Below are 133,535 nucleotides of genomic sequence, written 5' to 3'. Positions count from 1 at the left end.
CCAAAGGTCATCATTTTAGCAGAGGGAAGGAAAAAGCCATATGATCCTGTCACTAGTTGGAGAAAAAGTATTGGACCAAATTCTACAGCTGTTCATGGTAAAAGCTATCAGGAGACTAGAAGTAGAACAGAACCTTCTCAACAGATTAAAGACATGTACTCCATACTTCTAGTGAGAATGCCTTATATGAATGGAGAAGATGCAATGCTTTCTCCTTAAGGTGGGGAACAAGGGCAGATATGCTTACTCTTTATCTGTCCATTAAACTTTGAAACCTAGTCCCCACAAAAAGAGTCTGGCAATAAAATGACACAACTAGGATAAGATTGGCATGGCAGAAGCAAAATCTTTATATGTGGATGAAATGATCATCTACAGAGAAAATACTAGGAAATCTTTAGAAGCCCCTAGAACTTGTACTTGAATTTAGCAGGATTAGAAAACACAAGGTATATATAAAAATTCAGGTCTGTGTATACTTGCTATAAATGAAGAATTGGATATTGAAATTTAAAAGTTATGTAGGAGTACAAAGGACCTAGAAAAGTAAAAAGAAGAAGAAAGAAAAGCATTGTTGGAAGATGTTTAGTACCTAATATTAAGATTTCTTCTAAAGCTACAGTAATGAAGGCAGTGTTGGTGTAAGGAAAGACATAGATCATTGGAATAAAACAGAGAATCTAGAAATAGAACCACACATATATGGTCCACTGAGTTTTGAAAGATTAACATTAACATTTTATAGAATATAAACAATTCAAGAGCAAAGGAAAAGATAGTGTTTTCAGCAAATGGCACAGGAGCACCTGGTATCCATATATAAAAATATTAACCTTAACCATTTATTGCCATACATAAAAAAAACTCGAAAGGATCTATGAACCTAAATATGAAAGACTAAAACTATAAAACTTTCAGAAGAAATTATAAGGGAAAATGTTTATGAATTTAGGGTAGGCAAGAACATCCTAGGATACAAAAAACCATGATGCATAAAAGAAAAAAAATTGATAAATGATATTCCATCAAAATTTAAAACTTTAAATGACATTATTAAAATGAAAAGTAGTCCTTAAATGGATCATATTTACCATGCATATAACCTATGAGCAGAATATATAAAGAATTCTTAGAGCTCATTAATAGACAACCCAATTAAAAAGTAGACATAAGAAGATGATAAATAGCCAGTATAGCACAAGGAATGGTGTGCAAATCTAGAATCAGAAAAATACCAATCAGTACAATAACAAGATTGAACTATACACTCATTAGGGAGATGAAGTCAAAAGTTTTAAAAGCCTTGTCATGACTTTTTCTTTTTGTTGGATTCTCCACCTTTGCATTTAATTTGCCACGCCCAATGGATTCATTCTGCTGGGTTTCTTGGGCTTGTGATCCTCATTGACTTTTCCTAGGGTATTGTCTAAAATTTTTTGGAGTGTCAGTTTGGTATTCATGAAGTTCCTGAGGTGCTCTTTATCATGAAAGTATCTTATTTCTCCATCAATTTTGAGAGATAGTTTTGCAGGGTACATCAATCTAGGTAGGAGGCTGTTTTCCTTTAGGGCTTGAAATACATCACTCCAAGCTCTTCTTGCCTTGAGGGTTTGCATTGAGAAGTCTGCTATGATTCTGATGGGCTTTCCTTTGTATGTGATTTGTTTCTTTTCTCTCACTGCTTGTAGAATTTTATTCTTCTGTTGGATTTCTGGAATCCTAACTATTATATGCCTATGTGTAGATTTTTTTTTGATCAAGGCTAGCTGGAGTCCTATATGCCTCACTTATCTGTATGTCAAGTTCTTTTCCCCTCCTTGGGAAGTTTTCTGTCATCACTTCTGTGAACAGTCTTTTTATGTCATCTGCACTCTCTCCTGTTTCTTCATTGACTCCAATCAGTCTTGTGTTATTCTTCTTTGCATCATGTAGCAGCTGCTGGATTGATTTCTCATGTTCCCTTACAATTTTAAAGCAATTTTTCTTTTCCTGGTCACTAATTGCAATCTTATCTTCTATATCTGAAATTCTATCCTCACACTGGTTCATTCTGCTGGGGAGATTTTCAATGGAGTTTTTAATCTCCTGGAAATCTGTTTTATGGATTCCATTTGTTTCCTATGTTGGAATTTCATCATGTTCCTCAGATCCTCTATTTTTTTATCTGTGTCCTCTCTAGATTTATTAACCATGTCTTGCACCATGACCAAAATCTTTGCTGTTATCTGAGTAATTATTTCTGATTTTGTTTTTCCCAGATCCTCTTTTGTTGCCAGTTCAGAGAGTCCAGGTGGTTGAGTATCAGTGTATTGCATCTCATTTCCCTTTGGGGTTGCTGTAGGTGATCCAGAAGTCTGTTTTGCGGGCTTGTTTATGTGTCTTGTCATTTCCATGGGGGGGTGAGGGTGCTTCTGGCACCCACACGGCTCACCTTCTCTGCCCTAGGAGCTTGGGATGGTTGGGGGGGGGGCTTCCTTTGAGGTGCTGGGACCTGCTCAGCTTCTCTGCCCTAGGAGCCTGGGATGGAGGCGGGGAGCTTCCTTCCAGGTGCTGGGACCGGCTGAGTTTCACTGCCCTAGGAGCCTGGGATGGCAGTGGGGGAGCTTCCTTCCGGGTGCTGGATGTCTTCCTTTTTTATTAGGGTTCAGAATTTAATAAATCTTTACTGTTTGATATATTGTTAGGGCTCTTCTCTCATCATATAAATATCTTAATAATTTCATATATTTATGGACTATTTCCACACTTCAATTTCCACTCTCCAGTTGTTTTTTGGCTAACCCATCAATAGAATGTATAACCCTGTAGATGACATTTTAGTTTAAGCAATTCTTCAATTTTAATTAAATTAAAACTAATTTATTTTCTTTATTACATGCAGTGGAAAAAGTTTATATTATGTAATTACATAAACCTAATGTAATCTATTGACCCATGGGAATCATTCTGTTTAAACTGAGTGGCTCATAGGCATTGGATAACCATGCAACCAGGAGCAAGGTCTGGATATATAAGGAACTTGGTCCATTTATCAGGACCTGCACACAGATTATGCAGCTACTCTCTTTTACTGTCACCCTCATTCTCAATCCAGGGGATATTGAAGTGTTAGGAGTGCTACCATAAGGAAAAATAATTAGAGTGCATGTGTGGACCCCCAGGACCCAGGCCTGGGTATTGAGGAACTGGGGCCATGTTCAGGCCCTCTGCACAAATTATGTAGACACTGTGTGTTGCCCTCATTCTGGCTCCCAAGATCTTTGGGGATGTGGGCAGCTGTGGTCCAGGCTCCCCAAGGACAAATCTGGCAGAGGATAGAGGTGACCAGGAAGGATGAAGCTCAGCTCCAGAGGCCCCTAAAAGGCTTCTAGTATTTGGCCAGAGGCTGAGAAGGAGACAGAGAAGAAAGTAAAGATAATTGTGCTATTCCTTCTTTACAATGCATCACCCACCAACAGACACCAACATGGCTACAACTCACTTGTCAGTGTGGTGCCCTCCATGTGAAAAGTTGGTGCTGTATTTTGGAGGTGGACAGGGCCACATGACAAGGCTGAGATCAGAGAGGGAGAGTCCTGGGCCCACTGCTAACATCCCCAGTCCCAGAAACTGCCTTCCAGAAGATTCACTGGTTTCATAAGCACCTCCTCACTCAATCCCAGCCATGAATTCAGAGGCTCTGTGGAGCCAGGTACCAATCACAGGCCTGCAGCTGCTGCATGACCTTCTTTTATCAGTCTAGGAGGCTCCTCCAGTGGACTAAACCTCTGTACCACAGGTCCCCATAAAATAAAAACTCACTTTGGTGGGCCTGTAAACAAGCTCCTGATTTATCTTTTGGGTAATGTGGGCTCAATTAGTCCTGTCTATCTGCTCAGGACTCATGTTAAGGAGTAGGGTGGGTAGAATGGTGGAATCCAAAGAAAGACCAAAAGCACTAGGAGAAATTAGCACTGGTTTGTGTTGCACCCAGTGAGAAAGAACCAACCAGAGGCCAATATTAAATCCACGCAGGAGTTTATTACCGGAAGGGACCCAAGCCAAGCATCAGACTAGAGCCCTGACTGGGGGAGATTAACATATTTTATACACCTTTGAAGCCAGGAGTTTCTAGGCCCCCCCTATAGGATAGAACTAGCAAAGCAGGCAAAAGGTACAGAAGCAGAACGTCCTGCTATTAGAACATTTGTAAAACAATAATTGATTAATGGTTGTTTCTGAAGAGACTTTCTAAGAGGAGGAGGTTTCTAAGCTTCCTCCTTCTGAGTTCATCTAAAGGGCAGGCAGGTGGGTCAAGCAGCAATATGGAGTTTATCTTTCTAACTAGGGTCCTTCATTCCCCATTGGTTCTTGTAACCTAATCAAATCTTTGATTTCTGTATTTATTTTTCAGATTCTTCCTCTAAAACCTCATAATTTTGTCTCAACACCATCAGTTTAACTGTATCAACCCTCTGTCTAACATACTTAGTCAGAGCATTTATAATGTAAGGTCCCATGAGCAAAAGCAAAAGTAAGATAACTAAGGGGCCTGCTACAGCAGAAAGTAGAGTAGTTAAACACGGGGACCAGTCATATAGACTTTGAAACCAATTTTGATCCTTTTGTTGAGCATATTTAGTCTTAAAATTTTTCCTGACCATAGCTAAGGTATCTCTAATGACACCAGACTGATTAGCATAGAAGCAACAGGTTTTTTCTAGGGCTACACGTAGCCCTCCTTGTTTTATGAACAGGAGGTCAAGTTCCCTTTGATTTTGCAGGACCATGTCAGCTAGGGAATCAACCTGGTTTTTTTTAAATCTGGAGATCAAGTCTTTCAGGTGACCCAAATCTCTGGGTACTTGGTGGCTTAGGGCTTTAAAATTTGTGTCCTGAAGGATCAGGGAGGACGTTCCAATAGCCACTGACCCAGCTATTCCTAATCCCACCAGAATGGGCACTAAAATGGAGGGAGCCCATTTACTTCTACAGTGTTCAGTGGTTAATCCCAGATGTTCACGGCCCCCTTTTTTATTATAATACAAGACTTGGGAACAACACACACGGTGACACAAAATAAAGTGGCAGATTGGGTAGCCAAGACTGATTTGGGAATGTATTTAGTCAAGTTCTCGGAGCAAGCAAACCAAGCATATCAGGACCAGGTCTCCTGGCTTGAAACCATGGGGCTGGAATGTTGCAAAGGTTTTTTTTTTTTTTTCTCCAGCCTGTTGTATTGTAGCCCGGATCTCACTCTGAAGAATCTGTAAGGCTTGAAGAGACTGAAGTAAAGAGACACAAGAACTCTCTGTTATCTGTTCAAGGTTTAACTTAGGGAGGAGTGGCAGCAGCCTCCCATACAAGATTTTAACAGGGGTAAACTTGTCAACATATGGGGTACTTCTAACTCTTTACAAGGCTGGAGGAAGCAGATTGGGCCACCTCCTGCCAATTTTCGAACATATTTAGTCAGGGTTTTTTTCAGGGTCCTAGCTATCCTTTTTACTTCCCCTGAACTTTGTGGGTGATAGACATAGTGTAACTTCCAATCAATATGTAGTGCCCTTGCCAACAATTTGGATATCTGTGCCATGAAGGCGGGCCCATTGTCAGACCCCAGGTAATGAGGGATGTCAAATCGGGGAACTCTCTCCTGGATCAAAACCTTAGTTACTATGTTGGCTGATTTTTCCACGAGTGGGGAAAGCTTTTACCCAACCTGAGTAGGTGTCAACCAATACCAGTAAATATTTGAACCTATTGCTGGATTTTATTTTGGTGAAATCAAGTTTCCAATATTCCCCTGGCTCTCTTCCCCATAGTCGATTACCTTCACTCCTTGGTCTCATCTTGGAGTTTATCTGTGCACACACCTGACACTTGGAAGTGATGTCCTAGGTGATAGAGGTCAGTCCTAGGATTGAAAACTTAGAGCTCATTAGTCTTTTTAACTTTGATTCTCCCAGGTGAGTTAACTGATGTAACTGATAAACAAGTTGTTGCCCCAGGGCTCGGAGGAGACAAATTTGTTTGTTTGTCCCTTTCCACCAGCCTGAATCCAGTTTTTTACCCCCTCAGATTTGGTTTTTCTCTTTCTCTTCTGGGGTATATGTGGGTCTTTCTGGCAGGTAGCCAAAGGGTTGGATGGGCAGAATGTCTATTGGCCCAACTGGTTCTCTGGCCACTTGTTGGGCCGCATCATCATTCTCTCAGTTACCATGGGCCTCAAAGATGTCTCTTTTTGGTGGCTTTTGTAATGAATAATGGCCAATGCCCTGGGTTTCCAAACTGCCTCCAATAAGGCCCCCAAACTTCTTTTTAGTAGTTATCACTTCGGATGTCAATAGCCCTTTCTGTCTGTAGATGTCGCCATGCACATGTGCAGTGGCAAATGCATACCAGCTGTCAGTGTAGATGTTTACAGCCTTGTCTTGACCTAACAGGGCTTGAGTTAAGGCTATTAGTTCAGCCCTCTGGATTGAAGCCCCCTGGCTTAATGCCTGTGTCCAGGGCACCTGTTCTCCTGGACTGACTATGGCCACCCCCACATATCTGACTCAGTCTTCCATGAAGCTGTTTCCATCAGTGAAGAAGGTCTCATCTGGGCTTTGCAGGGGAACATCAGTCAGATCTGGGTGGTTGGTAGTGGAAGTTGTCAGAGTGTCCAGACAGTCATGGAGGGCCATGCATATGAGTCAGAGTCTGGGAGTAAGGTAGCCGGATTGAGGGTCATTTCTCAGGCAAATTTGATGTGTGGAGCATCCAGCAACAGGGCCTGGTACTGAGTCAGGTGAGCATTGGAGAGCTATCATTCTAGGGCTCCTCTCAGCAATGTCTCCATCTTATGGGGTGCAGTGATAACCAGGTCCTGTCCCAGGCTGAGCTTATCTGCCTCCTTGACCAGGAGGGTGGTGGCTGCAACTGTCCTCAAAAAGGTAGACCATCCACTTGCCACAGGATCAAGTCTTTTAGACAGGTAGGCCACAGGTCTGTTCCAAGGCCCTAATACCTAAGCTAGCACAGTTTTGGCTATGTCCCCTCATTTAGCCATAGACAACTGAAAGGGCTTGGTGACATCAGGTAGGGCCAGGGCTGGTGCTAACATTAAGGCTTTCTTTAAAGCCAAAAATGCGGCTTTCTCTTTTTCTATCCAGGGGGACACTCTCTTGTGTCTGGAGTGTACCAATAGTGACTTTCCCCAGTTTCTTGGCTAGGACTTCCTCAGGGGGCATCGTGGTTATCATAAACTTTCTGTGCTATGCTCAGGAGTTCAATCTTATTCTTTCCCTCAAATCCCTCCAATTTCTGTAATTTTTTTCTAATGTCTGGGGCTGACTGGGAAACAAAGGCCAGATTTAAAGGTGCTGCATTTTGCGGAGCCTCTGGGTCAATAGGAGTGAAAACTCTATAGGCTTCCAAGAGTCTCTCCAAAAATACAGCCAGAGACTCCATTTTTCCCTGGCAAACCTCACTTACCTTACTCAAATAAGTGGGCTTTCTGGTCGCTGCACAGAGACTCCTAATAAATGCTGGTGGTAGGTCCCCAGCCTCCTCCTACCTTCATCATCATTAGGGTCCCATTCAGGGTGTCATGACGAAACTACTGTTTCAGCCTTGGCCCAATACCCTGGAGTTCAACACCGGGGTTTGGCCCCAGGGCCTCTTTGACTGACTGTTGATAAATGCAGTCCTATTCCTCAGTGGTGAACAGGATCTGTAAAAGCTGCTGGCAATCATCCCAGGTTGGCTGATGGGTATGAAAAACAGACTCAAGAAGAGATTAATGCCTGAGGTTTTTCAGAGAAGGGGTAATTTTGATGTTTTCAATTGTAAAGATCACTAGTTTTAAAAGGGACATAAATCAACCCTCCCCTGGGCTCTGTCTGTTTTAAAGGAAAAAGGGAGGAGGAAGACAGGGCTGATGGACCATAGTCCTGTCCCAGTCAAGTGCCAAAGGTCGATCGGGACCTGTGGGGCCTCGACTCCCATGACCACATTTCAAACCTTGTAAGCAATGTGCACAAAATAAATTCTCACTGGGGGTGAACTGACTCTGAAACTTGGCCATTCTGATTGACACAGAGTTTGCAATTTGCCTTTGGAAAATTTCATGCTATATTTATCTTCTCTGTCTGTGGAATAAATTTTTTTGAAGTTATTCAAACCATAATCAAGTGGAATTCCTTCTGTGGACTGTGAGGAACCCATAATTTTAGAGTATGAAAATGCAAAAGGCACACAGAGCAAGAAGACAGACAACAATAAACAGACAGAGACAAACTTTGGCCAAGTAAAACCTCTGGGCAGAATGGATTTGGACCCCACCCAGGGAGTCACTCTTCTGAGGACTCTGACCCAGTTGAGTCAGCTTGCCATTGCAAAGAGACTCTAGGTAAGGGAACATGTGCTGCATCCAGCTTCATCTTGCCTACCCACAGTGCACTAAGAATCATTTGATTCTTACCTCTAGAGGCTTTCCCGATAAACTCCTGTGGGTTGGTTGAGAGGCGATAGGGCCAGACTGGGACCAGGCTACCCAGAGCCCTGGAATGGCATCAGGGTGGCCTCTCCTTCTGCAGACCAGTGTCCAGAGGGGCCAAACACCACCAATGTCCAATTCTGATCTCTCCTAAAAAGAAACAAAAGCTCCAAGATAATAAGCTCCAGAGCAGCTTTCTATCTCCCTGGGGCCTCCAAGAATGTTGCACCCAATGAGAAAGAACCAACCAGAGACCAATATTAAATCCACACAGGAGTTTATTACCAGATGGAACCTGAGCTGAGCATCAGACTCGAGCCCCAACTGGGGGAGATTAACATATTTTATACACCTTTGAGGCCAGCAGTTTCTAGGCCCCCCTATGGGATAGAACTAGCAAAGCAAGCAAAAGGTACAGAAGTGGAACGTTCTGCCATTAGAACATTTGTAAAACAACATTTGATTAATTGTTGTTTCTAAAGAGACTTTCTAAGGGGAGGAAGTTTCTAAGCTTCCTTCTTCTGAGTTCATCTAAAGGGCAGGCAGGTGGGTGAAGCAGCAATATGGAGTCTGTCTTGCTAACCAGGGTCCTTCAGTTTGCTGCAGAGAGCAGCAACCAACAAAGCTCAGCAGAGGAGAGGGGCATCCAGCAGAATTCACAGACAGTGTTTGGCACAAACAAGCTCTGGAAGCCAGTGACTGGCAGCTGCTCGGGCTGGCACTTGATAGTCACTGAACCTTGTCCAACAGAAGCCAGCACCACAAGGAGGAAAGCAACAGCTAAGACTAGCACCCAGGTGGATGATCATGTTCAGCATAAGCCTGCCGTGGGTGGCAGTGGCCAACAGCAGACCTGACCAGGAGCCCCTGGGTCACATGTGGCAACCAGCATTATCTGGTGTCATCTTGTGCCAGTAGAACTGCAAGCAGAGGTACATTTTGCCAGTTCAGAATTTCCATGTTAATTTAACCAAAAGACCCCTCATTTCATTTGCAACACAGTTAGTTCCCCTCTTCAACACCAAAGTATAGTACTTGCATTCTGTGGACCTCCTTGATATTAATCAATCTCTGCACTCTCGCATCTGCACACCGTTTTCCCCTGGTGGGTCTCCACCTGGAACAGGCTCCTCCCTGGTATCTGTAGGCCTCCTCCTTCAAGTCTCTGCTTCATAGCCCTATTTTTATTGAAGTCAACCTTGATCACATGATTTCTCTTTGCTGCCTTCTCCTCCAATTACTGATCCTCCATTGATCGTGTTCTTTGCAATGCTATTTTCTCATTTAGAGTGCATTTTATGACTTGATATCTTATCATATCACTTGGTTTATTTTAGTTTTCTTTTTCCTTCATTGGTGTTTATAATCTATCAGTTCTTCAGTTGTTACACTCAGACATCCACATCTACATCTGAAGCATCTTCAGATTCTATGAGTTATTATACTTGATTATAAGTGTTCAGTACATTTTCACAAGTTTACTAAATTTAAAGAAGTGCTATTTTCTGATCACAGTGTAATAGACTATAAAATTATTATTTAAAAAGTAAGACATCAGCTGTTAACCAATATTTTAAAAATAAAACATGATTGTAGAACATTGTTATACAGAAATGATCTATAAAATATACAAGAATAGTAATAATCCAAAACAATATATATGAGCAAAAAATGAAGTGACGCTCACAGGAAAATGCAGATATTACATTTCAGTGTCATTGAACAGAGAAAAAGTAAGTAGCTATTACTACTAAATGTGAGAGAGAAAAGTAAATAAAGTTGGGGAAACAGAACAATAAAATAGAGAAATTAAAGTATTATAACTTTTAAAAATAGCACCTATCAAAACCTGAAGACAGCCAATGTATTCTCCATGAAAAAATGACAAATATGTAAGTTGTTGCACAAGCTAATTAATGTGAATCAATTACTGTTCATATGCATGAACAAAAATGTCAAACTTTACTTCTTAAAGTTGTGTAACTAGTTTTTTAAAATTAAAATAAAATAAATAAAAGAATATTCAATTATTTAATGAATTATGATGAATGAGAAAAATTATATATAGTAAGAATAATCCAGGAGAGAGTGTAGGAAAAGAAAGAGAAAAAAGTTTAAAAAAAGGATAATTTAAAATGTGATGACTCTTTCTCATTTGTAAAAGACCTATGTCCATATTTCCTACTAAAAATATAAAAACTCAAAAGAAATGTGATGATTAAGTAGTTAAAATCTATCATGGTTTAAACTGAAAGGGATTATACATCCCTGGTCTCACTTTTGTTGCTATTGTGAAACAGTTGTTACAAGAATTTCTTTGCCATCGTAGAGAGCTTGACACATGGCCCAAATGTGTTTCAATGATAGAAAATCTTGCATAAGAATACCTATCTCATGGCATTTTTCAGTCTCATGTCTAATGAGGTGATATAGGCATAGAAATTCACCCTTAGTCTTTCACTTGGTTTAAGTCCAAACAATTTATGATAGGCACATAGTGTGATACTGACTTTTAATTTCTAAACTTACCTACCTCAGTAGAATCTAAAATATCAATGAATAGAGTTTTGTCTAAACAAGTCCATTGGCAATCTAATACTTGACAGAAATACGCCTTTATCCACCACCACATACTTCCAAGCATGAGCACCATTTCCTAGGAGATTTTGATATGTGTTTGTTCATGAATTAATGCAAAATTCACAAAAATTTTTGTCAGATTCAAATTCTGTGTTATTTTGTTCACTCTTTGTTTCCTCTTTTAAGATAATGCTGAATGAAACATTTCAGCTTCACTTTGTTTCTTCTTATTCTTTTTAAGTCATTTGACTATATGACATAAAAAAGTGTTTATCTACTGAATTCATTGCAAAAATTATGTTAGATATCAGGGCTGATTGTGTCTTTCTGTTTACTTCCTTTTACAAAATAAAAACAATGCTAAACACACTGAGACAGTAGCCTGCATTGCACAGCGTGCACTATATAGATAGAGCAGGTGACACAGACAAACCGTGAAGGAGATTCTGACCCATTTCAGTGGCCCCTTAAGATGTCCATTTATCAGCAAGGAACACTCAATTTACTCAATGAGGGATGGAACGCTGTAGAATATGTAGAATACATAACACATGAATGTGTCAGTTAATAAGATGTCAGCCTACCATAGTCATGGCATATTCTGATATTTCAGCTATTTAATTAGGATGACATTGAAGACACAGAATTTTGATAATTAGGTAAATCTAGAGTTATGTATCCAAACAAACTTTACAGGCACAAAGGCAAATACTTTGGAGAAATTATTGTGTAAGCAAAATATTAAGGAATATTGAATAGTTTCATGCTTTTCCTTGAATTTTGTTGTTTTCTAATTTTTAGATAGTGATGGCTTACTTCTATGGTCAAGTCATACTTTTAAGTATAAAATATTTCCTGGTGAGATTTCTATATTCCATCCTTTATATTGCTATTCATAAATACATCTCTAGAAATATCTTCTCCAGCAACTTAGTCAAAAATTCCTGACAGATTGCTTCAATGCAAATGCTATACTCTGTAAATCTATACATTATTTGTCACTTTGAAAAGGAAAAAATGAATTTCAGCAACAGTTTCAAGGATCACAAAAAATGATGAATAGTTTATGGATCTTCCAAGGGAGAAAAAACTTCTGTGAATTTAGTCCTTGAACTTTTGTCCTTGGAATTAGGCCAAGCAAACTTTCCTGGAAATTATGGCCTGAGGATGGCCAATGACACATTACTCTGAAAACCCAATATGTGAGCACCTGGAGTTATTAGCGAGGAGGGAAGGAGCACACTGTCTGTTCACATATACACTTCTGCCTTTAGACACTTTCTGGATAAAACCTCCGCCTAGAGTTTGCATTTCATCAAGAGCTGAACTGAATAAAATTTACCTCAGAATAGAAAAATGAATGTACAAAAGCATAAAAATAAATTACATCAGGAAACAAATCTATTGCAAATTTTCAGCTGCTTGTTTTTAGTATTTTAATTCTGAGAACAATTTGAGCTTGGTAAGATTCTACAGAGATAAGAATGAAAGAACTTTGTCTTCAGCCACTTTGTCTCACAGTAAGTATCATTCTTCAAATTAGAAGTGAGTGGATTATACAAAATGAAATGGAAATTTTGAGAGGAAATTTGTCATATGTGTATCACTTAGGCCTTACCTTGAGTAATGTTAAGATTTGTGAAACTAATTATAGAGTGGGTAGAATCAAAGTCTTTAGCACGTGTACAAAATTTGAAAACATATTTTCAAAATAAATTAGATTTTGACCAATCAAGTTGGGAGAAGGTACTGTTTACAGAGTTGCAGGTCTGTACTGCCCCTTCTCCCACAAAAAGGGGCAGAACATTTCTTTTGGTGGAAAGAGAAGGGTTTATTCACAGGTACTGTGAAGGAGAGGTGTGGGGGCTCTTAGTGTCTCTGATCTGGACCTTCCTGTGCTCAGGGGCACATGGCTGTGATACCAGATCCCTCCAGGCTCCCTCCCTCCCATGTCCAGATTACAGCAGAGGCTGACCTCCCTGGAGCTCTGTGTGCCCTGCTCAGAGGGACCTGGTGTCTTTCTGGACAGCAGGACTTCTCCCTGACTCCTCTGAGAGGAGGAGAAGCAGGGGTGGAGAGGGCTGCTCTCAGCACGAGGATGCAGGAGAAGCAGCTGACCTTTACAAACCCTGATGTTCAAAAATTAATTTCCATTTTGCTATTATAAACAGTACTATTTGTGGATGAAATCTTAATATGCCTCACTTAAGTCACTAGTATAAATTTAATTTGTAATTCATATCAATCAGCTTTGAAAAGTAAGGGACAGTTACTAACATTTAAAGTGTTTTTAAATTATTTATTACATAACCTCTATTTGGTTTGCTAAAACAAAACCTTTAAGCAAGAACAAATGCTTCTAAGGCTGTCGAAGTTTTCTTTGAAGTCAAAATATGTCAGTGGAATCATACCTTTAACAAGAAATTGCTCTCATTTCAGATGTTACTTTCTGTGCCCTTGCACTGATATAGATTATACAGATATGTACTAGTGACTGGAGCACATTATCTTCACACAAGTTGAATGTGTTAACTAATGAACACACTCACAATTTTAACACGTTCATCTTGTAACATAGGCTGTAATGTTTTAAAATGTTAGCCACAAAAATTATATCCATATGCATAAATGGCAATTATGTTTTCATTTCTACTCAATAGAATCCTTATAATTTCTAGAAATACTAAACTATATTATGAAAAATTTTGTTATTCACACACTGAAATACTGTTGCATTCACTCAGGCTAAGTATCAGATATGATTATTCACCAGATAAGTGCAGCAGAGCACCATGGGTAGGTAGATGGAACTCCACTAGTGTACCTGACCTCATCCTCATCAGGATGACAGACTCTGCAGAGACACAGCTGGTCCTCTCCATCCTCTTTCTCTTTATTTACCTGGTCATGGTGCTGAGGAATGCAGGGATGATACTGATCGTGCTCCTGGATCCCCAGCTTCACACCCCCATGTATGTTTTTCTCACTCACCTGTTACTTCATGACCTCAGCTACTCAGGTGTCATCACCCCTAAAACCTTACAGAACTTACTGACTTCTACAAAGAGCATCTCTTTCCTGGACTGCTTCACCCAGCTGTTCTTTTTTGTACTCTATGGTGGTACTGAGTATTTTCTTCCCTTGTCCATGGCCTATGATAGCAATGTAGTTATCTGCTGCCCCCTGCACTATCCAGTCATTTTGTCTACAAGACTATGCTGATCCCTAGTAACTGGGTGCTATATGTTTGGGCTTATAGACTCCTCTGTCAATGTGGTTTGACAATGCACCATGAGTCCTCTGACAATGTGGCATGAATAGACTGCACTTCTGCAACTCTAATATCATCCACCACTTTTTCTGTGACACATTCCCTTTTTACCCCTGTCTTGCAGTGACATATGACATTGAAATCATGATATATATTTTTGTTGGTTCCACCCTAGTGCTGTCCCTCCTCACCATATCTAGATCCTATGTGTCCATCCTCTCCCCTATCCTCAAAATTAATTACACTGCTGTTAATAAAAAAGCCTTCTCCACCTGTGGCTCTCATCTCCTGGGAGTCACCATTTTTCATGGCACTATGATATTCACTCATTTAAAACCTAAGATGTCCTACTCCTTGTAAGTGATCAGGTGGCTTCTGTATTCTACACGATTGTGAACCCCATCCTGACCACTCTCATTTATAGCCTCAGAAACCAAGAGGGGAAAAGTGCTGTTCTTAGAGTCCTGCAGAAGAGCAAGGACTCCAGGCAGATAAAATAACAGCAATAATAAATATTTACACTTGTCCTTTCCCTTTTTATTTTATGGAAATTGGTCATTTTCTGAAAACAAGTCTATGTATCTGATTTTGAGTGAGAGAGTGAGTGAGTGTGTGTGTGTGTGTGTCTGTGTGTGTGTTTACTTCCTATATTTTACTGGACAATTTTTATAGGGTCCTTCTACCTAGGGACAATGCTGGAATATTCTTGCATGCTGTTTCCTGTCTCATCTATACATGTTGTTCAAGCTATCGTAAAGACCTCCTCTAGATAAATTGAACAGGAATGCCTGTATTTGATCAAAATTTTATTAATCATCCTCGTATGTGCTTGACAGTGACCAGCCTTGAGGCCTTTGGAATTAAATGTAAGCTCCTTCATTTCTGGATTCTCTGATATTACCATCTGGAAAGGAGTGGTGTTCACCAAATCTGAATGTGTAGCAGAGCTCCCTATGTGCTTGTTATGCTTATTCCGTTCTTCATCTTTTGCTCAAAATGAGATATTTCATGTGATCCACATGGTCCTCTTTCTCTTGTCTTTGGAATTAGGGTTTTTGATGAATGTTAACTCAGACCTGGAAGAGGCACAAAAAATATATGATTTTCTAGATTAATAGGATTTTTAAAACAGAGCAGTGGAAGGTTCACTGTAGCTTTTCACATTCTATGTGGAAATGAATATTCTACAATCCTTTAAATCCTACCCATAGCTATGACCTCACACCTGTCTCTGACAGACAACTTCACTTGTAACAGTGTGGCCACATCTGCTGCACTTCTGAAATGTGAGGGCACCTCACCATCAGTGCTGTTCAAACTGAGCCCAGCCAGGATGCTCTCAGGCTGTGGCATTGTTTCTTCACTTCTCCCCTGCTTTATTCTTCCTTTCATTTTTTCTTTCTTTTTATGGCTTTGTCTTATTAGTAACTCAAGCCCCAAATCTGTTGCTACATATATAAAAAAAATGGAATCAATTACCAAATGCAGCAGAAATCATTTCTTCAAAGCCTTTTAGTACGATATTTTTTCTCTCTTATTTCTACCATTGACTTACTGAAGATCATTAATGCTTTCTGGTTTTTGTGGAAATTGAATAATACAATTGGTAATTAAAAAATATCAAGTAACTCCTGCATTTTTCATGCATGACGAGCTTAAGAGTAGGACCTCTGTGCACTCACAATTGAAGATCAGATTCAGACCTCACTGGGAAGAGCTAATTATCTGTACATAAACTTTTGGACAGTTTTCTCATTTGTGATGAAAGGAAATAATACAGTATTTGTTGGAGGTGATACCACAGAAATTACATGAATTAATACATGTATAATAATGTGTAATTATCCACTACCTAATAAACTATACAAAAGTGTGTTATTACTCCCATAAGAGAGGAATCCTTCCTCAATCATTCAAAAATTTCTGCCAATGAAAATAAAACAGTTAAAGAGAGTTTAACTAGTGGAGCATAAAAATTCATTTTGTAAAATTTTAGATGACAGAGGCTTAAAACTGCCAGACCACAGGAAGGCAGCACTCACAAGCACTTCTAGAACGTTTAAAACAGGTTTTATTCATGCATTCATATGATACAAATGATGACATTCATGTTGGGGATTCAGTACATGCACACATTGCACTTGATCATTTTTAATCTCTCTTCCCCTCTTTGGCTTCCCTGCTCTATTCCTGAGCTCCCTTTCCCTTCAAAACTACTTCTCTATTTCCCCATCTCTATTTCATTATTTTAATTAAATTACTTACATATTGTATTGCTCACATTGGAGAAACCATGCATTCCAGTACATTTGTGCACACCACAAATACATAGCTCCTTGGACAGATAAAGGAACCATAAAAAGTTACTGCATTGCATCTTGGGTGAGTAGCAACCAGGTCAAACCTGGACCTATTGGCATTTAGAAAAATGAGAAAAGTAGCAGAAGGAATCCATGCAGGCAATGAATGAAGATTTACTCAGTGTAGGGAGAGAGAGTTCCATCCTCCATCTCCACAAGAGACACTTCAGCACATTCTATGAGTGCTGAGTTTATAACAGGACAGAGAACTATCTTGACTAGAACAGAGCCTGGAGTTCAGTCCCATGAGCAGGAGCAGTACTGACACTTCTCAGTATTTCTCTCCAGATAGGGACATCGTGGGGTCAGGAGCTATCTCAGAAGTCCCCTCTCCCTTGGCCTCAGGAGAACCAGCAGGAGCAGCACTTAGGCAGGGACCTTGTTGCGAGCTGTCTTCAGTGTCTCTAATGTGGTAGGTAGAATAGAAGAGAAAGCCTCCACATGCTTTCTATCTACTGGACCCTAAAGCCATTTCTCCCTAGGGAGCCAGTGCCCCTTGGTAGTTAGGTTGGGTCCAAGAGAACAGTAACAGTGACCCAGAAAAAGTAAAATCAAGAGATCAAGGGGAATGTCCTAATATCTGGCTTGATGGAGAGGGAAAGCCAGGCTGTGAGATCACAGTGAGAAACCCAGCTGGGGTTGCACACATTCAAGCAGGTGGAGTGAAACGCCAACATGGAGAAGGCCGGAAGCAAACACCAAGGGTGGTTTGAACACTGCACCAGGAAAATAGCTAGGCCAGGAGAGGGTTCAGAGTGGGTGGGCATCTGAGTCAGGCAGCACAGCTAGGGAGGCAGGGATCCCACAGCTCCTCATCCACCCAGAGCTGGAGCACCCAGGTCTCTCCTCCCTGCTTGGAGGCATCCACAGTCTTCTCAGTCCCACCGCCCAGCTGTGCTTCCAAGACAAGGGCTGGGAAGTCAGAAAACTTTGGTCCATGGTCTGGTGCTGCCCACTGACAGCACAAATGAGAGACTTCCCAGGCGCCCTCATTCCCAGATACAGTGGAGATTCAAGTTTCAGGTTGGTTCCATTGTCACCATCGGAGAACATGCCCAAGACTTCCCATAATGCAGAGAGGCAGAAATGTCTTCTGCTACTTGGACAGAGGCAGAGAAGGAAACCTGGAGTCTTCACAAATTCCCAGAGATTTTTCAATTCCTCTGTTTATTAGGCATAGTCTAATAAGAGAATTCCAGGAAAAAAAGTCTCCAGTACATGCCCTCACAAGAAAAAACAGTGAGTGTGTGCAAGTGGGTGTGTGTGTATGGGTTTATGTGGATATATAATTATGTAAGAGTACAAGATCTATGCTTTGGATCCTATCCTGTATTACATGGATTTTTTCATATTCTCCTGCAACACTGTTTGTTACACTGGATTTTCTAACTTTATAAATCCACACACATGTGCTAGTTCTTTAATTGAAGTCAATATCCTTATATTTTCTCACTTTCCTTTTATATTCCCTTCCCTTTTCCCCTTCATTGTTTTTCTTCTCATACCCTCTCAGATCTCCCCTGGATCCCTTTCTCTTTCTTTATGTAAATATTCAGAAAAGCTTATATTCTATGAGCCTAACCTAACTTATTGTCTTCCTCTCTGTTTCTAGGTCAGTGAACCTGGAGATATTTTCAAACAAGTTTTAAATTATCTCGACTCATCTGCAAATGATAATGTTCTTACTTTGAGAAATAGTATAGACATGCAGATAGTGTAGTGAAATAGTCATAAAGAGAGAAAAGCCCTATAACATGTCTTACTCAAGTTTTTGAAAACTCTGAACTAAGAATACTAAAAATGGAAAGAAATACTAAACTACTTACAGTGGAAAGCCCGGCCAAATAAAAATGGATTTCTCAACAGAACCTTTACAGGCCAGGAGGACTTGGAATGTTGTGTTTCACCCCTGGAGGAAAATATTTACCAACCTATATTACTGCATCCTAAAAGATTGTCCTTCAAATTTGATGCAGAAATAATGGCTTTCTAAGAAAGTATAATCTAATGATATTTTTTTTTCCATCTGGAACTTTGAGAGACATTTCACAAAGATTAACAGTGGGTGTGGACAGGAGTGGTGGGTTAGTAAAAAACTGATACATTATCCACAAAAGGGTAAAAGCACAGAGTAAAATGAGAATAAGTAAACAAAAAAGCATCAATCAAAGCACAGTGAACAATCTAATCACATAGGAAAAACTATAACTCATTCACTATTCATCTTAAATGTTTAAAAGGACATCACATGTTCCAGGTACATTTTAAATCCTTAGAAATACAGCTTAGAGGCCAAACATTCACAGTATCTACTTTTTGAACATTACAGCAACGTAACAGTAGATCTAATTTGTAGTCAAAACTCATAGCCAAAAATATTGAAATAGAACTTTTAAGGAGTTAGCTAGGAAAAGTGGATAAGGACAGCAAAATGAAACATTTATTTTAAAGAAACAACAAGTGAGGCATGCACAATGAAATATTATTAAATTTACTTTTATAAAATACCACTATTTTATATTTTTTATACTTTTTATATCAATCTGGAAACAAAAGTTGGTAGGAAAATGATTTTCCCCAACATTTGATTTCTGTGGTACTGGTATATAAAAGGAGACCCCAAATCTTTTGCAATGTAACAGAAAATCACTTCTTGATAAATTTTTTAACAATGTGAACCAGCTAGATGTGCGTATCCACGAGTCATTCCAGTTTCCTGATATCCTCTTTGTACTTCCCAAATTATCTTTATGTTGTTTAAACTCAAACAATTACACACTGATGTTCCAAAAGTAAACCTTGACTAAATCATTTCTGCAACAAATTTGGAAGCCCAGTGCGTACAAGAGAAACCTAAAGAGTGATTCTTGAATGCTGGAAAATATATGAAATTTAAAATGCAAGAGTATTAGACATAATGTGGAAGAAGTTTATTCTTTTCTTCCAGAAAACTCTGCTAAAACATCATGATTAGGAAAATGAATTTCATGGCTTTGAATAGGTTCTTTTTTATAACATAGAATCTTACCTACAATGACTACTCAGTGCTGTGTCTCTGAAAAAGGGAATGTTTAATTTTAATTTTTTTTCCAGTACTGGGAATTGAATTAAGTATTGCTCTAAATCCCCAGCTCAGAATGTTGAGTGTCGATTCTGCTGCCAAACAATTTCTACGTCCAACAAAGATGTGTGACTAATATTTGCACAAATAATCAGAAGAAATAAGAAACAGAAGTCCCCAAAATGCTACTTTGAATCTCTAATGTACAATTATGAATTAACTCTGGAAAGCAATGTTATTTTGATTTCTATATTCTGATGAAATTTTCCTGGGAAAATCACAAGACAATCACTTTTTCATATTTATATATACTTTACATATATTTCATATATATATATATAAAATAATATTGGACATAAATATTGTTCACCAAAAACGAGCCCAAGGCCATTTCTCATATATATAGATCAAAAACAGTACAAGGATATGAGCAAGGAAGTGAACTTGGGGGCAAGAATTGCAGCATCAAATGAACTCCACAGTCCTTTTAACAACCATGTAGCAACCACTTGTAGATTTCTCTCTAGGATATGTGTTTTATCATTTGTTAATGTTCTTACATATGAACTCAATAAACATTACTGTGCAGCATCAGTCTACTTTCTGAGATTTCACTTGCTGTGATTAGGCAGTAGACAGGAAGAACTCTACTAATAAAATATTCAGAGTTTTATTATTTATTTATTTATTTTGTACCAAGGATTGAACTCAGGACCTTCAGCTAGCGAGGCAGGTGGCAGAACCACTGAGCTAAATCCCCAGTGCAAAATAATTAGCTTTTTGAGAAAAGGGGGACAAAAACTCATACAGACATCTAGTTTTATTTGTGTATATTATGATAAATTGGGCAGTTGGAGTAACGTCTAGCAAAGGAATAATTGAAAAATGAGGAATTCCATTCTTAGCAGGTGCTGGAGAATTATAATGCATGTGAAGATATTTCAAGCCATAGAGTCCAAAAAATATCTTTTGTAATATTAATTTGAATTCAATTTATAAGAAGATTGACTTAAGCAATATATCACCACCTGTTATTATTTAATATACATAAGTTTAATATAGTAATATGTATATTTGTAATCAATATACAGATATTTTCACATATACTAGATGAGTAGTTAATGCTTTATTGGAAATATTTTGGAAATATAAGCACTATCAAATAAAAATAAGAATTTTTTCTATATTCTGATGAGAGATATATGGATCTACATCCACTATTGTTTCAGGCTGAATAACATTTTAGAATACACTTATGTTAGAAACCAATTGCTTTCAAGAATTTTTGCATTGCCTCTTTTAACCCTTTATTCCTCAAACTGTAGGTGACAGGATTCAGCATCAGAATTACAATGGTGTAAAATATTGACACCACCATGTCATGCTCCAAGGAGTAGCTGGAACTTGATCTCATGCACATGAAGAGGATTATCCTGTGATAAATGGACACTCCAGCTAGATGGGAGCCACATGTGGAGAATACTTTCCTCCTCCCTTTGGCAGAATGCATCCTCAGAATGGCCAACAGGATGAAGCCATAGGAGATGAGGATGATCAGGCTGGTGACCACATCAATGGCACCCACAAAGTAGAAGAGTAGAAACTGGTTTGTGTGAGTATCAGAACTGGAGATAGCGAGGAGAGGAGGGATATCACAGAACACGTACCTAATTTCATTGGATCCAGAGAAGGACAGGCTGAACGTGGCCACAGTATGTACTGTGGTATGTAAAATGCCACCAGCATAGGAAGCAGTGATGAATGGCACAAAGACTCTGGGTGACATCCTTACTGCATACAGCAGTGGGTGGTAGATGGCCACATGGTGGTCATAAGCCACTGTCACCAAGAGAAATGACTCTGTGCTTCCAAACCTAATGAAGAGGAGCATCTGTGCTACACATGCATGGAAGGAAATCAATTCATCTTCTACCAGGAAATTAAGCAACATTTTTGAGTGACAACAGTGGAATAGCAGGGATCCAGGAATGATAAAGCACTCAAAATTTGGGTTGTGAAGTCAAGTGTCCCCAATGACCAGTATCACTAGTCCCAGATTTCCTATCAGAGTAAAAAAGATAGATTGCAAGGAATACTAAAAATAACACAACTTGCAAGTTCCAATCATCTGTGAAATCCAAAAGCATGAAAATGGTGACTTCAGTCATGTTCTTCAGATGAACCTTGCATATATCCAAATCTGATGATGATTTTTCCATTTCAGTTTTTATTTACAGGTTCTAACAGGAATTTCCCTTGTCCTTGGAGTCCCTTCAACCCATATCTATACTTTTTTCTCAGAATGGCATAATGATTTCCTCAGTAGGCAGGGAATTACCAGTGATAAAGAAATTGGATGCAAATAGATGCATTTTGCATTATAAGGAAAAGAAATAAATAATTTAATTCATTTGTTGGCTGAATTTATTATGCCAAAATACTGTGCTGCCTATATGTATGTGTTTTGTGTCTGTTTATTTTTGTTTTTATCATCTGCTATAAGATCACTTCAAAATTCACAAAAGTTAATATAAGAATATTTAAGCCTCAAAATATTATAGTGGAAAGCATCCCTCTGTATACTCACCCTTGGTTTGCTATAAAATACAAGAAATGTCCCTCTTTTTATTGATAAAATGGTAGCAAGACACTTTATGTCAGAGACTGTGTGGGATTGAATTGAGAACAAATTCTCAAAATCATTTAATATTTTTCTACTCCAAATGAGTGGAAAAAGGGATTTTACACTTACATTTGAAGTTCTCATATGAGATTGTGAGATAAATAATTTTATGCACCACTCTGAAAACTGTTTTCTTCAATATAACATAACATCGTAGCCTGGATATAAATACACTTTATTTGCAAAGGAAATCACTGCCATTTTATGTTTAGTTTTTTTTCTCAAAATATATATCACAAGTGTCCCTTGTTTGACTTCACTAGCTTATTGCATACTTATATTCTTTTAAATTTAACCTAACCACATGGTATGTTTTTCAATTTATTTGCTCAGTTTACTTTCAAAATCTTTTAATAATCCTGGGATATATTTTTCTTGAAAATATAAATTGTTGCTATTAATGATGCATTGTAATTGATTTTGCCATTTCTAAAATAACTATGAGATAAATTTCACTTGAAATTTTTATTCAGAAGAAGTCATTGCTAAAATTTAAAAAATTGTCAGATACTGGTATTTGATCTCAGAGATATTTTTCTTGATATCCTTCTAATTTTTCTCATTCCACAGGCACAATTAAGAAAAATGCAAAAATACAGAATTAACAACAAAAAAGTTAAAGTCACCTGTTTCTTATTGAAAACTTCAGTGCTAGAAATGAAATGAAATTTTGGGTCCACTGTAGTTAGGGAGAAGTTCTTATCATGGAGCAGGTATTTTTCTTTCAGTGTTTTATAGATGAAAAGACTTTTTAGAAGAAGTGAAAATCTTGATGTAGTGAGGTCCAGGATGATTTCATAAATTTACAAATGGTCTAAAGCACAGGAAGTTGTGATTTAAAGTCATGATCTAAAAAACAGGAAGACAATAAACAATGAATTCACACTACTGTTAGAAGAAAGCCATAAATGTATATTATTGACTCCCAGATATGTAATATATACAATAAATAGCTCCATAAGGGGCAGACAACAGAAAAAGCAATAAAAACTATGCTCATTAGATTCTTCACAGAACCTATATGCGATTCATAAGAAAACACAGATTTTTTATAATGATGTATACTTTTTTAGTACAATGCTAAATCAGCTTTTCAAAACAATTGATAAATAACCTATGTAAAATCAGTGTGTCATTCAGTTTTCACAAAAATACATTGCTGTTTGAAACATTTTTATTTTCTCTTTCCAACTCATCTCTCAGCTTTGACTCCCAATCTCTAAATCAGTCTCTCCTCTCTCTCTCTCTCTCTCACTCTCTCTCTCTCTCTCTCTCTCTCACACACACACACACACACACACACACACACACACACACACACACGGATATATTTCCAAAATATTTATTATAGACTTGGAGGACAAACAAGAGTTAAGCAGGTAGGGAAGAAAATATGTGAACAAATTCAGAAGAATGTACTAATAGGTGATTTACTAATTGAATCCATTACAAAATACTTTTTGACAAAAGTACATAGGAGAGATTTGCGTGGAACACATGCCAAATCACCCCGCTGCAGACAGGCAGGTCTGCCCATGCCCTACGGAGGTCTTGAGTCGCACAGAACATGCTGAAGCAGCCCGCTGCAAACAGGCAGGTCTGTGCATACCCTACCGAGGTCCTGAGTCACGCAGAAGACACCAAATCACCCCACTACAGACAGGCAGCCACCTGATTCCACGCTACAAAGATGCAGAAGACACCAGACCACCAGACCAAGGTACTGAGTCCCACTATTCCCAGCCCAGAGGAGGGGCTTCTGAACCATCTTCCCACTGCTCCTGGTCCAGAGGAAGGGGCTTCCTGGTCACCATCACTCCCGCTGCTCCCAGCCCAGAGGAAAGGGATTTGGGCCACCTTCTGTCCCGCTGCTCCTGGCCCAGAGGAAGGGGCTTCCAGACCACCATCCCTCCCACCACTCCTGGCCCAGAGGGAGGGCCTTCTGAGCCACTATCCCACTGCTCCTGGTCCAGAGGAAGAGGGTTCCTGGCCACCATCCCTCTGGCTGCTCAAGCCCACTGGAAAGGACTTTTGGGTCACTATCCCTACCGCTGCTCCTGGCCCCTGTCCCACCTCACCCAGCTCAGAGGAGGTAATCCATGCAGGTGCTAACAGCCCCCCACCCAAGTCAAAATGAGAAAACACGTAAATAAGTCTCAAAACCAGACTTCCAGATCACCTACAGCAGCTCCAAAGGGAAATGAGATGGAACACTCTGATGCTCAAACACCTGGACCCACTGAACTGGCCACAAAAGGGGATCTGGAAAAAATGAAATCAGAAATAATTTCTCAGATAACAGGAGAAACTGTGCCCCTAGCGCAAGACATGACTAATAAATCTAGAGAGGGGCTGAGGAACCTAATGGAATCACAACATAAGAAACAAATGGAATCCATAAAACAGATGCAAATAGATTTCCAGGACATGAAAAACTCCATTGAAAGTCTACACAGCAGAATGAGCCAGTGTGAGGACAGAATTTCAAATATAGAAGATAAGAATGCAATTAGGGACCAGGAAAAGAAAAATTGCTTCAAAATTATAAGGGAACATGAGAAATCAATCCATCAGCTGCTACATGATGCAAACAAGAATAATATAAGACTGATTGGAGTCAATGAAGAAACAGGAGAGAGTGGAGATGACATAAAAAATCTCTTCACAGAAATAAAGGCAGAAAACTTCTCAAGCAGGGGAAAAGAGCTTCACATACAGATAAGTGAGGCATATAGGACTCCAAATAGCCTGGATCAAAAAAAATCTACACATAGGAATATAATTGTTAAGATTCCAGAAACAACAGAAGAACAAAGTTCTACAAGCAGTGAGAGAATAGAAACAAATCGCATACAAAGGAAAGCCCATCAGAATCACAGCAGACTTCTCAACACAAACCATCAAGGCAAGAAGAGCTTGGATGACATATTCCAAGCCCTAAAAGAAAACAGCCTCCAACCCAGATTGATGTACCCTGCAAAACCATCTTTCAAAATTGATGGAGAAATAAGATACTTTCAAGACAAAGAGCACCTTAGGAACTTTGTGAATACCAAACCAGCACTCCAAAGAGTTTTACACAATATCCTAGGAACAGACATTGAGGATCAAAACCGCAGGAAGCAAAGCAGAATGAGCCCATCTGGCATGACAAGAAATTAAATGTAAAGGGGGAGAACCCAACAAAAAGAAAAAGTCATGGCAATGATAAGTCAATACCTTTCATTTATAACCATCAACATAAATGGTCTCAATTGACCAATCAAAAGAAATAGACTGGCAGAATGGGTCAAGAAGGAAAATCCAACAATACACTGCATACAAGAAACACACTTAAATCAAAAATAAACTCATAGACTGAAAGTTAAAGGGTGGAAAACAATACTGCATGCTACAGAAACCCCCCAAAAAAGCAGGAGTAGCTATCCTCTTGGCAGATCAAGTAGATTTCAAACCAACACTGATTAAGAGAGATGAAGGACACTACATCCTTGTAAAGGAAAGAATCCAAGAGGAAGAGATGACAATCATAAATATCTATGCACCAAACACTAGTGCACCCAACTATATAAAATCAATACTAACGGACATAAAATGTCATATATGCACTAATACAATTGTACTGGGGGACCTCAACACCCCACTGTCACAAATAGATAGATCAACTAGACTAAAAATAAGTACTGAAATACTAGAACTCAATCAAACTCTTGAACAAATGAACTTAACAGATGTTTACAGAGTCTTCCACCCCACAAAATCAGAATACACATTCTTCTCAGCTGCACATGGGTCATTCTCCAAAATAGACCACATACTCACACATAGAACATGTTTAAGTAAGGGCAAAGGAATTGAAGTTATCCTCTGTATATTATCAGACCATAGTGCGATGAAATTAGAGATCCATAGCAAAAGAAACTCAAAAAATTTCATAAACACATGGAAATTGAACAACACACTTCTGAATAACCAAAGGGTCACAGAGGAAATTAAAGAAGAAATCAGACAGTTCCTTCAATTAAATGACAATGACAATACAACATATCGGAATCTGTGGGACACAATGAAAGCAGTCTTACGAGGGAAATTCACAGCAGTGAATATGCATATTAGGAAAACAGAATGAGCCCAATTAAACAACCTGATGCTGCACCTCAAGCTTCTAGAAAAAGAAGAGCAGGACAACCCCAAAGCTCATAAAAGGGAGGAAATTATAAAGATCAGAGGAGAAATCAATGCAATGGAGACTAAGAGAATGATACAATCAATGAAGCCAAGAGTTGGTTCTTCGAAAGAATCAACAAAATTGACAAACCTTTAGCCAACCTTGTCAGAAAAAGGAAAGAAAAGGCCCAAATCCATGCTATTAAGAATGAAAAGGCTGAAATGACAAGAGACCCAGCAGAAATCCAGAGAATCTTTAATACCTACTTCCAGAACCTATACACCAATAAGATGGACAACCCAGAAGAAATGGACAGATTCCTAGATATATATGAATTACCAAAGTTGAACGAAGAAGATCTAAAAATTCTGAACAACCCAATATCAACCAATGAAATTGAAAATGTAATTAAAAACTTATCAACTAAGAAAAGCCCGGGCCCTGATAACTTCACTGCTGAATTCAATAAGACATTTAGAGAGGAACTGCTACCACTACTGTTTAAAATCTTCAAAGAAATTGAAAGGGAAGCAATACTCCCAAATTCATTCCTGGAAGCAAGCATCACCTTGATCCCCAAAGCAGAGAAAGACCCAACTGAAAAAGAGAACTGTAGGCCAATCTCACTATGAACATAGATGAAAAAATCCTTAATAAGATACTAGCAAACAGAATGCAGAAGATCATCAAGAAGATCATACACCCTGATCAAGTGGGATTCATCCCAGGGATGCAGGGATGGTTCAATATATGAAAATCAATTAATGTAATACACTATCTCAATAGAGCCAAGGAAAAAAAGCATTATTATATCCATAGATGCAGAAAAAGCATTTGACAAAATCCAACATGCATTTATGATAAAAACCCTACAAAAAATTGGAATAGATGGTCTCTACCTCAAACTGGTAGAAGCCATCTATGAAAAGCCAACAGCCAATATCATGCTAAATGGTCAAAAACTGAAATCCTTCACACTAAAATCAGGAACAAGACAAGGATGCCCACTATCACCAATCTTGTTCAATATAGTTCTGGAAATATTAGACACGGCAATTAGACAAGAGAAAGAAATAAAAGGAATAAAGATAGGAAATGAAGAAGTCAAATTGTCATTATTTGCAGTTGACATGATCCTCTATATAGAAGACCCCCAAGAACTCCACCAAAAGTCTTCTAAACTTAATAACCAAATTCAGTCAAGTAGCTGGTTACAAGGTCAACAAACAAAAATCAATAGCTTTCCTCTACACCAATGACAGACTCATTGAGAGGGAAAAAAGGCAAATAATTCCTTTCACAATAGCATCCAAAAAACTGAAATACCTAGGAATCATCCTAACGAAAGAAATCAAAGACCTCTTCTCTGAAAACTATGGCACTCTAAAAAGAGAGATTGAAGATGATATCAGAAAATGGGCAGACATCCCCTGCTCCTGGGTAGGAAGGATTAATATAGTGAAAATGGCCATACTTCCAAAACTGCTATATAGATTTAATGCAATTCCAATTGAGATCCCAGCAGCATACTTCATAGACCTCGAGAAAACAATCCAAAATTTCATTTGGAGCAAGAAGAGACCCAGAATAGGAAAAGCAATTCTAGGTAACAGAAACATGGCAGGGGGCATCACAATCCCCAACCTACAACTGTACTACAAAGCTACTGTGATAAAAACAGCATGGTACTGGCAAAGAAACAGACTTGAGGACCAGTGGAACAGATTAGAAGATGCAGAAACAATGCCAGACACACTCAGCCATCTCATCTTCAACAAAGGATCCAAACACCCTCACTGGAGGGAAGAGAGCTGCCACAGACCAGTCACAGTTGATGTAGGGTAGGAAGGGGAGATGTTCTGGACCAGCAATGAGAAAAGAACCTTCATAAGCAATGTTCACTTTCCCTCTGAGAAGTCTCAGGGTCTGATTTATTTTTATATCTTTAAGCAATAGCAAAGAGGCATTTGGCAGAACATGTTGTCTTAACAATATCTGATGAGGTACAGGTTATTTTTGTTAAACGGTATATTTTTTCTAAGCTGATTCATTTCATTGAACATCATGAATACATTTCTTAAAAATTAAATTGTCCCCTTATTTCCCCATACCTAAGCAGAACAGAAAGTATTTTCCCATACCTGAGCAGAACAGAAAGTATTTTCCCATACCCGAGCAGAACAGAAAGTAACTTAATCAAATTAAATGTCATACTTGTGGTCACCAGCTAGCCCTTGAGAAACTGCACAATGGTTGATATCGTTTCCTATTAGCTCGCTATTTTACTTTACATCTATTCATCTTAACTAAATTTCATTTGGGTTCATAGTCCATGAGCAGGAGATATTTACAGCACTTTGAGAAATATTGAGTAACTTGCCTCCTTAATGCATTTACCTGTCTTAACTTTCTTTCTTTTTCCCATTTTCCACTATTTCTTACATCTAAAGTTTGTCCCCTTTCAATCTCTTCATAAGACCCCTTTAGTAAAAAGAATGTCAGCAATAAGAGAGGGAGTTATAGTAGTGGGAAAACAGAGGGGGTTTTAGGAGAGGTTTCTTTAGGAGTGGATGTGGCAATAGAACTAAGAGAAACTGGAATTTGAGACTTTTGAGCCAGATCAAATTTCAATATATCATTGCCAATTTGCCTCATGGAGAATTTGTTGTTAGTCACAAACACAATGACTCCTGTGACCAGAGGAACAATTATAAATATTATGGCAAGAAAAAAAAAATATGAGGGTACAATGTGTTCCACCCTTTCTTTTCCCCAGCTGGAACTTTGTCAAGCAGCATTGGAGGTCGGTTGGGCTTCACCAGATAGCCTCTTTAATAAATGGTGCTGGAAAAATTGGGCTTCAGCTTGCCAAAGATTAAAACTAGACCTATATCTCTCACCATGCACTAAACTAAAATCAAAACGGATTAAAGATCTAAATATTAAAATAGAAACTCTGAACCAGTTGGAAGAGAGGTTAGGTAGAACCCTTGAAGACATCGGTGTAGGAAAAGATTTTATGAACAAAACCTCAGTTGCCTGTGAACTAGCACAAATAATCAACAAATGAGATCTCTTCTTATTAAAAGGCTTCTGCACAGCAAGAGAAACCACCATCAATGTGAAGAGACAATCCACAATGTGGGAAAAATCTTCACCTGCTCTTCCTCAGACAAAGGTCTACTATCTTGAATCTATAAAGAACTTAAAAAGATCAGACCTTCCAAATTTAAAGACCCAATCCAAAAATGGGCATCTAAATGAACAGACATTTCTCAGACAAAGAAGTAGAAATAGCAAATAAATACATGAAAAAATGTTCAACATCACTGGTCCTTTGAGAGATGCAAATGAAAACAATGCTGAGATTCCACTTCACTCCAGAAAGAATGGCTGCTATCATGAAATCAACCAATAACAAATGCTGGCGGGGCTGTGGGGAAAGAGGAACACTGCTCCACTGCTGGTGGGAGTGTAGACTGGTACAAGCACTGTGGAAATCAGTATGGAGATACCTCAAAAAACTAGGACTGGAAGTCTCATTTGACCCTGCTATTCCACTGCTGGGGATCTTCCCCAAAGAATTAAAAGAATCATACCACAGTGATATATGTGCACCCATGTTCCTAGCAGCGCAGTTTGTAATAGCTAAAACTTGGAAACAGCCCAAATGCCCATCAACTGAAGACTGGATAAAGAAAATGTGGGGTTTTTTAATAAAATAGAGTACTACTCAGCCATAAAAAATGAGAAATTAGAGACATTTATAGCTAAGTGGATGCACATGGAGGCAATATTCTTAAGTGAAATAAATAGGACACACGTGTAAATACCGAATAGTTTCTCTGGTGTGAGAAACTGAAAGTGTAAATGAGGACTAAATGTATAATAGGTAATGTGAAATAGAAAGAAAGGGGGCAAAGGGGAAGGAAGTGGGAGGGCTAGAGGAAAGGATAGAAAGGAATGGGATTAATATGAGAAAATGGAAAAATAGGAACAAAATCTTTGTAAATAGGGAGGAATGGAGGGGTTGAAGGGAGAGCTGGGAAAGGGTGAAAAATAAGAACCAAGAGAGACTATGTAAAGGTGCAAATTTCCAATGATGAATGTCATTATATTGTATACCTAAAATGTACCAATGATTAGAATGAATAATCGATAATGCAAAATAGGAAGAAAAGGTCCAACGGGGTAGGGGTAGTGGGAGGGGCAGGGGAAAGGAAAGAAGGGAAAGGAAAAATGATGAGAAATGGAAGAAATGGAAATAAAGTCTTTGTAAATAGGGAAGGGTGGAGGGGGTGAAGGGAGGGCTAGGAATGAGGAAGAAATAAGAACCAAGATGCATTATGAAAAGGTACAATTCCCAATGAGAAATGTAATTGTGTTGTATACCTACAATGTACCAATAAAAAAATTTAATAAAGAAAAAAAAGATCTAAATATAAAAACAGAAATGCTTAACTGCCTGGAACAGAGGTTAGGTAGAAGTCTTGAAGACATTGAGGTAGGAAAACTTTATGAACAAAACCTCAGTTGCCCGTGAACTAGCACAAACAATCAACAAGTTGGATCTTTTTTTACTACAATCTTCTGCACAGCAAGAGAAACCACCAGCAGTGTGAAGAAACAACCCACAATGTGGGAAATAATTTTCACCAGCCTTCCCTCAGACAAAGGTCTACTATCTCGAATCTATAAAGAACTTAAAATATCAGACTCCCAAATTTAAAGACCCAATCCAAAAATGGGCATCTGAAATGAACAGACATTTCTCACACAAAGAAGTAGACATGGCAACTAAACATATGTAAAAATATTCAACATCACTGGTCATTTGAGAGATGCAAATGAAAATAACACTGATATTACACCTCACTCCAGAAAGAATGGCTGCTATCATGAAATCAACCAACAACAATGCTGGCCGGGCTGTGGGAAAGAGGAACACTGCTCCACTGTTGGTTGGGAGTGTAGACTGGTGCAACCACGGTGGAAATCAGTATGGAGATACCTCAAAGAACTAGGACTGGAAATCCCATTTGAGCCAGCTATTCCACTGCTGGGGATCTTCCCCAAAGAATTAAAAGAATCATACCACAGTGATATATGTGCACCCTTGTTCATAGCAGCACAGTTTGTAATAGCTAAAACTTGGAAACAGCCGAAATGCCCATCAACTGGAGACTGGATCATGAAAGTGTTTTTGTTTTTGTTTTTGTTTTTATAAAATGGAGTACTACTCATCCAACAAAAATTAGAAATTAGAGACATTTATTGCTAAATGGATGCACATTGAGGTGATACTCAAGTGAAATAAACAGGACACATATGTGTAAATACCTAATTATTTCTCTATTTTGACAAACTGAAAGTGTAAATAAGGACTAAAAGGTATAATAGATGATGTGAAATGGGAAGATAAAGGGCAAAGGGGAGGGGGATGGGGAGGAGTAGGAGAAGGGGATGGAATTAATATGAGAAAATGAAAAAATTGAAACAACATCTTTGTAAATAGGGAGGATGGAGGGGTTGAAGGGAGGTTAGGGGTAAAGGGAAAAATAAGAATTGAGAGAGTATGTAAAGGTGCATATCTCCAATGATGAATCTCATTTTATTGTACACCTAAAATGTACCAATAAAATGATATTCAGGAAAAAAAAGCAGGTGATTATGCCATGGGAAGCTGGCTGCAGGATTAGGCATGAACTGTTGATCAAGATCTGTCAAATCACTGCTGGGATGCATGCACAGCACAGCTTTGCAGCCCTGGTTGCCAGTCTCAGATCTGATGTCAGAAGAATAAAACAAATAAAACATGGTGCTGTTGACTTCATCACCTTTGTCCTCTTGCTCATGTGGTGGGCCACCTAGCATGCAGGGCATATCTTCTCTTTCTTCAGAGCACTTCTTCCACTTGAGCATTATTTTTACACTCCTTCTTCACTTCTATCTCCCTCTTTTATCTTGAACTTTTACATTCATCGTTTGTGTCATTCAAAGCTTTGAATGAGACAGTGAGAATTTGGAAAAGACCACTGGGCACCTCACTGTCCAATGACAATAAGAAACTTTAACTAGAGACCTTCCTTCTCAGAAATGTTCTGTATGCAGTGCAGTATTGCTAACCATAAGAACAATCCTGTGCACCATATCTCTGGATCTCATTCACCTTCAGCACTGGAAATTTACTTCTATTGAATATCAAATCCTGTTTCCTCCACCTCCCAGCTCCTTACAGTATCATTCTACTTCTCATTTAAGCATTTGATTATTTCAGTGGAATAAGCAGTGATTTTCATCTGTTCCTGGCTTATTTCTCTTGGTACGAAGTCCCTCAGATTGTATGTGTTGTCAGATATGAAAGGGTTTCTTCTGCCTTTTTGAAGCTTAATAGGATCCCATTATATGTATTAAACATTACCTTTTTGCCATCCATTATCAAAGAGAATTAACATAATTTCTAAATTTTCAATATTTTGAATAATGTTGCAATGAACATGATAATACAGATGTCGCTTCAAGATTCTAAATTCCATTATATTGAATAAATAAATATCAGATTGATGTATGGTGTGGCAGGTAGATTTTTAATAATTTGAAGCCTTTATACTCTTCCATATAGTGGATATGTTTTTACATTTTCACCAACAATACAAATACAACAATACAAACGCTTCAGTTTCACCATGTTTATATGACTACTTATTGTCATTCTCCATTTATTTATTTTAATAATGTCTGTGCTAACATGTGAAAGATTATTTTTTACTATGATTTTTATTTTAATTTTAACATCTCCAGATTACTAAGAATTAGCTCAATTTCAGTCTCTCCAAATTCTCAGATCTCAGATGAGTATTTTTTAGAAATGGAGAAAGCAATCCTAAAGAGTCACAGGAAACCACAAAAGATACCAAAAAACAAAATTAATCTTGAAAAACATCAATGCTGGAGGCACCCTACTCTTGGTTTTCAAATATGTTACAAACCTTTGTAATTAAAAGTGAATAAAGAGTATGCTATTGGCATAAAGAACAAATATATATATATATATATTTGTATATATATATATATGTTTGTGTGTGTGTGTGTGTGTATATATATATATATATATATATATATATATATATATATGCTTTTGGACCACACTTAAGAGACTGGGATCAACCTCACCTACCTGTGTTCAACAAATTTTTAACATGAATGTCAAGGGCAAGAACACACAATACACAAAGAGCAGAGGGTACTGTTTTCAGAGATGTGGCCAGGAAAGCCAAATATGGAGATATGAACGTATGGAAATAGACCTTGGTCTTATACAATACAAAAAAGTCAGTCCAACATATGTTAAAGATTTGAACATAAGACCAGAAAGAATATTTCTAAAAAAAAAAAAATTGTAAGGAAAAAGATTCAGTCTTTGGGCTGAGCAATAAATTTTCTTACTACAACATCAAAAGTCAGGAATATACAAAACAATAGGTGGCTTTACAAAATACAACAATATTATACCTAATAAAGGAACCAATCAGCAGAGGAAGGAGGCAAACTAATGAAGTACAAAATAGGAAATCTATTGTAAACCATGTATTTAATGCAAGATTAATACTGACAAAAAGAAACTCTTAAATTAATAAAAGTATATTTAATTTATAAATAGACAAATGACTCGAATATTTTCTTTAAAAATAAAATGGTCAACAAGTCTATAAAAATATTCAGCATCATAAATCTAAAGTATTTTAAACAGATTCTAAAGAATATTTTTCATCTATTAGGTAGCACCAGGTAGGGCCTTATTACAGAACTATTTAAATTTTCACTAGGATGTCCACCACTATTTTGCTATTTTGAATCAATAGATAACTGGAGTTTATTCTCCTTGGGCCTTGTCTTGTAAGCCACACCACCTGGTACATCTCTGGCTAGAAATAGTCTCAACTAGTCCCCATCACAGTGTAAACTACTCTCATAACAATGCAAACTAGTTCTCGTTAAAGTGTACTCAAACCTGATTCTGTTGTCTGTTGGGAAAGACAGAATTTCCTATAATTTGAAGACTGTTTCAGAAGACAAAACCTAAACCTGTAAGGATAATTTTTTTGTACTAAGCATTTTAATTACTAGACATCCTAGACTAAAATCTAGTTATTATTGCCTAATTCATGTGTAAATCACATGTATTTCTCAAAGTCTGGTTTACTCCGAGTTCTGCATAGCAATTAATTATTGACTATTTTCTGGAAAATAAGATAAAATGCTGAACTTAAATCAACCAATTGCTTGTCATCTCCTTAGGGATAGTCTCAAAAGGTAAAAAAAAATTCATAAATTTTCTTCAAAAATCATTGTTAAGTAACACATGGTAAAACCAGGAGAGAGTTTTAATTACAGGTAGGCAGATAGAAGCTTGCAGCATTGCTATATATTACCAATAGCTACACAAATGGTCACAGTTTGACAACCCTTTGCCATCTAAGGTAGGTGACCATATGTGACTCAGTTTGTGTGTTTTTCTTCCCCTATATGGTACTGAGAAGCAGTAGGAACTTTCCTTTTTGTTCTTGAATATTTTCAAATACTTTAAGAGTATAAGTACCTGTAAACCACAATATGCATGTGTATAAAATATTGAATTTTCTACATTATGAGTATGTATATAGAGGCATATATATTTGTTTAATGTCCTATCTAAAGGAGACCAAAAGTGATATGAGATGAAGCATAAATAAAGGACCACAGTGATTTTCTTGAAGGTAGAATTTGAAACTCCAGGGATTCAATATCTCATTCTGACATCCTTTCCACACTAATTTATTCTAAGTGAGTTTTTTGGAGGACCTTATAGTAATAAATAAAAATGTAATGATTAGGTGAGTAACTACATAAACATGACAGAGTTTTGAATCTTGGGAGAAGGAGTTTGCCCTTCACATTAAGAAGTGAAAAACAGTGGAGGGTTAAGAGGTTTCAGGGACCCAAATATATGGCAATGGTAAAAAGTTTCCCATTTTGCAAAGGGATCTGAATAAATTTAATATTTAAAAAATAAAATTAAAATATTCATTAAAGGTAATTATTTATGAAAAAACAATTTCCCTATTCCATTGCTCTCCAAGGGAGGTGAGAGGAAATGTTTTTCATTTTTCCTTACAGGAAACTAGGCAATTAACTTTTCTTAACTTTGCACAATTCCAAATTAAGCGAAATAAAAACAACAAAATAAAATTTATCTCTGAATGATTTTATTAAAAGCAATTTTCTGGTGTTTTGATTGCTAAATATTTTCCTAAGTCTAAATTATGAATGGTGACAAGGGAAAGGTAGGACACCAGGTAGATGCAACAGTACCAGCAATATTCTACATAAAACAAGTCTTACAACAACTAAGTGATATTTACTCAGATTTATATTTAATTTTGTGAAACTGGGTAATTTCATTTCTTTACACCTAACAGAATATTATCACTACAATTTTAATTATAAAGTGTGTCATTTCTCTTTCTTTTCTTTATTTTTACTTTGGGGAACATTGGTACTGTTTTTACAGCAGAAATTATCTTACTTTAAATGCCATACATTTGATTGTATGTTACTCTTTGCAATTTCTGAGCCTTTAAAGATATCTGGATATATTTCATTTTATTATGCATGTATTTCTGTGCATTATGTGCTATCATATTTATCTCTTATGACTCTGATGTACAGAAATATCATATCACATCCAGAAATCCACATATATCTCAGAATTAGTGTATGTTGTTAGTCTGTATAGTAAGTACTATGTGTCATAGTAAAAGTTTTGTGTACAGTCTTTTATTCATACGTCTATGATACATGTTAAAAATTTCATTTCTAATGCCTATCAGTATATGTATTTTAAAGGACTAGATTTTGAAACAGGAGCTTCAATAATCTAAGCAACAATCTATTCATTTTGGAATTTATTGTTAGAAAATTTTGATATGTCACGGGCATATGTATCATGTCATTTCATTAATTGTAATGAATACGTACCACAGTGTGATTCTAAGTATATAAATGAAAGCAAACCATTAAAGAACAGTACCATCATTACACCTTTAGCTGCCATGCACGGATTTCACAATATCTATGCTTTATAATTTTGTTCCATGTACCCGCATCTGTATCGCTATCTGGTTCACTGTTTATTATTTTAGTTTCTTTTCCTTTTAGAACAAGGTTATTGCTTTGGCTACAGTGTAGGGATGAACACTGGATATAGCCTGATGGATGGAATCTTCACTGCCCTCTAAACATTAGATGTCAGGAGCAGTGCATGTGCTGTCAGTGACAACAGAGCAATCTCTAGCTATGGAAAGTGTTCTTTGGTAACTCAAACCAGCTTTCTTGAGAATGACTAGTCTAACTATGCATCTACTGCATTATCTCAGGTAACAATGTACCAATACCACAAAATCTACCCTAGAAAGATAAGATAAACATTAATTATATGAGGTCAGCATATTTAATCACCCATGAGAAAATATTTGAAATATATTACTTTTTCTACTATGTCTATCTAGAATATGTTTTGTGGAAAATGTGGATGGAGGGACACAACCTCACAGCTGTGACCGAGTTCATTCTGCTGGGCATCACAGATCGCCGTGAGCTGCAGGCTCCACTGTTACTTTTCTTCCTTGTCATCTACCTGACCTCACTGCTGGGCAACCTGGGCATGATCATCCTCACCCAGGTGGACCCAAGGCTGCAAACTCCCATGTACTTTTTCCTCAGACACTTGATCTTGGCTATTCTACAGTTGTGGGACCCAAAATGCTGGTGAGTTTTGTGGAGGATCAAAATAGAATATCCTATTATCATTGTGCTACACAACTGTCTTTCTTTCTTGTGTTCATTATTAGTGAGTTTTTTATTCTGTCTGCAATGTCCTATGACCGTTATGTGGCCATCTGTTGCCCTCTCTTATATACTGTCATCAAGTCACCAAGGGTGTGTTGGGTACTAGTGGCCATTCCTTATCTCTACTCCAATTTTGTGTCTCCTCTCATTTCTGTAAAGATTTTCACTTTGACTTTCTGTGGATACAATGCCATTAATCATTTCTACTGTGACAGCATCCCCTTGTTATCTTTGCTCTGCTCAGATACTTATGACATTGAGATGATGATTCTAATCTTAGCTGCTTTTAACTTGATCTCCTCTCTTTTAGTGGTCCTTATGTCTTACCTGCTCATTTTTGTGGCCATTCTCAGGATGAAGACTCCAGAGGGTAGGCGCAAGGCCTTCTCCACCTGTGAGTCCCACCTGACCATGGTCACCGTGTTCTACAGGACTCTGATATTTATTTATGTGCAGCCCAAGTCCAGTCACTCCTTTGACACTGACAAAGTGGCTTCTATATTTTACACACTGGTCATCCCCATGTTGAATTGTTTGCTCTACAGCTTGAGGAACAAAGGTGTAAAATACGCTCTTCAGAGGACATGGGAAAACATATGCAAATATTTTTCTTTTAAGGCACATACAGTAGAAGTCATGCAATACCATTAATGTCCACCATAGACTGGCTCCATTTATCTTCAAAGTTTGGACATTTGGATACTACATAAATTTCAAAATGTTATAAAATCATCAGTGAATAAAACTTTTCAAAACTGTGCCTTCTTTGATGTAAAGAGGTAAATTTTAGTCTAACATTAAAAGAAATTTTCTAGTACATTACAATTGTTTGGTCAATCAATAAAGCTGGAATGCTATGTGGGAGTGTAAAGGAGGAGTTGGTACAGAAGATGAGAAAAAAGCCTTTCTTGTTCTTTGAGGTATTGGGGTTTAAACCTACAGCCTTCACACTAAGCTACATCCTCAGCATTTACCTATTTCTTTCTTTCCTTATTTTGAAACAGGTTCTTCAAAAGTCTTTAATTTGTTCAGGTGGAACTTGAATTTATGATCCTCTTGCTTCAGTTTCATAGTGCAAAAAAATTTTTTTGGTATTCTCATTAATAACAATAAATTTTCTTGTATCTGTGTATGATTTTTTATCTCTGCCTCTGTTTTTGTGTGAGTACAATCTATTTTAGGCTTCTTATACTCCTAGGTGGTTATGTTATAATCAGACTTGATTACATTTTGAAGAGGTTCATTTTATCAGAATGATCACAAAGAATATGTCATATGAACACACTCAAGTGTTCTAAGTAGATATCCTAATATTGGGATCTTAGCATACATTGGTTTTCTCATGAATGACTTTATGTTCATATCTTAACAGAATAGAGTCTTTTTACTCAACAAGATGTGCAATCCATCGATTCAGCACAGCATGCAGTTTTGTGTCTTTCAGTGTACATATATATATGAGTAAATACACAGAATGAATACATATTGAAATATATATAAAATAGTATTTGAAGAATAAAAGCCCATGTATATTGTCAGCTGGTAATAAAAATTATTAACTGGATTAGGCAGTAGATATCTAATTCATTTTGATGAAAATATGCAGCACAGTTCAATTTATTTGTTCATATACTCAACACAATATTATAATTTCCTACAAAATGCAACCTGCAATGACAGAATTGAAATGTTAATATTAGTTACGGGTGGGAATGAAAATATGTAAATTAATAAATTTTAAATTACTTTTCATTTACCCAAATTACTTTCACCAATTATTGCTTTTAGAAGAGTTATTTTCTAATACTTTAATTTAAAAAGTGAAAATGTGAGTTAATGTATTATAATATACTAGTTCTAAAACAACTGTTCAGAATTTCAATAGAGCTCAAATAATGGGCATAAACAAAATGAAATATAATTAAGTAAAATAATATATCATATTTATTTGTTTTTAGAAGTAGATATGCATTTTAAAATTTATATGTTGTATTGAAAAGTTTTAAATTTTTGCTCTTCCATGTATAGTTTGCAAAATCCAGATTGGTAAATAAGTGCAATAGTTGTTAAGGTAATAAGAGAAATAGAATGCATTATTTTATACAATGCTTCATCAATTTCAATAAAATTTAGAATAAGAAATTAAATAAAAAGTGCTGAGACACTATGATTATCTGTAATAAGCCAATGCATAGTTGAGCTTAGGCTTGTAAGCAGTGATGTATTGAGCCCTTCAGTTGAGCCTCCAAAACTCACTGGGATGCATTTTATGAATACAGAGCATGTAAAAATTGAAATTTATATTAAAAAACATTCTACCTGACCCCCAATTTGACCCCAGACAGACTGATTCATGAATTCTACTCAGGGCTTAAGGCAAAAGAAATAAACAAATTTCTGGAGGTAGCTAAACAGGAGATGTGATTTCCACTGTTTGAAAAGTACTCACAAAGACTGAGAAGGCATCCTGTAGGTGAAAATTCTAAACAAAATACAAACTGGTGAACATAGCAGTACAGAAAAACAGCAAAACACCATGTTCAATTTAAGCCAGGAATTTATGTTTGAGCTAATATTTGAAGAACAAAATATTATACATCACTTAGGATACTAAAATTAAAAAGTACAACGTACCAATAGTTGTAAAAAATGTAATGTTCCAACATATATTAATTACAAAAATTATTTCCAAACTAATATTAAACTAATATTAAAATAGAATGCCCCTTGGGTGTACAGAACAGATATGTCTACCTGAACTTTTGGACCAGAGACTTTTTTTTTTTTTTTTTGCTGCACTGGCTTTTGACTGATATGCAACCACCTGCCTCAGCCTCCTGAGTGCTGGGATTATAGGCATGTGCCACCATGCACAGCTGTGGAGTTTGTAAAGAAAGACAATGGGCAATCTCTTCTGTGTTGTTTTAAGCACTGGAGTAGCTTTATCATCTATTTGCTTTCTGCCGCATGCTCACTGATATCTTTAATACATTATAGGAAAATTGATTCTGATACTAAATTAAATACCCAAAGTACACACAGACATGTATTTATGCCATAGTTAATATGCTGTATGGTTTTCTTTAATCTAAATAATATGTTATAGCCTCTCATATTTAAAATTGTAGTTAATTTTATATCTACATCTGACAGACTTGATCAAACACAATGTAATTAATCCAAAGAAGAAGAAAAACTTCTTGCATTAGGCTGGAACACTCTCCCCAGCATCTCAGATCCTGATTCCAGCTCAGAGTCTTCTCTTCCTTTCTGGAGTCAACATAACCACCTGATCCAACCTGCAGCATAGATGCACAGTGTGAGCAGATTCCAGGAGTCCTCCCTGGGCTGGCTCCTGAGAGCAGATTGCCTCTTTCGTTGTGTCTTCCGCAGTGCAGGCATACAACCTATTCTTTAATTCCTCCCTGACCTCCAAACATCAAGTTATGTTTAAACAAAAGAATAAAAGAAAGAGAGAGAGAGAGAGAGTAATTTATAGATTAAAATAGAATTGGCTCAGCGATGTGCTTCATCCCAGAACTGGCTTGAGCTCCCTTCTGTCATTCTAGCATTCCTACAGATGTGGTCTCCACCTTGCTCTGTCTCTTGCTTTTCTAAACCCCATGAGTCTGAGTGGCTCCTACAGATGTCACTTTCTCTACTGCCCTGGTTAGAAGGAACAGAGAGAGACAGAGATAGACAGAGACAGAGACACAGAGAAACAGAGAGACACAGAGCAAAAGACAGACACAGAAGGGCAGAGAGAGGAATCACTATTGAGCTCATAATGTGCCCTGCTATGAACAAACCTCATTTTCATAGGAATTAAGTCTTCTTCAAAGATCAGTTTCAATTGAATTTTTCCTTTTGTCCCTATATCTCTACTTCTTGACTTACAGTATTATATTTGCAAACTAATTTTTATCAAGAGATTCATTAATCCTCTAATGATGGGAGAGCAATAGTCTTAGAACACACAATATGAATAGGAATATTTTCTAAAATATGATTAAATAATGTACACATAATATCTCACCTGTGCAAATATACAGTATCTCTCATGACAATGCGCTATTGCGTAATGTATTTGAATTTACTTCATTCTATTAGGCAATCACTGCCCTGTGGTATCATAGAGTACTTTCCTTCACATGTCAAACTAATTCCTAATCATGGATATCTATTATTGATTCATAGCCAAATAATGCAAGTTAGGAATGTATTTCTGGATATACATGTGTGTGTGTGTCTGTTATAAAAAGCATGGAAGAATTTTTAAGCAAAGAGCAGAAGTTATAAAAAGGGTGACTATTAACACTTTACTTCAGTGTTTATCATGAAAATAAATTAAAAATAAAGAAAAAAAGCAGAGGCTTGAGACTATAAACATAATTATATATCTATTAAATTAATAAATAACAGACTAATCAGGAAAATGGACAATATTTATGTACAAAAATGCACAAAGATTGAGGCAGCTCATAGATAATGTTTTCATTTGACTTGAATAATGATTGGTAATTTTTACTGCCAATGTAAAATGGCATCAAATACTCTTCCATGCTCAAAAATTTGGTGTCTTCAAAGCAATGATGAGGGAATGAAAACAAACCATTTCTATAACACTGTTGGGGTATAAAGTAACAGGCATTTTGGAAAACATTTTGCAAGTTTCTAATTCAGTAGAATTAAATTGTAATGCCTAAATGAGTTAATATGGATAGACTGAAATAAATAAAAATCAATAGGCAAGGGAAAGTTCCCGACTAACGCATTCACTAGTATAAGATGCAATTAATTTGACGTATCTGCAATTTTACACTTTTGGAAGCTATATGAATGAATTTATCAGTGACAACTTGCCTCAAATTGTCTAATGTCAGACAGGGCTCATCTCCAGTGAGGGACAAAATTCTTGGATTAGGACCAGGATGGATCAGAATAAGAAGTGGATGCACAAATATTCAGATTAAAAGGTACAATTTTTGTGGAAAGTTAAAATATCAAGTGGCTAATGTGAATTTATAAATCATTGAAACTCATATGTAATATTGATTAAAGGAAAAAAAATTCATTTTCTGAAAATATAGAGCAACAGTGTTAGTATTTACCAGAACTCTTAGGGTTAGTGGAGTCACTTTGCCGTAAATATATATGTATGTGGGTGTATTGCATGTATATATAGTTATGATTTGTATAATATACATTCATAGTTTATATGATTTGAATATATAACATAAACTTATAATTTATAGAGGTATCTATCATTTATTAAGGATATATAACATAACATATAAATTATACTTATATAAATTGAATTACAGAAATTGTTTAAATTAATATGTTTTGTACACATATAATTATGTATGGCTTATATATATTTAAGTCACAATTTTCAAATGCAAAATAATATTAGTACATTGTATTTGAAACTTCTACAAATCAAAACATCATAAATTTAGCAATTACTTATTGCATATAATAGACACAATTAACTGCCAAGAATGCAGTCTAGTGATACATGCAAAATAAAGAAGCACTTCATTTAAAAAGACACACAGACAACAAGCATGTAGAATTATATCTAAATCTATGGAAAAATTCTTGTACTGTGTTAAAATACACATGCCATAAAATTAAGAATTTTAAAGGAAAAGATATAGCATCCATCATTACATTTGCAGTGTAGAGCCACCACCACTGCCTGGGGTCTAACTTCTCATTTTCATGTCATTCCTAGCAGTTATTTAGTAGATCTAGGCTTTTAAAAATTTCTCTCAAAAATAAATTTACATTTAAGATCGCATATAAATGTTTTAAAACTTTTCCATTACTACAAAGTACAATTGAGTCACCCTCCCCATTCCTTCCTTTCTTCAAACCCTGCAATCTGTTTCCCATCCCCATGTATTTTGCTCTTCTGGATATTTCTCAAAAAGTGTTCATTGCAAACATGATTTGGTTGTTTATTCTTGGAATTCTAATATTTTCAAGACCCTTCCCTCTTTTGGCATTTTTTTGTGACTTTATGCTGCACTTTTTGTTTGTTTATTTCATTATGTTTACTGCTAGGGTATCAGTCAGCAGTTTCAAATGGACAATATGGTACCATTAGCTGTGGTTACAGTGTTTTAGAGAAGATCTCCAGAACTGGTTTATTTTGCATAATATAACACAAAGAATTTTGGTTAAAACCCAAAAAGAATGTCTCCTGGAACTCACAATGAATAAATAAATTAAAAGTTGAGAACAAATTGTCCCTGACAATTAGTGGACAACCTCCAAGCACTTCATTAAACATTAAAATGTTTGGGAATAACCAACAAATTCTTTGCTAGCTCCTCAGAGAGAGTACAAATAGTGAAAAAATTCATAAATTGGCCTGAAAGATGCAATGATCAGAAATCCATGGAAAAATCAAGAAGGAGTTTTTATTGTGAGTAACAAAAACATAGAGTTTCACAAGGTTCTGTGTCTTACCAATGTCTGAAGAAATGAGCACATCTTGCTCTGGTTTGAAATCTAAAGCTAACAGCCATTTCTGATTCAGTTTCTGTGTTTTTCACTACTCCTTAATTCCTGAGCAGCCATGGGACTTAGTATCCTTTCGTCTTCATGTTAATTCTTTTAACATCTCCCGCGATATCAAGAGGTCACAAGCATTGTTGAAACTTTTACATGGTGTGTGATTAGAAAAAATTTGAAATTTGTGGACATGTAATTTTATCTCTGTTGGACAAAGTGAGAAGTGAAGCACAGATAAGAGAGCACAGATGTTTTTAACGACAGAAGTGGAAACAGCAGAAATTCATTCTCCCGTTTCTGTAGCCTTCCAAATCCATAGATTTTGAGTGGACTTAGTTTCCTTGTGAATCCATCAAAAATATTTTAACATTTATGATTATGGAAATAATTGTAAGAAAGTCATTCATTGCTGATATTTTGATACAAAAATATTTTTAATTCACCCGGAGGCAAATACATATTTATAGACATGATATAGATCTGGATATGGATATAGATATAGATATAGATATATATCGACATCTTAGCTTCAAGAGTCTTTTTGGTATCCAGGTTTATGGTAAGAGTAAAATGCTTTTCATTTTAGAATAGGATCTGGATGTGACTAAACACTTTTTTTCCCTCAGAGTAAAGGTAGAAAACCAAACTTGAATATTCAATAAAGATTAGTAAAACAATTTTTTTTCAATTAACTCCCATGCATGTGAGTGGGAGCATCTGTATCTTTTTTCCATTTTACAGCAACACTGGTACTCAGCCTGTGTATGAGATTTTGTAGGATATCATGATTACAAATGCACAAAACAAAAGAAACAACAACATTATGTAAAGTGAGTGCTACTGCATTTATTACAGGTAAGCCTCCAATATTACAATTTGGTACAATTTGTTATGTTTCATGTTGGAGTGGTGTCCCAAAGGAGCAGAATAGGAAATCAAAGAGACAAAACATAGCCATATAAGTAATAATGTGTGCAAGTAAAATTACACTAAGTCAGCTTTACATGCATATAACATTGCAAAGTTGTATGATGTTATTTGTTTGCTTGTAGCTCCAGTCCAGATGGGTATCACTACAATTTCCACTTTATAGTGTGTCATTTATTTCCCTTTCTATTTAAGGAAAACATGGTGATTATGTTTTACATCAAAAATAATTTATCTTCTTTAAATGCCATTCACATTTACTATACTCTCCAAATGTTGTTCTATGGGCTAATAAACACATTTAGATATATTTCATTGGTTACCACTTGTTTAGGTGTCTAATGTTCTATGTTATATTTGGTAGAATTTACCATGGCATATCCCAAGAAGATTCAAGAACACATCCAAAACTCTGTATATTCAGCATTTCTCTGTTCTAATTTGTCTCTATGATACTGAGTATTACAGTAAAATTTTAGTTTGATCTATAGGTTTACAAATTATATTATCAAATTTTCAACTTAAAATACATTATTCCTTTTTCCACAGGGAACCAAATGAGCATAAATTGGATAAAAATCAATGCCAATTACCTCTCATTCTCTTAACCCAGTCACTTTTCCTCATAACCCTCCAGGTTCCAACAAAATATCATAGATCTGATTTGGTAAAAACACATCAGCAATTTTAAATTGTAAGGAAAATTTCCACAGAGGGAAAAATCTACTTATAGTAGATTTATATCAAGGTAGTACTTTAGATGTTATTATATTAGTTACAGACAATAGAAGATAACTAATGCAAAATATGAGTATGTGGATTATCTGAATTTAGTCATGGAGGAGTTGGGATGAGGTAAAGATTGGGATCACTTTTGTTTCCTGACTTCCTGATCCATTCCTCAACTAGTCAACATTTTAGCCTCAGTAAGGTGTTGAACTCACAATCCAAAAGACAGTACATGTCCACTGTAAACAAATCTCTTTCTAATCGATTGCTGTCACCACTTAAAAGATAGATAAAACATGATACATGTGTAAATGGCCTGTGTAACCATTTTCCAACACCTGGCACACTGAACCATTCAAAATTCCTTCTTTCTTAAAAGAAACCTGGGAATAACTGTCCAGTTTTTATGTGAAAGAAGAAGTTTGCTTAAATAGGTTGCCTGAGGTATCCTACACATACACTAAGTTTATATGCAACACAATGTATCAATATATAATACATTAAATACGTTATAGCATTTCATTATGATCTTTAAATTAACATAAGTGCTATACTTTTAAATTCATGTATATATTTAATATTTACCAAGTGTTTTAGCAATTTTGGATGCAACAACCTTCAGTAAATTGAATTTAGGTGATTATATTTTCAATTATGATGTTGTATGTATTTCTAGGAACTAAATCTAATGTATCATTTAATTTATATCTATAATGTTCCATTGTTAACAAATGTGACAACATAAGGGTAATTATAGAAGTGACAAATAGAAAAACCTCTCTATCTTATTCCTCCATCTATATATGTATCATGATTTCACAACCATGGAATTACTGATATTTTGGGCTACATTGTGTTCTAAGCTGAATATTAGATATAAGCATCAGCAGCTTAAATAGGTTCTGATCCCTGAACAAAAGGGTTACTCCCAATTTTAAACACAAAATTGTATCCAGATATTAAATAAGATTTTGGTTCTTTTTAAGAGTGAAATTGTCCTAGTTGAAAGCCACAGACCTACGTTTACATTTATCTCAATTTACTTATATTGTCACTAGTAAAAATAAGTTTTACTTTCAAATAATGTATATTGGAAATTTTGAATGTATCTTGTATACATTAATTTTGCATAACAAATGCCACCCAAGTGATAATATTTGAAATCTGTTTATTCCAGCACTGACTTGCTGATAAATCCATATGGAAAAAGGTAACCTCACAGCGGTGACCAAGTTTATTCTGCTGGGCATCACGGATCGCCCTGAGCTGCAGGCTCCACTGTTCCTCCTGTTCCTTGTCATCTACCTAACTTTGCTGCTGGGCAACCTGGGCATGATCATCCTCACCCAGGTGGACCCCCAGGCTGCAAACTCCCATGTACTTTTTCTTCAGACATCTGCCTCTCATTGATCTTGGCTATTCTACAGCTCTGGGACCCAAAATGCTGGTAAATTTTGTGGCTGATCAGAAAACGACCTCCTATTATGGTTACACTACATAGCTAACTCTCTTAGCTGTTCTCTTGGGTAGTGAGGGTTTTATTCTGTCTGTGATGTCCTATGACTGCCATGTGCCCATCTGTTGCCCTCTCCTCTACACTGTCATCATGTCACCGAGGGTATGTTGGGTACTAGTGGTGATTCCTATCTCTACTCCACATTTGTGTCTCTTCTTATTTCTGTAATGATTTTCACTTTGTCTTTCTGTGGCTACAATCCCATTAATCATTTCTACTGTGATTGTATCCCTTTGATTTCTTTGCTCTGCTCAAATACTCATGAAGTTGAATTTATAATCATGATATTTGCAGCTTTTTACTCAATTTCCTGTCTCCTGGTGGTCCTCGTGTTCTACCTGCTCATCCTCACTGTTTTCTCAGGCTGAAGATTGCAGAAAGCAGGCCCAAGGCCTTCTCTGCCTGTGGGTCTCACCTGACCATGGTCACCGTGTTCTATGGGACGCTGATATTTATGTACATGCAAAACAAGTCCAGTCGCTCCAGTGACACTGAGAATGTGGCTTCCATATTTTATGCCGATAAACCCAATGTTAAATCCTTTGATTTACGGCTTGAAGAACAAAGATGTAAAATATGCTCTTCAGATGACATCAAAAAACATACAGAAATATTTTCCTTTAAAGGCACGAATAATGCAAGTCATGCAATACTTTTGCTCTCCTCCGTACATTGGCTCCATTTATCTTCAAAGTTTGGACTTTGTGGTACTATTTAAATTTCAAAATGTTATAAAGGTATCAGTGAACAAAACATTTAAAAACTTTTCCTTCCTTGAGGTAGAGACATCAATTTTAGTGTAATATTGAAAGAATTTTTCTAGCACATTACAATTGTGTGGTTTATCAATAAAACTGGAATGCTATGTGGGAGTGTAAAGGAGTATTCGGCACAGAAGAAGGGGGGAAAAAAAGCCTAGTTTTTTTTCTTTGAGGTACTGGTGATTAATTCTACAGCCTAAAACTACATCCTCAATATTTATTTATTTATTTACTTATTTATTTATTTGTTTGTTTGTTTTCAGACAGGTTCTTGAAATATCTAATTTTTAAGCTGTGACATGAAATTATGATTATTTTGCCTGAGTCTCTCTAGATGCTTAAAATTTTTTCTGGTATTCTCAGTAATTAGAATAAAGTTTCCTATATCCAGTTATAATTTTGTGTCTGTGCTTCTGTCTTTGTGTGAGATCGATCTTACTATTTTATTCTTCATATACTGCCACATAGTTGTTTTACAATCAGACTTGATTGCATTTTCACAAGGTTCATTTTAACAGAATGATCACAAAGAATATGTCATATGAACATACTGAAGTGTTCTAAGTAGATATGCTAATATTGTGATCTTAGCATACTTTTCTTTTCTCATTAATCACCTTATGTTCATGTACTAACCCTATAGAGTCTATTACCTCAACAAAATGTGCTATTAAGCAAGTCATAGGTCCAGCCCAGCATGCAGTTTTGTGTAATTCAGTGTACATATATATGTGAGTGAAATCTCAGAGTGAATACACATTAAAACATGAATAAAAATATTATTTGAAGAATAAAAACCCCATAGATTGTCATTCAGTAATGAATATTACTAATAGTTTAGGCAATATCTTCTTCACTGATGAAAATATACAGTACAGTTTATTTTATTTATTCACATATAGAATATTATAATTCCTTACAAAATGTAATTTACTATGACAGAATTGAAATGTTAATATTAGTGATTGTATAAATATTTAAATTAATACACTTTAAATTACTTTTTATTTTCCCAAATTACTTTCACCAATTATTACTTTTAGAATAGTTATTTTCTAATACTTTATTTTGAAAGATATAAATGTACACTAATATAATATTTCTAAAATAGATGTTGTTCAGAACTCAATAGATTACAGTGTGCACAATGAAAATAATATGCGCTTATGTAAAATAATATATATTTATTTGATTTTAGAAATCGATATCTATTTTATAATTTATATATTGTATTAAATGTTTTAAAGTTTTTCACTTCTATGTATAGTCTGCAAAATTCAGACTGGCAAATAAGTGAAATAATTGCTAAGATAATAGGAATCAATAAAATGTACTATATTATATGAAATAGTTAATTTGTATAGTGATATCAAATACTTTTCCATGCTCGTAAAACTTGATGTCTTCCATATCACATTGAGGGAATGAAAATGAAAACATTTCTACAACACTGTTGGGGTATAAAATAACAGACATTTTGGAAAACAATTTGCAAGTTTTTTGTTTTTTGGTTTTTTTTGGTCCCAGGGATCAAACTCGGGTCCTTGTGCTTTCGAGGCAGGCGGCAGAACCACTGAGCTAAATCCCCAGCCCGTAAGTTTTTATAATTTAAAATACACATGCCATAAAATTAAGAATTTTAAAGGAAAAGATTTAGGACACATGATTATATTCACAGTGTACAGCCACCATCACTGCCATCGAGTTCTGTCATATGAAGTAGAAACTGAAATACAAGGGATTCAACTTCTCATTTTCATATCATTCCTAGCAGTTATTTTGTAGATCTAGGCTTTAAAAATTTTTCTCAAAAGTAAATTTACATTTAAGATTGCATATGAATGTTACAAAACGTTTCCATTACTACACAGTGCAATTGAATCTTCCTCCCCATTCCTCCCTTTCTTCAATCCCTGTAATCTGTTTCTCATTTCCATGTATTTTGCACTTCTGGATATTTCTCACAAAGAGTTCATTGCAAATGTGATTTAGTACCTGGTTCTTAGAATTGTAATAATATTTTCAAGACTCTTCCCTCTTTTAGCAATTCTAGTTACCCAGTGTTGCACTTATGGTTTGTTTATTGCATTATGTTTATTGCTAGGTTAGCAGTCTTTGCAGGTTCAAATGGACAATATGGTTCTGCTAGCTGTGGGTAGAGTGTTTTAGAGTAGATCTCCAGAACTCATTTTTTGCATAATATAACACAAAGAATTTGGGGTAAAACCAAAAAAGAGTGTTTCCTGGAACCCACAATGAATAAATAAGCTCAAAATTGAGAACAAATTGTCCCTGACACTTAGTGGACAACCTCCAATCATTTCATTAAGCATTCAAGTGCTTTGGGAATAAACAACAAATTGCTTGGCATCTCCAAAGAGAGAGTATAAAAAGTGAAAAAAATCCATAATTTGGCCTGAAAGATGCGACAAGAAATCCATGGAAGAATCAAGAAGAAGGTTTCATTGCAGGTAATAAAGACATAGGGTTTCACATGGTGCTGTGTCTTACCAATGTCTGCAGAAATGAAATCTTGCTCTGGTTTGCAATCTAAAGCTAACAGCCATTTCTGATTCAGTTTCTGTGCTTTCTACTGCACCATAATTCCTGAGCAGCCATGGGAATCGATCTTCTTTTGTCCTTATGTTAATTCTTTAACCTCTCCCATGACATTGAGAGTTTACAAACATGCTGGAAACATATACATATTGTGTGGTTAGAAAAAATTTGAAATTTGTAGACATGTAATTTTATCTCTGTTAGTCAAAGTGAGAGGTGAAGCACAGATAAAAGAGCACAGATGTTTTTAAATGCAGAAGTGGAAACAGCAGAAATTCATTCTCCTGTTTGGATAGCCTTCCAAATGCGTATGTTTTTAGTGGGCTTAGCCTCTTTGTGAGTTCCTCAAAAATATTTTAACATTTATGATTATGTGAATAATTTTAAAATGATATTCATTGCTGGCATCTTGATACAGAAAATTTTTCACTTCACACTGAGATAGATAGATATGTAGATACAGATAGATATACCTATATATCAACTTCTTAGCTTCAAGAGTCTTTTAGGTATCCAGATTTACGGTAATGGGAAAATGCTCCTCATTTTGCAACTGAAGCTGCATCTAACTAAACATTTTTTTTTCCTCAGAGTAAAGTTAGAAAAACAAACTTGAATATTCAAAAAAGTTGAGCAAAACAATTTTTTTCAATTAATTCCCCTGCGTGTGAGTGGAGCATCTGTATCTTTTATCCATTTTACAGGAACACTGGTTCTCAGTTACTCTGTGCATGAGATTTGGTAGGATCTCATGATTACAAATCCACAAGCCAAAAGAAACAATAACAAGATTTAAACTTAGTGGTACTGCATTTAGTACAGGTTAGCCTCCAATATGAAAATCTGGTACACTTTGTTATGTTTCATGTTAGAGTGGTATCAGAAGGAGCAGAATAGAAAATCAAAGAGCCACAACATATTCATGTAAGTAACACTGTGTGGGAGATAAAATTACAGGTAATCAGATTTACATACACATAGGATTGCAAAGTTGTATGATGTTATTTGTTTGCTTGTAGTTGCAGTCAGGATGGCTGATATTACAAGTTCCACTGTACAGTGTCAGGAGTAATTCTACATAATTTTTGGTGAAAATCATTTGATTAGGCCTAGTTCTCCTGTCTAAAACCCAGCTATGGCATTTCAAGACATAAGTCCATTTTGGCCTCCAGTCACAGCTAAGACCTAAAAGATCCGGTCATGCCATGGTGCTCTAGGACAAGACTACACCAGCTGAAGACATCCTGGGAAGAACAAGATCTTCATCTACATAGCTCCTCGTTGTTCTAGGATTTCCAGCTGCCCCCCAGTCATCTGTTACATTTGTTTCTCTGGATGCCCGGATTTCTCTGTCCCCGTCCGTTGTTACATTTGTTTTTCCTTATGTACTGAACTCTATGTCCTGAGTCATTTGCTACATTTGTTTCTGCTGATGTACTGAACAGAAGAGCAGCGATCCTGGGGGGCTTTCTTCTTTGCCACCCAGAGCAGCACTGATCAGGCCCAAAGCTCAGCTTCTTCTCAAAGTCTCATTTTTTCTACCTTTCTTGTACAATAAGTTAATTCACCTTGTGCTGCTATGGTTCGCAGGAGACTAGGACTTACTGCTGAGGTTCTAGTAATGTCCCATTTCCCTGTTCACTACATTACAGTGTGTCATTTATTTCTATTTCTATTTAAGGAAAAATCGGTGATTATATTTTACATCAAAAATAATTACTTTACCTTTAAATGCCATTCACTTTTACTATACTCTCTAAATCTTGTTCTATGGCTCATAGAAACTGTCTGGTAAAAAAGCCAAAAACTGAGACAAGACCAGACCACAAGAGGCCTTTATTGTAGGGACGATCTGCCAGGCTGTCTCTGAACAAAGGAGAGACAAAAGCAATATGGCCAGCACAGGGAGTGCTTCTTATAGGAGCTGGGGTGGGCCTTGTAGGAGCTCGGGTGGGGTTGAGTGAGGCAGTGGCTGGGGACGGGAGGAGCCTTTGATGTCACTGGCTGTTAGGATGAGAGGAAAAATTAGGTTACTGGACTCTTTTGGTGCGAGCAGCGGCGTGTCAGGAAGAAGAAGATAGCTATCATATACAGCAGCCACCCTAAATTGGAGGGAAATCTATCAGAAACATTCAGATGTATTTCATTTGGTTAACACTTGTTTGTCTCCATAATGTGCTATGCCATATTTGGAAGAAGTTACCGAGGCATATCACAAGGAGATTCCAAAACACATCCCAAACTCTGCGTGCATTCATCACTTCTGTATTTTATATTTTTTCTCTATGGTATTATGCATCACAGTAAAATTTTAATTTGAAGTAATAGCTTTACAAAATGTATTATCAAATTTTCAACTTAAAATACATTATCCTTTTTTGCAAAGGGAACCCAATGAGTATAAATTGTATAAAATCAATCCCAATGACATATCATTCTCTTAATTCACTCACATTTCCTCGTATCCCTCCAGGTTCCAGCAAGATAAAGTAGATCTGATTTGTTACAAACGCATTAGCAATTTTAAATTGTAATGAAAATTTCCACAGAGGGAAAAGGCTACTTAAAGAACATTTATGTCAAGGTAGTACAGTAGATGTTCTCATATTAGATACAAATAACAAAAGATAACTGATCTGAAAAAAGATTAAATGGAGTACCTAATTTTAGTCATGGTGGAGGTGAGATGAGGTAAAGATTGGGATCAATTTTGTCTCCTGACAGACTGATCTATTTGTCAAGTGGTCATCATTTTAGACCCAGTGCCGAGGCGAACTCACAATCCGGAAGAGTGTACATGTCCACTGTAAAGCAAATCTCTAGTAGATTACTGTTACCATTTAAAAGATAGATAAATGTACGAAATACATGTGTAAATGGCCTGTGTAACAATTTTCTAATCCTTGGCACACTGAACCATTCAAAATTCCTTCTTGCTTCCAGACAACCCTTCAAAGAACTTAATAGTTTTTATAGGAAAGATGAATTTTAGTTTAATTCCTTGTCCTAAGTATCCTGTAAAAATACTGTTTATACAAAGCACATATCAACATATAATACTGTATATATAGTATAACTTTTCATTACAAGTTTTAAATTTGTGTAAGTGCTAGTTTTTTAATTTATATATGTATTAAATGATTTTCAAATATTTTAAGAATTTTGGATGTACCAAATATAACTATATGTATAAGTATTTTAGATGACTATGTTTTAAATTATGATGTTCTATGCATTTTTAGAAACTGTAAATATAACATATCATTTAATTTGAATCTATAATGTTCCATTGTTAAATGTAATTAACAAATATGACTACATAATTATAATTTTGCTAGTGACAAATAGAAAAACATTGCTATCTTATTCCTCCGTTCTTACATCAATCATGATTTCTCAACCATGGAACTACTGATATTTTAGGCTACATTTTGTTCTAAGCTGAATATTTATAGACATCAGCAGCTTAAATAGATTTCAATCACTGAACACAAGTATTACTCCCAATTTTAAAGACAAAATTATATGTAGATATTAAATCATATTCTTTTCGGAGTAAAATTGTCCTATTTAAAAATGACAGACCTACCTCTACATTTGTTTAAATTTACTTATATTGTCAAGTGAAATAAAAATTGAAAGTAAAATAAGTTTTACTTTCAAATAATATGAATTGGAAAGTTTGAATGTGTCTTGCAAACAGAAGTTTTGCATAATAAGTGTTCCCCAAGTGATAATATTTGAATTATTTTCTATCTAGAATAGAGTTCCTGATAAAGCCAGATGGAAAAACTCAACCTCACAGTGGTGAATGAGTTCATTCTGCTGGGCATCACAGATTACCCTGAGCTGCAGGCTGCACTGTTCCTCCTGTTCTTCCTCGTCTACCTGACCTTGTTGCTGGGCAACCAGGGGATGAGCATCCCCACCCAGGTGGACTCCAGGCTGCAAACTCCCATTTTACCTCAGACACCTGGCTCTCACTGATCTTGGCTATTCTACAGCTCTGGGGCACAAAGTGCTGGTGAATTTTCTGGTGGATCAAAATAAAATCTCCTATTATGGCTGCACTACACAGCTGTCTTTCTTTCTTATGTTCATTATTAGTGAGATGTTTATTCTGTCTGCGATGTCCTATGACTGCTATGTGGCCATCTGTTACCCTCTCCTCCACACTGTCTTCATGTCACCCAGGGCATATTGTGTACTAGCAGAGATTCCCTATCTGTACTGCACGTTTCTGTCTCTGCTCATTTCTGCAAAGATTTTCACTTTGTCTTTCTGTGGATACAATGCCATTAATCATTTCTACTGTGATTGTATCCCCTTGATTTCTTTGCTCTCCTCAAATACTCATGAAGTTGAATTTATAATCATGATATTTACAGCTTTTTATTTGATTTCTTCTCTCTTTATGGTCCCGGTGTCCTACTTATGCATCCTCATAGCCATTCTCAGGATGAAGTCTGCAGAGAGCAGGCTCAAGACCTTCTCCACCTGTGGTTCCCACCTGATGATGGTTACCATGTTCTATGGGACACTGATACTTATGTACATGCACCCAAAGCCCAGTCACTCTAGTAACACTGACAAATTGTCTTCCGTATTTTATACCTTAATCATTCCAATGTTGAATCCTTTGATCTACAACTTGAGGAACACAAAGACGTGAAATATGCCATACAAAACACATGGAAAAAGCTGTCTGGTGTCATTTCTTAAAGGACACATACAGTTGAAATCGCTAAAATGAGATTTGGATGGAAGTCTGCCCTCTTTCCCTCCCAAGTATGGCAAGCACAAAGGAGCTCACTATGTATTTAAAATTTAACCTTTGTACTAGATAAACATTTAAATGGTTTAAGTGCAAGACTAAATAAATACTAAAAGACTGCCTGCCTTAAAGGAGATGGATGAATCTTTAACCTAATAATTGAGAATATTCCCTGGGACAATAGAAGCCTATATATAACAAGATCAGATAATAGAGTTATGCAGTCTGAGAATAGGAAAGGATAGTAAAGTTTTAAAATATTCCTTATGGTATTCTTAACTATTTGAACCTTTTTATACAATGTTTGTCTTAATGTTTGTGTTTCTGATTTTTAATCCCAATTTTTCTGTTTTAGGCTTTATCCTATTCTGTGGGCTTTGTTAAAATCAAAATTTACCCTATTTGAGGGAGGCAGGTCCATGTAGCATGATGGTTTCAGTGAATCTGTGCTATGAATGAGCTACAATGTGTCTGTTCCTCCTAGGGATCTTGGTCTCCTCTTTTCTCAACACTCCCCTTACTTGATTGTAGGAGAGCAACACAGTTTATTATCTCAATGTATTTGGCTATTCATCAACCAGTAGCTTCAGTGTAGCATATAACTGAATCTATTTCAGTCCATATGCAAATGAATGCATATACTCAGTAAGTTGCATCTCACAGTTAGAGGTTATAGCAAGCCTGTAATTCCTGCTACTGTGTAACTGAGTTGGGTGAGGTCCGAGGACTAGGAATCACAGGGCAGCCTATATAATGTAACAAAGCATTTTCAACAAAAAAGAAAACTGTGTTTTGAATCTTTCAATAGAAGCTTACAGGGCTTTGTGTTTAGATTTGTTTTTTATTAGTATTTCTCTGTACTGCCTTGGTGCAGACTCCTTGCTGCCAATGTTTGGGTTTATGGTTACTCTTCCTTATATTTACAGAAGAAAGGAATAACTCTCATTTAAAAGTTATAATCTTTTGTAATATACTTTTGCATAAGATGCCTACCCTGAGGAAGTAGGAAGATCTGGTGCTCTACTTCCTTGTGTCTACTTTGCTCATATGTGGCTCATACAACAGTGTCCTTTCTTCGATTAGGATCCATTCTTTCAGCAATTTGATAATTCCATTTCAGGACGCAAACAGGCATGATCCAATGGTTTGAACTAAGCTGTGCTTCTTGTGAAAGTTTTAGGAGAAATATACCTTTCATGTCTTATCCACATGCTTCATACCTTTTTAATTTCCATTAATTAATATTCATGAAATAATATATATGACATGAAGAAATTGATCTACATCCTTCGTAACCCATCATGTAATAAATTTGCCTGTGTACCAAACAAATGTGAATAAGATCATTCACTGGAATCATAAAATAATATGCATATTATAACATGGAGATAAATATTACTAAATAGTTTTACAGTTTTTTAAGATAAAATCAAATACTAAAGTTGTATTAATTTTATATATACAAGAAATATTTCAATTTCTAAAAAAATACAGGTATGATGAACTTAGGTAAGATGTTAAAATGAATTATTAAAGAATTACTAAAATTTTTCAACTTTAAAATTATTTTGTTTCTTCCAATTAATATAATTTACCAACTATTAATTTTATAATAAAGTTGAAAGTTTCTTATATCTATATTTAAAAGAAAACAAACTGAATAAAAAATAAGCCAAGAGTACACTTCTAAAATAAATGTTGGTAAAAAAATAAATAAAATAAAATAAAATAAAATAAATGTTTGTCATACTTTAGATAGTGGCTCAATGAATTAGGTATAGAAAAAATGTGTTGAATATTTGATATTTTGTTTATTCTGCAATTAGCTTCTATCTCATTATTACATTGTTACGTGGATTTATATGGTATTTCCAAGATTTACTTTTTTCTTAGGAATACACATTTTTAAAAACCAAGAATATCATATGAGTGTAATATATGATAAAATAATTTCAGTAAATAAACTTTAATATTTTTTCAAATAGTTATGTAATGTATGCAATGTCAATTTAAAAACAATTCAGATACCCTCAGAGTGCCTGTAAAAGGCAATCTTTAGTTACAGTAGAATTTTAAGTAGTAATGCATTGTTTTGTATCATTTCTAGAGAAATTAAGTATCATACTAGTAAAAAATCAGTATGAGGAGGAACTCAAAATCAAATATGTATTTAAAAAAACCCTCTCTACACTGCATTCCTATCACAAAAACAATCTTGATACCTTGATTTTTACTAAAAGTTGAAGGTAAGGAAATGTCACCAAATTCTAGAAATTCTTCCTAAAACTAAAGGGAACACACATATGATTTGGCTCTCGATGTTCCCCCAGAGCTTTGTGCCCTCAGAGTTGGGCTTTTAAAAGGTGACTGAAATATGGGAGGGAGGCTTCCTGCTGATTCTGGTTAAGAGGTGGGGTCTGTTTAAAGGAAGGTCCTGGGGTATGACCAGGAAACACACATCTCACTTCCTGGCTCCTACCTTCTCCTGCTTCCTGACCACCACAATATGAGTAGCTCACCTTCTTGCAGGCCTTTTCACCTTGCCCTTCTTCCTTGGAGCCTGCAAGCGATGGACTGGAAAAAAAAAAAAAAACTAAGCCAAAGACTCTTTTTCTTCTTTAAATTGTAGGTTTCTGGTATTGTGTCTCATAAAGAAGAAAGTGACTAAGACAAGATAGTTTCAAAAACTTTGAAGAGAACTCTCTAAATTTCAAGACAGATAAAGGTATCATACTAGTAAAATTTCCAAACAAGATATTAGCTGATAGTCCAAGTAATGTGAGAAATCATTGATACACTAGGCTTAAGCCAGGAATTTATATTTGATTTCACATTCAATACCACATTTATGTACATGACATCTCAATAGATGCCATCAACAGTTTTTAAAGTTCCAATATGCATTAATGACAAAGCTTTGACTAAACTCATATTAAAGTTCAACTTTGTAAGACTGTTAATATTCTGCTGTCCTTCTCTCTTTGTTATATTGCCAAAGCCATTTTATTCCCTCTGAGGTTGCTTTAATCTTTAATTTTAATAGAAAAGACTTTTTAGAAAGTAGAATTCAAGCAAAGGACGTTTCCCTGAATTTACACTTAAAACTTTAAATTATAGATCATAAGACTATGCAGAGCACCACCTCGTATCTTATATGCCAACCACAATATCTCTGGTTTTTTTAGAAGTTGGCTCCAATGTTGTTCACATGATTCCTTCCTCCAATGGACAAAAGTCAATTGTTGTTACTGATACTCATCATCTATCTACATCCCACACCTCCACAAATGTTCATGTGTGCGTGTGTGTGTGTGTGTGTGTACAGATGTCTCCATGTCCATATTTATGCTTAAACATGAGAAAGATCCTTAAGCTCAAATGAAAATCACAAATTGTCATATATTCATCCAATAAATTTTTAAGTCTGCACAATGAAAAGAATAATAAACATAAAAAAGAAATAAACCAAATAGAGAAAATAGATAATTATGCAAGAGTAGCAATTAATAGACCTAAAAGTAAAATAGATAGAATAATGAGCAAAATTCAGAATATTAAGGATTAATTGAATTTCCTTAGAGGATTTAATCATATTTTAAAAGCTGGGCAAGCAAAATAAACTGGCAGGTGAGGAATATTTTTAAGGAACAGCGTTCCCAGACCCACACTATTTGAAATTAATTCAAGCAGAAAACTACCTTCAGAAGAGCTAAGGGAGTCGAGGGACACACCACAGACCTTGGTCAGGAATAAAAACTTTGAAGAAGGTGGAAAGGAAAGGGTGGTGCATTACCCTTCCCACAACTCTAAACTGACAGTGCAGGAAAAGGATGCTTCTGACTTGTGAGAGGAGGAAGGAATGGAGTTCAGGCCTTAAACTTGAAACCCAGTTCCCAGGCCACCCTCAATCCTGCTGATGGGAAATGCCCCATCCCTATCTGAAGGTCTATGCCTGCAGTCTGAGTCACTATACAGAGACTGCCTCTGTGTATCTCCCCCAGCCTCAGGCAGCAAGGCAGGAAGTGAGACTCTACCCACTGTGGGGCAGGGTGTGAATGTGAAATCCAGCATAGGCCTGTCTTAAAGCTCAACAACAGGCCCACTTCAGTACAATCCAGCATGCAGAAGAAAATAAGAGGCCCTGTGCCAACAACAGGGCCCAGAGACAAAGCTTCCAGCAACCCTAACATCAGGTGGAGACCTCCATGTGGTGGGACAGACTCTCATCTTGCAGGCATCATTGTCAGGCATGCAGTAGGGTGGCAACACCCTCACCCAAGACTGCCTTGAGTGAGCATCCCTGGTGTTCCAGTTTAGCACCAGCCTTCAGGGCCATGGGACTGATACCACCACTCTTTTCCTCTCCACAAGGAGCACAGCCATGCTCAGACCAGTGTTTATAGACAGAGGTTACAGAGGTTACAGAGCTTCCCTGACACCATACTGAGGACTGGTTCTCGGGGACAGAGTCTTATGCTTTGGCCTCTATCATGAACATCTGGGTGGGCCACTGAGACAGTGCCATCCTCCCAACATGGTGACAAGAACTGCCTTTCCAACACTACTCAAAACTTGGGGCACACAGCATGGTGTAGAACTCCTTTTGATTAGGGTAGGAGAGGCTACATAGTGTGAGACTTTGTCTTGAACCTCAGTGCAAGGCTGTTGGGGATCTGAACAGATCTTATACCCAGGCATTCCTGGGAGTGGAATCTGGAGCCTCCCTGGTCCCAGCAGAGACACACAGCTGTGGGGTCCTCACCAACGTCATATGTGGCCATGAGGAGATCTCAGAGCACACTATAGCAGTGTGGGCCTGTACAGGACTTGACAGGCTATAGACTAAGGATGTGACACTGCTTTGTGTTCTTGGTAACCACAGGTGTAACACTGGAGCCTGGGGCCAAGGGGTATTTGACCCAGAACCAAACACAATGCTAGATATTAGCCCAAGGACAGTGGAGGAGACAGTGGAGCCAACTCAATCAAGAGGTGAAGTTTCTAGGGCCTTTCTTACTGAACAACCCACCGATAACATATTTGGAACCAAACTGTGCTCCCATGGCCCTCTAGTTAGGAAACAGTGACAAAACATCTTAGAAACAAGGACGCCAGTTTCCATCTAGTGGTATGGTGATGAAAATGGCTACAGGATGAAAACAAGGGAACAGATTGCATAGATTTTCAGGAAAAATAAGCACAATGCTAGATCACAAAGAATATAATGAAAGGCCAGTCATTTAATAACCTTGTGATATCACATGCCAAAAATATTCAAAGTATGACCTTGTGTAATAGCCACAATTTCCCTACATTGACCAATAGTTATCAGTACAGGAAAAAAATGCCAGAAGGAGAATTTTTAAAAGAACTGTTGTAAGTTACTGCATAACTTCAAAAAACACAAAGAAATAATTCAGTACACTAACAGAAACTTCACAGAAACAGAGATCCTTGAGTTTAAACAAGTACTAAGTGAAATTAAAATTGTGATATATTGAGTCACTAGCAGGACAGACCAAACAAAAGACAGAATTAATGAGCTTGAAGACATTATTTGAGAACATACAGTTGGAGGAGAAAAAGAATAAGATGGAATAGGTGTGAAGAAAACTTTCAAAAAAAATTGGGCATTAAACCATGTTATTTCAAAACAATCTTCAAAGCCACAGTGATAAAATTAGCATACTTTGGCACAAACACAAGTACATAGTGCAATGGGAAACAATAGAGAATCCAGATGCCAGTTCATGCAATTGATTTTTAATGTACAAAATGGGAGAAATATTTGCAATCAATGTAACTGACCAGATAGCAATGTCCAGAATATGTAAGGAAATCCTTAAACCCAAAAGCCATCTGCTGGGAATTTAGTTCAATGACACTGTGCCTGCCTAGCAAGCACAAGGTTCTGAGTTCAATCCCTGGTACCACCCCCCCCCAAAAAACAAAAACAACAACAACAAAAAAACCCGAAAGGTCGGAAAAACCAGAATATCATTTAAAAATTAACACTGGATACAATTTGATACTTCTCAACTACCTGCTACATGAAAATATAGATGTTATGTGCAAATATAGAGCACATACATGAAAAATTCTCAACATAACTAATTGGGGAAAAGCAAATCAAAACCACAACAAGTTATCAACTCACCAAAGTAAGGGAGACTATTATTGAAAAGTTAAGATATTCTAGTGGTGGAAAAGGTGTGCTGAAAAGGGATACTGCTTATGGGAATGTAAATTACTATTACCTTTATGAAATACCATACAGAGGTCCCTCAAAAATTAAAAAGTATGTCTACTATATTTTCCAGTATTACCTCTAGTGAATATATATTATACAAAAGAAATTAAATCTATATAGAGGAGAGGGAAAGAAACATCTACACCACCATATTCATCACACCTCTCTTCACAATAGATATGAACTGGATGATGACACCTAAGTGTCCACTAACTAGTGACTGCATAAAGAAAATGCAGTATATATACACAATGGAATACCACTTACCCAGAAAAATGAATGAATTCTATCTTTTGTGACAACATGGATGGAACTGGAGATGATTGTTTCATTTGAAACAAACGAAGCCACTGATGACATTTACCACAGTTTATCAGTCATGTGTGACATAAACAATTGATCTCATAAAAGTGAGAGAAGAATGGAGATTACCAGCAACCAGGAACAGCACAGAGCTAGGGATGAGGAAAGGTTGGTCAGTGTATATACTACAGTAGAGTTAGATAAGAATATGGATTCTGCTGTACCATTATACAGAAAGGAGAAGACAGAAAGGGACAATGAGCTGAATATTTAAAAAGAGAGAAATAATTGTGGATGTTTCACCAAAACAAAATTATTATTGTTTGAGGAGTTAAATTGTTTAACCTACTTTACATATTATACAATGAACACATATGTAGAAAACTCATATAGCAGCCCATCATCAGGTATAATTTAGTGGTTCTAATTAAATAAATTTTATTTAAATAAATAAAAGTGGAAAAAGTTGTGCTACTTGCATAAGGACGATATTTTGAGTAATGGAACCCAACTGAGAACCACCGAGCAATTTCACACATATGTGGTCAATTGATCTTCAGCACACTTGAGGAGCAGAGAGTCAGTTCAGCAAACGATGCTCCTGGAAACTGAGGGTGAACAAGGAAAAGAATGAAAGGAAATCCTCCACTGATACCACATAGAAAGATCAACTATAAATGAGTTCAAGATGAAAACACAAGCCCTGTGTGGAAAGCCCTAGAAGAAACGTTAAGGGAAAAGATTCCAGAATTTGGGCATGGGGATGATTTCTTGGATGTGGCATCAAAGCCAAGTGACTAAAACCAAATTAGGAGTGGGAACACATCACAATAAACAGCGCCTGCACACCAAAGAGAAAAATTCAGTAGACAGAATAGGCAAACTACAAAACAGAAGGAAATATTTGCACACCAGAGATCTGGTATAGGATTAATAATGCAAATATGTATGAAACCATTGGAACTCAATAGCAAAACATACCTAGTTTATACAGAGACAAAGAACTTGAATTTATTTTTCTTCAGTGAAAAAGTGGGCAACAGGATTAGAGACAGCCCTCACTTAAGGAATGAACTCAGTTCCTAAAAATGAGCTTAAATGAACTGAAATGAACCTAAGTGAGGAGTTGCACATAGTATGTACATGCCAATATGAGGAACACAGAAATGGTCAAAGGAAACTCCAACTTTGCTTTTATTTGCATAGCTCTTACATGCAGTACTGTAATGTATAACAGGACATAAAACTACAGCATTGTTCTGTACAGTACCATCAGGAAAAATCAAGTACTGTATAAATACGGTGTATTCTACAATAAAGACATTGAGGCTTTACAAACAAGATGTACAGAACTGTACAAAAAGAAAAAAATGAGTCATAGTCTGAGCTCAGGTTCACAAGTCAGAAGAGCACACCTCGGCTTGTGAGTCCAAACAGTCATTGCACAGGTAGGTCATTAAATGAAGAATATCTGTATAGAAACATATTCAATATCATTGATCATTAGATAAATGCAGATCTAAAGTATTTTAAACACTGTAACATTATACTTCAAATATAAATATTACTAGTAAAAAATTAAAAATTAAAAATTAAAATTAAACAAAACATTTCAAACAGGGTCTGAAGAGTGCTAATCAGTCCGTAGCAGCAGATTAGGCCTTATTCCAGGACATTTAATTTTTTCATTGTGGAGTAAATCATTATGTTTCTATTTCAGAGATAATTGAGGCATATTCCCTAGGGGCATCTGTGGGGTTCATAAACAGTGAAACACCTGGATAAAAACAAGCTCATTTAGACACCTTCACTGTGCACCCAAACCAGTGTTTGCTGTTCCTTGAGTAAGAGAAATTTTTACATAATTTGAAATATATCTGTGGAGCTAGAACCTAACATTTCAGGAATATCAATGTCAGTTTTAGAAAACATTTTGCTACTGAAAACCAAGTATTAAACATCACTTGCCTGTTCTATGTGTGAACAACATGTATTCATGAGGGTCTAAGTTATCCAGAATTTTGTCCATGAATGTAAACAAACATTTCTTGGCAAGAAAGAAAATACTTAATATATAGCTGTATAAGTAAATAAGAGCTCTCTTTATAGAGTGTATTTTTTAAATTTTAATGAATATATTTCATAATAAGAACAACTCACAAAATCTGTCAGTAGAGGGAAAGGAAACATTTGACATTTCTACTGTCTGGAGTCTTATATTTTGATATAATTAGGAAAACTTTCAATAATTCTTTAAAATTTGTATCAGTAATATCATCTATTCCTCACTCAATATTATTTGTTTTGTATTTCTCAAGTTTTAGTTATTTAGAAATACCAGCACACATCAAGATTTTTGTTTACTTTAATTCCCTGGGGCCCATGGACAGTCTAGTAAGTACCTCAAAGCCATTCTACACTAAAAGGCAGGCAAGAATTGGGAAAGTTATGATGCTCTATGAGGAAGACTATGGACAGAGTCTTGATTCTAGAATTATTATCCAAGGAAATTTCCATAATTGTGAAATAATATTCATATTCACAAGAGTCCACTTCTGCAGCAAGTTCTCAGTAAGTAGCTGCTCCTCTTATCATTTGCAAATTTAGAGTTGCATCATGAACATCAAGGTATTTGGAATTTTAAATCTTCTATTCAAGTTGAAGTTACAGAAGTAGAATTACAAATAATTTTAAATTAATCCTTTATTATTCAGTCTTCAAGAGTGGTAGTTATTTCTGTTGAAAAGTCTAAATCTCTTGAATATGAGCCAATATTAATTTCTTTATACCATTATAACATTTTTTGGCAGCTGGTAGAAATAACTTGCTCATATAATTTTCCTAAATCGTGTTATTTGCTCAAAGGAAATAAAAGCCTTCTGTAATGTAAGAAGGAGAATTGTGGTAAATCATATGCATATTTTTTTACAAAATCATTTTACAGAACAGTTTGTTGTCTAAAGAATAATCAAGTAAATAAACTATTATCTGAAGAAAAAATCATAATTGAAAGTATCTTTCCTTGCATTTCATTCTCTTTGGATACTTTGTAAAGCCAAGAAATAGAGCTTATTTTATAATTATAGATTTGAAAGATTCAATTTTAGCAAAATATTCCATCAAAAATAAGTGGACTTCTGTAAAATAAATATTAATGTTCACAGTCTAGAGTTGATAGATTAAAATGACATACAACTGCTGACAGACATAGGATTGTGATTCTATTTCAATGTTCCATCCTTGATATAATGTGTCTTGCAGTATTATGAAATAAGGAGCTTTTTAGATGGTCCATTTGTGTTCTACTGTGCTTTCATATGAAAGGAGATGATGCAATTCAGGGAAATATTAACTAGTTGACCTGATATTTAAGACACATATCACTGCTGTATTAAGTATGTATGCACATATATTTTTGCACTTGATTATATAGTAAGTGATATGAGCATTCTTCCCAGTCCTATTTAGAGCTGATGCTGAGGAATTATATGCTATCTATATCCACAGTCATACATGTATGTTTATGGAGATAAGTATGTAGGCCTGGTTCCTGTTGTTTATGGTTACTGTGAGGGTCATTCTCTGCCTGTGACATGATCTTCCATTTATGATTATCTTAAGCTTTGTCCTGGGACATGTCAGCATGGAGAATTTCACTGAAGTGACCAAATGTGTGTTGAAGGGATTTATTGAGAGAATGCTGAGCTGCAGATCATTTGCTTCTTCCTATTTCTAGCAATTTACCTTCTTATACTCATTGCAAATTTAGGGCTGATTGTGCTGGTCATTGGAGATCCCTGGCTGCACAACCCGATGTACTATTTTCTGAGTGTCTTGTCTTCTGTTGACGGCTGCTATTCTTCTGTTATTACCCCAAATATATTGATGGATTTCATGTCAAAGGAAGATTTCATTCCTTGGGTGTGCAGCACAGATATTTTTTGCTGTAATGTTCAGACCACAGAATGCTTTTGCTTGGCTGCAATGGCTTATGACTGCTACATAGCCATCTACAATCTGCTGTTGTACTCCATGAGCATGACACCCAGGGTCTACCTGTCACTCATCACTGCATCCTTCCTCGAGGGGATTCTGCATGTCACTGTGCACATGGAGGCAACTTTCAGCCTGTCCTTCTGTGGACCTAATGTCATCCAGCACATCTTCTGTGATATCCCTGCTCTGCTTGCGATATCTTGCTCCAACACTCACAGGAACCAGCTTTTACTCTTTTACTTTGCTGGCTCTATTGAGATATTTACTGTACTCATTGTTCTGGTGTCCTATGGTTTCATTCTGTCAGCTATTCTCAGGATGCACTTTGCAGAAGGGAAATGAAAGATCTTTTCTACATGTGGCTCTCACCTAACTGTAGTGTTCATTTTCCATGGAACTGTTCTTTTCATGTATATGAGACCGAGTTCCAGCTATGCCTTGGAGCACAATGTGGTGGTGTCTGTATTTTACACCATTGTGATTCCCATGGTGAACCCCATCATCTACAGTTTGAGGAACAAAGATGTCAAAGAAGCACGGCAAAAAGTGTTGAGAAAAAGTCATTTATGAATAAAGTATGTTTTTCACCCTAAAATATCACCAAAAATTAAAATTGATGGTCTGTATGTCAGTATAAAGAGTTTGATGAAAGTGTTTATTAATATGTCTCTTAGTGAATATTTAAGATAAAGGACATGAACAATCCTCTCCTGTGTTGTACTGAAAGCAGAAATAAACTATCATTGATTTGCTTTTACAATGTTCATACCATTATGTATATATATTTCCACACATAGATGCTGATATCACTGGAATGCAAAAGGTATACACATAGGCCTGTACCTACACAAACTTTAACATGCTGTATATTATATTCCCTTAGTCTATCTAAATTGTGTTGTGTAGTTTCTCATAGTTATATTTATAAATAATCTTGTAGTTTTAGCTGACAGGCTTGATCAAACACTGTGTCAGGCATTGGAAGTTTGCAATACTCCCATAATCCCAGAATATTTTCTCTAGAGATATGGATGCTTAGTTCCAATTTGAAGCAATTTCCTTCATTCTTTGCATCATATAGCAATTGCAAGACTGTTTGTCATCTTCAGATTTCTGGGAGTCATCCCTGTGCTGACTGATATGGGTGAAGTTATTCTGTTTTTATAATATATACATCCATAGCACAGGCAAAAAACCCATTCTGTAATTTGATACCAGTAAGCAATGGCATTTATCAGGACTATACGTAATCTTGACAATAGCGACAACAACAACATCACCACAGTTCAATTAATTAAATAGAACTTTTCAGCAGTTTGACTCTTCCAATAAAGGAGTCTACATCTCCTAGTAGAGGATTTCCCACCGGCCTGCCCCCTACTTAGCTTTTGTCTCTCTTTTCTTTAGATGCTGTCAGGGAGAGGCGAAAAGCGATTTCCCCCTTCCTCACTGCCCCGGTCAGGGAAGGAAATGACAGAAAAGAGCTCTGCTCTGCTGGTCCTGAGTTCTGGTCCTAACACATCTCATTTTCACTCCTCCTCTACCTCTTCATCAAAGTGACCCTAACTGTATTTCCTCTTCCCCATTCTTCTTTAATTATTACATTTAAATTACAATTTTGTGAATTCATTTACACCCTCAAGGATTCCCTTTATTCATTAATTATAGTAATACTCTAAATACATAGACTATAACCAATTATAGTTTTCTAAAGTGTGACTAATACGTTTAAATAACACTGCAACAGACAAGTACAGTATATACAGGGAATATATATTCCAATACATTCCTACACAAAACCACAAAAATCATTTGATTTTTCTGTTGGGCAAGTCCTTGTGATATCACAGCATTACTTCCTTTGAATGTAAAAATTCAGATCAGATGCATGATCTGTATGGAGTCAAAGAATGCATATTAGGACTGACCCAGGATATATGAGCTTATATACATGTTTGAGTGTATGTATATCACTAAGCATTGAAGAGTTCCTTAAACTGCTTACAGTTATAAATAATGGTGAATTTTATGCATATACAAATTTAACATTGCATCATAGAATCAATCGCAAACATAGTAAAAGAACAAACCATAGAATTAAAAATTATTTGTTTGTTGAATTAATATATAGTACACTATTAATTCATAGGACACTGGATAGGATATACATATAAATAAAAATGATAAATAAAGAAATCTTGCATGATTAATGTCTGTACTTCATTTTATAAAAATCTGAAAATTGGAAATGGAGTCATATTAAATGCTGTTACAACTCATAAACGTGGCACAGATTTAAAAGGTGACAACTTGAAAGTGGTGGTGAGGAAGTGAACAACTCCATTCTTCAGCTGGGAGTTTAATACTAATGGACGTTTTGCCACACAATTTACAAACTTCTACTAAGTTTATACACTCAACCAAATGAGACAATGACTTATAGCTAAATAAATTCACATAGAGGAGAGCAAAAGAAAAACCAAATGAAAAAATAAGGCATTGAATAGCACATAAGAAAAATTTACATACATTTATGCAAACTTATGGAATGTTTTGCTTATGAAAACATAAATTAACAAATAACTATTCAAAGTAAATATCACTTATGTCAGGAAACTGATTTAACTGGATAGGACTAGAGCTATACAAACACTTTCAATGTTGTAAGTACAATTTTAGGGAAAATATGATAGATTAATATAAATAAATATATATAAATATAAAGTCAGTGGTACTCCTATATAATATTCAGAATAAGCATCTTTCTAATTTAAGTAAAATATACTAATATGCTATTACTTATCAGAACTATTAAGTTGGGTAAAATCCCTTTAGTTTTTAAATTTTCAAAAATTGAGCAAGCATCTGACATAAACATCTTGAAAGACTAAAGGGTTATTTTGGCTCATGATTCAGAAGTTTGAGTCCATGGTCCACTGATTCTATTGCTTTAGGCCTGCAGCAAATCAGGAATAGCTGAAAAGGCAAAGAAGAAGAAGAAAACTTCTCAGAATGGCAGCCAGGAATCAGAGGGTTAGGAAGCCAGAGAGGAAAGATCCTGGGACCAGAGATAGTACTCCAGGTCACCCCCATGACTACTACCTTCAGATAGGCCCATTGCCTTTGTTCATCACCTGCCTACAATGTCATCAAACTGTTACTAATGTAAATATTAAGTATTAGTAATCTATTTGATGATGGTGCAGACTTTATAATCTGATCATTTTCCAGAAATCCCATCAGTTCTCAACTAAACTTTTATTTTTAGGAGACATTTCAATTCCATACCATAACTCTCCCATAGTTGCAATTACATACAATATCACATATGTCTGACTGGATTGGCCAAGCCTCACAGAATCTGAAGGAAAACCAATGCTCCTGTAAATGCAAATCACTTTCCATGGACTCACCACTACCTGATTCAAATTCAAAGCAAACTCATCAGTTCTGAGATCTGCATAACAAGCCAATCACTGCATGTGGTTTGCATACCATAGGTAATATGTGCAAATTCCTAGTGTCATCACCCAGATAGTCTTAGGGATGAATCTCTTCCAATTTTACCTTGCCCTCACAGGCATCAATTGAGATTATATCTTAACATTTTTCAAGATTCTACTTATTAAATAGACTATCTTTCCTCAATGATGGTGGTGGGCTCCTTTGTCAAAGATGAGGTGGCTGAGTATGTCTGGAGTGGCTTCTGCATCTTCTAATCTATTCCACTGATCCTCAGGTCTATTCTTTTGCCAGTACCATGCTGTTTTTTATCACAGTAGCTTTGTAGTATACTTTCAAGTAGGGGAATGTGATGCCCCTTTCCATGTCTCTGTTGCTTAGAATTGCTTTTGCTATTTTAAGTCTCTTCTGATTCCAAATGAATTTCTGGATTGTTTTTTCTAGTTCTGTGAAGTATACTGTTGGAATTTCAATTGGCATTGCATTGAATCTATATAGTAGTTTTGGAAGCATGGCCATTTTCACTATATTGGTTCTTCCTACCCATGAGCAAGGGATGTTTTTCCATTTTCTTGTATCCTCTTCGATCTCTTTTTTCAGAGTGTAGTTTTCAGTGTAGAGGTCTTTTGCTTCCTTTGTTTGATTCCTAGATATTTCATATTTTTTGGATGTTATTGTAAAAGAAATTTTTCCCCTAATTTTGCTCTCAGAGAGTCTGTTATTTGTGTACAAGAAGGCTATTGTTTTTTGAGTGTTGACCTTGTATACAGCTACTCTATTGAATCTGTCAATTAAGTCTAGAAGTCTTTGGTGGAGTTTTTTGGGACTTCTATATAGAGTATTATATCATCAGCAAATAATGACAGTTTAACTTCGTGCTTTCCTATTTTTATTCCTTGGAAAAATTGGATTTCAATCTGTCAAAGATTAAAACTAGACCTATACCTATCTTCATGCATTAAACTGAGATCAAAGTGGATTAAAGTTCTAAATATTAAAATAGAAAAACTAAACCTTCTGGAAGAAAAGTTACGTAGAACTCTTGAAGACATTGGGATAGGAAAGGACTGTATGAACAAAACATAAGTAGCATGGGAACTAGCACAAAGAATCAACAACTGAGATCTCATCTTATTAAAAACTTCTGCATTGCTAAAGAAACCACCAACAGAGCTGAGACAACATAGAATCTGGAAAAAAAATTGTAGCAGCTGTACCTCAGACAAAGGACTACTATCTAGAATATATAAATAACTGAAAAAAACCAGACCCCCAAATTCAGACTCAATTCAAAAATGGGCATCTGAAATGAACATACATTTCTCAGGCAAAGAAGTAAAAGCAGCAAATAAATATATGAAAAAATTTTCAACATCACTGGTCATTCGAGAAATGCAGATGAAAACAACATTGATATTCCACCTCACCCCAGAAAGAATGGCTGCTATCAAGAAATCAACCAATATCAAATGCTGTTGGGGGTGTGGGGAGAAAGGAACCCTTCTCCATTGTTGGTGGGAGTGCAGACTGGTGCAACCACTGTGGAAGTCAGTATGGAGATACCTCAAAGAGCTAGGGCTAGAGGTCCTTCACATCAGGGTATCTTCCCAAAAGAATTAAAAGAATCATAACACAGCGATATATGTCCACCCATGTTTATACCAGCAGAGTTTGTAATAACTAAACCTTGGAAGCAGCCCAAGTGTCCATCAGCTGGAAACTGGATAAAGAAGATGTGGGTTTTTTAATAAAATGGAGTACTACTCACCCATAAAGAACAAGAAAGTAGAGTCATTTATAGCTAAGTGGATGCATATCTAGGTCATGCTCCTAAGTGAAATAAATAGGACACACATGTGTGAATACTGAAGAGTTTCTCTAGTGTGAGAAACTGAAATTGTAAATGAGGGTGAAAATGATTAAAATGAGTAATTGATAATTTGAAATAGTTAAAAAGGTCCAAAGAGTTAGGGGTGAAGGGAGGGGAAGGGGAAAGGAAAGAAGGGAAAGGAAAAATTATGAGAAAAGAAAAAAAATGGAAATGATGTCTATGTAAATAGGGAAATATGGAGGGGGTGAAGGGCACACAGATAATGAGGAAAGATAAGAATCAAGATCCATCATGTACAGGTACAAGCACCCAATGATAAGTGTAAATGTATTATATTCCTAAAATGTACCATTAAAGAACTTAAGAATAATAAAATAAAGATTCTACTTAAATGAAAAGCACATTTCATAAATAAAATGAAGATGACAGAGAGTGTTGGTTCCTCCGACTGCTGAGCCCTCTCCGATTGTCATGGGGGTCCTGGGATCCTGGTCTGCACTCGGCTTTTGCTCTGTTTTCTTTTGACCTCTGCTACTCTGAGTCCCTTAGCAAGGCCACCTCTTCCTCACTGCCCAACTCTGGGAAGAAGAGAAAAATTTTTCTGGTGTGGTCTCACCTAGTTGCCCACATACCTCATTTTTTCTCAAAGATATGTCCCTCGAATAGGTTTACACTTTCTGACTTTTCCTCATTTGTTTCATTTTTTTAAATATCATTTTTAAATTTTATTTTGTGAATTCAGTTCTTCTGCAAGAGTTTCCTTGATAAAGCAACCAAAGTACAAAAGTAGTCTTAGAACACGAAGTACACCCAAAGGATATTTCCCTAAAATAAGATTACATAATTTAAATAATGTCTCAGTAGTTTAGGTGTAGAGCATCCTCAATGGCAATATTCTGCTACACAAAAATTGTTTTTCTCTTTTTGAGGAGCTCTGCTTTCCTTCAATCAAATGTCAAACTAAGTCTTGCCTATTGACACCTGTCATTGGTCCTTCTCAGATAATATAAGAACTTACCTTAAGAATATGTGCATATATATGTCTATGTTTATGCCTATGCTTGTGTATATTATTAAACCTTAAATGCAACTCAAAGTTAGGAAGAATAAGGAATGCTGTGCTCTACAAGTTTTTAAATCTGCCCCATATTAATCTTAACTAGTAATAGAACTAGCAACTAACTGAAGAAAATTAATAAAATGATGCATCTGCAGAATTAATAATAAACTCATAATCCACAGGGAACTACAGAAAGTATACATACATATTCATAAAGAAAGAATGCTCTTACAGCAATGTAGTTTATTTTAATAATATTTGTAAATACAAAATGATATACACTCATATACTCATAAAATTCACAAAATCTAAAAATTAGTAACTTCAAAGTACATAGTAAGAGAGAGAAATGAAAATATTTCACAGCATTGGTGGAGTTTGGAAAATAATTTTTAAATATCTAAAAAGCTTATATCAAAGAATAATTTCCAATCCAATGAAAAAACATGGGTGGAACAAAACGGAAGAATAGTCAAAAGGAATTTCCATAATAAGGCATCCAGTCATATATCAAAAGAGGTTTTTATGTATGTACAAATTATTATTGTAGCTTTTGATGAGTGTGTGAGTTTACATGAAAATTTCATGTGAAGGACACATTGCCTCCTCTCCCCTCAAGAGAAGGAGAAATCACATTTGGATCAGGATCAATATTCACCAGAGAGGAAGGGTGCTCAAAGAACTTCAATTATTTCAAAAATTAGATTTTTGAAGTAAAAATAAATACACAAGTTTCATGTGGATGTATACAAAGTTAATTGAAAGCTTGTATAATACTGATTATTAAAAACAAGTATATTTTCATTTTGGAAACTACAAAGTAATAATATCACTGTTTACTCAAATTCATAAAATTGGTATAATCACCACAGTTAATGATATATTTGTTAAACTGGATAATTTTCAAATGGAAAATATTTTTAAGATATCATGGAAACAGAGATATTAAAATATAATTTTAAAAAATAGTTACCATATTATGTGTAATAGGCAAAATGAATTATCAAGAATGTATGTAAACATCAGAGAAATACAGGATTAAGAGTTCAATAAAACACAGAAAATGAACATGTAAAATTATATGTAATACTATTTAAATACATTTATTCCTGTAAAATTCATGCCCCATAAAACTACAATATTTGTTTTAAAGGCAATGATTTAAAGCCGGGCATGGAGGCACACATAGCTGTAATCCCAGCACTTGGGAGGCTGAGACATGAAGATCCCACAAGTTTGAGGTCAGTCTGGCCTGCACAATGAATGCAAGTTCAGCCTGGAATACGTAGCGAAACTCTCTCCCAATAAATAAATACATACACAAACAAGTTGAAAAAAATAAGTAAATATAGCAGCAAGGATCTAATGGCAATCATGACATTCACACTGTGCACCATGTCTCTCAAACTGCATCAATGAAGCAGACATTGAAACAGCAGGGGTTCAATTTCTAATTTTCATGTCTTTCCACATCTTCAGGTATTCATAGGCTATAGGATTTTTCTGAAAATCTCTCAAAATTTTAATATTTTTGTAGCTGAAAATACTTTATTGTTTAAACATGTAAACTTTTGAATTAAAAATAATATACAGCATATTTCTAAGAAATTGTTTTGTTTTATGCCACAGATAGCTTTTTTTCCATTAAATTTATTGGTACATTTTAGGTATGCAATACAGTTACATTCATCATTGGGATCTTTATCTTTGCATGCTGTATCTTGGTTCTTAGTTTTTCCCTATTTCCCTGCCCTCTGTTCAACCCCTCCACCTTTCCCTATTTACAAAGACTTTGTTTCCCTTTTTTTCCTTTTCTCATATTTTATCTTTTCCTTTCTTTCCTTTTCCCTACCCCTCCCATTTCCCCTACTCCTTTAGACCTTTTCTTCCTATTTCACAATATCAATTGTATATTTTGCTCCTTATTTACACTTTCAGTTTTTCACACCAGAGAAACTATTCGGTATTTACAGGTGTGTCCTATTTATTTCACTTAAAGAGTATGGCCTCAATGTGCATGCACTTAGCTATAAATGTCTCTAGTTTCTCATTCTTTATGGCTGAGTGGTACTCCATTTTATTAAAAAAAAAAACCCACATCTTCTTTATCCAGTTTCCAGCTGATGGGCACTTGGGCTGTTTCCAAGCTTTAGCTATTACAAATTGTGCTGCTATAAACATGGGTGCACATATACCGCTGTGGTATGATTTTTTTAATTCTTTGTGGAAGATATCCAGCAGGGGAATAGCTGGGTCAAATGGGGCTTCTAAGCCTAGTTGTTGAAGTATCTCCATATTGATTTCCACAGTGGTTGCACTAGTCTGCACTCCCAACAACAATGAAAATACAGGTAGTTTGAAAAAACTTTTGGCAGTGAAATATCTTTTTTAAATGTTTTATAAATTCTAAAATAATTTAGAGAAGTATGGGAAAGGATGAGGTGCTGAATTATAATTTCATATTCTCTAGTGATTTTGCTTCTGTCTAGTAATGTAAAGAGGGGTTCATAATAATGTTTTATGAAATCAAAGTGATAAAAAGAACCCTTCAGCCTGGGATCACCCCATCCATGAAAAAAGACGATAAAAAAACATCATGTAAGGAAACAGAATACAATCATATTACACTAAGATCCTATGATTTTAATAGAAATATGTAATACAAAAGTAACTCATCATTTATTCAAAGCTTACCATTTGCTAGGCATTGTAATAGATGCTTTATAATCACGATTTCTGATCCTAAAAATGACTCCCCTAGGCTGATGGTTAAAGGTATTTTTTAAATAGAAAAACAAAATGCTCATTAAAGTTGAATGACTCCTCCAAGGCCATAGAGCTGGGAGGCTGAAGAACTAGGATTTGAATGCAAGGTTTTTTCCACACACACAGCACTAACTGTATGGAAAAACAGCTGAATAAATGACACTAATTGAGCCAAATTTCACTTCTAAAATCTGAGACATGGGCTACTATTCTTATATTCTAAAATCTTTCATGATATTTATAAAAAAGAAAATCCACTATGTTCTTATCATGAGTCTAGAAAACAAGATGTTTAACAGCTGCATGAAGGGCCTAGCTTTGTTTCCTGTGTCTATGCAGACACTTCCATTGTGTGGAATTTTGTCCACACTGTGACTTCTACAAGAACTTCTTAGTTTAATATTTCATCACTAAACGGTGCAGGCTGGATTCTTACTATGTATAAATGCCTCAGATGTGGTTTCAAATCTTTGTGTTTGTGACAAAATAGAATAGTGTTATTCTATATTTGAATAATTTTAAAATTTGAATCAGAGGGCTTATTGTTCTGAATGATAGGTTCTAAATCATTGGAACTGAGAACAAAAATAGCTTATCATTATTATCTGTCAAAAATTTAATATTTATAGTTCAATGAATAGATATTCCAAAACATTTCTATGACCTCAAATGACCTATGAAATAATTTCTGCCCCTCCTTCCCCTGCTTGTGCCTGGTAACCTCTACTCCCTTCCTGTGTACTTTTCTCCTCTGGACAGTTCCTATAATGGAGCCACAGGAAAAACAGCTATTTTTGCCTGGATCCTTTGAATTACTAGATTTTCAGTGATTGACGACTTTTTGGGATTACATTTTCACTTTTTAAAAATTTATTCATTATACTTAATATAAGTCTTACACTCTCAGTACTTAAAATGTTCAATACAATACTGTTAACTCTAAGCACGGTGTTTGACAGCAAATCTCTGGAACTCACATTATGTGATTGAGACGTGTATTTTTTAGCATTTTTCTCTGTTTTGCTCTGTGTGTGTGTGAGTGTGTGTGTGTGTGTGTGTGTTTATGTGTATGTGTGTTTTCTGTTTTCTTTTGCAGTTCTGGTGATTGAATCCAATCCCTTACCCCGAGCCACATCCCCAGCACTGGCTGCCTCCCCTCTTTTATTGAGACCTGGTCTCACACTTGAGTTCTCCCACCTCAGCCTTCCAAAGTCCTGGGATTACAGCCCTGTGTCCAAGCTCCTGGCTTAGAAGTTCTTCATTTCTTACAAACTTTGGCTCTTGCCACCAGCTTCACGCTTTCTATGGCATATATTAATTATCTCATGTGTAGGTCATTGCATTATTTGACTTTTGATTATTTTATTTCATTGAGCATAATGTTATTCTGGTTCATCCATGTTATTGCATATTGTAGGATATTCTTTTTATGGCTAATATTCCATTGTTTATGTAAGTTACATTATATTTATTCATTAATAACTAATACATAGCTTAGGTTGTTTCTACATCTTGGGTATTTCAATTTATGGGGCAGTGAATATGGGAATAATAATAATACCTCTTTGAGATTATTCAAATACCAATACTTTTAGTTAAAATCCAGACATACTTTTCTGGATCCTATAATATATAAATAAATTCAAAGTTGAATGTAAAATGTCCTCGGCCATTAGCAGACACCTGCAGGCATTCGATTATGCACGCAAAGGCTTTAGATAATCCTGCTTTGGTTTTGCCTCTCCCAAGAGGGAGTCTCTAAAGTTAAAAAGTATCCATAAATTGTCCTCAAATACCAAATGTGAAGAAACACATAGACTCAAGACAGTAATTTCATTACAGGTAACAAAGATGGACTTTTTCATTGGGTGCCACACATTATCAAGATCTGAAGAAATGGTTACAATTGGCAATGGCTTTGCCATTTGGAATAAGTGAGCATTTCTGACTCAGTTTCTGTCCTTTCTACAATTTCACAGTGCATACAAATCAATTGCACCTCACTGTTTTGAAAAAAATGTTCTGATTGTGTGAGGGAAATATCATCTTGGAAACACACATTATAAGTGCGCTTAGAAAGTTTTTAATCTTGTATCCATATAATGTTATATCTAACAGATTGTAAAAGTGAGAGGAGATTAACAGTAAATGAAAGGATGCAGAAGTTTTAAAGCAGATCTTGAGACAGCAGTGATTCATTCTCTCAATTTGATCACCTTCCAAATCCTTAGGTATTTAGTGGCTCTGGACTGATTTTGACTCCTTAAAGTATTTGAACATCTAAGATTATCCAAATAAATGTAAGAATTAGATCCATTTTACCTCTTTCCAGGGAAAAAAATAATTGACCCTTCATATTGAGATAAAGGAAGTGGTTTTTCGAGAAACTATTTCATGATATGTTTCTTAATAATGGTAAGATATTCATTTTGCACTGGTATCTGGCTAAATTTTTCTCAGACTATAAGTTTAAAATTAAACATGATTATTCAATAATAATTAGTTGTGAAAAGAAATTTCCATTAATCTCTGAAACTGGAGAAGAAATTTCTTTTTCTCTACATTACATCAATATTGGTACTTAGTTTGGTATATTATTTTGTAATATTTTATAATTAGAAACCAAACCAAACCAAGCCAAGACAAAACAACAACCAAAAGGATTTAAACTGTTTCTTATTGTGTTTACTGATGGTATTTCTCAAATGCAGTGATCTGTTCTACATTTATATTTAATACCAGGGTGATGTCTGAAAGGGCATAATAACAAACTGAATACCCACAACCACATAAGCAGTACTATATGCCAGTTTCACACAAATGACCTGCGATTGGTTTGGTACATAATGTGAATTGTATGAAATCTTTGTTTACTTGTAGCTCAAGTACAGCTGGCCACCATGGAACCTCTCACTCTAAAGTGTGTCATTTCTATTTCTCTCTTTTTTAAAAAACAAAAATTGGTGTTCACAAATTTTTATACCAATAATAATGAACTTACATTAAGATGTTGTATTCATCTTCTACTATGCTGTATTTAAATCTTTAGGTTATAAGAAACAGGTGCATTGCATCTGGCTCACATATACTTGTCTGCATGATGTGCAATGTCATATTTGGAAGAAGTCCTTGTGACATAATACACAGAGGATTCCAGAACACACCCAAGAACCCAGGAATATATAATCTTTACTATACTGAGTTATCTCTATGCTATCTTACAGCATACTTCCGATTTTACACAAGGTGTACATTTATAACATTTTTTACAAGATGTCATAGTTATTTTGTTTAAATCATAGCATCTTTCATCCAAGAGAATTTTATGAATCTTCATTTTCTAAAACCAGTGCTAATGACCTCTCTTTCTCCTAATTTGCTCAGAATTCTTTACAGTACCCCAGGCTTCAGCATGATAAAGTTCATCTGATTTACTATATTCAAGTAAGTGTATTTCAGCTTTAGTATGAATACTCTGAAGGGAAGAATATTTCCAGTAAATTTATGTAAAAGCAACTTATATTAAAATGACATTAGAATACTTTTTAGTAATAGAATATAAGTAATGAAAACCAGTAGTGTATCTATTATCTAACTATACTATTGGATTGAGGCATACTGAGGTAGAAATATAACTGTCCTTACTTACATATTTAAGTATATACTTTCTATATGTAAAGAAAAATTATTTCAAGAGGATTGTCGTTATCACATGAAACACAAAAATATGCAAATGTACTTGATCTATGAGAACTATTTCTAGAAAGCTTGGACACTTATTCTTTCATTCAAAATTTCAAGGACATATTTTTGTGCATGAGTATAGAATTTGAGATAAATTGTTTCTTCTAAATAAACATTCTATTCCTATTTTATCTGCCTATCTATCTACGAAATCTTCTCAACCTTTGAAATATTTATGCATAAGGGTATTGTTTTGGAGTGGGTATTGGATATAGTACCATGTAACTAATGCCAGTACCTCTTTACTTCCTAAGACAACCAAAGTATGGCTTAACAGTTAATAAGATACTTTTGTGAATATAATCACCCACAGTGACAAGCAGTAATGTTCTGCTTGCTATTTATATGTATTCCTATACAGATTATTTTAAAAATTGCAGAAGGTAGTATAGTTTTATTTGGAAATACTCAATATTGGAAAGTTTGAATGCATTTCATTTAACTGGTTTTGCAAAATAAGAATCCTTCAGGTGATAATATTTCCATTTTCCCCCTATGGTAATATTCCTAGAAACACAGGTCTTCTAATCACCCTGGATGGAGGGGCCCAACCTCACAGTGGTGACTGAGTTCATTCTGCTGGGCATCACAGATACCCCTGAGCTGCAGGTTCGACTGTTTGCACTGTTCTTCATCATCTATGCAATCTCAGTTATGGGAAGCCTGGGCATGATCATCCTCACCCACATGGACCCCAGGCTGCAAACTCCCATGTACTTTTTCCTCAGACACCTGGCTCTCACTGATTTTGGTTTTTCCACAGCTGTGGGTTGCAAAATGTTGAGAAATTTTGTTGTGCATCCAAATGCAATCTCTTATTATTTCTGTGCTGCCCAGCTTGCTTTATTTCTTCTGTTTATTGGTAGTGAACTTATTACCCTGTCTGCTGTGTCTTATGATGGCTGCATGGCCACCTCTAATCCTCTCCTCTACAATGTCATGATGTCACAAAAATTACAACAGGTACTGGTGGGAATATCCTATCTCTATTGCACATTTATGTCACTTGTAGTCACCACAAAGCTTTTCACAGCCTTATGTGGCCACAATGTCATCAGTCATTTCTACTGTGACTGCATCACCTTGTTATCTTTGCTATATTCAAATACACATGAAATTGAATAGATAATTATGGCCTTTGCAGCATTTGATTTGATTTCCTCTCTCCTGATGGTCCTTGTATCCTACCTGCTCATATTCACAGCCATTCTCAGGATGAAGTCTGAAGAGAGCAGGCGCAAGGCCTTCTCCACCAGTGGCTCCCACCTGACCATGGTCACCATGTTCTATGGGATGCTGATATTTATTCACATGCAGCTCAATTCCAGTCATGCCAGCAATACTGACAAAATGTCTTCCATATTTTATACTTTGATCATTCCCTTCTTGAATCCTTTGATCTACAGCTTGAGGAACAAAGATGTAAGATGTGCCCTTCAAAGGACCTTGACAGAGATATACAATATCTGTTCTTACAGGCTATATACAGTGGGAGTTGTATACATCTGATTTGGATGAGAATCTGCTGTTTTCCTTCAGAATGTATGGCAAGCACAGGCCCTCTGAGCAAATATTTAAAATATGAGCCTTCCATAATCAAAAAACATGACCTTGAAAAAGCTGCTAAGTATTTGCCTTCCTTGAAGAGGAGAGAAAAATTTTAAACAGTGACTGAATAAACTTTATAGTAAACTATAAGAGAATTAGAGACTATAGAACGTAAGAGTATGTGGCAGAAAGCGTCTTTTCCATGTGAGGACAACAAATAGATAAAAATGAGAAGCTAAATGATCCTTTACTATATTCTCAACCATTACAATAAACTTTCCAGTGTGTGTGGGTGTGTGTCTGTGTTTGTATGTGTGCACACGTGTGTGTACACAAATTAAGATAAATTTCTTATTGTAGGGAATTCTTTCCTTTCCTTTCTAATTTGACTTCCTAATTTACATCCTAATTTATATCTTATTGTCTCTGGTGGTCTAATGGATGTTTAATCTTCCTTACCACTCACAAAATAATTTAACTCTATATGTCATAATCTGTTTATTTTTCTTTTTTTATTTTATGCATCAATTTTTAAAAGCTCTTTTATTGGTACATTTTAGATAAACAATACATTTACATTTAACATTGAGTGCTTGAACCTGTACATGATGTATCTTAGTTCTTATATTTTTCCCTATTACCTGTGCGCCCTTCACCCCCTCCACCCTTCCCTATTTACATAGATTTCATTTCCATTTTTATCTTTTCTCATAATTTTTCCTTTCCTTTCTTTTCCTTCCCCTTTCCTTCCCACCACCCCTACCCCCTTGAACCTTTTCCTATTTCAAATTATCAATTATTCATTTTAATCATTTTAATCCTTATTTACACTTTCAATTTCTCACATTAGAGAAATTATTCGGTATTTACACATGTGTGTCTTTATTTCACTTAAGAGTATGGCCTCACTATGCATTCATTTAGCTATAAATGTCTCTAGTTTCTCATACTTTATGGCTGAGTAGTACTCCATTTTATAAAAAAAAAACAAACCCACATCTCCTTTATCCAGTTTCCAGTTGATGGGTACTTGGGCTGTTTTCAAGTTTTAGCTATTACAAACTGTGCTATTATAAACATAGGTGCACATGTATCGCTGTGGTATGATTCTTTTAATTCTTTAGGGGAGATACCCAGCAAGGGAATAGCTGGGTTGAATGGAACCTCCAGTCCTAGTTCTTTGAGGTAACTCCATACTGATTTCCACAGTGGTTGGACCAGTCTGCACTCCCACCAATAATGGAGAAGGGTTCCTTTCTCCCAACACCCCTGCCAGCAGTTGTTATTGGTTGATTTCTTGATAGCAGCCATTCTTTCAGAGGTGAGGTGGAATCTCAGTGTTGTTTTCAACTGCATCTCTTGAATGACCAGTGATGTTGAACATTTTTTTATACATTTATTTGCTGCTTTTACTTCTTTGCCTGAGAAATGTCTGTTCATTTCAGATACCCATTTTTGAATTAGGTCTTTGAATTTGGGGGGTCTGATTTTTTTCAATTCTTTATATACTCTAGATAGTAGACCTTTGTCTGAGGTACAACTGCTAGAAATGTTCTCCCACATTGTAGGTTGTCTCCTAGCTCTGTTTGTGGTTTCTCTTGCAGTGCAGAAGCTTTTTAATGAGATGAAATCCCAGTTGTTGACTCTTTGTGCTAGTTCCTGTTCTGATGAGTTTTGTTAATAAAGACTTTCCCTATGCCAATGTCTTCAAAATTCTACCTAAGTAATCTTCCAACAAGTTTAGAGTTTCTGTCTTAATAGTTAGATCTTTAATCCACTTTGATCTTACTTTAGTGCATAGTGGTAGGTATGGGTCTACTTTTACTCTTTGGCAGGTTGAAATCCAGATTTTCCAAAACAATTTATTAAATAGGCTATCTTTCCTCCAATGAGGATTGTTGGCTCCTTTGTCAAAGATGAGATGGCTGAGTATGTCCGAAGTTGTTTCTGCATCTTCTAATCTATTCCACTGAACCTCAGGTCAGTTTCTTTGCCAGTATTACTGTTTTTATTACAGTAACTCTGTTGTGTAGTTTTGAGTTGGGTATTATGATATCCCCAGTCATGTCTCTGCTGCCTAGAATTGCTTTTGCCACTCTAGGTCTCTTCTGGTTCCAAATGAATCCTAGAATTGTTTTCTCTAGTTCTGTTAAATATATTGTTGGAATTTCAATCATTGCAGTAAATCTATGTAATAGTTTTGGAAGTATGGCCATTTTCACTATATTGGTTCTTCCTTCCCAGGAATAAGGGATGTCTTTGCATTTTCTTATGTTCTCCTCGATCTTTTTCAGAGTGCTGTAGTTTTCATTGTGGAGGTCTTTTGTTTCTTTTGTTAGGTTGATTCCTAGATATTTCAATTTTTGATGCTATTGTGAAAGGAATTGTTTCCCTAATTTCTCTCTCAATGAGACTGCTATTTGTGTTTAAGAAGGCTATTGTTTTTTGAGTGTTGACCTTATATCCAGCTACTCTACTGAACCTATCAATTAGGTCTAGAAATATTTTGCCTGAGTTTTTGGGTTTTCTATGTAAAGTAGTATATCATCAGTAAATAATGATCATTTGACTTCTTCCTTTTCTATCTTTATTCCTTTTATTTCTTCTCTTTTCTAATTTCTGAGGCTAATGTTTCTAGAAGTATATTGAACAGGAGTGGTGATAGCGGGCATCCTTGTCTTGTTCCTGATTTTACAGTGAAAGTTTTCAGTGTTTGACCATTTAGTATGATGATGGCTATTGGTTTTTCATAAATGCCCTAAATCAGGTTGAATTAAAGACCTTCTATTCCAATTTTCTGTAATGTTTTTATCATGAATTGGTGTAGGATTTTGTCTAATGCCTTTTCTGCATCTTTTAAGATTATCATGGTTTTTTTCCTTGACTCTGTTAATATAGTGTATTACATTTATTGATTTACAAATGTTGAAACATCCTTACATCCCTGGGATAAATCCAACTTTGTCAGGATGTATGATCTTCTTGATGACCCTCTGCATTCTGTTTGCCAGTATCTTGTTGAGGATTTTTGCATCTATGTTCTTTAGGGAGATTGGTCGGTAGTTCTCTTTTTGAGTTGTGTTTTGCCCTGGTTTTGGAATCAAAGTAACACTTGCTTCCAGGAATGAATTTGGAAGCTTTGCTTCCCTTTTAATTTCCTTGATGAGTTAAAAGGGTAATGGTGATACTTCTTTAAATGTCTTGTACAATTCAGCACTGAAGCCATAAGGACCTGGGATTTTCTTTGTTGGTAAATTTTTATTATATTTTCAATTTCCCTCATTGTAACTGGGATATTTAGAATTTCTATATATTCTTCATTTAAGTCTGGCAATTGGCATGTATCTAGGAATCCATTTCTTCTGTGTTTTCCATTTTATTACAGTACAGGTTCTCAAAGTTGGTATTGATGATCATCTAGATTTCTGCTGGATCTGTTGTGACTTCACTATTTTTGTTCTTAATTTCATGGATTTGAGCCGTTTCTTTCCTTTTTTGGTAAGGTTGGCTAAAGGTTTACCAATTTTATTTATTCTTTAAAAAAACTAACTTTGATTCATTAATTTTTTGTATCATTCTCTTTGTCTGCATTGTATTGATTTCTGCTTTGATCTGTATAATTTCCTTTCTTGTATGGGCTTTGGGTTTGTTATGCTCCTCTTTTTCTAGGAGCTTGGGGTTCTCCATTAGGTTATTTACCTTAGTTCTCTCTAATTTCCTAATATAGGCATTCACTGCTATGAATTTCCCACGTAGGACTGCTTTCATTGTGTCCCATAGATTCCTGTATGTTGTACTGGCATTATCATTTACTTGTAGAAACTATTTTCTTCTTTAATTTCCTCTATGACCCATCAGTTGTTCAGGAGGGTGTTATTCGATTTCCATGTGTTTGCAGGGGTTTTGTGGTTTCTTATGTTATTGACCTCCAATTTTATTGCACTATTGTCTGATAATATACAGAGGGTAAGTTCCATTCTTTTACATTTACTTAGACATGTTCTACAAGCTAGCATGTGGTTCATTTTGGAGAATGACCCGTGTGTAGCTGAAAAGAATATGTATTCTGATTTTGTGAGGTGAAACACTGTAAACATCTATTAAGTCCATTTGTTCAATAGTTTGGTTCAGTTCTAAAATTTTGTTGTTAATTTTTTTCTCTACATGATCTATCTATTTGTGATTGTGGGGTACTGAAGTCCCCCACTACAATTGTATTAGTGCTTATTTGATTTTTCATGTCCATTAATATTTGTTTTTTATAGTTGGGGGCATTTGTATTTGGTGCATATATATTTAGTAGTATTGTCATCTATTCATCTTGGATTGTTCCCTTCACAAGAATGTAGTGACCATCTTTGTCACTCTTAATTAGTTTTGGTTTGAAATCTACTTTGTCTGCAAATAAGATAGCTACCCTTGCTTTTTTTCTGGGTTCCTGTCATGTGGAAAACTGTTTCCCAACCTTTTACTTTCAGTCTATGAATTTTTTTTTTGTTAGGTGTGTTTCTTGTATACAGCATATTGCTGGAATTTGCTTCTTAATCCATCCATTCTGTCAGTCTATTTCTTTTGATTGGTGAATTGAGGCCATTAACATTGATAGCTATAATTGATAGATATTGACTAATCCTTGTTATGATGTTTTGCTGTTGTTGGCTCTTTTATTTCTTATTTTCCCCCCCTTTCCCTTTAGTTTCTTACTTTGCCTGTAGTTTCCCTCTATTGGACCTCTTGAAGTTGTGACCTTCATTGTCATTTTCTAGGATATTGCTTAGAATTGTTTGGAGTGCTGGTTTGGAGTTCGTGAAATTTCTCAGGTGTTCTTTTTCATGAAAGTTTCTAATTTCACCATCAATTTTGAAAGATAATTTTGAAGGATACAACAGTGTACATTGAAGTTATTTTCTTTTAGGCCTTGAAATACTTCACTCCAGGCTCTTTTTTTTATCAGTTTCTGTTCTAGAGCCTTGAATCATGCCTTTCGCTCTGCTCACCAGCTCTGTAGTTATCTGGGAAATTATTTCTGTTTTGAATTTTTCTAGAGCCTCATTCATATGTTTTGTTATTTCCTGTGCTGTCAGTTCGGGGTGTCCAGGTGGTTGATTATCAGACTTTTCCACCTTGTTTCCCCCAGAATTTGCCTTTTGTGGGGTGGAAGTCTGAGTTTGTGCCTTACTTAAATGTCATCTCATTTTTGTTTTTGGCACTGTCCTTGGTTTAATTCCTGGGTTGATACTTTGAAATTGCTTATCATAAATATCTTTGTTGATGTATTTAGAACACTTATGAAATGATTGCTTCTCAGAGGTGTCTTCCAGATACAGCTGGTCTTTAGATTTTGAGTCTCTAATGGCTCTGAAACTGTCTCATTTTCATTATACCAGGAAGGACAACTGATTAGATCAATCACAACACCTTAGCCCAAGTAATACAATCAGGAACACAAGTACCTCTTAGAAAATGATAATTTATGGTAGTTATTAATCTATCACCTTTAACTGTGTGTATTAAATCAATATCAAGGACCAACACAACATATGCTTATAGTGAATAAACTTTTCAATATAGCAACTTTAACCTTTGGGATGGGGAGTTAGAAGTAGTTCAGGAGGGAGGAATAGCTAAGTAGAAGGATAGGGGAAGGTTAGCAGTGAGGCCAGAGGGCACAGCAAGAGAAGGTAAGAGAAGAAAAGAAAGATAAAGAAGAAATACAAATTAGGGGCAGAACAGGAACACAAAGGGAGATGAAGAACAATGTGGGACAGCAAGGGAGAGAGGCAGAGATAGAAAGAAGAGAGAAAAGAAAGGAAAAAGAGAAAAATAAAAAGTTTAAAAGAATAAAAATGAAGAAAAAATTAAAAATAAAAGCAAAAAAATACTGGTAATTTTGAAAATAACAAATAAAAGATAAAAATGAAGGGCCAACTTCAGCGTTTGTCTCTGCTGTCACAATAGACAATGTGGGCAGCATTGTGCAGTTATAAGTCAATGAGACTCAGTAAGCCAGTCATAGGCCCAAGAGATTCAGGCAGATTTCTGGCTCTAAGTCCCAAAGTGAGCTCCCTGTGATCCTGCAGGGTTTAACTCTGCATGGTCCTACTGCAAGTTCCAGCTGTCTTTCCCCTGAAGATAGTCCAGGTTCTGATGGGAGATGATGATCCCTTTAACTTACCAAGCACAGTGTCTGGTATGCCTTTATTGCAGAGATTCTCTTCACTTTTCTAGTGGCCTTCAGTTTTCATTAGGGAGCCTGAGAGAGGCCCTCTCTCTGTTGTTCATTTCTGCAGCTCAGGACAATGGCCTTTAGGCTCCCCTGTGCATCTGTAGTGTGGATCTGAGTAGCTGTACAGCCAAGAGGTTGGGGGGGGGGGTGCCTGCTTTTGCAAGCACTCGCTTGGCCAAGCTGGAAGATTGTGGGCATGCCCAGGTGTCCTCACTGGCTCAGCCTCAAGCTCGGTCTCCTGGTCAAAAGTCTGTTTATTGGGCCGGGGATTTAGCTCAGTGGTTCCACCACCTGCCTCACAAGCTAAGGATCCGAGTTCAATCCCCCGTACCAAAAAAAAGTCTGTTTATTTATTCTTTCCTAAAATGTCTAATCTGCAAAGAAGTATCTTTCTAGTTTTTCTTTTATTGTGGCTGGCTTTTCTTATATGCAGTTATATAAATGTATTCTATTCTTATTAGGATTCATTCTTTGAATCAATTTGGTAGTCTGATTGGTAGAAGCCAGTGGATAATCTTATGATTTGAGCCATGCTATACTGATAATCAGTGTTGTGTGGTATGTATCAATGTCCATAGGATTTCTGAAAATACTTCAGCAAAACTCTAAAATTTCTTATATATCTTCATTATTTTTAGTATTAATATTTGTGTCATGTTACTTGCATCATGGAAATATTGATGTAACATTCAATAAAATATCTGTGTAGTCAATGAAATATTAATAGAAATAATTAGTTGGAATAATAAAAGTCTGTTTTTCTCATTTGGAGACAAACACTTCTACAGCATTTATAGCTTATTTTATATTTACTGTGTCACCATTACATAACTAATTGTTGCCTGTTTATTCATATGTAGAGATAAGAACATATTGTCAATTTCTAGTAAGCATATGTCAAAGGTAAACTGAAATTTTAATATTTTTTTCTTGTGAGGAAAAGCTCATATTTAATTTTATATGATATGTTTAGTAAATTATTTTAAATGTTTCAGCAAGTTAAAATCAGTGAATGATTATACCTTTTAAAGTAGAGAAAAGAAAGAATTTCTAATACCTGAATAAAAATGTACTGAATAAACAATCTAATATTCCACTTTTGAACTAAATCTTGGTGGAATTATTGATAGTCTCTCAATAATCAAAACCAAAAGACAATGTGGCAACATTTCATATTTTTTAACAAATACTATTTATTATTCTTTCATTTCGCTTTCATTCCTTTAGGGATAAGTTATTTCCAAAGGTATAGATTTCTCTATATAACAACAATTTTAAAAACCACAAACTAGTTTTTAATTTTATTATTTACTAAAATGATTTATTTCATTATAATTTCATGTTTTATACAAAAGTGACTCAGACTCTTCAATACAATTTAGAATAAGGAAAATACAAAAAAATCAGGGACACTCTGAGTGTCTACAAGTCAGCAACTGGTCATTTTAGGTTAATATCATAAGCAGTAATGTATTATAATTTCCAATAACACAAACACTAGGAAACACATTGGAGAAAAATCATGATAAATAAAATATCAAACAGAAATTTGTATTAAAAATAACTTGACCCACCCAAAAAATCACATTCAAGTGGCTTTATATATGAAGTTTACTAACTATTTAGGGAATACAGTCACACTTATCTCTGAATTCTTTTGAAAATCTAAAGAAAAGAACATTTTTGCAACTTTCTGAGGAGCACTTGCATGATGTCAATGCCAGAGAAAGGCATCATGTAAATGAAAGTTGAACAAATGAATGAAGCAGTACGTCCAAAATATGCCATGTTAGGTTAAAATCATGAATTTGTTTTTGATATAATAGTCACAACTTTAATGCCATTTAAGTACCTAAAATTAAAAGTGCTAAGTAAATCTCTGTAGATGCCAACACAGTTTAAATTAGAAATCAATAAGGATACCTTTAGCTAAACTAATATTAAAATAGAACTTCCAAAAGCTCATACTGTTCTCTTTTATTTTCTATCCTTCATTTCCATTAATAGCTTTTACTCATTTTCCTCTACAAAGGGTGAGATTATTTTTAATTCCAATAGAAACTCAATATTAATCAAAAGATTGTTTTGTACATCGATAGTATTAAGTATACATCCAGGGCATGTCTTTCCACCACATAGTCCTAGCACAATAGCACAATATCTCTGCTCTTGGTTGTAAGGCTCTATTGACCACTATTCACATGGTAGCCACTTCAAATGTCAATGTTTAATCATGATCATGGATAAACTTTATCTATGGGTCTACAAGAGCTCCAAACCAGAACTGCCCCTATGTGTGTGCGTGTGTGTGTGTGTGTGAGTATGAATCAGAAGGGAAAAGATCTTTAAAAACAACTGATAATCATGATTGATAAATATATCAGTAGGGATTTAAAGTCTTATAAGGTAAATAATCACAAACACAAGAGAAAGAAAAATGATACCACACATGATTAGTAAATAAATACATTACCAATGGCTATTTCCATATGAATGACAAGTTTTAGCAGGGGCTTAACTGTGTCATATTAGTATGAAAAGGAACAGAAAAGAGTGACATAAGTTTCAATGTACATAAAGTATTAAATTTTCCCGATGACAATAAATCAGACTTACGTGAATATCTGAAGTTAATTTTATTCCTCTGAATTGTGCATTGTGAAATCTCATATGATTTAATACAGGAAAAATGCAGTTTTTTATTAATAAAATACCAGAGTATTTAAGATTAATAAAATCCTCTGAGCTAATTAAATTTTATTTCAAAACTAAGTATGGCAAAGCGAGATTGAAGATGAGGAAGCCATCTGGTGATGATCTTCCCAGGTCACCACTGTGACCACAGTTCAGACACAAGTGGACTTGACAGGAGCTGGGAGTGTCCTGGTCTCACACCATGGGTCCCAGCTTCAGGGCAAGAAAGAGAAAGCTGGAGGAGGCAGGAAGAAGGGAAGAGTGGTCTGCACTACTTTTCCCACAGCTCTAAGCAGTGTACCAAGGAAAGTGGTGTCTCCAAGTAATGAAAGGAACAGGAAGAGGGAGTTGAGTCCTGGACAGACTTGAAATCCAGCACCAAGACCAGCATAGTGAACACCAGTGCTGGGAAGAGCCCTGTGCCTCCTCCTCATGGGCCTTTACCTGTGGACTGAGCCACTGGAACTGCTATCCATGTTTCAAAGAGATGTCTCTACTGCCTCTCTTCTGAACTCATTCAGTAGACTGGGAAGCAAAACCCAGCCCTGTGCTGAGAATCATCAGGAGAAAGTAAACACAGCCCTGTGCCCAGACAGAGCCTGGGGAAGAATCAGACCCCAATCACTGCTAGCCATAGAGTGGGCTGAGGAAATGCCCCTACCCAGGGTGGCCTGCACAGTGAGGATTAGCTCTGACTCAGAGCTGGTGCTCCAGAGCCTGACCTCAGCACCAGTCACCTAGCACTGTGCTGTGCAGCTGTCCCAGAGCAGTGTCCACAGACATGTGCTGCCACTCTGCAGTGACCTGTACTCAGCAGGAGGTTTGGATTTTGGCCTACATCACTGTCAGGTGGGGCATGGTCCTTGGAGGGCCTCTGAGACTGCACATCTCTGTGATTTGGCAAATAAGCATCATCAAACTCAGCATCACTGTGATGACCAGAGAGTGCCTTCACCAGCCCCATACAGATCATGGGCCGCACAGCAGGGTGCAGGACATCACAAGGCTGAAGGTAGATTGAGGTAGTTATTGAAGAATTTTGCCTTGGAACTCACTGTGAACCCAGCACTTGGCAGATCTTATTAGCCCTCACCCCCAGGACTCCCTGTGAGTGGAATCTGAGGCACCTCTGGTTGCAGGTGGTGACTCACAGTCTAGGATGTGAACTTCCGTTCAGATCAAGAGCACCTGTGGCTGGTTGTAATAATCTTGGGTTGTGAGCAGACCTGAGCACATATGGCTTTAGAGTTCTTGGATTGGTCCTGTGTTGTGCTGCTCTAGGTGGTCTAGGGCAAAGGGTATGACACAACTTTGTGCTCTTGGCAGCCATAAGAATGACAAAGGTTTAGAATCATCAAATTACAGGAACACTTCATACCTGTGTTAATGGCAGCACAGCTTATAATAGCATGATCTTGGGAACAGATGAATGGATAAAGAAAATGTGGTATCTATACACAATGATTTATGCTGCCACAAATCAGTAAATTTAATACAGCACATTAACAGAAGCAAGGACAAATTACAAAATCATATCAATATATGCAGATAAAGCATTTGTAAAACTCCAAAATCTGTTCATGAAAAAACCTGAAAAAAATTTATAGATAGACATTACCTTTGTAGCAACAATCAAAATAAACAGAAAAATTAATAGCATTCCTGTACACTAATAATAGACAGTGACATAGAAATAAGGAAAACAATAGCATTCACAACAGCATCAAGTTAAAATACTGGGCTTATGAATGGACCTAACCAAGACAGTGAAAGTCTACAAAAACAAAATGAAACAAAGGAGGAAAGGAAAAACAAAAACCACAGTAATTTGAAAAAGGAGGCACAATAAGATATAAAAAAGTGGAAATAAAACCCCTGTTCCTTGATAGGCAGAACTAATATTGTCAAAAATGGTCATATTTCCAAAACTGATACATCGATTCAAATCAATCCCAGTCAAAATACCAACAGGACTCTTTACAGAATTAGAAATAAACCACCTAACATTAATATATAACCTGAAGAGACTCATAAACAAAGGCAAACTTGGGTAACAGGAGCAAAAGAGGAGGCATCAAAATCTTGGATTTCAAATTAGATTACAAAGCTCCAGTGATGGAAACTGCACAGTACTGACACAGAAGCAGACATGTGGATCAAGGGAACAGCATGAGGGACATAGACACAGCTCAGACACATTCCCCATCTTAGCCTTGTCAGAGGGGCCAAAAGCTATGCAGGAGGCAAGAAAGCCTCTAATAAATGGTGCTGGGAAACTGGCTGTACACATGCAGAAGATCGAAGCTAGACCTATATCTCACAGCAAGAACTGAAGTAAAATTAATGTAGATTAATAATCTAAATAGGAAAATAGAAACACTTAACCTGCTGTAAGGTAAAATAGATAAAACACTCACTAGTAGGCATAGGCAAAGCCTGGGTTATTTTGTATTGTGTTGCAATGAACATGAGAATATGAAAATTTATTTGATACATTAATGCCAGTGTTTTGGATAGCTACCCATGAGTGGGATTGCTGGATTATGAAATAAATACACAGCTACCTAATTAAAAAAAGACACAAAGTCACTGTTGAGTAGAGTCATGATGATTAGTGGATAACCTCCAGATATTACATTAAATTCTCAATGGCTTTAAGGGTAACCAGCAAATTGCTTGGCGTCTCCTCAGGGAGAGTTTCAAAGCTTTTACAAGAAGGATAAATTGCCCTCAAAACCTCACACCCCATGTTAAGAAGCACATTGGTGGGAGAATCAAGAGGGAGATTTCATTACAGGTAACAAAGACAGGTGGTCTCATGCAGTGCTGTATGTTAAACCAGTATCTCAGAATCTAAAGCAATGGCCACAGTTTCGTTCGGCTTTGCCAATTAACGAGAGAGCATCTGGGATTCTGTTTCTGTGCTCTTTACAACTCCATAGCACCTGAGCAGCAAGAGGACCTCTCTCCTCTCTTCTCTTGATTTTGATGTTTGAACATTTTCATTAGGCTGAGAAGATGAATGCTCAGGAGCATCTTAGAAACCCAGAGTGGCTGTTTTCTTAGAAAATGCAAAAATGCATATCACATATTTAATCATATAATTAATATAATGTAATCATATATATGTGATTTAATGCTGAAAAAAGGCCAAAATTGAGAAGAGATAAAGCATACATTAGGACACAATTTTGTTTAATAACATATTTTGAAACTTGAATGATTCAACCAGGTACTGGGATCCAATTCTGGCTTTACACACTTTTTTGAGTTTTTGGAAAATATTTTAACATTTAATAGCTACAAAATTAATGTACAAAATGTGATTCATTCCTGACCCTTTAGTTAGGAAATGGACCTTTAGTCTGAAAATTAGGTGATATAATTTTTGTTTCAGGAGAATTTAATATTCAGTTTTATAGGAATGGTATTGTTCCTTGTTTTATAGTAAATTTCTCAGAGTATAAATTTTAAAAATAAAATTGAAGGTAAAATAACATACCATAAAAGAGCAAGTTGTTTTGTTCCATTAAAGCTATTGTTCCATTAAAAAGCTATTGAAAAAATTTTTATTTTTCTCCCTTAAAACAACATTAATTCTTACCATGTGCATATTCTAAAAAACATTCTTATAATTGCAATCCAAACAAACACAAAAGAAAAGAAGTGTTATTCTGCTTCTTGTGGTGTTTTACTAAAGGTATTTTTATAATATTATTACCTGATAAAGTTTTTCATAGTTAAGATGAGAAAATTATCTATACAGAGCAGAGGCATACACCAGGCAGTTACCACGATTTCAAGAAGTTTTTCAGGAAACAAAGCAAAAGTTCCATGTAATGGGCTTTTCACATTTGTCTTTTTATAGATTATTTAGAGATTTATGTCTCTACATTTTGCACTACAAAGTATATTTTTTACTCTTTTAGTTTTGAAAACATTAGAATAATGTTTTACAAAAGTACTAATTGTCTTACCTTGAGATACTGACTATTTTCAATCTGTACTTGCACTATATCGTATTTTGATATAGTTCTTCCAGATGTAATTCAAAGAAGTATCTCAGATTGCATCAGGAATCCATATTATCTCAGCTTTATTGTTTTTTATTTTGTCTCTAGGTACTTTGTAACATAGTAAAACCTTTATGCAATAAGAGACATTAAATATAAATATATCAAAAATTTTTCTTCAACATATGCTACCCTCTTATCCCCAGGGAACTTTTATTTTTCTTTATATAAACCAATTCTAATAACTTTCCTGCTGATGTTCTAAGATTTGGTTATGTAGCATGTATCTGATTAGTTACATCCAAGTAAAGTTTCAGTTATTATTAAAATATCCCCATGTGATATTAATATGTAAGTATATGTATAAAAAGTTAACTTATGTCAATATATATTAAAATAGTTTTGAAAGACAGAAAAGTAACACACTGCAATTTTATGTGCTATTTTGAAATTTAGCATTAGAATCTTTTTACTTATTCATTTTATTTTTATTAGTACATGTTTGCAATACATAACGTTTCCATTCCTTGTATAGAGTTGGTACTTGTACATAGCACTTTTTAATTCCTTTTCTCATCCACTTTCCTTCCCTTTCCTCCCCATTCCATATATTTCTTGGTCCCCTTCCCATTGAGCAGGATCTATCTTACTACTATAACACTTATTTTGCTCTCTATCTATAAGCTGAATTTCTCATGTAAGAGAAATCATGTGATATTTAAGCTTATGTATAAGCTATATTTATATTTCATGTCATATTATGGACTCAAGTTGCATCTTTATTCCTATGGAAGACTCAAGTTTATCTTTCATTATAGTAGGGTAGTAATATACGAAATATCACATTTTCTTTATTCTATAGTGAACACATAGGCTGCTTCCAGGATTTAGCTTTTATGAATTTCCCTGCTGTAAACATGGTTGTGCATGATTACAGTGATATGATGCCTTTAACTCTTTCAAGAAGATACCTTGAAGGGGAAGAGCTGGGTCTAAAGGAATTTCTACTTTTAGCTTTCTGATGAATCTGCATACAATATATTATTTTATAATTAGGCTGAATGTCACTTTATAAAATGTACACTTTCAGTGTCATTAGGTGATTGTTATTACAAATGACAATTATGAAATTTAAAGAGCAATAGAATCCTTATTCAGTTATTACTTTTTTATTTTTAGGCATGTATATTTCTAAAGAGGTATCTCTATACATATTATCATGAATCTGTGTGTCAATCTATCTACCTATTATATTGCTCAATTTTACAAAGATGCTATTGATGCTCAAAAATGATTACAATTTCAAGGTTAATGGTTTAGCTATTCTCTACCCATTAGATGCCAGTAGCAGTTCACTTCTCAAGACAACCAAATTACCTCTGGATATAAATAATGTTCTCTCTGATGGAAGGGAGAGTTGTCTTTAAATGTTGTAAATTGGAAAAATTGAATAGATTCTATTTGCACTGCCTCCATGGAATGAATCTGTCCAGGTGATGACAATAAAACAATTATTTAATGCTGATGTATCTACACAGAACAGGTCTCCTGATTGCCCTGGATGGAGGGGCCCAACCTCACAGAAGTGACCGAGTTCATTCTGCTGGGTATCACAGATCGCCCTGAGCTGCAGGCTCCACTATTCCTTTTGTTCCTTGTTGTCTACCTGACCTCGCTGCTGGGCAACCTGGGCATGATCATCTTCACCCAGGTGGACCCCAGGCTGCAAACTCCCATGTACTTTTTCCTCAGACACCTGGCTCTCACTGATCTTGGCTATTCAACAGCTGTGGGACCCAAAATGCTGGTAAATTTTGTGGAGGATCAAAATACAATCTCCTATCATTGTTGCGCTCTGCAGTTAGCTTCCTTTCTTCTGTTCATTGGTTGTGAACTGCTAATTTTGGCAGCAATGTCCTATGATCGCTATGTGGCCATCTGTCACCCTCTTCTCTACACTGTCATCATGTCACAAAAAGTATGTTGGTTACTTATAGCAATTTCCTATCTCTACTGTGCATTTGTGTCCCTTCTGGTCACCACGAAGGTTTTCAATTTGTCCTTCTGTAGATACAATGTCATCAGTCACTTCTACTGTGACAATCTCCCATTGCTATCTTTAGCCTGTTCAGATACGCATGAAACTGAGATGATAATTTTATTAATGTCAGGAGTGTGTTTGATTTCCTCTCTTCTCATTATCCTCTTGTCCTACATACTCATCTTTGTGGCCATTCTCAAGATGAACTCTGCAGAGGGCAGGCGCAAGGCCTTCTCCACCTGTGGGTCTCACCTGACTGTGGTCACCATTTTCTATGGGACACTGATATTTATGTATGTCCAGCCCAAGTGCAATCACTCCTTTGATACTGACAAAGTGGCTTCGATATTTTACACCCTGGTCATCCCCATGTTGAATCCCTTGATCTACAGCTTGAGAAATAAAGATGTAAAATGTGCCCTGCAAAGATCACAGAGGAAACTATGCAATGTCTTTTCTTAAAATTCTCCAACAGTATGATTTCTACATATGAAGGATAAATGTCACCCTCCTGTTTTCCTCCTGAGTGTATAACAAGCACAATTGGGCTTCTGACATATTTAAATATTGAACCTGCTCTTATTTCTCACCTTCTAAATGTCATAAAAACTTGAGGTAATATTGTAATTGTTTTTGCATTATGATAAGTACAATAATTTTGAAAATGTTGTAACAATATAGAATACTTTTACAGTCTAATGACCATAAGAGAAGGCTGCAGGGTTGGATATAGTATGAAGTAAGGAAGAGTAATAAACATAGAAGTGGAAATTCATGTGTTTTGTGATCATTGCAATGAGTACAACTGACTTCTAGTTTATATGATATCCTTTTTGTGTAAACACAATATTTGATTTTAGTCAGTAATAGAAATGAATGCAAAGAGAGAAATAAGTCAGTATCTTTCAGTTATAACTCAGAAGGAAAATGGATTCAACACCATCAAAAACAGAGGTTTAAAAAAAAAACAGGTTTAAGTCTTGGTGAAAAGCAGAAACCAAGATTCTGTTACATTGAAGAGTTTCATATAATAGAAAGGATTATTAGATTAAAATCAAAGGATGAAAAACATTACTCCATACACTGGAGACTTGAAAGCAAGCAAAAGCAGCTATTTTATTTTAGACAAAATAAACTTCAAGCAAAAATTGATCAGAACAGGCAAAGATGATGACTATATATCAGTAAAAGGAACTATTTAGCTGGAAGAGAAAACAATTAAGAATAGATATGCACTGAATATTGGTGCATCTAACTATAAAATAAATACTACTCCATATAACAGATCAAACAAACACCAAAACAATCATAGTGGGTGACTTCCATACCTCAATTTTACAAAGAGATTAACTAGACAAAAAATTATCAAAGAAGTACCAGGGCTGAATCCATATATATATTTTTTTGGTACTGGGGATCAAACTCAGGTCCTTCTGCTTGTGGGGAAGGTGGTAGAACCACTGAGCTAAATCCCTGGCCCCAAGGCTGAATCAGTATTGCAAAAAACATACTTAATAATTCTATTTTAACCCTATAGAATACACATTCTTCTCAGCAATAGACTCAGCCAGGTAATATCTAAAGTGAAACACAATTGCACTACAAGTAGAATCAAGAATCAACAAATGGAGTTTATTCAAATTAAAAAGATTGTTTACAATGAAGGAAGCAACCCAAAATGAAACAGAAGATAATATAGATTTGAAAAGTGACTGAGGACTGAGAACATATACAGAAATCAAAAACTTTAGACTCAAAATAAAAGACTAGATTAAACAGTGGATAACTGGAATGAATAGACACTTCTCAGCAGGAGCAGTACAAATGGTCCATAAATATATGAGAGGATGGGCAGCTTGCTTGGCATTGTGGAGATACAAATGAAAGCAGAGGTGATGTCACTGACTCCTCTAAGGTTGGAGATCTTCCAGAAATCAAAGAGTTACACAGGCTGAGCAGGCTGTGAAGGAAGGGGATCCCTCCTCCACAGCTCACAGGAGAGTAACCCAGCACAACCACTATGCAACCACTGTGGGGCTCCCTCAAACAACTAGAAGTAGAAATTCACTTTCCCAGTAGTTATCTCTCCCAAAGGGTTAGACATCATATAACAGTGATACATGTACACCCATGTTTGTAGCAGCACAATTTGTAATAGAAAACTCTTGGAAATGGCCTATAGGTCCACCAACAGAAGACTGGATAACAATAATGTGGAATTTCCATACAGTGGAGTATTACTCTGCCTTAAAGGATGAATTGAAGTGATTTGTAGGAAAATGGATACAACTTGAAGTTAAAATAAAAGAGAAATAAATCAAGCACACAAACTTAAATACCATATGGTTCTTTTTATACAGAAAACCAAAAATGTGTGTAAATTAAAGAGCAAAGTAATAGACAGATAAAAAGGAGTAGGGATGGTAGATCTTTTGCAAATATGAAGAAGACCAAGACATGGATGAGCAGATAGGAGAAGGGCAGGGAACATAGAAAGTATTAAGATGAGTCTTGTACATGTAGCAAATATCCACACTGAAAATAGCAACAATGTATGCTAACATGGCCTAAAACTTAAATATTAAAATTTTTAAACAAAGTATATTTTAATTTAAAAATGTATTGCAATGTTATTATTACTAAAATTGTAATGTTTGTGAGACAATACTAGTTGATTAGTATGTTTTTAAAAGGAGTAATTTTTCAGTAGTGAAGTACTTTGAGTCATGCAAATTTAAACTTCTATAAATTAAAAGCTACCATAGAGAAAATCATTTTATTGCATGTTATAAATTCCATTATCAAAGATGCATACAAATTATATGGACCAAATATAATAGTTACTTCACTAGAAAGACCAACCAAAATACATGCATAAAACTTCATATGCTTATTTAAAATTGATTCATTTAGGTAAAATACATATGTCATAAGATTAACTATTGCAAGGAGAGCAGTTTAGTGGCAGTCATATTCTCAATATTGAGTAACCATCACCTGTATCTAATTCTAAGACATTTCCATCCACACCGTGTACCCCAGTTGAAATTCCTCCCACTACCTGAATTTCTTCAGCTCCTGGTAAACTATTTTTCATCTCTTTGTATGTTCCACTCTGGAAATTTTTGGTAAATTATTTATATAAAGAGAATCTTCATTGCATGACTACTTTGAATGTGTAAGTGTTCATGTGTTTGTAACAGTGTGGGTTGGAACTTCAGTCCTTTAAAAACTCATTATGCTAACTCTGAGGTATACACTCAATGTTTTCAAATATAGAGACCTTATATTATTCAATATAATGAGGATGTTTTATGCCACATATCACAAATTGATTTATATTGCAAAATTGAAATTTCATCTTTATATATTAGTAGCTCCTTCTTTCTTGTTAGCCCTTTCCTTCAGCAACTACCATATCCTTTTTGTAGTCTATAAAGTATTTCAATGCCTTATATAAGTAGGAATTTACTGTATTTGCTTTGTTACTGGTTTATCTCATGTAGCATAATGTTCCCTACGTTCATCCTTGCTACTTCATATTGCAGAATTTCACTTTTTAAACACTGACTAATGTCATGTGTATCAGTCACTATTCAAATATTAATGGGTAACTAGATTTTCCACAGCTTTATATTGTGATGTATGAACATAAGAATATGAAAATTTATTTGAGCTCTTAATGCCAGTATTTTGGATAGCTACTCATAAGTGAGATTTCTGGACTGTGAAACAAACACATAACTCCATAAATAAATAAGTGCATAGGCACTGGAAATTAGTGGATAATCTCCAGATATTTTGTAAAATTTTCAGTGGCTTTAAGGGTAACAAGTAAATTGCTTGGTGTCTCCTCAGGGAGAGTTTCAAAGCTTTTACAAGAAGGATAAATTGCCCTCAAAATCTCAACCCCCATGTTAAGAAGCACATTGGTGGGAGAATCAAGAGGGAGATTTCATTACAGGTAACAAAGACAGGTGGTCTCATGCAGTGCTGTATGTTAAACCCATCTCTCAGAATCTACAGAAATGGCCACAGTTTTGCTCAGCTTTGCCATCTACTGAGAGAGCATCTAGGATTCTGTTTGTGTGCTTTTTACAACTCCATAGTGCCTGAGCATCAAGAGGATCTCTCTCCTCTCCTCTAGATTTTGATGTTTGAACATTTTCATTAGGCTAAGAAGATGAATGTCAGGAGCATCTTAGAAACCCAGAGTGGGTGTTTTCTTTTGAAAACACACAATCATATATATGTATATATATTTTTTCTTATTGAAAGGAGGCCAATATCAAGAAGAGATAAAGCCTTGATAATACAACATGATTTTACTGAGTGCCATATTTTGAAATTTTAGTAGTGAGACCATAACCACGATTTTCCAATCCTCAGTTGATTCTGGATCTAAACTCAACTGTGGAATTCTGGAGAATATTTCAGCTTTTAATAATTACATAATTAAATGTATAAAATGTAACTCCCTTCCAATCTCCTGATGTGGAAAACAGACTGTCTGCCTCACAATTAGGTGTGAAAAGTATTGAATTTCAGAATTTTAAATATTAATACTTATGGAAATAGTAAAGAGTTCTTCATTTTATAGTGAATTTGAGTAAATTTTTCTCAGGGTAAATATTTTAAAAATAAAATTGAAATGTCCAGGTAAGATAGCAAACTAGGGAAGAGTAATTCAGTTCTTTCCAAAGAATTCAAGGCTATGGAGAGAAAAACTTTCTTTTTGTCACTTATAAGAAAGAATTTATGTTTTTTCACTTATTAGTATTTACCATAACTATTTTATTTTTTAAAATTTTGTGTGATTGTAAACCAAAACAACAACAACAACAGAAGTCAAGATGTATACTACTTCTTTGTTTATTGAGGCATTTTTCTAATGTTATTGCCTGATATTATTTCAAATGAGAAAACAGCTTGCATGGAGAAGTGGAGCTTGGCAGGTACCAATGCCCATTTAAGGCATTTTTAAAGAAGCAAAGTGTAAATTATATGAACTACATTGTACACATGTTGTGAAATTGTGTTTTATTATTTGTTTGATTATAGTTTACTTAGAGAAATATGTCTACAATTTTGGCTGCAAAGTATAAAATTTACTTTTTAATTTTGAAAAAAGTACTCACAGTATGATACAAAACTAATAATTGTTTGACCAAAATATCTGCCTGCTTTCATGTTATACTTTTTTATTTCTGGCTTATTTGACATTTTCCCTTTATATTTTACTTGTTCATATGCATATTTACTAGCAGTATATTCTATGTAATATTTTGAAGAAGTTCTTCAGGATCCAATTTAAAGAAGTATTTTAACCTCCATGAGGAATTCATGTAATTCTTGGGTTTATTATATTTTATTTTGTCTCTCTATACTTTGTAACATAGCAAAAGTTTTATTCAATAAAAAGCATGAAACATATTATACATATTTAACTTTTTCTCCTTAAAATATGCTGCCATTTTACTTTAAGCAAACATATAGTTTTCATTATATAATTCAATTCTAATAACTTTCCTCTTAATACTGTGAAATTTGTTCTTGTAACACACACCTTATTTGTTAAATCCACATAAATATATCACAGTTGTAATGAAAATGCCCCCATAGGAATGCTACTATTTGAAATAAATAAAACTAACTTATATTATATTAAAATACATTTAAAGTTCCAAAAGGGAGAGGTCCCTAGTTCCATGGAACACACCAAATCAGCCTGCTGCAGACAGGCAGGTCTGTGCATGCCCTACCGAGGTTCTGAGTTGTGTGGAAGACCCCGAATAAGCCTGCTGAAGACCGGCAGGACTGTGCACGCCCTACCGAGGTCCTGAGTCACACAGAATACACAGAATCAGCCCACTGCAGACAGGCAGGTCTGTGCATGCCCTACTGAGGTCCCAAGTAGTGTGGAACATGCAGAATCAGCTGATGCCCCAGCAACAATCCACTGGACCCCCACCCCCACTCCTCCGTACAGCCACCTGGTTCCACACTACAAAGACGCAGAAGACATTCGACCACCAGACCATGGTACGGAGTCCGGCTGCTCCTGGCCCAGAGGTAGGGGCTTCTTAGTAGCTGTCCCACTGCTCCTGGTCCAGAGGAAGGAGCTTTCCAGCCACCATCACTCCCACTGCTCCCAGCCCAGAGGAGAGGGCTTCTGGGCCACCTTCTGTACTTCTGCTCCTGGCCCAGAGGAAGGGCCTTCTGGGTCACCATCCCTCCCACTGCTCCTGGACCAGAGGAAGGGGCTTCCCAGCCACCATACCTCCCGCTGCTCCCAGCCCACAGGAAAGGTCTTTCAGGGCACCATCCCTACCACAGCTCCCAGCCCCTATCCCACCTCTCCCAGCTCAGAAGAGGTAATCCATGCAGGCGCCAAAAGCCACCACCCCAATTGAAATGAGAAAACATGTAAATAGGTCTCAAAACCAAAATTCCAGACCACCTACAGCAACCCCAAAGGGAAATGAAAAGGAACACTCTGATACTCAACCACCTGGACCCACTGAACTGGAAACAAAAGAGGATCTGGAAAAAATGAAATCAGAAATAATTTCTCAGATAACAGGAAAAACGGTGCCTCTAGCACAAGGCATGATTAATAAATCTAGAGAGGAGCTGAGGAACATGATGGAATCCCAACATAGGAAACAAATGGAATCCATAAATAGATGCAAATAGATTTCCAGGACATGAAAAACTCAACTGAAAATCTTCAAAGCAGAATGAGCCAATGTGAGGACAGAATTTCAGATATAGAAGATAAGATTGCAATTAATGACCAGGAAAAGAAAAATTGATTCAAAATTATAAGGGAACATGAGAAATCAATCCAACAGGTAACAGACGATGCAAAGAAGAATAACATAAGACTGATTGGAGTCAATGAAGAAACAGGAGAGAGTGGAGATGACATAAAAAATCTCTTCACAGAAATAATGGCAGAAAACTTCTCAAGCAAGAGAAAAGAGCTTCACATACAGATAAGTGAGGCATATAGGACTCCAAATAGACTTGATCAAAAAAATCTGCACATAGGCATATAATTGTTAAGCTTCCAGAAACACAACAGAAGAGGAAAGTTCTACAAGGAGTCAGAGAAAAGAAACAAATCACATACAAAGGAAAGCCCATCAGAATCACAGCAGACTTCTCAACACAAACCATCAAGGTTAGAAGAGCTTGGAGTGACATATTCCAAGCCCTAAAAGAAAACAGCCTCCAACCCAGATTGATGTACCCTGCAAAACTATTTTTCAAAATGGATAGAGAAATAAGATACTTTCATGACAAAGAGCACCTTAGGAACTTCGTGAATACCAACCAGCACTCCAAAGAACTTTACAAAATATCCTAGGAACAGACATTGAGGATCACAACCACAGGAAGCAAAGCAGAATGAACCCATCTGGCATGACAAGAAATTGAATGTAAAGCGGGAAAAACCAACAACAACAAAAAAAATCATGGCAATGACAAGTCAATACCTTTCAGTTATAACCATCAATATTAATGGTCTCAATTCACCAATCAAAAGAAATAGACTGGCAGAATGGGTCAAAAAGAAAAATCCAACAATATACTGCATACAAGAAACACACTTAATTCAAAAGGAAGCTCATAGACTGAAAGTTAAAGAGTGGAAAACAATACTCCATGGGACAGGAACCCCCCAAAAAGCAGGAGTAGTTATCCTCTTGGCAGATCAAGTAGATTTCAAACCAACACTGATTAAGAGAGACAAAGAAGGAAACTGCATCCTTGTAAGGGGAACAATCCAAGAGGAAGAGATGACAATCATAAATATTTGTGCACCAAACTCTAGTGGGCCCATCTATATAAAACAAATACTACCAGTCATGAAAAGCCATATATGCACTAATACAATTGTAGTGGGGGACTTCTACACCCCACTGTCAAAAATAGGTAGATCAACTAGACAAAAAATAAGTACTGAAATACTAGAACTCAATCGAACTCTTGAACAAATGAACTTAACAGATGTTTACAGAGACTTCCACCCCACAAAATCAGAATACACATTCTTCTCAGCTGCACATGGGTCATTCTCCAAAATAGCCCACATACTCACAAATAGAACATGTTTAAGTAAGTGCAAAGGAATGGAAGTTATCCCCTGTATATTATCAGACCATAGTGCGATGAAATTGGAGATCCATAGCAAAAGGAACTCAAAAAATTTCATAACCATGTGGAAATTGAACAACACACTTCTGAATAACCAATGGGTCATAGAGAAAATTAAAGAAGAAATCAGACAGTTCCTTCAATTAAATGACAATGACACTACAGCACGTCAGAATCTATGGGACACAATGAAAGCAGTCTTACGAGGGAAATTCATAGCAGTGAATACACATATTAGGAAAACAGAATGAGCCCAATTAAAAAACCTCATGCTGAACCACAAGCTTCTAGAAAAAGAAGAACAGGACAACCTCAGAACTCATACAAGGGAGGAAATTATAAATATCAAAGTTGAAATCAATGCAATGGACACTATGAGAACAATACAAAAAATCAATGAAGCCAAGAGTTGGTTCTTCAAAACAATCAACAAAATTGATAAACCCTTAGCCAACCTTATGAGAAAAGTAAAGAAAGGCCCAAACCCATGCAATTAGGAATGAAAAGGGTGAAATTCCAATAGACCCAGCAGAAATCCAGAGGATCATCCATACTGACTCCCAGAACCTATATGCCAATAAGATGGACAACACAGAAGAAATGGACAGATTCTGAAATATATATGAATTACCAAAGTTGAATGAAGAAGACCTAAAAATTCTGAACAACCCAATATCAACCAATGAAATTGAAAATGTAATTAAAAACTTATCAACTAAGAAAAGCCTGGGCCCTGATGGCTTCACTGCTGAATTCAACAAGACATTTAGAGAGGAACTGCTGACACTACTGTTTAAAATCTTCAATGAAATTGAAACGGAAGCAATACTCCCAAATTCATTCCTGGAAGCAAGCATCACCTTGATCCCCAAAGCAGAGAAAGACCCAACAGAAAAAGAGAACTGTAGGCCAATCTCACTATGAACATAGATGCAAAAATCCTTAATAAGATACTGGCAAACAGAATGCAGAAGATCATCAAGAAGATCATACACCCTGATCAAGTGGGATTCATCCCAGGGATGCAGGGATGGTTCAATATCTGCAAATCAATCAATGTAATACACTATATCAATAGAGCCAAGGACAAAAACCATATGATTATCTCTATAGATGAAGAAAAAGCATTTTGACAAAATCCAACATGCATTTCTCATAAAAACCCTACAAAAAATGGAATAGATGGTCTCTACCTCAAACTGATAGAAGCCATCTATGAAAAACCAACAGCCAATGTCATACTAAATGGTCAAAAACTGAAATCCCTCACACTCAAATCAGGAACAAGACAAGGATGCCCACTATCACCACTCTTGTTCAATATAGTTCTGGAAATATTAGCCACGGCAATTAGACAAGAGAAAGAAATAAAAGGAATAAAGATAGGTAATGAAGAATTCCAATTGTCATTATTTGCAGATGACATGATACTCTATATAGAAGACCCCAAGAACTCCACCAAAAGGCTTCTAGACTTAATAAGCAAATTCAGTCAAGTAGCTAGTTACAAGGTCAACACACAAAAATCAATAGCTTTCTTCTACACAAATGACAGACTCACTGAGAGAGAAATAGGGCAAATAATTCCTTTCAATTAGCATCAAAAAACCTGAAATACCTAGGAATCAGCCTAAAGAAAGAAATCAAAGACCTCTTCTCTGAAAATTATGGCATTCTGAAAAGAGACTTTGAAGATGATATCAGAAAAATGGACATACATCCCCTGCTCCTGGGTAGGAAGGATTAATATAGTGAAAATGGCCATACTTCCAAAACTGCTACATAGACTTAATGCAATTCCAATTGAGATCCCAGCAGCATAATTCATGGACCTTGAGAAAACAACCCAAAACTTCATTTGGAACCAGAAGAGACCCAGAATAGCAAAAGCAATTCTAGGTAACAGAGACATGGCAGGGGGTATCACAATCCCCAACCTAAAACTATACTACAAAGCTACTGTGATAAAAACAGCATGCTACTGGCAAAGAAACAGACTTGCGAACCAGTCGAACAGATTAGAAGATGCAGAAACAACGCCAGACACACTCAGCCATCTCATCTTTGACAAAGGAACCAAACACCCTCACTGGAGGAAATTTAGCCTCTTTAATAAATGGTGCTGGAAAAATTGGGCTTCAACTTGCCAAAGATTAAAACTAGACCTATATCTCTCACCATGCACTAAACTAAAATCAAAATGGATTAAAGATCCAAATATTAAAATAGAAACTCTGAACCAGTTGGAACAAAGGTTAGGTAGAACCCTTGAAGACATCGGTGTAGGAAAACATTTTATGAACCAAATCTCAGTTGCCTGTGAACTAGCACAAACAATCAACAAGTGGGATCTCTTCTTATTAAAAGGCTTCTGCACAGCAAGAGAAACCACCAGCAGTGTGAAGAGACAACCCACAATGTGGGAAAAAAAATCTTCACCTGCTCTTCCTCAGACAAAGGTTTACTATCTCGAATCTAAAAAGAACGTAAAAAAATCAGACCTCCAAAATTTAAAGACCCAATCTGAAAATGGGCATCTGAAATGAACAGACATTTCTCAGACAAGGACATAGAAATAGCAAATAAATACATGGCAAAATGTTCAACATCACTGGTCATTCGAGAGATGCAAATAAAAACAATGCTGAGATTCCACTTCACTCCAGAAAGAATGACTGCTATCATGAAATCAACCAATAACAAATGCTTTGGGGGCTGTGGGGAAAGAGGAACCCTGCTCCACTGCCAGTGGAAGTGTAGACTGGTGCAACCACTGTTGATATAAGTATTGAGATACCTCAAAGAACTAGGACTGGAAGTCTCATTTGACCCTGCTATTCCACTGCTGGAGATCTTCCCCAAAGAATTAAAAGAATCATACCACAGTGATATATGTGTGCCCATGTTCATAGCTGCACAGTTTGTGATAGCTAAAACTTGAAAACAGCCCAAATGACCATCAACTGGAGACTGGATAAAGAAAATGTGGTTTTTTAATAAATGGAGTACTACTCAACCATAAAAAATGAGAAATTAGAGACATTTATAGCTAAGTGGATGCACATTGAGGTGATACTCTTAAGTGAAATAAATAGGACATACATGAATAAATACCAAATAGTTTCTCTGGTGTGAGAAACTGAAAGTGCAAATAAGGACTAAATGTATAATAGGTCATGTGAAATAGGAAGAAAAGGGGCAAAGGGGAAGGAAGTGTTAGGGCTGAGGAAAGGATAGAAGGGAATGGGATTAATATGAGAAAATGGAAAAATAGGAACAAAATCTTTGTAAATAGGGAGGAATTGAGGGGTGGAAGGGAGGGCTGGGCCAGGGTGAAAAATAAGAACCAAGAGAGACTATGTAAAGGTGCAAATTTCCAATGATGAATGTCATTATATTATATATCTAAAATGTACCAATGATTAGAATGTATAATTGATAATCTAAAATAGGAAGAAAAGTTCCAAAGGGGTAGGGGTAGTGGGAGGGGCAAGGCAAAGGAAATAAGGGAAAGTAAAAATGATGAGAAATGGAAAAAATGGAAATAAAGTCTTTGTAAATAGGGAAGGGTGGAGGGGGTGAAGGGAGGGCTAGGAATGGGGAAAAATTAAGAAAGAAGATGTATCATGTAAAGGTACAATTCCCACTGAGAAATTTAATTGTGTTGTATACCTACAATGTATCAATAAAAGAATTTAACTAACTAAAAAAAAAAGTTCCCAAAGGGTAACTCAAGGGCTGAGGATTTAGCTCAGTGTTTCCTGTGTCTGCCTCTAAAGCTCAAGGTTACTGAGTTCGGTCCCCAGTACCAAAAAAAGAAAGTAACTCAAATTATAGCTCACAGCAAATTTTATATGAAATTTAGGAATTTATCATTAAAATATCTTATTTTGTTATGAGTGTAGCTATTTTGTCATGCATGTAGAATATCGCTATGAAATGTAACTAGGTGATTGTTACATAAGTAACAATTACAGAATTTAAAATGCAGTAACATATTCACTTTCATTTTTATTTCTTATACACCTGACTTTTTATTGTGATTTTTAACTATCAATTTTGCATATATTTATCTGTCTACCTATTGGATTTCTTCAATATTAGAAAGAGATTATTGATGTGGATATTATTTTGAGCTGGAAAATGAATATCATGGGATATTTAACATGTTAATGTCCTCTAAACTTTAGATTCCAGTAGCAGTGTACTTCTGTTCTAAAAACCGAAATATCTCTGGAAATGAATAATATTCTTTTTGAAAAAAATCACCATAGATGGACAATAAAGTAATTTGGGCTAATTTTCAAATATTTTAAATTGAAAAATTTCCATAGAGTATATTTGCACTAACTACATAATAAAATTTGTCCAGGTGATATTATTGAAAAGATGCAGAACATGCTGATGTCTCTACATAGAATAGGTCTTCAGATCACCCTGGATGGAGGGGCACAACCTCATAGCAGTGACTGAGTTCATTCTCCAGGGCATCACAGATCACCCTGAGCTGCAGGCTCCACTGTTCCTCCTGTTTCTTGTTGTCTACTTGACCTTGCTGCTGAGCAACCTGGGCATGATCATCCTCACCCAGGTGGACCTTAGGCTGCAAACTTCCATGTACTTTTTCCTCAGACACCTGGCTTTCACTGATCTTGGCTATTCTACAGCTGTGGTACCCAAAATGCTGGTAAATTTTGTGGTGGATCAAAATACAGTCTCCTATTATTTTTGCACTACACAACTGGCTTTCTTTCTTCTTTTCATTATTAGTGAGTTTTTTATTCTGGCTGCAATGTCCTATGACCACTATGTGGCCATCCATCACCCTCTCCTCTGTACTGTTATCATGTCACCAAGAGTGTGTTGGGTATTAGTGGGGATTCTCTATCTCTACTACACATTTCTGTCTCTGCTCTTTCTGTAAAAATTTTCACTTTGACTTTCTCTGGATACAATGTGATTAATCATTTCTACTGTGATTGTATTCCCTTGAGTTCTTTGCTCTGCTCAAATAGTCATGAAGTTGAATATATTATAATGGTTTTTGCATCTCTCAATTTGATTTCCCCTCTTCTCATTATCCTTGTGTCCTACCTGCTCATCTTTGTGGCCATTCTCAGGATGAAGTCTGCAGAGGGTAGGCACAAGGCCTTCTCCACCTGTAGGTCCCACCTGACCATAGTCATCATGTTCTATGGGATGCTAATATTTATGTATGTGCAGCCCAAGTTGAGTCACTCCTTTGACAGTGACAAAGTGGCTTCTATATTTTACACCCTGGTCATCTCCATGTTGAATCCTGCTCTTCATAGGACATAGAAAAACATATGCAAATATTGTTCTTTAAAGGCATGTACAGGGTAAGTCTAGCAATACCATTGCTTTCCTCCATAGATTGGCTCCATTTATCTTTAAGTTTGGACATTTGGGTATGACTTAAATTTCAAAATGGTATAAATGCATCAGTGAACAAGGCATTTTAAAACTGCCTTCCTTGAGGCAGAGGTGTCAATTTTAGTGTAGCATTCAAAGAATTTTTCTAGTACATTATAAATGTGTGGTCTATCAATAAAGCTGGAATGCTATGTGGGAGTGCAAAGGAGTAGTCGGCACAGAAGATGAGAAAAAAGGCCTTTTTTGTTCTTTGAGGTACAGGGGATTAATCCTACAGCCTTCACACTAAGCTACATCCACATCATTTACCTATTTCTCTGTTTCCTTATTTTGAGACAGATTTTTCAAAAGTCTTTGATTTGTTCAGGTGGGACTTGAATTTATGATCCCCTTTCCTCAGTCTCTCATAGTGCCAAAAATTTTGGGGGGTATTCTCATTAATAACAACAAAGTTTCCTATATCTGGGTATGATTTTTGTATCTGTCCCTCTGTTTTGTGTGTGCATAATGTTACTATTTAAGGCTTTGTATACTCCTGGGTGGCTGTGTTACAATCAGACTTGATTGCATTTTCAAGAGGTTCATTTTATCAGAATGATCACAAAGAATATGTCATACAGTCATACTCAAGTGTTCTAAGTAGATATGCTAATATTGTGATCTTAGCATACATTGATTTTCTCATTAATGACTTTATGTTCATATATTAACCTGATAGAGTCTTTTCACTCAACAAAATGTGCTATGCAGGAAGCCATAGGTCCAGCGCAACATGCAGTTTTGTGTAATTTAGTTTACATATATATGTGAGTGAAAGCACAGAGTAAATACACATTAAAATATGAATAAAATATTATTTGAAGAATCAAAACCCGTGTATATTTTCATCTAGTAATAAAAATTACTAATGAGTTAGGCAATAGATATCTAATTCATTTTGATGAAAATATACTGCACAATTTATTTGTTCATATATACAACACAATATTATAATTTCCTAAAAAAATGCATCCTGCAATAATGGAATTGAAGTGTTATATTGAGGAGACACTCAGTGAAATAAATAGGACAGACGTGTAAATATTAAATGGTTTCTCTGGTGTGAGACACTAAAAGTGTAAATAAGGATCAAAAGTCATAATAGATTATGTGAAATAGGAAGAAAAGGTCCACAGGGGAAGGGAAGTGGGAGGGGTTTGGGAAGGTAAAGAAGGGAATGGAATTGTTATGGGAAAATGAAAAAAATAGAAACAAAGTCTTTGTAAATTGGGAAGGGTGGAGGGGTTGAAGGGAGGGCAGAGCAATAAGGAAAAAATAAGAACCAAGATATATTATGTAAAGGTAAATGTACCAATAAAATTGATTTTAAAAAAGAAAGGTTAATATTAGTTGTTGGTGGGTATGGAAATATGTAAATTAATATGTTTTAAATTACTCTTTATTTTCCAAAATTACTTCCACCAATTATCACTGTTACAATAGTTATTTTCTAATACTTTAAATTTGAAGTATGCATATGGGATTTAATTACTGTAATATACTTTTTCCAAAATAAATGTTATTCAGAATTTCCATAGATCTCAAATAGTGTGCATAAATACAATGATATATGCTTAGGTATAATAATACGTCATATTTATTTAATTTTAAAAGTCAATAAACATTTTATAATTTGTATATATATATTAAAAATTTTAAATTTTTTCCCTTGTATACATACTTTCCAAAATTCAGATTGGCAAATAAGTGAAATAATTGCTAAGATAATAGGAGAAAATAGAATGTAATATCTTACACAATGCTTCATCAATTTCAATAAAATTAAGAATAAGAAATTAAATAAAAAGTCCTGGGACTCTATGAATATCTGTAATAAGCCAATGCATAGTATTGTTCTCTCCAGGCAGAGAATCACAATTAGACAAACCTTTCCTCTTGTAAGAGTCTTTATTAGGACTCAAGTTGCAGCATAGAGGGGAATAGTGTACAGTCTATGCCTACTAAGGACTTTGGGGAGGTTGCTTTTAAAGGAGTAAAAAAATCAGATTCTGAATGTGCACCGTCTGATTTTCACTGTGGTCATGGGTAGGAGAGAGCTACCATGCTGACGGAAGGGTAACCAGGCTGAGTGCAATGCATGTGGGGAAGCCATGGATGAAAAACAAAGAAGTACCTCTTGGGGCATGTTGCACCTTTTGCTTGTGGCTTACTAGAATGCTAGCTCTGCTTTCGATTTACAGACTGTCTTAGCCAATATTCACATGGTTCCTTCCTCACTTGTTAAAATTGAATTATGGTTGCTAAGATATATAATACTTACCTTTCCTAAACTTGCAAAGGACTGCCCCGCCGAGTGTTTGTGTGTACACATGTGTGTGATTCAGAACAGGAAAGAGCCTTAAAAACAATTGCAAAGTAATAAAACTTAATTCATTTCTTGGTAAAATTTTTAAATTTTACACAATAACGATCATAAATATAATAAAATAACACATTTTGGAATTTGGAAAATAAGAACAATTTTCATGTTTGAATTAATAAATAAGAGGCCTGAAACCCATTGATTCATAGATAAGTTCATTTTCAGAAAAATCACAAAATGATAACTATCTTATAGATTATGGCTATAATTTTAAAATAATTTGAAAATGTAAATGTAAATTTATATGATAATTTTTAAAGATCACAAAATAGACAAATTCTTAAAAGTGTGTGCTATTAATTCAAGATGAGTAAAAGATAGAATAAAGAAAATATTTCCACTGTATTAATGGAAATATAAAAGTTTTAGGTTTTTGAGAAAAAATTTGAATTTTTTCAAATATGAAGAATTCACATTTGAATTCTATGAAGAAAAATTAAGAGAAAACTACATTTAAATTAATTATCATGGATAAGGCCACAAACATACACCTAGGTGAAAAGAAACCTAGTCTTTGACATTCACTATTTTATAAATTAATGTAAGACATGTCAGGTGCAGTGACACAAGCCCTGAATCCCAGCTACTCCTGAAGCTGAGGCAGGAGGATCACAAGTTCGAAGGCAGCATACCAACAAGGAAAGACACTTTCTCAATACAAAATTATTTATTTAAATTATTACTTATTAAAATTATTCATCCTTTTTTAATAAATGATGAGGATATATCTCAGTGGTAGAACAACACATGGTTTGATCTGTAGTATTGTGAAATAATGTGGAAAATGGAGGAGGATATTAAACACTCATTCTTAAAATTATCATCTAGTGCTGTCAAAATTAGAGTTAGAAAATGGAGGGCAAATAAAATGTTTCTGCTCTGGTGTTGGGAGTCTAAGATTAGAAGAAATTTTGAGAAATAGTTTGTAAGTTTCTGATATGTTTATACACGCTGTAAAGTCAGGGAATATTGCCCAGCTATGTGAATTACCAGGAACAAGTCCAAAAACACTCTACCAGATGAAAAACAATGTACAGGAAATGGGATTCACTACCATATCATGGAATTTTATTTAAAATATCAAAATATATAAAGTGTGATTCACTTGTATGTGAATGATGAGCAGTAAATGATGGTTGCTGCCAGTAACAGAGGGAACTTGACATTTTTTATCAATACTTCAAAGAGGACAGTGGTTCAGAAAGTTTCAACTTATAAATATGATTTATATAGCATAATGAAATAAACACTAATGTGAGTATACAAATTCAGTTGAACTCTGACATGATATTCATTAGAAAACCTAAGCACATTTTAATTTCAGAAAATAATAGTAATTTTAAAAATATTTTCCAGAAATGTAAGGTTAATAGAAACCATTGATTTATTATATATACACAGATACATATACCCATAATCACACACATAAATACAAGCTGTGTAATTTACACATATACACTATTTTGACTATTCCTAATTTAAAATTTTTGTAAGCCAATGTCATGAATTAAAAAGACATCCATTGCATATAATAGACACACAGTTGTCACAGAAGGATACAAATTATATGGCCAAAATTTCATGTAATATATAATTAATACTGTTAAACGAACAATTTAGAGGCAATTACATTTGCAATGTCTTATAACCACAAGATATATCTAGTTCTACAACGTTGCCTTCAGTACAAAGTATCTATTGATTCTTCTTTATTCCTCACTATTTTCTAGTCCAGCTAATCTGTTTACCACGTGGATGTATACACCTATTCTCAATATTTCATATGAAGGATTCATAGTAAAGGCTAATTTTGTTGCCTGACTACTTTGAATTAGTACGGTTTCAAAATTCCTTCCTGTTAAACTATATATCGGTAATTCATTTCTTTTGAAAAATAATTCATTGTGTTTAACCTAAAATCTATTCTTTTAATATATTCATATGTGCAATACCATGCTATTAATTTCAGGAGCAATATTCTATAGCAGCTCTCCAGAACTATTTTGTTTTCATAATTGGGTCTTCATCCCTCTTTATTAGCAACTCCTTCCACTTCAAGTACTTTGAAACCTCCATTGCCTTTTTTGAGTTGATGTGATTGAACATTTCATGTTACTCATATAATTAAAATCATGAAATATTTTTCCTGTGACTGGTTAGTTTTACTTAATATAATTTTTTTCAGGTTCATTTATATTTTCACATATTACATGATAACTATTTTTAATGCTGAACAAAATTCCATTGTTTGTACCTATTTTATTTGTCAATGTCTCTATGGAATGCTATACACTTGTTTCAATATATTGATGATTTTTAATTATGCCATATGAAGATAAGGGTATTAATATTTCTTTGAGAAGATATTACCAATATTTTAGATAAATATTCACAGGTGAGACTGCAGAAATATAAAATACATACATGTATGCAAAATGTCATGATTACAAATTGTCCCTGACAATTAGCGAAAAATCTCTAGGCATTTTATTGAGATCTCAAATGATTTAGGGATGAAAATATTGCTTGGCGACTCCATAAGGGTAATGGAAAAAGTTTAAAAATACATAAATTGTTCCTGAAATGCCTATGTGAAGGAACACATTGGAAATCAAAAGAGATGTTTTAATACAGGTAACAAAGACACATCGCTTCATGTGGTGCCAGACATTTCACTGCCTGCAGTCACGTTCACATTTAGCAATGACCGTCATCTAAGGTAGGCTGTCATCTCTGATTCAGTTTCTGGGTCTTTCAGTAGCACACAATGCCTAAGAACTAATAGGAATTCTCTATTTTAATACAAAATTTTGAATTTGACACCTAATCTGAGATATAAAATACACATAATCATCTCGGAATCACACATAGTGCATGTTTTTTAGATCGTAATTAAACACAAAGTATTATACCTGATGGATGACAGAAATAAGAGATGATAAAACATGATTTTTTTAATTATCAGAACGTGAAATGCCAGGGATTTAGTCTCTCATTCTGACATAATTCAAATCTTTAGTTACTTTTGGCTCTAGACACTGTGATTTACTGAAAAATAACTTAACCCTCAATAAGGATATAAATGAATATAGAAATGTGATTCGAGACAGATGTCTTGAAGGAAAATGTTTTTTTCACTGTGCATTGTCTTTTGTAAAGTACTATTTGAATCTCAGGAGACTCTTCAGGAGTCACTTTTATGCTAATAACAAAATCTTAGCTTTGCATTCGGTTTGGATTTATCATTGAATTCCAAAGTTGGTGAGAGAAAACATTTTTCATCTTTCCTTATTTACAAGAAAATTGATACTTTCTATGTGAATTTCAATTTTTAATTTTCATGGTTGCAAACAAGCAAAAACAAAAATAGAGAATGTGAAATAGAAAAAGTCTAAAGGGGAAGGGGTAGGGGAAAAGAGAGAAAGAAAAGGAAAAGATATGAGAAATGGAAACAAAGTCTTTGTAAATATGGAGCAGGGAAGGGATTGCAGGAAAGGCAGGGGCATGGGGAAAAAATAAAAACCAAGATATATTATATACAGTCACAATTTGTAAATAGGGAGAGGTGAAGTGGTTGCAGGGATGGCAGGGGAATGGGGAAAAATAAGAACCAAGATATGTTTTGTAAAGTTACAAATTCCCAATGATGAATGACAGCATATTGTATACCTAAAATGTACCAATAAAATTAATGAATAAAGAAAAGTACCAATTAACTTGAAGAATAAAAGGCAGGGATTCTGTTTCTTATTCTGAGGCTTTCAAATCTTTAGACTGCCTCACATATCACTTATTTAAAATATTTCTGTAATGTACTCTGATTTTTAAAATATTTAATGCAACTAGGTTTCTATACTCAGAGCAGGGGAGGATATCAGGTAGTGGGTCACATATGTGTAAATGTTGCATAGTTTCTCTGATGTGAGAACCTGAATGTGTAAATAAGGATCAAACGGTAAAATAGTGTGAAATAGGAAGAAAGTGTTCAAATGGGAAGGTGCACAGAGGATGGAGGGAGGGGGAAGGCAGAAAGGAAAAAGGAAAATAATGAGAAAAGAAAGATTAAATGGAAACAAAGCTCTTATAAATTGTGGAGAGCGAAGGGTTGAAACAACCCTGAAAGACTCCTAAGCCCCTTGAGATTCTTGAGTCAGATAAGAACATACTGAGCCAGGATATGAAACTGGTACAAAAACAAGGATGTTGACTTTTAAAGAAAACAACGAATATAGAAAGGATTTGAATGTCTGCTAGACAAGAAAGTAACATTCCCGGAATTGTAAAGATATATTTGACCTTTTCTCTGTAAAAATAATTAGTCACGAGATCATGAGGGGAGGAAGGGAGGGAGGCTGTGGGTAATGAAGGAGGATATATAAAAGGCTCAATAAAGTGGGAAGGAGAAGGCCCTCGCTCTCTCCTCCTTTTCTTTTCTCTAGAGTTTGTGTTGTTTTTCTTAATCCTCACCCCTCTCCTCAGGTACTGTTCGTTTAGTGACCACTGGCTCTGTCAATAAATAACAAGGGGAAAAGGGATAGAAAGGAGGCGAGAGGAATGGGAAAAATAAGAATCAAGATATGTCATATACAGGTAAAAATTACACATAGTGAATGTGATTATCAAATTGAATGTGATCATCTAAATTGCACCAATAATCTTAAGTAATGATAAGAATTATTGTGAATTAGTGAAGTGCAAAATACATGTAATCAATTTTAAACACATTTTATAACTTTTGTTTGCTTATACTTTTCTTAGAGAAGGCTGTCATACAATTTTCACCATAGATTACATCATTTCACTTTATTTCATTGATTTAGAATGCATTGTTGCACACAATATTTTCCAGAGGTCCTAGTAATGTGCCCTTTCCCTGTTCCCTACATTTGGCACCCATTGTGGACATGAATCAGATCCATGGGTGAACTTGCCTGTGAGACAATCTTGGAGTAAAAGAGACAGCACATGGATCTCTCAGGACAATTTCCAAACTCAGATGAGGGGCACTGGTGGTAAGTGTGTCCAGCTGGGGGTAATTTTCTATCTTCGCTGAGTTACAAATATGGGTCAGTCTCTGTCATCAGAGCAGTGTAACTTTGCCAAATTACTTAAGTCGCTGTTAAACAAGCTATGTATCCGGTATCAAAGGATACTGTGATAGATTTGTTAAAAGATGCACAAATGTACATCCCATCTTTTCCCCAGGAAGGGACAACTAATCTAATAGCATGGGAACGTGTAGGTAACGTTCTCCATAAACCCCGGTGAAGGGGTGATCGTCTTTCTCTCTAAACACTACCCACTTGGGCTTTAGTCCACTCTGCTCTCAAATTCTCTCCCCCACCCACCCTCTGGCCACACTTCCCCCTATTTGGCTTCTTCTCCAGTGTGCTTTCATCTCACAGTGGCTTCTGCTCCACCACCACTGTGTGCTGAGGAAGACCCTAACTCTCTAGCCCCTCAGCCTCCTCAGGTATCTCACAAAGCTCTAGCTGCCCCTCTTGTGAAGCCCACTTCCGGGGACACTCCCTATCACTGTACCCTGCAAAAGGCTGATATCATGTTGTGGCAAAGAGGAGTTGAAATGATCTTAGACTCCATTGCATTGATTTCTGCCCTAATCTTTATAATTTCCTCTCTTGTATGAGCTTTGGATTTGTTATGCTCTTCTTTTTCTAGGAGCTTGAGGTTCTGCATTAGGTTATTTATCTGAGTTATCTCTGTTTTCCTAATATGGGCATTCACTGCTATGAATTTTCTGCATAGGACTGCATTCATTGTGTCCCATAGATTCCTATATGTTGTACTGGCATTTTCATTTACTTGTAGAAACTGTTTAATTTCTTCTTTAATTACTTCTGTGACCCATTGGTTGTTCAAGAGGGTGTTATTCAGTTTCCATGTGTTTGTTGGGGTTTTGTGGTTTCTTATGTTATTGAGCTCCAATTTTATTGCACTATGGTCTGATAATATACAGCAGGTAGCTTCAATTATTTTACCTTTACTTAGATATGTCCTATGAGCTAGCATGTGGTCTATTCTGGAGAATGACTCAGGTGCAGCTGAAAAGAATGTGTATTCCAATTTTGTGGGGTGGAACACTCTGTAAACATCTATTTGTTCAATAGCTTGGTTCAGTTCTAGAATTTCCTTGTTAACTTTTTGTCTAGATGATCTGTCTATTTGTGATAGTGGGGTATTGAGGTCCCCCACTACAACTGTGACAGTGTTTATTTGGTTTTTCATATTAATATTTGTTTTGCATAGTTGGGGGCATTCGTATTTGGTGCATATATATTTAGGATTGTCATCTCTTCCTCTTGGATTGTTCCCTTCACAAGGATGTAGTGACCATCTTTGTCTCTCTTAATTAGTTTTGGTTTGAAATCTACTTTGTCTGCAAATGAGATTGCTACCCCTGCTTTCTTCTGGGTTCCTGTGGCATGGAAAACTTTTTGCCATCTTTTTACTTTCAGTCTATGAGTTTCTTTTTGAGTTAGGTGTGTCTCTTGCCTACAGCATATTGTTGCATTTTCCTTTTTATTCCATTCTGCCAGTATATTTCTTTTGATTGGTGAATTGAGGCCATTAACATTGATGGTTATAATTGATAGATATTGATTTATCCTTGTTGTGATGTTTTGCTGTTGTTGGCTCTTTCATTTCTTATTTTTCCCCCTTTCCCTTTAGTGTCTTACCTTGCCTGGTGGCTTCCCTCTGTTGGGCCTCATGAACTTCTGACCACTGCTTTTTTCTAGGATATTGTTTAGAATTGCTTGTAGTGCTGGTTTGGTGTTCATGAAATTTCTCAGGTGTTCTTTGTCATGGAAGTATCTAATTTCCCCATCAACTTTGAAAGATAACTTTGCAGGATACAGCAGTCTAGGTTTGAAGTTATTTTCTTTTAGGGCTTGAAATACTTCACTCCAGGCTTTCCTTGATTTGAGGGTTTGTGTTGAGAAGTCTGCTGTGATTCTGATGGGCTTTCCTTTGTAGGTGATTTGTTTCTTTTTTCTAACTGCTTGTAGGATTTTGTTTTTCCGTTGGGTTTCTGGGATCTTGACTCTTATATGTCTAGATGTAGATATTTTGATCATGGCTTGTTGGAGTTCTATATGTCTCACTTATCTGTATTTCCAATTCTCTACCTCTGTCTGGAAAGTTTTCAACTATTACTTCTGTGAACAGTTTTTTTATGTCAATTGTGCTTTCTTTTGTTTTTTCATGGACTCCTATCAGTCTTATGTTATTCTTCTTTGCGTCTTCTAGCAGTTGTTGGATTCATTTCTCATGGTCCCTTACTATTTTTAAGAAATTTCTATTTTCATGGTCTCTAACCATGTTCCTGTCTTCTATATCTGATATTCTATCTTCAGATTCCCTTAATCTACTGCGGATACTTTCAGTGGTGTTTTTGATCTCCTGAATATCTGTTTGAATCTGTTTCATGGATTCCATTTCTTTCTTATGTTGGCCAATCATGGTTTTCACTTCTTTCTTATGCTGGGTATTCATGTCTTCCAGAATGTTTCTGAGCTCATCTATTTTTTTATCTCTTTCTGTTCTAGATCCTCTAATTATGTCTTTCACTCTGCTCACCATCTCCACAGATATCTGGGAGATTATTTCTGTTTTGAATTTTTCTAGATCCTCATTCATCTGTTTTGTTACTTCCTGTGCTATCAGTTCAGGGTATCCAGGTGGTTGGTTATGGGACTTTTCCATCTCATTTCCCCCAGGATTTACCCTTGGTGGAGTGGAAGTCTGAGTTTGTGCCTTGCTTAAATGTCTTCTCATTTTTGTTTTTGGTACTGTGCTTGGTTTAACTCCTGTGTTGATCGTTTCAAATTGCTTATTGTAGGTATCTTTGTTGCTTGTAATCAGAACCCTTATGGAATGATTACTTCTCAGAGGTGTCTTCCAGATATAGCTGGTCGTTAAGTTTTGAGTCTCTAATGACTTTAAGCTATCTCACTTTCCTTATGCTAGGAAGGTTCACTGACTAGATCAATACCCATACCTTAGCCCAAGTGATACAATCAGCAACACCATTGCATGAAGTACATCTTTAAAAATGACATTTTATGGTAGTTATTAATCTATCACCTTTAGCTGTGTGAATTAAATCAAGATCGAGGACAAACCCAACATATAGTGAATAAACTCTTCAATATAACAACTTTAGCCTTTGGGATGGGGAGCTAGAAGGGGTTGGGAAGAGAGGGATAGATGGGAAGAAGAATAGGGGAATGTTAGCAGTGTGGTCAGAGGACACAGGTGAGAAGGAAAAAGAGAATAATAGGAAAAAAAAGAAATCTGAATGAGGACCAAAACAGGGTCAAAAAGGGAACATGAACAATGTGAGAGAGCAAAAGAGTGAGTGTAAGAGAGAGAGAAAGGAAAGAGAAAAGAAAGAAGAAAAGAAAAAAAGGCGAGAAAAACAAATATGTGCAAAGAGTAGGGAAAAATTAAAGATAGGAGCAAAAGAAAAGAAAAGAGAAAAAAACAAAATAATAAAACTAATTTTGGGAATAAAAAATAACAATGAAGATGAAAGGCCTCTTTCAGGGTATGTCTCTGCTGTCACAATAGACAATGTGGGTAGCAGTGTGCAGATATAAGTCAATGAGTCTCACCAAGCTAGTTGCAGACCCATGAGATTCAGGCAGATTTCTGGCTGAAGTCCCAAGTTGAGCTCCCTGTCCTCCCATAGGGTTGAACTCTGCAGAGTTCTATTGCAGGTTCCAGCTGCTCTTACCCTGAAGATAGTACCAGTCTTGATAGGAGGTGGAGATGACTCCAACTTACCCAGTACAGTGGTCTGGTGGTCCGGTGTCCTCTGCATTTTTGTAGTGTGGAACCAGGTGGCTGTAGAGGGGAGCGGGGGTGGGGGGTGTCCAGTGGATTGCTGCTGGGGTGTGGGCTGATTCGTCACATTCTGTGCAACTTGCGATGTTGCTGCTGGATCTGCAGACCTGCCCGTCTGCAGAAGGCTAATTTGGCATGTTCTGAACGACTCACGACATTGCTATGGCATCCTGGGGTTTCATCTTAATATCATAATTTTCAGTAAAACCTTTCTTAAAATTCTTAAACAAGCATTTTAAAACAGTAGGATGAGATATTCCTGTCCTCAAGATCGGGTGATCAGAGTGTTGATATGTGTATAGGTACCCTTGTACAGAGATGCAAGACAAACAAAGGAGGATGGCCATCAGAGATGAACCATACAGATGCCTGTCTGGGTGCATGACCAGCACTTTCAGGACCATCCAGACATGAGGGTGTATTCATCTTGTGATGAGTGCACCCAATTAGGCCTTTGCTAGATGAGTCCACACAATCGCAGATAAGGCCCAGAAACATCTGTAGCCGCAGAGGGATATTTAAGCACAGAAGTGCCCCCCCCTTTAGTCATGGACACAGATGGAACAGCCTATGGTTTTCAGCCTATGTTTTTTTGCTGTTCATTCACATTCAGTCTCACATTCACACACAGTCATTCAGAGGGTAAACATTCCTGCCCCCCTGGGATGGCCTTAACTCAATTTTCACCAACAAGATTACAAACACACTGCTGGGACCTCAAAAGGACCCTACCAAATGGAAATGTGATATTCCCAAACAAAGGGTAATCAGGCCCTTCTTCTGACTTGCATCAGGAAAAAAAATGAAAATTGAGAATCTCAGGCATTTCCCAGGGTGGCCTGCCATATCCAAAGTCAGTCAAACAGTCACTCACTGAGATCCACCTCTCTCATTCTGGGTCCGGTCAAGCCACTGTCAATGAGGTTGGTGTTGTGAGACCTGTGGAGGGGAAGGGGGGCAGAAAATTCTCCCAGCAGTGCCCTTCCTCCCATAGGAGTTGGAAGGTCAAATTCACTGTGGCAGAGTTCAAGCTGTTGGCCAAATGACCAGAATATTATCTCAATTCTTGTCCAGTGCACAAATGTTGTGGCAAAGGGAGTTGAAATGATCTTTCAGAGATAGAAGAGTTGGGTAAAACATAAAGGAGTTTATTGCCAGTCAATGGCCAACCTCAGGAAATGAGTCCTCATAGGCTGACCAAGAGTTAAAACAGTTTCTCCTTTTTGTACCTTTTACAGGGCAGCTCAACTTGCAATTACGCACCAGAATGTGGCAAGGGCATGATAAAGCAGCATTATGTGGCAAAGGTAGCATAAGGTGTGATTACAGAATATAGCAAGGGTGTGGTAGAGTAGCATTAGGTACAGGGTACTTAGATAGGCACACTTCAAGGCTAACTTCTAATCTCTCTAGGAGCAGGTTGAGCATACAAGAGGGAGGAGGCCCACCAAGAGTTTCCAAGCAGAGACAATTTCACACAAGTTTCACACACAAGTTTCAAACAGGGCTTTAACACAGAGTTCATTAACAAATATTTTACAATAATTATCTATTTCAAATTATGTTTGGTAGCTCTTTCTGCCTCAAAACTATTCAGTATTTAGACATGTGTGTCCTATTAATTTCACTTAAGATTATGGCCTCAATGGACATCCACTTAATTATACATGTGTCTAATTTCTCATTCTTTATGGCTGAGTAATACTCCATTTTACAAAAAAAAAAAGATCTTTATTCAGTCTCCAGTTGATGGGCACTTGGTCTGTTTCTAAGTTTTAGCTATTACAAACTCTGCCACTATAAACATGGGTGTGCATATATCACTGCAGTATGATTCTTTTAATTCTTTTGGGAAGATACCCAGCAGGGGAATAGCTGTGTCAAATGGGACCTCAAATCCTAGTTCTTTGAGGTGTCTCCATATTGATTTCCACAGTGGTTGCAATAATCTGCACTCCTACCAACAATGAAGAAGGGTTCCTTTCTTGCCACAACTCTGCCAGCATTTCTTATTGGTTGCTTTCTTGATAGCAGCCATTCTTTGTGGGTGAGGTGGAATTTCAGTGTTGTTTTCATCTGCATCTCTCAAATGATGTTACTTCTTTAAATAAGCTCTTCTGACATTCTTTTTTTTCTTAACTTTCTTCACCTCCTATGATGTAAATTTTTTTCTTGATGTCACATGAACCCTGTGAGTTTGTCTCACTCTTTTTCATTATTCTTTTTCTTTCTTCAATTTTGATTCTATATTTTCAAGTAACTGGTCTCACAGTTCATAGATTCTTTCATATTCTTTATTAATTCTGTTGTTGATGCTCTCTAACAATTTTTATTTCATTCTTTACATTCTTTACATGAACATTTATGTTGTTTTTTCTTTCTGATTTCAATTTCTGTTGAAATTCTTCATTTTTTAGTTCATTAAATCATCTCTTTGTCTTCCCTTAAAATTCTCTGAGTTTCCTAAGATAAATTCTTTATAGTTTTTATGTGGGGAGCATATAAGTATCTTTTTCTTTAGGGACAGTTACTAGGAATTTGTTTTTTCAGTGGAGATCTATTTCTTTGCTTTTTCCCCTTTATTTTAAATTTATGTTTCTTATTGATTTATGTTGACATCTATTCATATGAGGGAAAGGTTGTTTCTTCCAAACATCACAGGCTGGTTTCATTGGGGAAACTTTCCCTTATGGAAGACTGTGAGCACTCAGTGAGGGAAACAGGGCAGTTCTGTCTCAGAGGGATCAGTGGTGTCACCTATGTGCTTTTCCCTCAGCTGCAGTCAGTGGAGGGGAGAACAGCAGGGCCATCAGGGTCAATAATGAGTGGGTGACCAGGGCATTAGTGAGGGTCATGAAGTATTCAGGGGCCAAGTTTCCTGGAGTTCTCACAATCTCCTTTCCTCTCACTTGTGCAGTCATTGGCAGGGGGCTCTTTAGTGGTACTGGCTCCAGCTAATACCAATATGTATGATGGCAAGTACACTGATATGTTGCCTTATGGAGTAGGCATAGGGCTGTGGATGGAATCATGGGTACTTTTGCAGGGAGAGCAGCTGGGATATGGGGCAACAATGCCAAGGTGTAATTTCCCAACTTACTTCATGGATAAATATATACAACATATGTGTGTTCACTGGACAGTGAGGGTCCAGGGTCCAGTGTGTGTCTTTGTGTCTGTGTGTGTAACAACACTGCAGCAGCTATGGGTCCAGGTGTGAAATAGGTGGCTATGCCATCAGAGCTTTTGTATCCGTCAGTTCTCCTTATTACAATAGCTAGAATCTAATGGATTCCAACTATGCTACATTACTGACTTAAATCTCTATCTTTATCTTCTCTTTCTATCTTTAAATCAATTCCTTCTCACACATCCATCAATGACTGACAACAAATATTAAGGATCAAATAGTATAATATTACCAAATGTGTGCAGTGGAATAACATCATCCTCATCATCCTTTATCTTGGCTCCTTTCTTAATCCATGTCCCTGAAATTCCAGAAGAGAAGCATGATACAGTTTACATATGATGATATATAATCAAATGCAATATATTCGATTACATGTGTACCATAGGTAATAGATATGTAATGGTGAGAGGTCATACAAGTACACTGATGACAGTGGTAATGATGTTCATTACCTTGGTGAGCAGGAGATTCTGCATTTATGCCAAGTGAAGTAACTGTCTTCCCTTCAGAGTTCTTGCTGCAAACACATCATGAAAGAAGGAAGTGCTCAGTGCCACTCTGGGTCTCTGGATGTATAAAGTGAACCTTATACAGAACAGGAGTTCTCTCTGTGACAAAGCCAATGAGCCCAGATTGTTTTAGGGCAACTTCCACATGACATTTCTGTCTCTGAATTCTCAGAACTTTGATTTCCCTGCTCTGTGAGCTGCTCCCCACTTTTAAGTATAGAGGAGTACTTCTGAACATGAAAGGGGTGTCCTGCATCTCTAGCCTGTTTTTACCAGGAAAAAATGGTGACAATGGGGCTGGCTGGAGAGTAAGAATTACACAGATCAAATATTTTCAACTGTGACCATAGTAATGCATGTCTTCATATTCAGAATTTAATCAGCACCCTTCCATATCCAGTTTTATAACTACTGTGCAATGAGAAAACCAAGCTTCAACGCTATATTAGGGTTGAAATAGAGAAAAGTCATAATAGAAACAAGTGTTACCGTAGTACCACTGAGGTTGTAAAATAACCACAGTACTTACTAGAAAAAAGAATTGGTTCTATTGAGTAAAATTGTATGAAAACACTTCCCCTGTTGGCACACACTTATAGTTCTGGCCATTTGGCAGGCTGAGGCAGGAGGACTTCAAATTGAGTACTGCTCTGGGCAACTTAATAATTTAACAAGACTCTATCAAAAGCAGCGGGTGGAGAGATTGGGGATGTAGCTCAGTGCAAAAGTGCTGGTTCAATTCTCAGTGTAGAAAACAAAAAACAAACAAAACACAACTCTAGAGACATGCAAAATAGTAAGATATACAGAAATCTTTTGAGCCTCAAATTCCTCTACTGAACAAATATGGAAGTGATGTCACCTTGTACACTCCCAGACACAAACACAAACAATTAACCTTGGCATTATTGGCAGTAACATAAGACCGAAGGAACTCAATTATTCTCAACTTTAGCTCAGATTGTTATTTTGTAATATTAATGTAGGTATACAAGCTCAGGTTGTGAATCAGGATGAGCTTGTGAGGAAGGCGATGTTTATGCTTTTGAGGAGCAGCTGTGTTGAAGATGTTAAAGTGATTTAATCTCTTGATACATTCTACAACATGGATGAATCTGGAAAATATTAAGATGAATGAAAAAAGTTGTACAAAATAGTAGCATATTATATGATTTGTTTATGTGAACATTCTAATCAGGGAACTAAGCTGAGATAGTAAATAGATTAGATGAATGGTTGAGTTGCTAGGTGCTGATGAGAAGGAAGAATGGGAAGTAACTGTGTAGTGGGTGGAGATTCTTTTCCTGTTGGTGAAAGTATTCTAGGTATCAGAGAGTGATTAAATTACACAATAATGTAAGTTTTATGCTCAGTGAACATTGCCTTCATTGAAAAAAACAAATAGGAAAGAAAAAAAAAAGAAGCTAAAGCTGGGATCTGACTAAACAAAATGTAACTGCAGGGGATTTAGCATCCCTCAGAAAGGTGCAGGAAAGTAACTGAGGAGAAAATAAGTCTGGAAAGAATCAGATATTGATCAAGGGCAACTCCATGTCCTGCCGATATGCACAAAAGAATTAAAAGATGAGCAGAAAGATCTAATTTCATGAGGTAAATGGTAGATGGTTACTAGCAATTAGTTAAGAGGTTTCAGTTTGCTTCAACATGACCTCCCTCAGGTCTATAACCCTCCATTAGTATGAGCTCACCATGGAAAATGCTAATGAAGTAGAAAAGGCCATTTAAAACATGAGTGTCTGCAGTCTGATGAAATAATGCTTCTATTTTGAGGAGGATGAGCTTCCCACCTTCACTAAAAATGACAGGAAAGGGAGATGCAAGAAACAAATACAATAAATAGGACACACACACACACACACACACACACACACACACAGGAGGAAAAACACTCTCTTTGTTAAGACCCAGGAGATTTGAGAAGAAACTTTGAACACTAAACATACCCAGTGATTACATGTAATTATTTGTTTTCCTATCTCTTCTCACAATCACCATGCACTGTAGGTAGGTAAACAGGAACACCCAGTCCTTGAGGGATTCACAACCTTATATTGCATGCAAGGGCTTCACACATTTGCAGGGTGAGAGCAAAATGGTGCTCAGAGATAGCTCTCTGTGAATCGCACTCCAGGAGGATTAAAGCAGGACAGAGAGGGGAAGGAACCTTTCGGGGCAAAGGCAGGGAGAGATGGTGTTTAACAGTGTCTTCACAGGGACATCCTGACCAAGGCTCTTTTCATTTTTCTCCCCATGCTCCACATCTTTAAATCTGAAAAGACACAGGCCTTTCTGCCTCCGGCCTCCTCTAAGGGAAAGATCCTCTGCCTGTGAATCCTCTACTTTCCTCCGTTTTCATTTGCATGGATCTGATATAAAATCCCCCCTGTGCAGGATCCTCTCACCTGCACACTGGACTTAGACACTTTGCTCTGGATATGTTTGCCTGTGTTTTTTGAATTCACAAATGATTTAAGGCTTATCTTGAATTCAGTAAATGCACTGTTTATTTTAGTGGTTTCCTTCCACTAGTTTATAAGATTAAGTATAAGATTAATTTCAATTTATAGGATGCTGCAGGATTTACTATGAAAACAAAGCCCTTAAACCCACAAAAGCACTCAGGAAACACCTAACAGATTATAATATAATTGAACTAATCTTGAATTACTAATTTACTAATTTAAAGAATTACTTACAAAAAGTCTGGCAAATAGGAAAGTCTGGACCTTTTTCACAGAAAGATAACATCATATTCATATTCATGATACATAAAGGAAAGACAGGCATGAAGTCACGTTCTTGAAATCCCAGGTACTCCAGAGGCTAAGGAAGGGGAATTAAAAATTTAGTAGCATTCTAGAAATATAGTAAGATCCTATCTAAAAAAAAATGATAATGAAAGATAGCAGATGAGAGAAATACTTCACAATATTTTCATATTATTAGGTTTTAGCACTAACACTCATTTCATTAAACTGAATTATGTACTCTGCTATATGGTTTTTAAAAAATCACTATATGTGAGGCATTCTGTGTAAATTTTTTAAACCAGCTTTTATTTTTAATTTCTTCCATGGCTTCATTCACATCCTTGTTCTGTAGGCTATAAATATGGGAGTTAAGCATGGGAATCACCGGGGTGTAAAACAGTGAGGTCATTTTGTCCTGATCTAAGGAGTAGGAAAAACTTGGTCTGAAGTATGTGAAAAGGAGAGTTCCTTGAAAAATTGCAACTGCAGTTAAGTGAGAGGTGCAGGTGGAGAAAGCTTTGACCTTCCCCTCAGCAGAGCGGATCTCTAGGCTGGATGGGATGATATAGCAGTAGGAGATAAGGACTCCTGAAATGGTGCTCAGTTAATGAAGTCAAAAAATTATGAATAATACCAGTTGATTGTCCTCTATGTCAGAACAGGAAAGGAGAAAACATCATAGAAGAAATGATTGATTTCATTAGGCCCACAGAAACACAGGCGGAATGCCAGTGTGGTGTGTATCAGAGCAGCTGCCAGACCCACCAGGTAAATCCCAACCACCAGGAGGAAGCACAGCCTGCTGGACATGCAGGATGTGTAAAGCAGGGCACTGCTGATGACCTTGTACCAGTCAAAGGCCATGACCATCAGCAGCACACACTCTGAGTCTACAAAGGTGCAGTAGATGAAGAACTACAGAGCACAACCAAAAAAAGGAAATGACTTTTCCTTACCAAATATGTCAACCAGCATCTTGGGTCCAATTGCTGTGGAATGGCAGAGGTCACAGACAGACAGGTTGCTGAGAAGAGGTACATGGGTGTGTCGAGTTGGGACTCCATTGTAATTAAGATGATCATTCCCAGATTTCCCAGGAGACTAATGAGATAAATGATGAGAGGCATGGTAAATCGAGCCACTTACATCTCAGGGTTACTGGTAATTCCCAAGATGAATTTAGTCAACGAGCATTTTCTCTTGTCCATTGTCCTTGTTCTTCTCTAAACTATTGATAAAATGATAAACAATTAAAAGGATAGCTGCATGTTTTGCACTTCTGAAGATGAACAATATATTTGTAAATTAGAATACAATTTGTTTATTGTTATTTACATTTTGAGAAAATTGTCTATGTCATCATATGTTTCTTTTAATAAAAACTATTGTCTACTTGAAAAGAATAAAATGTGTCTGAGACAGGCAATTGTGATATTCTGATAAATCTAAATTCCATTTATGAAGTGTGTGTCTTTTTATAAGTGCCATAATTTCTGGACCCTACTTTCCTTACCTCAGGTGGTAGAGTTGAATAAATTGTAATATCATTTGATCTTCAAAATAATGTGTAATATACAGAGACATTGGAGAGACAGGGTGTAAGATATAAGAGCAAGCATTTGAAAAAGCTTAGTTTCCATTTTTTCTTTCTTTTCTCATATTTTTTTCTTTCCCATGTACCAATAAAGTTAATTTTTGAAAAAAACTATGTATTTACAAAGCCTCCACGTATTTGTATGGACACAAAATCATGACATAACAATCCTAAAAATCATTACTGGTTCAAAATACTTTATTTCTATAAGTAAAAAGAACTTAAGTTACTAATATTGAAATTTGCCATACTACATTTGTTATTTTTTGTTTCTTTTGTATTAGAAGTGACATGAAATGCATCGCACTGAACATTTCTATAAGCCTTTCTTGGTTTTATCACAATACACCTTACCTATTTGTAGCAGTGATCTGATTCCAAGGGATGAGTTATCTGAAATAATATACTGAGAAGAGACAGAGTCAATAGAACTTAACACTTACTTTGCATCTCCTTATATGTAAAATAGATGTGTGTTGCAACATAGAATTAGCACAAGGGACAGGAAATGTTCTGTCATGTACAAGCTTCCTTGCTCACATATGTGATTTCCTGCAAGTGTCTAATACTTAATGTGTTTATATCCCTTTGTTATTTATGAGAACTGGAATACAGTGATTGACATGTTGGGTATTATTTTAAGACTAAGTAAATACAAAATATATTTCACATAGAGTTGAATCTACATACATCGTTATTATATTGTTATAAGTAAAACAATTTTGAGATAAAACACATTTTAAAATCTCTGAAATTCATGCATGTGCTTATATAATGATAAAAGGAATGAGGGCTCTGGTATGTATCAGGACTAGAATAAAAGAATCAAAATATTATGTTTTGTACACTATGAAGTTCTGTCAGATTTTTTTAAATTCTGGGGTAAAATATTTTCAAGCACCAGAATTTCCAGAACAATTTATTAAATTCGTCATGCATAAAATGTTTTATTCATAAATCTCTCCTTTTGCTGAAAACCTAATTTATTTTCCTTTTCTTCTATACTTTTAAATCTGAGAATTCTGAACCTGCCTGAGGTGAGCAGGTCTTGGTAGCTAACCATTAAGTAGAGAGCATTTTATTTTGGTAGGTGCCAGCTGGGACTTCAGTTTCTGATGCTGTTTCCCCTGGGTTTGGTGTGATTATGTTTGTCATTATGTATTCTCCCCTGTGAATGTCATCAAGTTAAGCAAAAGATAAAGTTATATTCTTTATAATCATAATGAAATTCATCTCTTTTGAGAAGAAAAACAGAGTGTTTTGTGTGTGTGTACATACTATATAATATAATTTAAACCTTATTTTTCCATAGTACAAATCTTTTAAATTCAAATAACCCTGTGCTTAATCATTCCCATCTGTTGTCCATTGTTTATTTCTCTTCTGTTTTAAAATTTCCTTTATGATTTCACACAGGAGCATTATTATCCTTCAGATAATTATTTTACTTTTATTACTATGTAACTCCTATACTTATATTCATCCTTTAATGTTAGACACTTGTTCTGGTTTTTGTGTATTCATAGGTTGAGCATCTGTGTCCACTATCTCATTCCAGAACATTTTCCATCACCATAATAAGAAATCCAAAGCTAATAGTAGTCACATTCTCTCCCCTTTTCACTGTAACCCTGGGACCATGCATCAGTTTCTGAGGCTCTGTGTTTGTCAGTTCAAGGAGCATAGTTAAACAAAGGCTGCAATATGTGAACTTTGTATCAAGATTCCTTAGCCCGATATCTTTCAGGGTTCATCTATGTTGTTGCATCTGTCAGAATCATCTTCCCTTAATGTCTGAGTAATATTTAAATTTCACACATGTGATGGCAGAATTTAATATATTTACATTCAATGTAATTAAATTATTAATGAGTATGGACTTAATAGTGTCCTTTTGCTACTATTTTCCAGTTGTTTTGTTGGGCCTCCATTGTTTTCTTCCTCTATTACTTTCTTCCTTTGTGGTTTCATTGCTCTCTGTAATGGTATTTCTGGAGCTTTCCTATTTGGTTTATGTAACTGATATAGATATTTGTGTTTACCCTAAGGATTACATAAAACACTTTGTGTTTGTAAGTGGCTATTCTAAGTTAATAAGAATTTATTGCATATGTAAATTCCATTTTGCTCACCTCTTCTCATATTTTATATTTTTCATGCAATAATTTTTTTATGATCTGTATGCTTAGTAAATTATTGCAATTTATTTTAATAGGTTTTAAAATTTTATACTTGTGTGATAATTGATTAACTCACCACTATGGCATCAAAATATTTTGTATTTCAAAATGTATTTTTATCACAGGATTTTTTTTTATATCATGTGGTACTAATTGTCATCCTTTTGCTTTTAGCTTGATAAAAAACCTGTACTATTCTTTTTTTTTTTCTCAGAAAGTATCTCCAGCTTTCCTTGAACTCACTATGTAGCTTACGGTGGCCTCAAACTCATGGTGATCCTCCTGCCTCAGCCTTCTCAGTGTTTGGATTAGAGGCTTCCATCAACACATCCAGCCCTTTAGCATTCTTATAAGGTAGTTCTAGTGCTGATAAACTATCTGGTGTTATTAATCTTAGGAAGTCTTTGTAAAACCTCCATTTTAAGAGATAAATTTTCTGGCTACCATAGTCTTAATTGGTAAATGTTCTTCATTCTAAGATTTTGAGTAATCTCAGTTCCTTCTGTTCTTCATGGTTCCTGATGAAAATCTTCTGACAACATTATGGTAATTCTTTTGTATGCAACAGTTCCCTTTTCCTGTGCTGAGTCCAGAAATTTTAAGTTTATGTTTTAAATTTTTCATATTTCTATTATGATGTGTTCCCAAGAAGAAGTTTTCAGATTCCTTCTAGTTCTTGCCCATGGCTTGAGATGATTTCTGTCTTTTTCTTTGTCTCTTTTTCCTTCTGGCTCATGAAAATCACATATGTAGTTAAGTTTGGTGTGGTCCTATAAGTCTCTAAATCCTCCTTTATATTTTCTCCTTTGCACTTCTGGTTGTATAGTTTCTGTTTAAGTGTCTGTAGGTTCTCAGGTCATTATTTTTGAATGATCTCATCTTATAGTGAATCTCTCTATTGAATTTTAAGTTCAGCCATTAAAATCATCCTGCTCTCATATTTCTATTTGTGCTATTTTTACCTTTCCTTCATTGAAAATTCCAGTATATTCCTGCATTATCTCTAGAACTCTGTGAGCATTTTCATGAGGATTATTTTTAATTCCCTGTCAGATGAAGCAGATATCTCATGCCAAACTTCTCACTTCCTAGACCTTTATGTTTTTATTAAAATTTGGAATAAATGTGCCTCTTTTTCCTTTCCTTGATTCTTTAGTTGCCTCTCTGTATTGGATAAATCCGTGATCTCTCTCAGTGTGCTCATACTGGCCTCCAGTGGAGATCTGGCTCACAAAACAGATCAGTCCATAGAATATAAAGTGCTTCTCAGTTCCTTTTGTTTGTCCACATTGGTATTTTTGATACCTCTGGAACTAAGCATGTGTGGTATCCTGTGAGCCCCTCTGAGTCTGGATGTAGCAGGAGGGGGTGGGATATCACATGTGTGCTCCAATTCTGCAATTGTGGCAAGCCCAAGGATGAATGTTTACCTGCTCCTGTCTGTCATCAGCTGGGAGAATGATCTGTGAAAATATTAATATTCATGCACAATCTGGACTCTATGATCTTATGGAGAGGCTTGCTGGTAATGGAACTGGATTCTCTCTCTCTCTCTCTCTCTCTCTCTCTCTCTCTCTCTCTCTCTCTCTCTCTCTCTCCTAGGGAGGTCAAAAGACTTCTCTACCTATGGAGAGGCTGAGTGTTAGGAATGTCTTCCTCACTTTTATATGACATACCAAGACAGGATCCATGACAGAATGCACATCATGTTTTGGTAAACATTTGATATGGATGTTTTCTCAATTTCCTGGTGGGCTGAAGCCTCTCCATTGGTTTCTGATTTTCTTCCAAGGAAATTGATTTATCAATAGGTGTGTATTTGGCATGTCCATGGGAAATGGGAGCATTAGTTGACTATTTTGAAATGTTGCTGACATCACTCTCTTAGCAATAGGTTGACAGTTTGATTAAAATATGTACTGGTATAGTTCTCTTTGGATTGAACCTTACTAGACATATTTGAGCTTTCTGCATTTGAATATTTATATCTTTCTCTAGATTTGGTCAATTTCTGGTCATTAATTTTTACATCAATTTCCTCTCTCTTTCTCTTTTCTTCATCTTTAACTCCTGTGATATGAAATTAGCTATCATGATGCTCTGTCATGAAACCTATAGGCTTTTCTTCATTCCTTCTCACTATTTTTCTTCAGTTGTATAACTTGCCTTGGAATCACAGATTCAAATAACTTACCTTAGAGTCACAGATTCTTTCCCCTTTGTGAACAATTTTGTTGTATTTTTCAGCTGTTGTATTCTTTGATTTCTCTTACATTTCTTCATTTGTTCAATTATTGATCTCCTGATTTTGTGAAATAATCTCTTCCTGTATTTTGGATGTTCACTGGGATTCTTGAAAACTACTGTTTAATTATGTGTAAGGCCACTCTCAGATGTCTTTCTTTTTGGAGATAGTTACTTAAATTTTCTTTGTTCTCCATTGGAGATAAATTTTCTTATTGTGTATGTATGCATTTTGTCTTATTTTGCTGAAAGCTGAACATTTGATGAAGTGGTCACTTTGTAGATTGTTCTGCCTGGCTTCCCTGTGAAAAGGCTTTCCCCTGTGGAACAGTGTGAACACCCTATCTGAGTGGGAAGAGTGAGTCTTCTTGCACTGAGGAAGCTGTGATGGTTTCCATGAAGTGCTATCGGTTTGAATCAGCATTGAAAGTTACTACAGGGATCCCCAGGATCAACTCTAGGTAGGAGTGAGGGCTGTATGTGTGGTTGCTGGCAATGGCTCCATGGTTTCCCATTCCCTTTTCCCCTAGTGATAAAATCACTGTCAAGGGGGCCGCTCCAGGAACTGAGTGTCACCACAGGCACACTAAGGGTAAAGTGACCATGGGGGCTGACAGGCAGTGCCCATGCATTGATCAAGCAGGAGCACATATGCAAGGGCTGCAGACCTGAGGTTCAGGGTGGCAATACTTCCATCACTGCCACAGTGTGCTGCATGAGTTCTTCTAAGTGCTGTTTCTTACTGCTGATTTAATAATATATATTAGACTTGGTGAATGATAAACAACATGAATTTATTGGCACAATCTAGGAGGTTGGGAAGTTAAAAGGCAGGTGATCAGCAGTCTCTGGTGAAGGCTTATTTTTTAGAGATGGCATCTTTTTAGTGTCCTTCAATGGTACTATAATAGGCCAAAGCTATGTTCTCACAAAGCAGAAGAGGCAGGGAAATTTCTGACCTCCTTCATAAGGACACTATGAGTGTGTGAAGGCAAGGCCCT

At 36.0% G+C, this 133,535-nt stretch overlaps 1 protein-coding gene, 1 long non-coding RNA gene and 5 pseudogenes across 3 annotated transcripts; 5 read left to right on the top strand and 2 right to left on the bottom strand.

Annotated features, from left to right (window-relative positions):
- Positions 1-20,991: 20,991 nt before the first annotated feature.
- LOC147820633 (olfactory receptor 5T3-like) lies at positions 20,992-21,952 on the bottom strand (annotated as a pseudogene).
- Positions 21,953-22,973: 1,021 nt separating this feature from the next.
- LOC147820631 (uncharacterized) lies at positions 22,974-78,013 on the bottom strand. Its single transcript, XR_015448377.1, has 3 exons — positions 77,932-78,013; positions 57,782-57,836; positions 22,974-23,265 (listed from the first exon to the last, which is right to left on the bottom strand). It is a non-coding gene; the product is annotated as an uncharacterized LOC147820631 (long non-coding RNA).
- Positions 37,149-38,241, top strand: LOC106008656 (olfactory receptor 8K3-like; annotated as a pseudogene).
- On the top strand, positions 50,348-55,210 carry LOC147820632 (olfactory receptor 8K3-like; annotated as a pseudogene). The gene is made up of 2 exons (XR_015448374.1): positions 50,348-50,400; positions 54,249-55,210. The product of XR_015448374.1 is annotated as an olfactory receptor 8K3-like (transcript).
- Positions 78,014-79,183: 1,170 nt separating the features above from the next.
- Positions 79,184-80,183, top strand: LOC147820630 (olfactory receptor 8K3-like; annotated as a pseudogene).
- Positions 80,184-94,716: 14,533 nt separating this feature from the next.
- LOC101719637 (olfactory receptor 8K3) lies at positions 94,717-95,658 on the top strand. The gene has a single exon (XM_004875031.2). The coding sequence runs from the start codon at positions 94,717-94,719 to the stop codon at positions 95,656-95,658; it is 942 nt and encodes a 313-aa protein (XP_004875088.2).
- A 12,142-nt stretch (positions 95,659-107,800) lies between these two features.
- On the top strand, positions 107,801-108,678 carry LOC147820629 (olfactory receptor 8K3-like; annotated as a pseudogene).
- The last annotated feature ends 24,857 nt before the right edge of the window (positions 108,679-133,535 follow it).

Source organism: Heterocephalus glaber, unplaced genomic scaffold, assembly GCF_053883595.1.
Source record: "Heterocephalus glaber isolate CG9 unplaced genomic scaffold, H.glaber_assembly_v1.0 deba00001831, whole genome shotgun sequence".
Classification (NCBI taxonomy): Eukaryota; Metazoa; Chordata; class Mammalia; order Rodentia; family Bathyergidae; genus Heterocephalus; species Heterocephalus glaber.
This window is presented reverse-complemented; position numbering and strand designations above follow the sequence as displayed.

Excerpts from the sequence above, each read along its gene's own strand:
- LOC101719637 (XM_004875031.2), top strand. The coding sequence starts at position 94,717 with ATGGAGGGGCCCAACCTCACAGAAGTGACCGAGTTCATTCTGCTGGGT.